The following is a 141,579-nucleotide window of genomic DNA, read 5'->3' as shown; positions in this document are numbered from 1 at the left end:
TATGAGCAAGGACTGGGATTCTACTGAGGATGGGGCTGTGCAAGCACGGTGCAAAAAAGATGGGTTCCTGCACCAGAAAGCTTAAAATACGAGTGATTAAGGAGCGGGAAATGGAGAGTGGATCATGGACAAGTTGGGGATGGGAAGACTGAATGGTAAAAGAAGGAGAGACGAAGAGGATGAAGGGTGGGCAGGATTCAGGGACCGGGGGAGAAAAAAGGCTGAGACAGGGCTCACACCAACAGGTCTCACATCAGGGAAAAAACCAACCCAGTGCAAATGCAGACAGGCATTGTCTGCGCCTGATGGCTCCTGCCAGCCGGGAAGGGCAGGGAAAGTTTTAGCCTCTTGCTAAAGCAAGAGACGAAATTCAGCAGCATGTTCTGCCTCGGAGCCATTGAACTCCCCACCCAAATTCAACCCAATTTGCTGGAAGGATGGAAGTCTCGGAAACAGTTTTGTTTTGGAAAACCTTATGAAAATCAGTACCTGGGTAGAGGAGAAAAAGAGCCAAAGGATGGTCCCCGTGAGGAAAGGACGAGCGAGGTGCTGCAGCGGGCAGGTGCAGGAAGGGGAGCGGGGAAGGAGCCCTCTCAGGCAGCACCGTCCTCCCTTTTGCAGCCTTGCCATGCACTTGCTTAATCGCCAGCATCTGGTTTGTGTTGCAACACACAAGCGGGAGACCATCTTGGAGAGGGTTTGCCCGTGTGTGCGTGTCTGTGTGTGTTCTCCTGTTGTTTTTCTGTTCTAGAGGACCAAAAGGTTAAAGCAGCTGTTTATGCAGAAAGGAAAATCTTGGATTTAAAAATGGTCAGGAGGCAAAAACACTTGAGTTCCCATGATTTGTTCTTCTGGTGAAACACTCTCTAGTTCAGGACGCTGCACATTAACTGCTGGGACATTTGTGTCCCCCTGCGTGTGTTCGTGCAGAGGCATGTGTGTTTGTGTGCGTGGATGTGTTTCCCACGTGCACGTAAAGCCTAAGACCCATGGTAAAAACACAACAGGGGGGCAGGGGGGCTGCAAAACCCTTTCACATTGTGGTCAACAGCATTTCATGTGCTCTCATTCACCAAAAAAGGATGATAAACCAGGAGTGGCTCGTAGCGGTGGGACCTGGCACCAGCAGGGTCGATACAAAGCCGTCGTACTTACCTGCGAGAGCCAAACCAGACCTTGACCCGCCAGAGACACAAACCTTTTGCCCTCAGATGGCAAGGAGAAATCAAGGAGCTGTGGTAAGAACTGAGCGCAAGCCAAGAAAGAGCAGCAATCATTTGCAAAACTTTGGCATTTCCTTCAATCTGGATTTCAAACCTCCTGCCTTTAAAGCAGAGATCCAAGACCCACACACTGGGAGAGTCACTGTTTTAAGACATCCAGCCTCTCTCTTGGGCCTTCTGGGTGTTTTTCTGGCCTCCATCACATTGGGTGGGAGTTGTTGTGTCCTGTTGGACTTCCTCGCGTCAGCAGAGAAAAATAATCAATGTCAAAGTGACACTGGCTGCGGCCACAGCCCAGAGGCATCCAGCAGCCCTTGGATTTTGGAAAGGGTCCTGCGGACAGGAGAAATCCCCCACAGCCATGAGTCATCAGCCAACGGCAGGAGATGTCGCCAGACATATGAAGTCCACATGAACCTCTGATGATGGCATGCAAGCTCACTTAAAGCAGATGCAGGCACCAAGGCAAATAGGTATGAAGCCAAATATCCGGTACCCCACAGGGAATGAACCCATTCAAGCTGGGCCAGCATGGGGGACGGCAGCTCAGCTTCTCCCTGCTCCTTCCCAGATGAAACTGGGATCACAACTGGAGCCTCCCTGAACGCCTGGGCAAGACAAGACTCAGCACTTGTCCATCGCTCTGAGGGACAGCAGGCTGTGACACATGAAACACCAGCACCTTGAAGGAGGATCAGAGGAGGTGGGAAATTGGAGTGGTGAAATCAACTAGTTTTCCTTGAGTAAGGGCTTAATCAAAGTGTTAAGGATGTAAGGACTAGAGTCTGGGGTAGACAACGTATTCAGCTGAGGGGTAGGAACATTCCTAGACCCATGTTTTCCCTCGGCACTGAGAGGTGAGGTTTCACCAACCTCAGGAGGAGGCGTTGCTTCTTGGGTACTTAGGGCTTGCTCAAGCCAGTGACCACAATCCTAATCTGCCCCTCAGCACCAGGGTGCACCCCACACTTGGGTCTCCATGGACTCTTGGGTCTCTAACCCAGTGCTGCAGCTAAGGCAGCTTGGATGATGCAGGTCCTCAGCCTACTGTGAAAGGCAACATGAGATCAAGTCTTGCTGAAGCTGAGCAGGAACAAGGCAAGATGCTGCAAGCAGAGCTTTACAGGGTTGCAAAGGCTGGAGAGCCTTTGATTTAAGGCTATGGTGGGTCACCTTGGCCACAACCAACCAACCCAACCCCAAACCTACAGCTATGCTGTGAGGGCAAGATCTCACTGAGGGACACCCTGCTTTCCCTGAGTCTTTCAAATGGAGAACTGAGTTTCACCCAAAGTCATAGGGGGTAAATCAGTGGCAGAGCTGAGACTCTGGCTGCTTTCAGGACATAATATCTTTTGCATTAGATAACAACAGCTATCTGGGTGGGTTGGCACATTCTCAGCACAGATGACATTTCATAGAATCATGGAATCACAGAATGGTTTGGGTGGGAATGGATCTTAAAGACCGTCTAGTTCCAAACCCCTGCCCAACCCCTCCACTAGCCCCGGTTGCCCAAAGCCCCATCCAACCTGGCCTTGAACACTGCCAGGGAGCCAGGGGCAGCCACAGCTTCTCTGGGCACCCTGTGCCAGGGCCTCACCACCCTCACCACCATTGAGGTCTGCTGTCAATCCATTCCCCGCCCAGCCTGTAGTTGTGCTTGGGATTGCCCTGACCCACGTGCAGGACCTTGCCCTTGGCCTTGTTGAACTTCATGCAGTTCACACGGGCCCACCTCTCAGCCTGTCCAGGTCCCTCTGGACAACATCCCTTCCCTCCAGTGTGTTGACCCACCACACAGCTTGGTGTCATCAGCAAACTGGCTGAGGGTGCACTTGATCCCACTGCCCGTGTCACTGACAAAGATGTTAAACAGATCATTTAAATAGATGATCTTTAATGGTCCCTCCCAACCCACACCAAGCTATGATTCTCTGATGATTTTATATGCAGTGGACATTCATATGCATCATCATGTAGGAAAACTCAGGTCTCCACCAGACTGGAGCCACCTCTTCTTTTGCAGTGGATTTTTCTTTCCTTTTTTAGTTTTTTTCCTATGCAGCGAGAAGAGAGCTGAGGTGGGTTGGGGAAGGAGAGGAAGAGGGAAGCATGCTGACTTTTGTTTTCCAAGAAAATGTATGTAAAAGGGTTTATTAACCAAGTTATAAATATAGAAATGAAAGCAAAAGTGTCACCTCACTGAACAATGGGGGCATTTATGGGATAAAGTTACCGCAAATTAAGGGCTGGCACAAGCTGACTTGGGATCATAATTTATAGCGTAGCCTAAATCCTGGCTCGCAGACAAGTGGGATAAAGTTGAGTTCATTGTGAAAGTTTCTATTTTCGTACCACAGCCAGGGTGAGCCCAGCGAGCGGTGGAAGAAATGACTTGAGTCTCCTGGGGGAGGCTCAGCCTACGTTGCAATATTCGTTAGTCTTACCTAGAACTTTTCTTGTAAAGAGGGAAGCCCCAGGTTGCATTAAGGCTGGATGACCTTCCTGACCAGCTGGTAGAGCTAGGATTTGAGAAATGGTGAGTCCCTCCGTGCATTCAGCTGGGTTTTAACCCAAGGAAGTGCATTTAGGAGTGATGAAATTCTTACCTGGGCTGACCACTGCTTAACGTGACAAATCTTCCCAGGGATGTTCATGGTGACATCCCTCACAAGGGAAGGGATGGAAATGGGGTTGCAGGCTCAGCTCAACAGAGTGTTGCATGGGTGTACAGCAAGAAACAAGAAATTGCTATTTCAGGTGGAAATTCACTCAGCCCAAATTCCACCAGTTCAAGCAGTGTTGGGGGTAGGATTGCTTAGCAAACACTAGACCAGAGGAACTAGATGAACAGAACTCCTCCTCCAGGTGCTCCAACTGCCAATGCTGAGATGATGGACAGGCTAAAGGAGATGGCACGCAGTCACGGATGAGGCCTCATTGTGCTTAGGGCTGTATAAAAGCTCTGCCCCAGGGAGAGCTGAGTCAGTGTTTGAGACAAGAGGTTTCAGCAGGGAGAGCAAAGAGCATGGTGAAACGAGGACAGCATGTTAGAAAACTCCTCGCACTCTTTCCTGTGTACTCCATGGAGCACATTAACAGATCCACCACTGGTTTGCTCAGTCTTTCTGTTTAGAGAGGGGTGACCACTTTCTAAGCATGCATCCCTTGGCAGCAGAAGTGGGCCATCATCTAGAATCATAGAATCCCAGCCTGGTTTGGGTGGGAAGGGACCTCAAAGCCCATCCAGTGCCACCCCTGCCATGGGCAGAGACACCCTCCACTAGCCCAGGTTGCCCAAAGCCCCATCCAACCTGGCCTTGAACACTGCCAGGGAGCCAGGGGCAGCCACAGCTTCTCTGGGCAACCTGGGCCAGGGCCTCAGCACCCTCACAGGGAAGGATTTCTGCCTCACATCCCATCTCCATCTCCCCTCCTGCAGCTTCAGGCCATTCCCCTTGGCCTGTCACTCCCTGCCCTTGGCACCAGCCCCTCTCCAGCTTTCCTGGAGCCCCTGCAGGGACTGGAAGGGGCTCTAAGGTCTCCCTGGAGCCTTCTCTTCTTCAGGCTGAACCACCCCAACTCTCTCAACCTGAGGTCTTCATAGCAGAGGTGCTCCAGCCCTGGGATCATCTCCGTGGCCTCCTCTGGACTCACTCCAACAGCTCCATGTCCTTCTTGTGCTGGGGACCCCCGAGCTGGACGCAGCACTGCAGGGGGCTCTCCCCAGAGTGGAGCAGAGGGGCAGAATCCCCTCCCTCGACCTGCTGGTCACGCTGCTGGACACGCAGCCCAGGACACGGGTGGCTTTCTGGGCTGTCAGCGCACATTGATGTGTTCTGTTGAGCTTTTCATCCCCCAACACCCCAAGTCCTTCTCCTCAGGGCTGCTCTCCATCCATTCTCTGCCCAGCCTGTAGCTGTGCTTGGGATTGCCCCGACCCACGTGCAGGACCTTGCCCTTGGACTTGTTGAACTTCATGAAGTTTGCACGGTCCCACCTCTCAGCCTGTCCAGGTCCCTCTGGATGGCATCCCTGCCCTCCAGCGTGTCGACCACACCACACAGCTTGGTGTCATCAGTAAACTTGCTGAGGGTGCAGTACACCTCTTCCAGGTGTAATGGGATTTCAGCCCGTTTCAGACGTAATGGGATTTCAGGGCTGTAGCAATCAAATAACATCAGCAGCAGGAACATCAGTGCCTCTGCATGTTCCCTCCTCAGCCTACGTACTGCCCTTGGCTCAGTTTCTCCTGCCTGTGACAAGAGAAGAGGAAGCAGGGTATCGTGTCTTCTGTGACAGTTTAGGATACAGGTGCAAACAGCTCTCTGTCATGGTTCACAGTTATTGCCTTTACCATCCAGAATAAATATGAGCAAAGACTTTTATATTATACAAACCATAAAGCACTAATAAAAGCAATTTTGTGGCTTTGCTTTTATTTTTTATAATGAAAAGGTAAAATCTTAACACAGATTTGTAGCAGCCAGATGTATATGTGCAGTGATTTTATTTAGCTTAAAATCAAGACTGATTTAAGCATGGCTACTTGCCAGGGGTATTAAAAATACTCAAATCAAGCTCAGCTACCGGGCTCTAAAAATAGCATTTGCTGGTAAATTCCAAATTTAATACTAGCCTCCTAGGGGCTATTTCTAGGATGTTGTCTGCCTTAGGCCAAGGTGTATGGGGTTACCCAGGTGAGCAAGTTACAGGCTGGTGAGGTGATGTCTCATGGCATAGCCTTCTTGCTCACTGAGCTCGAATAGCAATTTCAAAGGTGAGTCAGGACTGACGTGACTCCCAGCGCTCCTGAGGATGTCAGACACAACTCCATCTGTTCACAACAGCAGAAGCCAGGGTAGAGTTACAGTCAGTACTACGTGCCCTCAGGGGTGGGGGAGAAGGAGGGGGAGAAAAAGCAAATTGTGTCTGGAACCTGACCTCACGGAGCAATTATGGTTTGTCAAACTTCATGGACATCCACTGCAGAGATAACGAGATTGGAGGTTTCTATGGGAGCTGGGCTTCTTAGGGCAACACTTTATCAGTTTAATCTCAATACTGCTTCAGATTGGTATTTATACAGGCTTGAAGGGTCCCACATTCCTGGACAGAACTGTCCAGGGATTGCTGGTCAGGGCACAGGAGGAGGACAGAAGAGATGTTATCTTCTGAAGGCCTTCCCTTACTTGCTTTGCTAGCAAGATAAGATTGGAGCTATAACGGTTTGGACCAAATATTCATCTAGCCCAGCATCCTTTTCCTGCAGAGTCCATAACAGATGGAAGCAGAGAGGATCTAAGAAGGTGGTACACATTGCATGGGTCTTCTTCTGGTTATGTCCTCCAAGCACCTCAGCAGGTGAGGGATTTGTGAAGCAAGAGTTTCCTTTTAGATCATAGTCTAGTTGCCATTACCATTAACATACAGAAAATGGGCAAGATGACTGTTGGAAGTAGGATGAAATTCAAAGCAAAGCAAGGAATGGCAGAGTCAAGATATACAGTGGAGCTGTGAAAACCACAAGGTTACATGGCTTCTGGGGATGACAGGATGAGTTCATGGAAGAAAAACCCGTGGGGGTCTGTTAAATACAAAGATGTAATCTCTCTCGTAGGAATTCCCTGATTTGCAAATCACTGGAGTCAAGGAGACTATTCTGCAGATACAGTCCTCTATGCATACCCTGACATGCCCCTGATATTACCCTGATATTGGCTGGCCTAACCTAATACAGTTGCACTTTTGTCCTTATTTTCATGACAATAGAAAATGCCATTGAGCTTGGCAAATCAGTCCTCCCAGTGTGTCTCATTCCCCATGTGTCATCTCAGAGCTGTAACACTTCCTCGCCCAGGAACAGTGATTTATTAGAGAGTCCAGAAAGGGCAGTGACTCAAGGATTGAGAAATGCACTTTGCATGGCCAGGAAGTTAAAAAACCCAACCTCTTTAATTTAGTTAAGATGACTGGTAACTTTTCACCTATTTTCAACTGTCAAAAATAGTCCAAATTAGCTGTCTGGCCTCCATCTATGGTGAGTGGGAGAAATCAGCAGCTTCAGAGGGTCAAAGGCTTAAACTGGATCTGCAGCTTTGATTCCTGCAGCTCCCAGGCAAGAGGAACCAAGTGTTGCATGGGGGTGGCTCAGAGCCCGTGGGGGTCAGTCCTCTGCTCCTGAGGTTTCCTATGCCGTGCAATGGATCACACTCTTTCTTAAATTATTTCAGCGTGGACATCTAGAAGCTACGTTTGGGTTGTGCAAGCTAAATAAAGGTTTTCAAGCAGAGTTAGTTCCACAATCTGAAAAGAAAAGGGAACTTTTTGTTTTAAGTCAAAACCAAATGTTGTGCTACATTACACACACACATGCTTTCTTTTTTTTTTTTCTTTTTTCTTTTTTCTCTTTGTTTTGTTTTGTTTTTCAGGCTCAAAAAGCCTGAAAAAGATTCTTTGTTTTCCACACCAGAAAATCAAATTTCCTAATCTACTCCAGCCCCCAATTTTTCAGGTCATTTGCTGAAAAGAAAGATTCATTATTCGCCTATCTCTGTGTACTATAAATCAACTCCACCACCGCTTAGAAGAATATGAACAATCTCAGGCTGCTTCAGAATTGGACATTTGCACAAATTCTTTCACACAACCTGTGTGCCATGGCTGATTCCTCTGCGGTGCCCCTCCCAGGCAAGTTGATTTTTCCTTCTTTTACTTGATTTGCAGGCAGGACTCTCCAAGCCAGACCAAGCTCCCCTGTTACTAGGAGCGTGTAGATTCATTTCAAACCCACAGCAGAAGAGAGACCTCCTGACTGCAGAGATCTAACCTGGGACCACCGTGAACTCCTCTTTTTGCTCTTTAGCCCCACTGGGTGAGCAAATAAACCCACCCACGACTGTGGTACCTGGGTGGAGTGGGAAGGAGTGGTAGGAAACTGCTGGGAGGGCTGGCAGGGGGGAACGTGGGATGGGAGGAGATGCAGGGGAAGAAGCTGAGCGCTGCGAAGACTTGAAAGGTGGGGATAAAGGAAGGGGAGAACAGCTCGGAAAATGCTTTCTACAGCACGTGACAATCAAGTGTTTGAAGAAAGAATACAAATAAGAAAAGAATAAGAAATTAGACGTTTGGCTGCTCTGTAATGTCAAAATTTGGCTTTTATCTCTATGCAAAACTCCCATTCAGGCCAGGGCTGCTGTTCCGGCTGTCTTGAACCTCCAAGGCAATAAAGTTGGATAAACTCCTCAGCCAAACTCCCTGGCTGGTACACCAGAACTAAAACACCAAACAAAGAGGCAGAGGAGAAGGGGAAAACATTATCAACATTTTCTCAGCTGAAAAAACGAGGTACAATGAGCATGAGCAGCAAAATCTGGGAATAATTTCAGCAGTGTAAAAGGTGGGCACTTCTGTCCACCGTCTTTCAAAGGAACCCATCCCAGCTCCCAGTGAGGGAAGGTGAAACCTGCTCACACCAGTTACCTGGACCCTGCTGGGGTCCAGCATCCAGAACCTTTGAACACGAGATCACCGACGGGTGGATCCCGACCCTGCGAGCCTGGCTGGAAATGCCCGTGGCTTGCGGGGACGTGGAATCATCCCTTTGCTCCAAGCTGACCTTGCTGTTCCCGTCCCTCACTTCCCAAAAGCAGCCCTGAAATCTGGGATCGATTGGCCACGTGGAATCAGGGATAGGGTTATTTCAAGGACCGCTGGACCCATCCAGTTGGGATGCCCTGGAGAGCTAAGTCATCTTTCCAGCTCCTTCCTCCTGCCAAAGCAGCGGGGAGCATCTGAACCTGGCTCAGCATCCTTGGGAGCCTCCTGTCTCATACCTCCGTGACAACGCAAGGGGCTCAGCGTACGTACGCCAAGCGCATCGAGCCGAGGTGCCTGGGATGCATTTCTGCTTGCAATGACACGTTTCCCGTGGTGGCATTCGGCATCGTGCACAGCCGATTAACTTTGTCACTCAAGAACGTTTGCATTACAGCAGTCGGAGTCCAAACGCTATGCTGTGGTGTAAATGCCAAACCCTGCAGAAAGGGCAGAAATCGTACGCAGATGAAATGTGAAAAGGGCTGTGGTTAGACGGGAGATTCTTGGACGTATCAGTCACTCCAAAAAGCGTATTCAAGATGCTATAATAGCAGTAAATGATGGATTTTTCCTTCTTTTTTTCTCTCTTTTCTTAACCCAGGCCATAGTACTGAAAATTCCCTGCCTGAAAGCTTCCTGATGGCAGAACGATGGGAGCTGAACGTGCTCTTCATGTGACAATACTGGCTATATTTCAACTGGATTAAGTGGCATTAAACTGTGGCTTATCTAGCCTTTGTGTTTAGGTACGGTGAGCCTGAACAGTATGTTCCTTGCACCGTGGGTCGGGAAAAGAGCAGGGGTGGCAGAGCCAAGAGCTGAACGTAGCTCCCCTCGAGGAGAACCCAGAGCCTCTCTGATTTTGGATGATGGAAAACACCCTTCCAGGCTAAACTCTCATGCAAAAGGAAAACAGTCTTAGTGCCTGGAAGAAAGATACCCCACTGGAAAAGCAGAGAAAGAGTAGGAGACAGAAGAAGGGAATTTGTGTCTTTAACCCAGCTTGGTTATCACCTAGGATGGGTTGAAGATGAGGTGGTCCTGATGACACAGCACATCCCAGGCTCATCGCTCTCACACCAGCGATGGCACAGCGCACAGCAAACAGGTGAACCCCCCCCCCCCAGATGTGGACACATACACCCAAAATAACCCTTTTTCCTTCCATTCCACAAGCACACGTCTTGTCGGCACGCGGCACCAGCAAAGCCAGCATCGGAAACGTTTCGGCGTCAACATCCCTTCCACATGGCCAGGGCCATGAGGCAAACAGAAGCCAGGCTCGGAGGTAAAGACTAAAACAAGGGGGGCTGTGGACTATACGGCAACAAATGTTATTTGTTTACCTTCCCTGCCAATAAAATCCCAACATGGAAATAATGAATGGAGCTTGCAAATTAGTCACTAGAAATCACTTAACTCGTAAAAAATTATTAGCCCAGAAACAGAGGTTTGGAGGAAAAAAAGGTGAAAAAAGCCAGAGGAGCTCTTGTCTTCAGACAAACGTTTTTTACACTGAAATTAATGGGGGTCGTGTCAGGGCATGGAAACCATATAAAACAGACCAGAGAGGGGAAAACTCTTACTGAGGAAGCCAAGATGAAGTGAAGTTGGATTTGGGTCAAGTAAGCATTAAAACACTGTCAAGAAGCCCGCTTTTTTAGCCAAAAAATCAAATTCCAGATAGAAGCACAGATAGAAAGAGGTTCTGGTTTTTTAAAGTCAAAATCTAGCACGAACATATGATATTCAACCATGGCTGTGCTATTGCAGGGCTAAAAATAGCTTCCTTGTTAAACACATCTCACAGATTTGTAGTTTTTCTTAGGCATTGCAAGACTGTTCATATCAAAGATCTTTGAGATTCGTTACACTCGCAACCTCTGGCTCTCTGCTATGTGCTCCTCTGTGTCTATCGCCCCAAGTGATTTTGGGACCCAGTCTGTATTTTCAAGAATAATTTACATGCATGAGCACCTCAGAGGGGCTGGAACGAGGATTGGGCATGGCATTGACCACCGTTGGGACTTCTCAGCTGCCAAAGTCAGGTCCTACAGTGGGATGTGTATTCATAAGTCACGCAGGGAGATCCGAAACGCTGACTCTGCCTTCTCAAAGGAAACAGGTAGAAAATACTTTGATTTCCAGCACTTCCATTTAATTTGTTTGGGGTTTTTTTAAGGTAGAGGCAGTACAGGGTGAAGTATTAATACAGGAATGTGCAGATCTCAAATCCATCCTAAGCTCCATCGGTGATGAATGCAGTCCTCAGCAAGCCTGTTCACCGCTCCAGGGCTCAGCTTACCCCGGGGCTCTTCATTCAAATTTTAGGAGCAAAGATCATGATTTAGAGTGGCTGTACAGAGCTTCCCACAACGGGGCTGCTTCCCGCTTTTGGGGCAGGGCACTGCCAACGCCTGTCTGATCAAATGGGAGCCCTCGGTGCACGAGGAGATGAAAACCGGGCAAAGCAAAGACCGCACCAGTGTTACCAGCACTATTCCTGCTTCTCCCTTCGAGCTGCCATGAGGAAACTGGTGATGCTACAGCATCCCGGAGACTGCAGCAGCTCTCTTCCAGCTGCCAAATGTGGGTGCTCCAGTCTCCTCCATGAAACTTGAATGAGAAGAGAATGATGGCTCAGTGATGATTTAATATTTCATTCATTTTATTAGGAGAGAAGCTGGGGGTTTTTTTTCTCTATTCTTCTTCTTTTTTTTCTTATTTCCACTTTCTTCTTCCCAAAGGTCTTGCTCAGAGCATGGGAAACAGCCTAAAGGTGGGGATTATGTCAAAGCACCTCTTGAGTGAGTTTACCCCATAATTTACTTTGCAACAAGTATTTATGAAGTAGCAGGGAATGGCACCCAGGCTCAAAAATGGGTCAAATTCCCATGGTATCCAACTGTGATTTTTCACAAGTTATGATTCTTCAGGGAAAAAGGAACGGGGAGGGGGGGTGTTAAAATTATATTACCATACACAAATAAAGATACCAGTTGCCACAGGTTGTCTGGGCTGAATCTGGCCTTTCACATGAAATCTCAATTACTTTGAGAGTACATTCTTTTCTTTTTCTTGGGGGATGGGGGGGATAAAATTGCTAGCAGCCCTCCAAAACTTGCTGCACCACAAGCCTGTTTTGAAACTTAAGTCCTCTACACCAGCAACTGCCTACTGTACCCAGAGTCGCAGATGCCTCGTTGCCTTGCTTTAAATTAAAACCAGGCATTGCTTTTCATTCTTGTCTTAAGCCCCTGCTGCAAATTGACAAACAATGCCCTTTGCCAACAGCTGCTAACAATGCTGCTAAGGAACGTTCGTCAGGAAGGAATAAACAGAGGATGATGAAAAAGCTTGGGGAGGAGAGGGTGTTTTCCCTGGGGTTACAGTGGTCTCTGCAGGCATTATTAGAGTTCATCATTTTAACTCAAAATCGGCAGCTATCCTTTGCAAGAGCAAACTGGACCGAGGGCGCAGCAGTGCTGAGAAGTCCTGTGGGCACCGGGATGATTTATCTGGGCTCATTTCCACATGGTTCAGTTTGGATGCCACGTGGATGCTCTTGCGGAGACTTCAGGTGGTTGCCAAGGGGTTTTGCTGGGTCCCAGCCAGATTGAGCAGTGGTTTAATTCTGAACCAGAAAGGCCAGCATGGCTTTAGCACAGTGTGGCTGACCCCCTGTAAAGCCATGCCTTTGGCTGGTTTGGGGTGTCCTGTGTGAAAGAAGAGGGATGAGAGGGGCTGAGGACCAGGAGGAATGGTGGGGCAGCGCAAGGCAGGAGTAAACCTGACCAGTGTAGGAGACCTGGGAGGTCTATGGGTCAGTATAGCACTGGGCATGGTGGAAATTGATGTGCTGATGTCAATAGAAGGTCTCCTGATGCTTTTAGAAGATGAGAAAACTATGGCACTCCATGAACTAGGGTCAAGCTTTCAAAAAAATCCCTAGTACCTAAGCCTCTTTTTTGGACACCAGGAACTGAAGCACCGCAAAGATAAGTGTGAATGTGTTGGTCAAACTGAATGTCTCTTAGCCCAGTGTTTCCTCTTTCATTGTGACCAAAAGCAGATGTCCCAGGCTGACTGTAAAACCAGGTCAGGCATAAATGATGCCCCTGCACAGACTCAAGGCCAGGTTGACATGAATTCCCTCCAGGAGCACCCTCAGGGGCCAGCTCTGGGCCTGCCCAGTTTGTAGGGAAGTCACAGGGCTGATGTGCAGCAAAGAGGATGGTCACAGATCCTTTCCAGAAGAAATCCCTGTATTATCCATTGACATTTGATCAAAGCATTCCTTGCACTGAATTTAAAGGCAAGCTACAAAGCTTGAAAGCTTGTTGACGCATCTGAAGACTGCTGCGGGATTTAGGCCACTAGGTCCATATTAGATCTGGTGAAAAGAGCCTAGACAAACCCTGTGGATGTCTACAGGAACAGCAATGGAAGGGCAGTGGTCTCAGAAGGACTAGTCCCTGGTATTTCAAACACCACATCACAAAAACCCATCCCAGGTGTATCAGCCTCTGGCTTTCTAGAACCCAGTCTGTGCTGCTTCATGTCCCTTTCAAAGGATCTTAACTCATCATTTGGGTGTTGCATGATCCAAAGATCACAGTGTATGGGGAGACATGACCAGCTAACTCTTATCAGTCTTGTGGTGCCTAAAAATACTTTCAGAGGGCTCTTGGCAGATGATCCCTCTCAGAAGGTACTATCAGTTGGAGATCATCTGTTCAGAAGCTCTGAGAGGGATTGTCCCAAAGCCTGAAGAGCTGAAACAAACCCCTGGATGAAACCAAACTGCTTCCAGTTGGCATAGTCTCCTGCTACACCAGATAGAGCTATTTTCTGTTGTTATGGTCTGTTCAACACTAGAGGGGGATTGTGCTTTACTGGGACTCCCAGTAAGTTTATCAGTACACCCAGGGACGTCTCCTCCCGTGGTTCCTGGCTGTTTCATTCTGGTGAAATCTATCTGCTACCCTTTTCTCAGCAGAGGAGGATTTCTCTCTATGTGCCATTTTTCCCATTCCTCTGGCAATATTTACCAAGCCACAGAATTTAAATGCCAGCTGGATTTTTGTTCTCATTTCCAGGACAAAAAGATTTACAAGGAGAACTGAAGAACTAGTAATATCTCATCTTAGAGGATAATGATTTGAAGGGCCATTTCTCTTGTGCTGTCTCCAGCAGCTACGTAACTATCAGCCCTTGGGGTAATGTAGGTAGAAACTTTTTGCACGTTTTAATTTGCCTTCCAATATTTATATAAAATCCACTTATTGAGGATAATATTGCATTCCCTTTCCATGGATGAATTTGTTGGCAGGAACATTTGAAGAACAGCTACTAGGAAATCTTGTCTGAAATAAAATTTCTGAATTTTCAGGGTATTCCACCTAATTATGTTACAGCCCTCTCACTAGAAAATGGACTTGTGGCCCCCTTGTGTCAGGGTGAGAAACTTTCCTCACCATGTAACCCATACCTCAAAATACTGAATGACCAAGACCCATAGGACTCAGGCCACAGAAGTTAGAAAACAGGGAATATCTGAGCCTGGAAAGCCTCAGTCATATGTCACACCCTTGGTCTGGAAACTGTCTGCACCTGACCTGCATACTGTCCTGACCAGCCAGATCCATCTTCAAGACTATAAATTGGGGTATGGGCAGCAACATCATCACACGAGCAACAACAGAGGCTCCAAAAGATGGTCAGGATCATGTGGAGCTATTGCACAGGGTCACCAGGCAGAAGGTCTGCCCCACTGTTCCCCGTGGCAATGCTAGAACCACAAGCAGACTAGACTGGGAGCTGGCTCTTCAGAGTTATGCTCAGCCAGATGAGCAGAACCAGCCTGGAACTGGGGGTGGACATCTCATTTGCTGCATGAACAATGAAATTGTGGGCAGAAATGGTTTGGAGAGCATGCATCAGGAGAAATGCTATTTGTAAGCCAAAGGTTTTGATGGCTAACCTGCTTTGCTGCAAGCTACAGCCTTCACTTTGATATCTGCCACCCCTATAACTGCAGAGTTATGAGTGGAGTGGTCCTCCACTCAGATGCTTTGCCCATCGATGCTGTGATTTGGGGCAGAGCAGCTCCATCTCCAAACTTCTACAGGGTATTGCTCTAGTGAGACTTGGTGTTGGCTGGCCCTGAAGCCAATACACTTAATTCATACCATTCTCAATGAAATAAACCTCAAGAAAGAGGAGTCAGCTTAGTATGGCATGGGAGCAGAAATAGGTAGCATTTCTTGGATGGTAGAAATCTCTAGGAATGACTATTTGATGGGCTGTCTTTTACGGTGTGTTTATTTTATTTTTAACCACAAAAAAATTTGTAGTCTCCTAAACACAGGCTTATTTCCACTGCTGGGTGGTAGTTGCCCACCAAATGAGTTCACTCATGTTATTCTACAGTAGCTCCTAGATGCTCTAACTCAGGTCAAAGCTCTCCCAGGGTGTTAGGTGGAAGAGTCCAGACCTCAAAGAGCTTGCAGGTCCACCCAGAGGAGAGAGAGATGGAGAGGCACCAAGGCAACAGGGAGCAAGGTGGCTTGACAGCGGTCATTTAGCACAATTAGCAGTGAAGATGGGGAAAGTCTTCTGAAAGCCTGGCCCGTTTCACTCTGGGGCAATCAGATAGCTGACGTTAGCACCATGACGCTGAGAACCGAGCTGTCAAGATGTTCCCAACACCCAAAAATATCACCTCTCCAGAGACTGGGACAAAGAAACAAGCCATCCGTCATGTCAGCACATCTAGTCCTAGGCTTCTTCTGGCGCTGGGGAGCACAGTAAGGGTGGAAAGTTTCGCAGCTCTGGCCACAGCATGGGGGGGGGGGTGGCACATCTGGATGCACTCGGGGCTGGTGCGGTGGCAGCTGTTCTAGGCGCAGCTGTCAAACTGAGTAGGTCACCCCTTATCTGGAACCAATTTCTGAGAGATTTTTATGCATAAATTTGAGACCAAAGTCTGCTTGGCACCTTCTCTTCTGGTTTCCCCTTACAGCTGGGCTTCTATTCCTTATACACGCTTGTCCTCAGGAGGCTTAAAAATAGATGCAGAGGCTGCGGTGCTGTAAAAAGAGCCGTGCTGCTCTTCCAAGGGCCTTGCTGAAGGAAGGGAGGGGAAATCTGCTCTCCTTGGAGCAGGGAAGGGCGTGAATGGGAGAAATCACTGCAGGAAACCAGTGGGAACAGACGCCGAGCTGTGCTTACCCGTGTACCCCCCCGCCAGCTTGAGCGGTGCTGGCGTTCCCGTAGTATAACAGCTGAGATAGAGACACCCAAAAGCAGATGTATGGCCAGGCAGATGATGGCCCAGATACAGAAGAGCATCTTGGTTTGTGTGTTGGGACTCGAATAGGGTGTGGGAGTTTATGTCAAAATGTCTGATTTATAAGATCTCTCATTGCAACTACTCAGGTTTCTCACAGAGAGACCCCTTAGCCCCAAAACATAGGTTATTTCACACCGCTTTAGACTTCTACAGGGCAGATGGCCCCATATGAACTAGTTCCCTGGGCTCCTTCTCCAGCCAGCAGAGAGATGTACCCTGACGTGGTTTTGAAGAGCCTGGTCACCATCACATGAAGCTCATCAGAACCATAGCACCAGCAAGCCCCGAGCATCAATTCGGAACCAGCTCTTTAGGTCATACTTGTACCCAAATGTCATTTTAGGAGCAGGATCAGCTCTCTAGGTGGTACTTGCTCCTCTGGAGAGGTTCTTCTTCTATGCCAGGAGAAAAAGAAAGTCATTGCATGGCAGGGCAGTCAGGTAGAAAGGGGAAGGTCTTCCAGAGGGGCTGGCCTGGGTTTAACGCCTTCCCGACGGCTTGCTGCTGCAAAGCAGATCCCAGCAGTAAGAGAGAACAATACACTGGGGCAGCAGCAGTAAAAGGTTATGAGCTCTGCCTTCCCACCTGGCTAGAAGAGCTCATTTGATGCTAATCCATGTATTTCTCATAAACCATTATTTGAAAACCTGGTGCCTGCTCATGGTGCATGGTTTTGTTTAGGATGCTGTGGTGCATGGAAAGCAGAGATGTCCCCCAGCTCCCTGCTTCTCCCTCATCATTTGGTTGGGTGCATGGACCAGGGAAATGCTGGATTTGGTCCACTGGAGGACCAAGCATCACATGCCAACCCAAGGGATTGGTTTGGGAATGCGTTGGGTGAGTTGCAGAAGAGGGATGGAGCAAGAGAGAGATGGCAAAAGCGGGGAGGATTTGTGCTGCATTTGTTTCCCAGATATTTTAGTAACTTCCCCAATGTCTGGAGGGATCTGCTTGTTTGTTCTCTCACATCTTTTTTTACACCCACCCATATGCAGACATGGGGTTCACAGCGCTCCCTCCTTCCACTTATCTCATTCAGATTCAGTGCTTACAGTTGAGCTATGGATGAAAATATATAAAAAATACATTTGGATGAAAATATTTTTTTATATATGAATGTGTGTATATATATATAGGTAACACCTGTTTTCCTACCTGGTGACTGGACTAAGAACATTTAATTCTGTAGGGAGCACATTCAAGGACTTTCACACACTTTAAAACTTCATTGCCCACAGACTGTGCCTCTTTTCACGTTTCTTGCCCTCGTGGTTGCGAAGGCACCTTGAAAATGTGAGCTGATGATCGTAAGCAGAGGGTGCAACAGCCCAGAAACAGGATTTTTAGGAGGTGTGAACGGACCTGCACCGCTCCTCAGCACGGGAACCCAGTGAAGCTGTTCACAGGTTGCTCGTACCCACTTTGTTACTGGTAGCTTGAGCAGAAAAGTCCAGCTCGTGCGTCTCCCATGAGATCTCAGCTTCTCCCCCACACCTTTTCAAGGGCCAAAATATACACCTTTTCACATCTCCACAATATTCACACAGCATTTCCAATTAAAACCAAGAGTCTGCAGCACATTCCAGAATTATGTGTGAAATATGCTGACTTTAATATCACACCAGTTAATATAGGGGCTGCTGGGCTGACTGCTACCATTCATAATTTACCCGCGGCGGGTGCAGAATTGAATTTCCCCTTGAGCATCCCCGAGGACCTCAGCGAGGACATTAGCTCCCACATTTGAGAGAGACAGCGGAGCCTCACTAGCAATAAATATTGTATGTGTGTGAGTGCGTGTGCGTGTGTTACCCTGTCCGGAGGGAGTCAGAAAGGCAGCAGTGGCGAAGACTCCTGGCAAACTCAACTGTGGATGCCGAAACGAGTCATGAAGCCATTGTAATTCATTAACACAGCAATAAAGTGGCCCAATGGAGGACAGTGGAGGCTTCCTTCTCCCAAGAGCATCGTTATTTTCATTTTTTCTTCAGGTAAATATAGCTGAGTAGTGCTGAGGTTAAGTCCAGGCTGCTCCCATGCTTGTTTTCGTTGCATAAGAGAAGCTTTATACGTACTGAGCTTGCAGAGACGTGGCCAGCTCAGAGGGAAGGTTTTTCCCATCAATATCCCAGGCTTTGCCTCTGCAGGAAAAGTGCGAATCGGCCCTGCGGCAAACGCCGACGGTGGACGGACTCTGCTCCCACCCCAACCCCACCGGCCCCCAGCAGCCGGCAGTAGCTCTCCTGCTCTCGTCAGCTTGATGAGGTTAACAAGGCAGCATTGACCTCGTCATCTTCACCATGTAATTAATTTGCCGTTTCGCTTTACCTGCAGCCAGGCTGCTTTATTTGGGGAAAATCCAGCTCTTTGTTTGCAAAGCATGGGAGGGGGGAGATGTGGGGTGCTGGGTGGGGGAGGGTCACCTCGTTACGGGGGTCCCATCAAAGCTGCTGGAGGAGCTCAAGGAAACGTTCCCCAGCGTGCTGTATGGCTCTGCTGAATTTTGGAACATCCTCGCCATCACACAAGCCAAGGCAAATGCCCCGGGGCTGTCGAGATGATGATGATGATGATGATGATGACGACGACGACGATGATGACGACGACGACGACAACAATTATTCTGAGTTAGCGAATGTGATGGAAATAATTAACAGGTTTTAAAAATTCTCGAGATCCTATTATTATTATTATTATTATTATTATTATTATTATTATTATTATTATTATATAGGGAGGAGGGGGAGGATGAGAATTGAAACCCACCACATTTCAGATGACACAGCTTGACCTCAAGGGTTTGATTCGCCCTGAACAGCCGGAGAGCAAGACGTGGCAAAGCAGCCTGGTGTGGACAGCGGGACAAAGCCTCACCTCCGAGCTTAATATGTGGATCAAAAATGTGTGTTCCCAGCTAGTATATTTAACCAGAATTTTGACAACATAAGTTCAAGTCCCAGCTCTGACAGTTGCTGGATAAATTGTTTCATGTCCATGGACTGTGTTTTCCCACAGGGGCAACAAGGCGAGTCAAACAAATAATGAATTTTCCAGTTCACCAGCAATTCTAAAAAACCCACTCTTTAAAATTAATTCTACCAGAAAGGAAATGTTTTCTTTCAATCTCAAGACAGTTGGGTTTTTTTAGTGTTCTTAAAATAACTTGGAGGAAATTTCAAAACAGGGACTTGCTTCACATCAGGACATCAAAATGTTTTGTTCCTGAGAAGGTCTAAACAAAGTAATTCCACATTTTCAAATGGGCTTCTTTTTCTTTTCTTGTTTTATTTTTAAACCTTTTTTTTTCCCCAAATGAGCAGTCTGGCAACACCAAACTCTATTTGGAGAAAGTTTGTGTTTTACCAAATTTTAATTTGTTACCAAAAATAAAGAAAAAAGAAAAACCCAAACAAATCCCAGTGGTTTGCCTGGCACTGGCTGAGACCTTCCCTCCAGGAGGGCTGGGGGGATTCGTCATTCGTGACCCTGAGCTGCTCCAAGGCTCGCATCGAAGGAGCCATAAAAGAGGTCAAAGAGGAGGATTTCTGTAAACTTCCATCTACTCTTTGACCCCTCCACCACAGATATCCATGTGCTCCCACTGCGTTTCCAGTGGGAAAACATTGGGAGTCCATCTCCTCCTCTTCCTCACTGTGTCCCAGACCTTTTCCCACTTTTTCACCTCCCATTTTCCCCTCCTGTTCTGGGGCTTTGCTGAAACGTCCTCGTACATCTCCCACCCTCTCATCTGCCTCCTCCGTCCTACACCCCTCCTTCAACCCAGGTGCTGCTGGGGAGCCCAAATCAATTCCCCGAGAAGATTTGCCTGGACTCAGCACTACAGCCCATCCCGTGGGGAGTCATTACCCCCATTTCATGAGTGGGGTACCCACTCCATGGGGTACCATGCACAGGAGCATGGGGGTGGCTGGATCATGCCAGTAAAGGACTTTTCCAGCATGGTCAAGCCAGTCAGGATGTTTGATCAACTGTAGTGATGGATTATGTGCCTGCCACAAGTGGTAACATGCAAGTCAAGTCAAATTTGTTTGGGGAAGTATTTAAGAGCTGGGTTAGCTGTCACCCTGTCAGCTGCTGGCGATGAGCAGCTTAGAGGCTGCTGAGCTGGATTTCGGCAGAACACAAGGTAACGGAGAGCCCCGGCATCATACGACGACAGCTAAGCTGTGATCCCTCAGGGTATGAAATGTTTTAGGGCAGACTTGACAGACACGCCACCAACCCAGATGGCAAAACACTGCAGGCACGGGGGAGTCAGCACTGGGGAGAACTGTCCGCCTGCTCCAGACCACCTCCATGCCGAAGAGGGGACCGTGATAAATGTGCAAAACAAAGCAAGTGGCCTGTGAAGGCTGGTGAGGATCTTGGGGTTATCTTGGCACATTCACTGCGACCCCTGGATGAAGCAATGCAGAGAAGCAACAAGGCAAAGGGAAGAAGCCACCAGTGAAGACTGATGGAGCTGCACTCTCAGGAAAGCTGGAGAAACGGCAGAAACATCTTCAGTGCATCACCAAAGCTGTGATTCTTGTACAGTCACGTGGATCCAGGAGCTGGGGCTTGAAACATCACTGCCAAGAGGGTGGGTGGTTTCCACTTTGCTCTGCAGGGCCTGGCCCTCTGCCCATCACGTTCTTCTTGGGTCACCCATCCTGGTTCCCTCAAACTGACCCAGAGATGTTCTCTTTGGGATACAGGTGTTGTGAGAGGGTCTGTATGGAAATCAGTTGCTTTAAAAAGAGGGGAGAGGGAAAGGGAAAGGGAAAGGGAAAGGGAAAGGGAAAGGGAAAGGGAAAGGGAAAGGGAAAGGGAAGGAGATGTGGGAGAGAAGGGAAGGGAAGGGAAGGGAAGGGAAGGGAAGGGAAGGGAAGGGAAGGGAAGGGAAGGGAAGGGAAGGGAAGGGAAGGGAAGGGAGAGAAGAGAAGAGAAGAGAAGAGAAGAGAAGAGAAGAGAAGAGAAGAGAAGAGAAGAGAAGAGAAGAGATAAGAGAAGAGAAGAGAAGAGATAAGAAAAGAGAAGAGAAGAGAAGAGAAGAGAAGAGAAGAGAAGAGAAGAGAAGAGAAGAGAAGAGAAGAGAAGAGAAGAGAAGAGAAAAGAGAAGAAAAAATATTTTTGTTGGAAATGAAAACACACCAAAATGGATCTGTTCTTATTAGAACATGGTGCAGCTAACGAGACTCAGATGTCCCACCTCTTGAACCATTTCAGACGGGGAGCGCGGTGCCAAGCTCTGCTCCTGCCCCAGGTGAGCATCCCAGATGGGCTCTCCCTTCCCTCCTTCTTCTGCCCTCTCCTGTTGTTTCTGCATCTCAGATCGCAGATCTTCCCCTCTCAAACAAAGCTCAGACATCAGGAGAGCCACGGGCCACCTCCCGCTCCCTCTTGACCCGGTGGGAAGCACCACAAGGTCTTTCCAGGGCTGCAAATGCAATCTGCCGCAGCAGAGCCTGTCTTGGGTGGTATCTGCCTCTTTTTGTCTTTCTCCAGCAAATATTTTGCTCCTCTTTAGCTTTTTGCTACCAAGGAACAAAACCCTTTCCTCCGCCAGCCCCACAATGGTTTCCCTCCCCACTGGTCCCCTTGTAGGAGCCATCAAGATGTGTGTGCATGGCTTTCACGTTGATCAAAGCAGTGAGTATGTGTTTTCTTTTCTTCATTAGGGACTTTTACTATTACTGTAACACTCGCCAGGGTTCGGGCCCCCCCCCCAACCCTCCTTTCAAAGGTCCGAGTGCCGGCGGTGTTGGCAGGCCATCAGCAGGATCACGGACCTCATAAAGGCGCACAGCGCAGATCTTCATTCATGCATTAACTTGGCATAACATTTATGTAAACCCAGACCTGACTTCCATTACCCCAAATCCCCAACCGGAGCAACTGGACTCCTATCGTGGCAATTAGTCTTTTGTCCAAGTTGGCAGCTCTCTTCCTGTCAAGGCCTGGATGATTTACTGTGCTGGAATGGTCTGGTGAGGAGGTGGAGGGGAAGGTCTCAACTGTTCAACTCTGTTGGCAATAAACCTCCCCTTTCCTTGTCCATCCTCATCCCCTCCTTCGCATTGTTCTCGCTCTCCTGCTGCCAGTACAGACCAGGCTTTTCCCTTGGCACGGAGTTCACTGGGTGCTTTTGGTAGGAAGGTGGGAAGCAAGCAAGATTACCAAGAAGTCCACAGTGAGCCCATGCCCTCCTGCTCCACCAGGCTCATGGGAGGAGGACAGAAGGACACCCTGTCCTGGATTTGAAAGCAGATGATGGGTTGAAAGCAGCCACTGAAAGAACCTCTTGTGTCCCACCACTGCCGTTTCTCACCTTGGCTCTCCCTTTCAGATATTTTCCTGCCCACTCAAGCAGCCCAGTGGTGACCTATCCCTCACGACGATCTGAGTCCCACAGCCACAATATCCATTTTTTTTCCACCTTGCTGAACCTCTCCGCATTGTGTTTGCAGGGGATGGGACAAACAGTCAGCGTGGGTGCTGCCAGAGGGACACAAACCGGCCAAATGGCAGCAAAAATCCAATTTATCCAGATTTTGGGAAGCTTCAAAACACACCTTCACCTCAGTGCTTTTAATGACCATTTTGTAGATGGAGACCTTCACAGGACCTTATCCCCCATGCAATCCTCTGCCTCATGCCCAAGGCACCTCCCAGGCCACCTCTCCCTTGCCGTTAAGTTGTCGCGACCTCACAGCAGGCTAAAAGAGGCTGTATCATTTTCTGGATAGCTGGATAATTTTCAAGACTGTCAAACCCTCCTGCTCCAGCATCCTCCAGCCTGTGGAGAAAGGGTGCTGAGATGGCCACCATACCTTCTGCCTCTTTACAACCCATCCTCAAGGTCTTTCCGGGCTTTTCCCACTACCTCTCCAGGCATCTCCTTCCCCCAGGTCCATCTGCCTGCGATTTCCAGAGGGTGAGCTCTTCCTCCACACTTATACATCCAAGTGGGAAAAATCAATATATATCTTACCCGCATGGGCTTCCCCTTGCCATCAAAGTGCTGGAGCATCATTCCATCCCTGCCGGGTCCTCAGACGTTATCCTAAAGAACGCAGTCAGTCACAGCTTCGGCAAATGGGAGGGGAACAGAGGAAGTCAAAATATTTTAACAAAAATTGAAACCTTCGAACATTTCATTTTGTTTCAGAGTTTGCCTGCAAGCAATTTCTAAAGGTTTTTCAAAAGTTTTGCTTTTAACTTTAGCATTTTGAGTCTATCCCTTTTAAAGTTTATAATTGTTTAAATAAGTTAACTTTAATCAAGTTTAAAGTTTAGCTATGTTTTTATTAAGTGGAGGTTTTTAATTTTTTTTTTCATTTTTCCAGTCAATCTGAAATGCATGGCAGAGGTACTTGAGAGGGTTTTTCATTGCATTTTTCACTTCGCTGAGAAAAACGTTGAGTTTTCAATTTGGCCAGTATGAAATAAGGTTTAAAGTTCTTTATTTCATTAAAAAAAAAAAAAAATTCAGCTGTAGTTGGAAAGGCCTATCAAGTGCCATACAAAAAGCAGCAACTACCTCAGCTGTTTGGTCTGGCTGAGTTATCCTAATTTTTTAGATGGAAAAACATATGAAAGAAGATTATTAGTTGCAATAATAACAATAACAACAACAATAATAATAATAATAAAAAAAATGTTACTAGCGTGTTTGATGGGGAGAGTCCTCAATGCTTTGGCTAAAATAAGAATAGCGGCAGACAATTCTTATTTGGTTGCATGTTTTCATTTTGAGTTTCGTTGTTTCTACCACAGAAGACAAGGAGAGAAAATAAGGGTGACGTAAAACCACCAAATGTGACCTTTTCTTATTCTGTTTTAAACCAGAACAGTTTGTTTTTGCTATCAGGAGCCTTCCAAATTCCTGTGAGAACTTCTGAGTGAAACGAGCATTTTTAAATGCTTTTTCCCCCCACATTTTCAGGGAAACCATGTGCTTTTTCACCTGTTCCAGTGTTTGCTTCTACTCGCTCAGTCTGCCCGAGCATGCTCCCTGTTTTGTGACAGCATGTTCCTCCCAGCAGAAGTTTAAAAAATGGCTTCTGAGTTTAAAAAACGGCTTCTGAGTTTAAAAAACGCTGCTGCTTGGTTTAAGGATGATCCATCTGCCGCGGTGGGAAGGGACCTGCTGCAGCCTGGAGTCCCTGGCACGGCATCGCATATTCCCCTTTAGGAACTGATGGGCTTCGAACCATTTGGGGTCGTTTCATCCCTCTTAACCTTGTTTTGAGGCCTCATGGGTGGCAGGCTTGGAGGAAGGATCCATATGCCTACTGTCAGTCGTGCCCCAGGCAATCTTTTCCAAGTAAAAAACCACATTTCACTCTGCACGAATTATTGACATTTCAGCTGCGGAGTCTGGATACTCCGTTATCTGAAGGTGATGAAGAAGCTGATATATCTGTTAAGGGACTTTCCACGACTGGGCTGTAAGAGAAGGGAAGACGTGTTTGCTAGTCTGACGTTTTTCCATCCTGCAACCCGCTAACAGTTTTTTCTTTGCTTTCATTTCTTCTGCAGCGTTCATTGCTCACCGTATATAAAAATAAACAGCCGGTTTCAAAAGCCTGTTACTGAAAAGTAGCATTTAATGGTCTCCAGTGCTTCAGCTGGTCTCCTGCACTTTAATAGCAAGCAGACCTCACTGAACTAGGCAGCGTGGCATGTCTCATACACCCACCGCCATACCAGAAATGGATTCCCAGCTGCAGACCCTCTCTAGTCTCTGCTTCTCCTTGGCAGGGTGAGACAGGATGGGACCCAGACCAAAGAGCCTGTAATTTCCTCAGGGTCCAATGTGATACCTGTGGCTTCGCTTGGGTCCACAGAGCAGGAGCTCTGAAGAGCCCAGAGCTTAGCAAAGGGGAATTTTCCCAATGCCATGGTGAAGGAGAGGAGAGAATGGACAATGGCCCTCACCACTGGAGCTCTGAACCATCCAGATTCAGGCTTTAGTTCTTCATGAACTTCACTTGTGACAAATGAAACGAACACTTCAATACCAGCCCTCCGTGGCCGTTCAGTTTGGGTGAAATAAAGACAGTAGGGCTAGTCCCAGTGCAATCAGTCACAGCCACTTGGACCGTCTCTGTGGTGGTTTTCAGAGTGGAAGTGTCTGATGGGTTCTGCTTTGCTAGGAGGTGAGCACATACTTAAACTTGCTTTTATCCAGTCTTGTTGCATGCTTGGAACCAGATTAATGGTGAAAGTGTCCATGTTTAGCAGAATGTCTTTCCTTTGGAGACAGTAATGACCATCCCGGGGACACTGAAAAGAAAACTGATGGCTGGAGCTGCTGAGCAGCAAAAAGCAGATCCTGTAACAGTGGGTGAACCCAGCAGGAGCTGAGGCTTTGCAGATCACAGCTGAGCCTCAAGCAGCAAACCCTTTGTGGAGGAAAGCCTGAGGCATGGGGAGATGAAGCATCATGGAGGAGGGTCGAACCTTGAGGGAAGGTCAAGACCCAATACGACCTCAACTGATGCTCTAGCTGCAATAAAAGCCTGACTATCCACAGCCATTCTCTCTACATTTTATCTTTTCTGCCAACATTTCCTTTTAGCTCTTCTCCTTGGTTGGGATTTACTCCAGTCTGTTTTGTGGTTGTCAGACAGAGCCCTCTGAAGTGTGCTCCTTGTTGGGCTAAACCAGCCTACGTCTTCTAATCTCTTCCTACAAGGAGTCTCCATTCTCCCAGATACCTCGTATCTCTTCCCTGCGTTTGCTCCAGGTCCTTGGCTGACTCCCTCCCCTCCAGTTTTGCAGGAAGGACTATGTTTGGGGCAGGTCCCCAGTTTGTACTAATTCTCCCCGTCACCTGGTTGAGATGGATGGTGGAGGTAGGAAGGAGGGGATTATCCTTTCAAGGTTTCATTCTTTATGAACCATTTGAGGATTAGTAAAGGTCTCCAACATTACTGTGTGGTTTCCCGTGTTCAAGCCATGAGGAAGATGATACCAGCTGTCTCCATTGCCCACAAGATTTGTGTTTTCTGGTATTTTTTAAGAGAGCCAGTGCTGGTGTTGAAGGAAATGTCGGAATGGCAGTTCTCATGTGAAAATATGTGTATTTTTAGGTTTTTTTTACTTGCAAAGAAAATCTTGGAATTTCAAATCCCTAATTACTCAGACAGCTAGGAAAGAGGGGGGGAAAAAAAAAGCAGCTTTTATATTATTCTTTCCATTTTCTTTTTTCAGATTGCATAAGTTCTAAAAAAAAAGTAATGGTTTTGAGGGGCCTGACTCCAGATTGCTCACAGTCCCTGCGGTAACAGAGAAGGGATGGGCAGCGGCATGCTACAGTGAGGGGAGCACCGCCAGAGCTGGGCTGGGCGGCATCTTGCCGGACTTCCAGCACTGAAGAGGTAGATGGCTGAGCCACGCCGATGACCTTCCTATCCCTGCAGAGTCACTGGGCAGCTCCAAGTCCCCGGACAGATCCAGTCCACCACTTTGAGACGCTGCCTTCAGCTGCAGTGACTCATCCTGACAGGTGCCAATTGTTCTCTGTTGACTATAGAGGAAGACAATCAATTCAGGCTTTGTTTTCCAGCCTACAGCCATCTACATTGCAAGCAGATGACTCTTCCCACTGTGTTTTCATTGGCAAACAGCAACCATAAATCTCTTGCTTGTTCAGGGGTGTTTTTTTTCCCCTTTTCCATATCCACCAAATCCTATTTGTCTTTATTTGCTTCAGACAGAAGTACAACCTTGAGTCTGCTCCAAAGGACAAAAAAACGGGGATAAAGAGGCTGCTGCCTCCTCCACCGGCTGCTGAGCCGGCCCCAGGCACTCGATCTAGTTTAAGTGCCCTGGCTTCATGCTCTTCATAAACATGGGATTATACTGTTTCCAGAGAAAACCACCAAAAGGTCCATTCGTCAGGAGGTAGAAGAACAGATGAATTTGTTTCACACATGTTCTGAGAAGAAGGACAAAGAGGGAGAGGGAGGCCAGCTTTGCGAGAGCTGGGGCTTTCCTAATTTGTGAGGCTGTTAATTCTCCAATCCTCCTGGGATGGCGGACTTTGATGAGGTCTGGACACAAATTGATGGCAAACCACAAGTGAAAAAGGAGGAGAGGATGGAGGAGAGAGGGGGAAAAGACCAAAGAGAGGGGAAAAGCAAAGGGAAGGTATAGCCTGGCCACACACATCTTAGAGGAACACTTTTGTTGTCATCAACAAACTGGACGTGTGATTTGAAGGTGTCATTACACATCCCGGCTCATCCCTTAGACCGGACTCACCCTCCGTCCACACTCTCAGTCTTCAGGCGCTTGCTAAAATGTTGCCTGAGCCTGAAAACCACATCCCTCTGGCCATGGGGAGCTGAAACATGGAGAACTTCAGCCTCTTCCCCACGGACTGGGTGGACGTGGTTGAGATGAGGACAAGCCTGGTTCATCCTACCACAGGCACAGCATGGAACCTTTGTACTACAGCTGTAGCCCAAAGCGTGGACAGAAAGCACATGGTCCTTGAGATTCAGTGGGCAGACATTGCTGAAGACAAGGAGAGGAGAAGCCATGACTTCACCACAGTGAGACAGATGTGGCTGAAACCCTTCTGTGCCTTAAAACCTTGTGGGCATCATGGAAAGAGAGCACAAGGCACTTCTTGTTCTGGTATTGATTCAGTTCATAGCGTGGGACCTTCATTCACTGATGTCCATGTTTTCATGGCATGGCGTGTGGGCAGCACCCTCCAGGCCTGAGGAACCATTTGCTCTCATCTCCTGCCCCTGATCCAGAAGGAGGGTAGAAAAGTGACAAAGGGCGTGTTAAACCCTGCAGCACTAATCCTCTTGTATAACGTGTTTTGCAATCATTTAGCATTATATTTACGACCTAATGGGGAAAGTCCTTGCTCTGCACAGAAATTCTCAGCCCCACTCAGAGTCCTGTTCTGAGATTCTGCTTTGTCCTGTGGCGACAAGTTCACACGAGGGTGCAAACACGCCGACCTGGCTCACAGTCACACTTCCTTCCTTTCTGTGTTCTTGTGTCTCGGTCATAGCGTCCCAGAGTCACAGTTTGAGGTGATAAGAAATTTTCAGTCCGTGTTCTCCAGACTTGTTGATGAGATTCACTCAACCACAAATAAACATCTCAGCTGGATCCCATCAGCTCCTAAAGACTGAACACAAAACGACTCCTCCAGGACTGTGAAGCAGGACAAGACACTTTGATGTCTTGATCGCGCAGTAGCTGAGCACTGCAAATGCTGCAAGGAGGGAATATGGTTCCCACTCCCGATGCTGAACCCCCCTCCCTGGAGACCAAGGAAGCAGACGTCTGTCTGTGCCCACTGCCTCGGGTGAAAGACAGGGTTTGGGCAGTGCAGCAGTCGCTCAGTCCTGGCTCAGCAAAGCGGGCAGCAGCCACAGCCACCCTTTTCTGGGATTATTTTATCACCTCACAGTCTGGATGATCATGCATATGCCCTGAAACTAAAGCCAGGCATCTAGCACACAGCTACGTGAGATGTCAGGCTGAGCAGATGCCCATGGAAAGAGGGACAAACGCCTGCACGCTCACAGGAAAATGGGCTGGTTGCTGAAAGCATGCTGCATGGGGTACAGCTCCCCGCAGAGCCGGGAATCGAGGGGGCAATGAAGGGACAGGGCACACATGAGAGCACAGAGCCTTGGTGGGGTTTCCTCGTGCTGATCGCAGTTACTGGCCTCTATTACCTTGAATTCACCCTTAAGTGAGCTGAGCACGTAATTCAGCATCGAGAGGGATTACAGCTAGGTCTGTTTGCATTGCAAACCTCCTGCATCTTTCTCTGCAGGGCCTGTCCACCCAGCTGGTTGCTAGAGGTGCTCCAGAGATGGTGCCAAGGCAGAGCTGGTAGCATGGTTGTATCTGTTTGTAAGGTGCCACTGGGAGCAGAGAGAAGATATAGAACCCATAAAAACCTAACATCTATGTAGAGAAAACCAGCTATGGTTGTGCCACTGACTCACTTCCATCCCCATTCAGAGTATTGCCTGAGAGGAATAGATGATTTTAATTGTATGGAGACAGTGACCATTCCTCTGCAGCGTGTACAGCTCCTGGCACCATAGATGCCCAGCTCCTGAATGAGTCCCTGGTAATACCATCCTCTCCAGCATTACTGTTTGTATTGTTATCATACCAATAACTGTAAAAATTAATTTTAAGCACCTGGGAGTTATCACTTCAAGTAGTTCTGATCTGGAGCTTTCCAGCAGAAAACCCGGCTAAGGTGCACTTCTGCCTCCTCACCCTATGAGGGACTTGTACAGGACCCAAAGGCTTCGGTAGAAACAGCCTCTCACACCCCAAACTTTAGCCCATGGCAGAGTTAAGCCATCCGCAGCACAACAGACGCCTGCTCTCACCCCCGTGCCAATCTCACAGCTTTGCAGTGCCGAGCAAACCACGGACTTCACCAGCAGCACAGGAGAGCAGCTTCACGCACGTGCAGGCTGCTGCTGTCCCGGGAGCTGCAGGAGGAGAAGCTGGGACGCCCACGGTGCAGTGCCAGGGGACCCTGCTCGACATGCAATCGGTACATCTATACGGTGTCCGTCCTGACGGACAAGGAGCCCCGACACCGCTCCAGCCAAGTGCCCGGGAGCCAAGCAGCCTGCGGGTCTCCCTGGAGTCAGCCCAAAGCAGAGACCAAGCTGCGCTCGAAGGTAAAAGAAAGTTTCACAGCACTGAGCCTGCTCTGCTGCGAAGTGTGTTTAAAGCATTGGTTATTTGAGGAGGCTGGGACGGGAATGGAAAAAGCAGATGGGGCAAAAAAAAAGCTCATTTTCCCTCTGGAAGCTGATGCATGGCGGAGACGAAGACACAGTAGTTTCACGCCTCATTGCTTGGGTGTCTCCATCCTCACTCGGTGCAGAGCAGAGCCCAGAAGGCGCGATGCACAGATCACCACAAATCACCCCCCAAATGCAGGGTGTTTGGCTCGTCTGGGATGAAGACAAACTGCAGCAACACGGATGAGGCTGGCGGCTGTCCCAGCAGTGATGGCACGGTGCTATCCATGGAGGACGCCGATAGAAAGCTCAGGCCATCAGTCCAGGAGCTTCAGAGCCAACGGAGCAGCCTTTATACACCACATAACCCTCTCTATGCTTGCCTCTACCAAGGAGGACACTCCAGGACCAGCAAACACCATTCAGTGTCTGGGAGTGTTTTAAGGGGTTAGACCTCAAGTTAAGACTGCAATGAGTTGTGTCACTCAAGGCCAGGGCTCTCTCCACCTTCCCATCTGAAGATTAATGGACTTTGGGGCCAGGAGGCCACAATGGTCTTCTCTACAGACCATCCCGTTAGGTCAGCTCTCCTGGCCTCCATGCACCAGGCGTGTTCCCGTCCTGTCAGCAGGTAATGAGCAAAACCGACCGCCGGCCCCATCCGCAGGGCTTAAACCAACAAACACAACTGCACGCGGCTTTGCAGAGCGTTTTTATGGCAGCGCCTTGACCCAGTTCCCAGCCCTTGTCCCCCTCGCCCCTACACCACCTCCCTCAAACCGCTTCATTGCAAGCCACCCTTCTGGGTGGAAACCTCTCTCTTATGAGCAAATAAGACCAGGCGACGAATATAAAATTGTTATTATTGAAGAGAAAAATCAGTTCGGCTCTTCGGCTAGGGTTTATTTGACTGTGCCAGTGAGCTTGTTGGAGGTTAAGGGAGTTCAGCCCCTTTGCGGGGTGGCAGCTTTCCAGCTCCTCATCTCGCTGCCCTCAGCTCGTGGGGCAGCATGAAACACAACGGGGTGTTGTGAGGGCATCCCCAAAGGAGCTCACACACTTCGTAACTCCAGCCTTAAATTATACACAACATCAAGTTGGAGGCTGAGGAAATAATAGAAAAACAAGCATCACAAAAACGTTCGAGCAGCAGAACATTTTGCAATTAACTTTTGCACACACCCGTGCACGGGCTGGCGCAGGCTTGAAGGCAAGACCTGTCCTCTCGTCTCCTGCCGCCTGCTCCTCCCCAGCAAGGATCATCTCTCTCGAGCCTTCAGCATGGTGATGCGGTTGTTCCCGCTCTGCAATTCCCGCTGGTACATGGGGTGTGAGAGGCTGCAGAGGGGCTGGGCACACCGGGTTTGGACCATGCCAGCTCCGAGTGCCTGCTCAGACCCCGGCATCTCCCTCAGATGAAGTCTAGGACTTTTTGGTGTCCCCATCCCCTGCCTCCCTAGATCCCAGGCACCATCCAAAACACGACGCAGTGGAGAGGGTCTCCCGTGCCAAAGCAGGGAACGCCCATCCGCACCCTTCCAGAGCAGTGGAAAAGTATTTGGGAATTGAGGCATGAACAGCCCCAATGTCACCAGCAAACCTCTCCGCACACCTGGAGCGTCTCCTTGAAACAGCCTGTTGGTGCTGAACAGCTCCAAAAAGGGGTCGGAGAATTTATCCTTGGGTCACTCTGGATCATGGCTGTGTTGGCCGGACAAGTCCTTCCCTCTAGGGAAGAAACAGACCCAGACCCAAAGGGACTTGCTGCTTTTTGAGCCAAGTCCATGAATGGGAAGAGGAGCAGAGACAAGCAGGGGAAGGGCCTTCAGCTGGTCCGAGAGCTGCCGGGGCTCAGTCCCAAGACTATCTGGACGTTCCCGTTCCAGCAGCTCAGGCCCATCCTAATGCGCATCTGCAGAGCGATGTGCGTACGCAGCAGGAGGCTGAAATCTGCGGGATCCTGTAGCCCTCTCCCCTTCCCCAGCCATCCACCTCCTCTCCAGCCACCCCTGGCTTTCAGCGGGCATATTTTGGGTGTTCAGGTTTGTAAATGAAGTGGGCATCAACGTCTTTGTGACCAGGAAAATGCTGGAGGTTGGCTCCCCAAAGCCACGGACAGTACGAGCTTCCCACGGCTCCTTCACCCACCCCACTCACACGCGTGTTCCTCCTCCTGGCTCGTGGGATGCTCCAGATCACAGATCAGGCTTCCGAGCCGGCACACACGGCCTCCCAGCTCATGGGACGAGGTGTGCAATCTCCACGTAAAGCCTTGCACGGTGTCACAGACCAGGGGACACAGCTGGGTCACTTCCACCAGCATCTCAGGTGGAAAGTGCCACTGGCAGAGGTAGCTGCAATACCCAGGAGCTGCAACACCTAGGAATGTTGCACCCCTGGTCCTACATCTGTCCTCCCTTCTCCACACTTCCCGTGAAGTGTTGCACCCCTTGTAACAGCAGCAGAGAGGTGGGAAAGTAAGAGCAGAGCAACCACCGCTTCCCTGTCCTGTTCCTTCCAGCTGCGGTTTTGCATTCCCACACCGAAGAGGGAAGGTGCCGTAATTCTATCAACACAATAAAACACACCAGGAAGCAGAAGGTTTCAGAGCATTTCAATTGTAACCACAGTGCATTTTGCATTATTGTATATAAGGCATAGACAGGTGATACATACATCTTCCAGCCATTCCAAACCCCTGGATGACAGGGAGCCACAGGGAATACTTTATACAGCTCCTGCCCCCCGGCTGGCTTTGGTGGAGAGACAGACCCGAGCTACGGAGGACCCACAGTCCGGCAAAGGGATGGACGTGGCTGTTCAAGCAGCAATGCAAACGGGACTCGGTGTTTTCAGACGCTCAGACCTGCTCTTACCCACCACAGTCCCACAGAGTCTTCTTGGGATGAAAACTGGCCCTGCAGCCTGGGCTGGGAGCACGGAGGTTTGCATGCAGGGATGTAACCCTTCCCTTTTCCTCGTGCAGCTGGATGCCCCGGATCCTGCTCTCCCATCGCTGATGACCCACTCTGGTTTGTCAGGGAGGAGCCGTTGGTAAGTGCTGGGGAATGAAATGTGGTTTATCACTGGCAGAGGCTCTGGAGAGGTAACACACGGGTGTGTTTTGGTAGGGTTGCTTGTTTCTGCTGGGATAGACAGCGGTTGTTGCGACAGGATGGGTGGCGAGCACCCAGATATAAGCAAAACACCGCTTATAAAAACAAGCATGGGTGGCTCATCTCTTTGGGGGTCTTGGCACCAAGATTGTGTTTCTGAAATAGGTAGGGGTCACAGAGCATTAATGCCAAGATGGGAAATTCCACAATCTCTGCAAACCAAAGCAAGGAAGCGAAAACATGGGCCTGATGTCCCACCGCAGACAGGAGAGCAAGGCGTGCACTCAGCAAGGCATGCAGACACCTCCCGACAGAGCTGCGTCATGGTGGAAGACGTGCAAGGACCAACCCCACCAACATTTTCATGAAATATAAACTCCAAAACTCCTGAAGAAAGGCGCAAACACAAGCAACTGTTGTCCTCAGCTCATCAGATCCTCAGGGAGAAAGCATTACGGAAAATTTGACCGAGACCTGGTGGTTTGATAGTGGCTAATAAATGGAGTGTGCATACAAATGAGGTTGGGAGGCTTCTAGGGAAACAAATGAACAAATGCAAAAATGAAGCATTTCACCGTGCTGGTAAAATGAAACACCCACCCTGTGGTGTGCAAGTCCAGAGCCGACTTCACCGCTCAGGCTTTGGGGAACGGGATGCTGGATCAGCCAACCCGCAGCAGCAAGGACAGGGGCTCATAGCTGCGTGTTCTCCACATCAAAGGCACCGTCTTCACACACGGCAGCGAGCTGCCCTGTGCAATCTGGGTGCTGTTACAGTACTGAGTAACAAGGGATTTAATGCTCGACGCATCACATCCCAATCCAGCAAAGCAATTAGGCGTGTGGCCTTTTTTTTTCCTTGCCTTCTGCTAAGCGCAGGCTTAAGTGCCTTGCTGGAGCAGGGCAGGAGCTTACATTAGCACAGCTTGTCCTGAGAAACTCTGATCCCCCAGGATCACTTTTCACTGCTACTTCTCTCACATGTCACGCTGAGTAACAGCAGCTCCAGGGGACAAATGCAACCGAGGAAGACATGTCTCACCCTGCTGAAGGGCAGTGGGGAAAGATCTATTTTTCATCAGAGGGACTGCAGCAAAAGCCATGCGGTGCCGGAACAGCGGGATAGCTGTCTCTCAAAGGGACATTTGCTTTCATGCTTGATGTCCCTGGTCTGGGAGATGGTTCCTTGCAGGATGAGTGGATGCAGAATGAAAATTTGAGACTAATGTTGTTTTGATTAGCATCCTCTCATGACATGAGCCAGCACTACAAAACACTAGAAATCCCCTTAGTCCGCACCGCTCCGTCTGATTGCAGCAGCAGAGAGACAGACGGACAGGAGGAGGGAGCAGAAAACAGCAGAAATGTCCCAACACGGCCAGCCCAGCCCTCTCACAGCTGCCATTTGCACTGTGGGAGGCTGAGCAAGGCCTGCAGGATATGTCTCATAATAATTTGTTTGCAAAGCAGAAAGCAAACAAGCCCACTTCCCAAGGTGGGGGTTATCTGCCGCAGCAGCACTCGGCAGCAGTGTTTGCAGCTTCCATTGCAGGCTGGTTTGTAGGGTTTTGCTTAAGCATGTTTGGGAGCACAGGAGAAAAAAAGACTAATGTGTTCACCGAACTGCGGCTGCAGGGGCTGCATGTAGCAGGAGAGGAGAAAAGCAAAGTCCACACATGCTGCTTTGCTCCTGGGCTCGCTCTCGGGGCACAGCTCAGCCCGACTCCTCTTTCTCTGCCACAACAGCACCGCTTTGGAAGGGAGGCGTGTGGGACTGCAGAGGTGAAAGAGCAGCTCAGAGGGAAAACAAGCTCCAAAAAACATGAGCCAGACTGTGTGGTCCTTCACGAGCACAAAATTCAACGGGAGTTTTCATTTAGCAATTACCACCAACTCCTGCCCATCTCAGCCTCTTCCCTGGGTCCTGTATCTTGTGGGATTTGCTCACTTTGGAAAGGCAACGTATCAGCCCAGGGTTTCAGGCTGTGCAGCACATTTCATCTTCACTAAACACATATAAACCAGATAATACACATTGCACGGCAAAGGAGAACTGAGGCTTGTTCAGAGTGCAAAGACAAGCGTGCTCAGAACCCGAGAGGCTTTGGCTTGCACGTGCCGCCTACGCCAGCAGCCCGTGACTCCTCCGCTAAGGTCTGCAGCATCTTTGTATGCCCAAGACTATAAATGAAAAGGTCCTTTTCTCCCCCACCCTCTTCAGTTTTGCACTGGTACTCAAGCTTTACAAATCAGAGCAGCTTAACAAAAAAAAAAAAAAAAAAAAGAAAGAAAAAAGACAAAGAAGTAAAATAAGAAATATTTCAGAATAGGTGTTTTTTACATGCTACTTCTGAGGCGAGTGCTGTAGGTGGAATTCTGCATACTGCATCAGGGTAAGTTGTATCTTCATTTTGGCAGCAGCCTGTTCCTTCTCTGTCTCCATCTGCTGATGTGATTTGGTGCAGAGCTGCAACTTCTTTCCAAAATCCCCAGCAGGCACCGGCCCTTTCAGGCACCTTCCAGCACAGCTTCAGTTGAAAGGCTTCACCAGTTTCATAGCAGCATAGTTCTAGAGGGACAGAAAAACAAGGCAAAGAAAAGCTGATTTGAAGCAGGTACAGCGGGGCGGCATGTGGAGGTTAAAGCATTTTTTGGGCACGGTGCAGAGCCACAGACAGGATTGCATTCAGGGCAGGCGTGATGGCCAAGCTCCCAGCCCCAGCCTGCAGAGACAAGCAAGACAAAGTGCATCCCCCGCTAGCAAGGACGGTAGAAAGCCCGAGACACGTGAGAAAACGGGTCTTGTCTTCTCCCAGTAGAGGCTACTGGTCACAAGCACCAAGCAGCGAGCACCAGGAGTCACTCCTGGATTTCAATTGCTCCTGCCACCAGTTTTTAAGATACATTTCCACCTCTTCATACCCTTGTAAGAATTTTGGCACCTCCCCACCAGCACCGTCCCCGTGCTCACATGCTTTTCGTGCAGGTGAGGAGACACGTCCAGCTCTTTGCCGAGTTGCTCCATCCTCCCCCTCTCCTCCGGATCCCGGTGCCCCTTCCACTCTGCTCTCTCTTTGTGCTGCTCGCCCAGGAGCCCCGAGGCTGTGCTCACTACCCAAGGTCTGACCTCGCATCCTTATGGCCCCTTCTCCCCGCAATCCCCCCAAAACTGGTGACCTCATCCACTCCGCCTGTTGGGTTGGACCCTTTGGAAATGGGCCCCAGCCCTGAGCATCTGCCGGGCTGTGCCAGGGATGTTTTTGGGAGAGCACCAATTTCCACGAGCCAAAACGTGCACCCAGGATCACGCCAGCAATCAGCCAGTCTGAACAGCAAGAGGATGCTTCTCGAGCCCTGCCCCATCCCGATTTAGTTTCTTAGTACAAACCCAGCCCGCAGGTCCGTGGACTATCTCCAAAGACTCTGCCAAAAGCAATCAAGAAAGGCAAACCTATTGCTGAATTATTTTTTTTTTCCTCTGCCTCGTCTGCATCCCTTAACGCCTCAGCCATCTGTTTCAGCATCAGCATTTGGTGTGGGTTTTGTTCCTAAGAGCAGACACCCCAGGCAAGACCTTCCCGTGCTTGTTTTCTGGGATCTCTGCTGTCCCTGTCATTGCACGGTGAAGTGCGGGGCTGCCGCGGAAAATGAGGTGTCACAGTATTTTAGCCTATTATACGTGCAATTCCTTCCTTGAAAGACGACGACAGCGCTGTGAAAAAGAATCAGCTGTGTAAACGCTGCTTATCAAAACCACAATGAAAATACAGACAAAGATGCATGCTTAGGTCGTTTGGAAAGAGCTATATTTAAAGTAGCTCTGATTCAAACCCCCGCGACCGCATACTGGCCCGTTTGGAAGTCCGTCCCAAGCATATTGAATTTAATTGGTACAGGATGTTCTATCACTCTGACACTTTAAAAAAACACCAGCTTTGGAAACAAAATGCTAGTTACCAGCAAGATCTTTGGAGGAACGGGGAAAAAAAGAGAAAAAGAAAAAAAAAAACCCACCACAACAGAAGTAAAGTCTGACCAAAGGCATCTTGATAAATTACAACGTGTAGCAAATTATAAGGCAGTTTGCCAACTGAGGATTTCTAATAATGCCATAAATCAAGCAAGTAAAGTCAGGGCAGTTTACCAGAAGTCATTAGAAAAGCCTCCAGTGACATATAACCTTTGAATTAATTATCCATCCATTTGTCTTTCAGAGTCTATCCTCCAAAATGCTCCTATTTTTTATGATTTGACTGCTTGCATTCTGGAGGTTAGCAAGTTTTCTGTCCAGCCGCGACTTTGTATTAACGAAGTGTTGAAAGCCAAGCAGGATTATCAATCAGCGCAGAAAGCGAGCTGTAATTAGAATTAATGGCAATGGAAGCAACGCTGGGCTTGCAGAACACAAACAGAGCTTTAGAAGGTAGTAAACATTTGCATGGTGCTGCAAAGCGGAGCTGACTCTAGCTGGAAGCAGCGTTACGTTTTTCTATGGTGGTAGGCACTAAAATCTTTACGATAATCACTGCTTCGGGGAGATACCTTCACTGCAGTGTTCCCTGCACATGACAGATGCAGAAGCCCAAGCTGGACTTTTATAAACTTTTCTTCTGACCTTGCGTCTAGCCCAAGACTTTCACTCAACCGCTCCTACAGCAGAAGGCAGAGCTCTCCCGAGCTATGGCCATGTCGGATGAAAAGTCCATCAAAGTCACTGGACCTTTCCAAAAAGCCCCAGAGCGTGCCATAAATGAGCACTGCTGGACAGGAGTATGGGGTGGAACTAGAGCATATCTTGTACAAAGACATTCAATCTCGATACATGGACGCCTCAAGCAACGACGAATTTACCACAACCTTTGGTAAATTGTTCCAATGGTTAATTACCCTTCGTCTCAAAAATTAGCGTCCTATTTCCACTGGAATAGTTCCTCTAACTTCAATACCCAGCTACTGGATCTCATTATATTTCTGTCTGTTGTTTAAGGAGTCTTCTGATGTCAAGTTAAATCTAAGGACCATCTAAGGAAATCATATAGGAAATATCCAGGGAATGCTGTTCCCAGAGTCCTAGCTTGTACAGACCACAATGACAACCACTCTGCAAAGAAAGCTAAAAGGCAAACCAGCGAGTAATCTGACACTGCGACTGGGTGGAAGAGCCCAAGTGAAAAAATGAAGAACCTCAGAATATCAGATTTTCAACATTTTTTTCCCATTTTTGTAAAACTAGACAACTCTTTTTTATGGAAATTTGCAATACCATGCAGTTTTCCACCCAAAACCAAAAGGCTTTTCAGTTGGAAATGGCCTCTCACCCACTAAAACAAGTTGCTCTGCTAATGATGACTGATTTCTTATGGACTTGTGCCTAAATTTCCCATATTGCAGTACTCCCAGCTCCCCACGGGTCCTGATGAACCTCCTCTTCATCCCGAAGTACTTCCAGACCCTTCCCCACTTCTATATGTTTCCCCTGCTCCTTTCAGGGACCCCAGATCCCACCAGGGCAGCCACGGCATGTTCCCTGGCTGGCAAACAACTGCTGGTTGCACGAAGCTCTCCTGGGAAGGAGACTTTGAAGAGGAACCAAGAGGAGGAATGAGAAGCTCTTTATTCCAGCCCATGATCCATCACACGTACTCTGTCTCGTGAGGATGGGGGAAGCACAAAGGTACCCGATCTTTAAAGGTTTCTGATTCCATGAAGTAGCTTTAAAGGCATATATATCTTGCAGAATATTTGCATATAATATTTTGCAGAATATTTTGTTTCTCGCCTCTATGGGGAAAATACTTCCCCAAGGTGTAAAGTATCTCATGATGGGTATTCTGAACAAGACCAAGACATCAGCTTCTTCTAAATTGGAGAGACATGGATTTGATGGATGGTCTACTCAGTGGATAAGGAATTGGTTGGATGGTCACTCTCAAAGAGTTCCAGTCAACAGCTCAATGTCCAAGTGGAGACCAGTGACGAGTGACATTCCTCAGGGGTTGGTGTTGGGACTGGCACTGTTTAACATCTTTGTCGGTGACACGGACAGTGGGATCGAGTGCACCCTCAGCAAGTGTGCTGATGACACCGAGCCGTGTGGTGTGGTCAACACGCTGGAGGGCAGGGATGCCATCCAGAGGGACCTGGACAGGCTGGAGAGGTGGGACCATGCGAACCTCATGAAGTTCAACAAGTCCAAGGGCAAGGTCCTGTACGTGGGTCGGGGCAATCCCAAGCACAACTCCAGGCTGGGCGGGGAATGGATGGAGAGCAGCCCTGAGGAGAAGGACTTGGGGTGTTGGGGGATGAGAAGCTCAACAGAACTCATCAATGTGCGCTGGCAGCCCAGAAAGCCACCCGTGTCCTGGGCTGCGTGTCCAGCAGCGTGACCAGCAGGTCGAGGGAGGGGATTCTGCCCCTCTGCTCCGCTCTGGGGAGACCCCCCTGCAGTGCTGCATCCAGCTCGGGGGTCCCCAGCACAAGAAGGACATGGAGCTGTTGGAGCGAGTGCAGAGGAGGCCACGGAGATGATCCCAGGGCTGGAGCACCTCTGCTATGGAGACCTCAGGCTGAGAGAGTTGGGGTGGTTCAGCCTGGAGAAGAGAAGGCTGCGGGGAGACCTTAGAGCCCCTTCCAGTCCCCAAAGGGGCTCCAGGAAAGCTGGAGAGGGGCTGGTGCCAAGGGCAGGGAGTGACAGGCCAAGGGGAATGGCCTGAAGCTGCAGGAGGGGAGATGGAGATGAGATGTGAGGCAGAAATCCTTCCCTGTGAGGGTGCTGAGGCCCTGGCACAGGGTGCCCAGAGAAGCTGTGGCTGCCCCTGGCTCCCTGGCAGTGTTCAAGGCCAGGTTGGATGGGGCTTTGGGCAACCTGGGCTAGTGGAGGGTGTCCCTGCCCATGGCAGGGGTGGCACTGGGTGGGCTGGGAGGTCCCTTCCCACCCAGGTCATTCTATGATTCTGTGATCCTATGACTGATTTTCACTAAACATCCTGGGCTTTTGGGAAACACTGGGGTTTGGGCACTGCTGTTGGGAACCAGACAGCTCTTTGCTGTTTCAGGAGGAAGCACAAAGCTTTCGAATGGGACATTTGCTCTTACTCTCCAGCTACTCTGACCACAAAGTCAGGACTGTGGTTTGCAGCTTTCAGCACTATATGGGTAATAGGAATAAATAAAAAATTTAAAAATTCCATTTTTATACCAAGAGCCAATGAAAATGCCCTGGGTTCATTTTCAGGTGAGATTTCTGTCTGTCTGGTTTGAGGTGACCTATGCAGGGTTAGCTTAGCGCACAGGACCGTTAGTTTCCCAGGGTATATTGTGGATATACATTTCTCAAGTCAAAGGTATCTTCCTTCGGTAAATTCGGGCAGAGCCCAAACAATTCCAGGAGGAATTGGAGCCAGGGCTCAGACTTCTCTGGCAGCAACTGGTGCATGGTACACAACACTCCGGGGGAGAGGCTGTCTGCAGGCAGGGCATTCAATCTGCAGGCAGGGCATTCAGTCTGTGGGCAGGGGCATTCAGACTGCAGGCAGGGGCATTCAGACTGCAGGCAGGGGCATTCAATCTGCAGGCAGGGGCATTCCATCTGCAGGCAGGGACATTCAGAATGCAGGCAGGGGCATTCAGACTGCAGGCAGAGGTATTTAAAGTGCAGGCAGGGCATTCAATCTGCAGGCAGGGGCATTCAGACTGCAGGCAGGGGTATTTAAAGTGCAGGCAGGGCATTCAATCTGCAGGCAGGGGCATTCAGACTGCAGGCAGGGGTATTTAAAGTGCAGGCAGGGCATTCAATCTGCAGGCAGGGGCATTCAGACTGCAGGCAGGGGTATTTAAAGTGCAGGCAGGGCATTCAATCTGCAGGCAGGGGCATTCAGACTGCAGGCAGGTTCCAAGGCTCCTGCCCAGCCAAGGACCAGCTCCTGAAGAGCAATGACTGGAAGGACCCTGGAAGTCCTGACAAGCAGAAAGCTGTGCATGAGCTCTCCACGCAAGGCCATAGCGAAAAAGGCAACAGAAGCAGGAAAATAGTAACTTCACTTCTGTGTGCACCCCTTAGCATCCCTGTATCCCTGTTCCTCCCCCCCTGCCTGCTCAGACTGATGGTCCCCATGCCCTAAGGGCATTCCCTTGAGGTTCCCCTCCCATCACCCACCCCTTTTCCCAGGGCGAGAGGGGCAGGAGACACACAAAACCCTCTGCCTGCAGCGTGGGACCTCGAAACTGCACGTGTAGTGGTAAGATTACATATACGGCACTAAATGCAGCAAGGTCCTTATTTTAAACAGGACCTGATGGTGCTCCTGGCACGCAAATCAGAACAGAAGTGAGGACGGATTGGTTTTCCGTGCGTTTAATCAGGGATGTAATGGTAAGCCCTGCCAAAGGTCAGGATGCCAGGGGCATCCTTCATAGCAAACCATCACGAGCACAATTGCCAAATTTAGTGCCTGATGAAATGGGAAAGGAACTAAATCTCCAAGTCGATACAGAACCAGTGACCTCAAAAATCTAGGGGAAGCTGGCCAAATACATAAAAACAGAAAAATTCCATGAAACATGGCCTTACTTTTTCGAAATATGACTAAAAATTGACCCAACCAAAATGAAATTAAATACAACAACATTTAGCTAGGAAACAGGGAAAAATCCCAAGTAATAATGAGTGTAAATCAATATTTATAGTTTGCGAATTTTTTTCTCCTCTCAACGTTGTTTTTATATGATACCACTGGAACGAATGCAAAGCCGCTTGCAGCTTCAGGGAAACACTGCGTTCTTCTTGGTCGAAAAGGTTTGGTTTCTGCCGCTTGACACAAAGGGGAGTCTCCACGAATGGCTCCGAGTACAGGGCAGGGAGGAAGCAATGCAGCAGAAATCTGCACTTGTACAATTATTTCCTCCTTCATATTATTTAGCACCTCCGGAATCGTTTCTCCAGCAGAAGTACCCCTGCTCTTCCCATGGATATGAGGACAGAGAGATGGGGAGAGCCATGATCTAATCCCATCCCCTTTTTTTTTTCTCGACGGGAACAACCGAGCATGCACGACTTCAAATCATCTGAAAGTGATTATGGTGGCGAGGAGAAATTCCACACTTTGCTTTTCGGTTGCACATTGCAAACACACAAAGGCATCTGCAAAAGGCAGCCACGTTCTCTCACATGAAGTTATAAATTACCCCAGTGAGTTCTTTTCTTAAAAAAAAAATCATATACAAGGAGCAGAATTTGTTAAGTGCTGGAAATCGAGAGGCGGGTCATTTTTCTTATCAGTCTGAGAGGAGGGGAAATGGCATCCAAGAGCCGGCATGAATTATTCCGGTGCTGTAGAAACAGAGGAGGATACAAAAACCCATCCCAAGCCAAACTGGAAGGCCAGGGCTCCGTTATTTATTTATTTTGGTTTGCCAGTGGAACTGACAGTAAGGTAAGAAAAAGCCACTTTCTTGATTGATGAGGTGAAAACCCTCCCCCTCACTTCAGACCATGACATCGGAATAACGTGCTCCAAGCCTTGATAACGAGAGACGGGGCTGCCCGAACCCCTAGAAATTCCCCTGCATCTTTAAACAATTACAGTGGGGTTTTGCCACAAAAGCGGGGGTTTTGCCACTGCTCAGCCCTGTGAAATGGCCGCGTTGCTAATTAGGCTGCACGTTTTTCCCACCAGCCCTGCAACACCTCAGACCTCAGCTGCTCGGAACTCCTTGAAAACAATCAATTAACCTCAGCGTCATTAGACATGAATTAAAACACAGGCGCAAAGAGGTGAGCACCTTGCAGTGAGTCTGTAGCAGAGACCAGAAGCACAGCCTCTCTTTTTGACCCGTCATGGTCCACCAGGTTGTTCTCCAAAGACCAGCAAGAGTTTTTGCAGCCACATGCACTTGGACCATCTCGGTCAGCACAGAGACCTGGAGTAACACCTGAGACCTTGGTCAGCCCCCCGTCCTCTCCCGCACCCATCGTACCGGGAAGGCGTAGATGAAGATCCCCAGGAAGAGCAGCAAAACGAAGAGCACGATGGCCAGGATAACCACCCACTTGTACCGCCGCCACAGGATGTACTTCAGGGTCTTGTACGGGGACGTGAACCACAGGAAGGAGGTCTCCGGGCGCCTGGAGCCGAACAAAGTTGAGGTCACTTCTGGGTTTCACTGTAGTGTCACCCTCCCGGATCCCCAACCCCATGAGCACACTGTAACAAGCTGGATGCTCACCCTGCAAACCCACATCCCTCTGGGTGGACCATGTCAAATGCCCTCCTTGGTGATCCAGACCCGCCTTCCAGCCACCCTGGACTGTCTCAGCTCGTGCAGTCTGAGCATCAGCAGTTCACAAACCCAGCTTTCCAATTTGCTCCTTGAGAACTCTGTGCCCCGGTGGTTATTTTTCCATCCAGGATGCACTTACTTGGGGTCCTCCAGCTTGGGGTTCATATTTGGCTCATCCCGACCCATGCCAGCTGGCCGCTCCTCATGCTCTTGTTCTGCCACAATTTCCAAAGTCATTTCCAATTTGCCCTGTGTGGGTTAAAAACAAACAAACAAACAAACAAACAACCCCCCCAAAAAAGAGAGGTGAGAAATAAATGTATTATGCAAAACACTGATTGGGGAAAGAAAAAATACTTCGAGCATAACCCAACAACTACCAACAAGGATCCTGAGGAGCCCGGTGAGAGTGGATTTCACACAGATCCTTCACCTGCCCACTGCAATGTTCTCGGCAGATACTCCAGGACCTCTCAAATGTCACCGACACCCAAGTTCAGGCAACTGACTTGAGGGTCTTTTGTCCAATGACTTAATTCAGTGCCTGGACTCCCGTACCTGTACTGAACAGTTGCCCACTTACATTTAAATATATCGGTCTGACAGCTGAAACCTTTCCCTGGTACTTGTCACAACACAGTATCATTAAGGATAGATGTGATACAGAGTCCAAGTCGGTGGCACGTTCCAAAAAACACAGCAAAAATCCCACAGAACAAATTATTTCTTCTGAGGCATTTGCATGGTGCTGAACAGATCCTGGAAAACATCCCGCTGACAAAAGCTGGTCCGGTTTGTAAAATTTGCAGCCCAAGACTGTGTTTCTTGCCCTGAGCATGGCATCCTGCACATGCTTGGCCCAGCCATGGCCCTCCTCAACACTTTGAGTGAGTCCCCAAAGAGAAAGGCGAAGAGGACACCTTACCGTCAGGGTCTTCTTTTGGTTCTGCTCAGCAACACAGGGCCACCATCCCTTGACGGTTTTCTGCTCAAAGAGTGACACAAAGCGACTTGAAGACAGGGTCTCATCTACTAGCTCTAAGGAGCACTTCTCAGCCGTCTTGGCAGGTTTGGGCATCCTGTTGAGATCCATCTGAACGGAGCCTGCAAGGAGGAACGTTACTGGGAAGATATCTAGGTGCAACAGGTCCTTAAAACGTGGACTTTTTCCCTGAAGAAATATTCACTCTGGCACCCTCTGGACCTTGGGGAGCTTGGGCAGACACCCACACAGCAAGGTGGAGAGCAAGTTCAAGCGTAGCCCTATTTTCCAAGCATAGTGCTACTTTTAGCCAGTGACTCTGCCTAGGAATTGAGCACTCGGTATCGCCATTGCGCTTAGGAAGACCTGCACTATGAAGTCCTCCGAGAAGATAATGCAAAATACCTGCTGACTTACGCAGCTAGGACGTTGGATGATTTGCACTGAAGTCAACCAGGCAGGCTGAGATTTTTATTGAAGACTAAGAGATTTAGGTGAAACTCAACTTGTACACACCCACAGCCCAGTCAATATAAGAGCATTGGGCAGGAGATGTGCCGATCCCCAGATATACGCTATTTTATTGCCCAGGTGAGTAATTGCAGCAGACTAAATATGAAGGCTATCCCACAAAACTGATAGCTTCCTATTGATAGCCAGGAACATGCACGGGGTCCGGTCCTGTGGCTGAGCTGAGGGACAGCAGCTTTTTACACTGCTGTGGACAACTCGCATTCGGTTTCGTACTTGTATTTGCAGCTTTTCTGTGCCACGGATTCTTACAACCAGTGACAGTAACAGCACAGATCAGGTTTTTTGTGAAACGCCTTTGAAGTCCATTGATGAAAAGTGCTTTACAAAAGCCAAATACCATTTTTATTTGTTGGAATTTGCAAAGAATTAATGTTGGCAGTCAAGAGCTTGTGATGTGCAGAGCCAGAACTGGAAAACACACCTTGGAGAGGTTATTTTGGCACTCAGCCTATGTAATTAATCAAAGACAAGATTTGAAAGGATCTTGCTCACATACTTCCGCAGTGAAGCTTTTGATGTTTGGGGGTTTTTTTTAGTGGCAAAAAGAAAGGTAGAACAAGATCCAACCAAAAAACCTGTAATGCTGGAGCCTCCAGCTCCTGCAGAGATAATCTACTGCATGACTGTACTATCTTTCCTATTAGAGGTTTTTGTTTTATTTTTTTCTTGGCCTAAACCTAGGTTTCTGAAGATGATGAATGAGGTTAGCACTGAAAAAAGGCAAGTGTTGGATCGAGCTGTGCTCATGTCTAAATATCCCAGGTAAGGCAAGGCAGGAGCGTGATCCTGCCTGGTGGTCTCAGCTCAAACACGTGGTTAGCCCTGAGGAGCACATTGCAGCACAGACTCAGCTGAGTCACGGAGAACTGGGGCCTTGCTGGAAGGTGGTGGCTCTGGGGTATTTGATGATGCTCTCAACATTATGTCAGCCCAGGAACAGGCTGCTGCAGGCTGAGGCTGGAAATCTGCCTAATACGAACCACTTATCATCAGTCCTGAACTTATGCTGACACTGGATCCTGTTTAGTGGCTTAAACTGGTCTGGTTACACTTTCTTCGTACCCTGAAAGGATTCAATAATTTTTTTCCTTCCTGTCTGCTTCAGCAGGAATGGAGCCAAAAACCTCTCCCGACTTACCCAAATAGTCATCAAAAGAGAACTTGTCATTGTCCCAGATCTGGAAGATAAGCTGCGGTGGAATCTTATTTTCTGTCTTGTCCAAGCTCCAGAAGTGCTCCTAAAATCAGACCGGGAAAGAAACCAAGGAAAAATAAAAGGCTCATTAGTAAAAGTGGGCAGAGCCTGGCTGCTCTCATCTCACAGCAGTAGAAATCCTGTAACGTAACCACCCTCGGTGTGTCCTGCTCCAGTTCTGCGGGGCCAGGGCCGCAGGAGGACAGCACAGGCTCTGGCCAGTTCGTGGGCAAGGATGCTCATTGGAAAACCCAAGATGCTTCTGGAAGTTGGGTTGGTACCAATTTGTGCCTTAATTTAGTGACAATATTTTAGCAAACAGGCACCATGAGTTTGCAAATAGGGTCTTTTGGAGTGACAGTGTCATATTCACATGATTTAGATGAGGGTGACTCTCCACGGTGAAAAGAGCAACGAGTGTTGAGTGCCAGTGCTGCCAAACTTCATCTTCCTCTTAATAAATGGAAAAATATAGGAATAAGACTTAAATTAGCACTTAGGGCAGGCCATTCAAATACATCCCTTGCCCTTCTGCCCATCTCTCACCCCAGCTCTGCCAGCAGCCAGAGCCCTGCACAAGTCTGGATCCACCACTGCTCTGATCTTCTATCATCGGGTCTGTTGTTAAGTAGTTTGTGTGCAGTTGGCCAACTTACAACCTGCAAACACCTCTACCACCTGTAGGTAGCCTGTGGCTCCCAAGTTTACTTACTAAACGTGAATATGTTAAAGAGAGAGAGACTGGTGCTTTCATAGCAGCTCACTGTGGTGGGCTCCTCAGTTCTCAAATGGCTTTGTTCATCTTTTCTGCACATCTCCCAGGTTTTCATTCTCAGGACAGGTGAATGCTAGAGTTGGACGTGGTATCCCAGTAAATCTGCTGCTAATATTACACCGGGCTGCTGCCAAGCTGCATGCACGCTTGCCATATTTATTACTACATCTAAGTTCAAGAAAGGACAGATTCAGAGCACCAAGGAGTCATGATAACCAGAGCTTGGCTCCCTGCACAACTCATCGAGCGGTAGCACTGTGACACCTGATTGCAGCCCTTACAATGCGAGATCTGTCACTATGTGCCCTTCGTATTTCTATTAGATGGACAATTTTTGCCTATTCTCTGCCACTAAGGCTGCTGTGACAACCTGTGGAAAGGTTTTGCAGCCGTCCCAGTAGCCTATCTGCAAAGCACCTGGAAGGAAAATTACACCGTGAGCATCCCCTGTGATCGTCATCATTTACCAAGCCCCCGTGCAGTGCGGGAGCTGTCAGCCTTCAGTTCTGCAACCTGGCCATGGTAATAAGGAATAGCCACTGCCTGGGGACAGCGTCCGTGTGGGAGCTCAGCAAGAGGATGATGCAGCAATTTCTGCCTTCTGGAGAGGAGATGATTTGCAAAACACTCACCCACGAGAAGCTTGCATCTGCAGTGGCCCCGTTACTGCGGTGGATAGGTCAACAGCAAGGCAGATGGTCTGCCTTCTGGACAGTCGGACCAACACCCCCCAAAAAGCCAGTGGAGGGGAACATTTAAATTAGACTTCTCTAACGAGGAGGGCTCGAATCCCACTACCGTGACAACGAGCTTGTGGTCACATCATTATAATAGATGGTGGATATGTGCCCATGCCACAAAATTTGCTATTTATGTGGTTGCAACCAGTAATATTTCCCAACAGGGATCTAATACCACTTTTGGGATGCCACAGGATGCCTGAAAGTTAGGACTAAGAAGTGTTAGGACAGAAGGAGAGAGACGGAGACGCACAAAAAGCTGAGGTCTTGTTATTTCTGGCTCCAACCAACGCTTGCAAAGAGGAGGCAGAGTCACGACCGGTGTCTACTGACAGGGGCTCAGAGGCGTGCCCTGCGGGCAATGCCTCCCGCTGCACTCTTGCAACATGGCAGTATCATAAACGGAACAGATTTAATTAAAACCAGGAAACTTCAGCATTATTCATGACACATACGTAGCACCATAAATTCACTGCGCTGGCTACAAGACTCTGATTCATTATATCGTGCAATATTAAAAAAAAAAAAGGGGGGGAAAAAAGAATGTGTCACACTCCATAAGAACATAAATATTCAAGCAGGGAGACTGTGGGCACTTAAATCCCATTGAAACTGGTTTCATTTTAAGAGATCACCCTGGACGGTTATATTTCAATTTAGCTCCATTCCCCGCCTTGCTTTGGAAAAACACACCAGCATTTTTGCAATGGAGCATTTTATTTATGCATTTTAAATATTTTATAATCTAGAAAAATAAAATAAAGTCAATGGAAACTTCCATCTCTCCCCCTCTGCTCCTTGCAATGTATTAAAATGTATGTTTAGCCAAGGCTGCGGGGGGGGGGGCATGTTTTCCCAGCTAATAAGTCATTTTAAATTAAAACTGCTAAAAAGTGAAAGAGCTTATGGTGCTTCTTCCCTTTCCCATATATCCATAGGGTCCTGCGCTGCAGAAGGGTGGTTAGTCATCCAGAGGAGAAAGCCCCCCAGGAACCACGTACCCATGCCTAAAGAAGAAGGTGGCCAGATGATCTCACTGTGGGTCGGAAAGGTTCATCTGGGGTCTGCGAGATGGAGCCAGACCCATCTCCCGTGGTGCGCACCACCACACCAGACACCATGGGCTCCCTCCGACTGCCCCTTGCCGGGGGAATTCAGGCAGCCCCATCTACGCTCAGCTTGGGAGAGGACGAAATATGTCCTACAGGTGCCTCTTCCTCTCCGGTGATAACTAACGTCCCTGGCTCAGAGGCTGATTTCACCACGCCTGCATTCGTCAGGCGTGCCCATGCACCAAGAGCATCGCTGCGCTGCTGCCTGGGTTGAAGCACTTCTTCAAGCACATGTTGGACCTTCGCTTTGCACCATCCCATCTACCTGGAGCCGAATGTGAGTAAAACCTAGCACCTGAGCAGCCCCTCTGAAAGGGAGGTATGGGTGATGGCAGCTCTGAAAAGGTCCTGCCTGCTGGAAGACCCAGTCCATGAGTGCCCTGATGAGCAAACAGCAGGAACCAGGAAAAGGAGCGGGCTGTTGTGAGACCCAAATTACTGCCCCGCTCTCTGACCTGTTGCAGCAATCCCCCTCCTCTTGGCGGGCTCCTTCCCCATCTGTGGTGGTGGTTGTCCTCCCGGGACAGGAGAAGAGGACCTTGACCCCAGGTCAGAGCCAGCGGGTGCTGTGGTTCCTTACGGCCGTCTCCCACTCAATAAAACACAACCGGATAAGCGTCTCTCGGGACTGACCGCACAATTGCTGGCAAACGTACAGGACTTTGGGTTTCCCACCTTCCCACTGCAATGCGCACGGACTTGCCCGCACTCAAAGCGAACAAAACCCGTAACGCGGCCAAGTGGATGCTCGCTGCACCCCCCCTGCCTCCCCAGCACCACTTCTACCCCTGAGAGCAATGCCCTGGCTGGCCGGGGACTCCCCGCCTGACGAAGGATGACTCAGGTAGGATTCGACCCTTTCCGGGTGGCAACGCGGAGCTCGTACAACGCTAGCACGATCTGTACAGCTTTGGCCTTTCTTGTGGAAAAACACTGTAACTGTGGTTTGGCCGGTGGTGAAGCTTTCCTCCTCGGAGCCCCGTGAAGCTGGGGACACGGCAGATCAGAGCTGGAAGGGCAGGCTGGGGAAGGAGGAATTTGATGCTGAGCGGAGTTTATGGGTCCATTTCAAGGCAGTGTGAAATTTGCCTCCATGATTAAATCTAGCTACGAAAGTTCACTATAAAAACAACCCAAGGCAAGAAATTTATTTCCTAGCCGTTTGCAAGACATGGGTAGGAAGGGGGCTTGAATTATTGTTTGGGGGTTTGTTTTGCAGTGGGGTGGGGGGGGCAGATGGGAGGCTGGTGAATATTTTACGATCGTGAATAATGCAGCAGGGGAGGCAGGGAAAAAAATAAGCTCATATCACTAGGAAAGTGTTGACAGGGCTGCATTTCTTCTGGGTTGCCTATGTGCTACGGAATACAAAGTAAGGAGCAACCCCGTTATTGCAGGGAGGCCCCGGCGTGTTCGTGCCCGAGCAAGCCCGGCTCATTTCAGCACGCGCATGCGGGAGAGCATCAGGTCCCTCATCCCACAGCAACCGGGGAGCCCCGGCCACGCAGGAGACCCCCTCGGAGGTCGGCCAAGAGGAGCCTCTTCTCCTGCAGGAGCCAGGACAAGCTCTCCTGCAGGGCCATCCTTCAAGGTGTTGAGAAACTGCTTCTCTGAACCCCGTCCCGTCGGGATATTTCATCTATTCGTAATAAGCAGAGAGCTGAGAGCGCTTAGTATTGCACTTTTACTGGCCTAACTCGCCTCTTTGATCTCCCTGCCATTGCCAAATCCGACAATTGCATCGCAGGTCTCACGGCGCTTGGTTTTCTGCATCCTTCCCTGAGCAGGATGGCAGCTGAGCGAAATCCCAAGCGTACAGCATCTGCTGCGCGTTCGGGCACAGCCTTGCCAATACCTGGAGGAAGATTCCAGGCGTCACCGCACCATAAATGTGAAATTGTCATAATATTTGCCTTGGGGCACATACTCTCATTTCGGTCCCTGGAATCACTCGCTGCAATACTATCTTCTCAGCCTGCCCTGCTTTCCTTCTGGCAGAGTTTATCAGGCTTTTTCCAGGGACATGGGGCCATCCCGCTGCCCTCCGCGGAGCTCCAAGCCTTGGGGTCCCAGCCCCAGCCAGTCCGTGAACAGCACCGTTGGACCTTCAGTTCTCGGCACAGCCGTGCTTTGCTCATCCGTCTCCATATGGCCGTCGGAAAGCAAAATTCACACCGGGAATTCCTGACTGAATATCACAGAGGCTCCCGGTGCATCCCAGGTCACGGCTGCTGCCACTGTCCGATTACAGAAGACTGTTGTGTCGGTGTTATTTGCTCGTCGCAGTCCCATTAAAATACAGAATATATGCCTGCCTTGTCTAACTCTGCCTTCCTCTGACAAAAAAAAAAGACGTACTTGGAGGCCGTTCAAAATGTTACATTTTGGCTAAATGTGGAAAGAAAAGGAACATTTTGTGTCTTGCTTTGCTTTCTGATGTCACCAAGAAAAACAGGGAAGGACACGATAAAGGACAGGAAACAGGAGAGAGGGAAAAGTCCAAAATTTAAAAGGCGATGGCTTTTTTTTTTAGCTTTCTGACACCAAAGAGGAATGAAAATTTCAATCTAACAAAATATTAACCGTTTGTAACAAAAATCAGTGCTTGATACTCAAAATTTCAAACTAAAACCAACCGGAGCACAGAGATCGCCCTGGCGATTCAGCGACAACCGTACCAGAACAAGGGCATGCCACGGGGACCCAGTTGCAGAAACCTCACTCGCCTGGCTATTTTTTTTATAAAAATTAAACTATGGTGAGGCCACACGATAACCTCCAGGCTAAACTCTTGCCTTGTCCGACAAATACACCGAGCCCAAGCTGCCCACGAGCTCTCAGCTGACCTAGAGCATCGCGCCACGAGCAAAACCAATCGCAATGGGGACGTCCCCGTGCGCCCCACCGCTGGCACCGGCTCCTCATCCCCAGCTGGTGCAAATCTGCTGGGTGCAGAGGGGTGCCCCGGCTCATCTGCCCCGGGTGAGGGTCTGGCCCGTTGCAGGTCGGAGCTGTCGGTACCAGGAAGACGTCAGGACGCTGTAATGGATTTGCAGACAAAGTAACCAGAATCGATGAACCCGGATGGAGCTGGGAGAGCCGCAGCGCCAAGGAGGGAGGAATTTATTCTCGCCTCCGCCCCGCAATAGAACCAAACAAGCTGTGAGTGACAGGCCCTTCTTCCCTGCTGTTCCCTCCCATGCCTTTGCACTTTTCTCTCTAGGTGGGTTTAAGACCCCAAACCTCCCTCTTTCTCATACCGCTCCTGAAGACCTATCTCTGGTATGATTTCTGGGATGCCACCGGCTGATCAGTTATAGAAAAAAACCCCTTCCAAATGTCGGGTTTGCGGTTAAATTCAATGCCAGAGCCAGCAAACTTGGAGACTTCAGCTGCACCTTGCAGAGACAGGGTCTCAATTATTCAGAGAGACACGTGCAAGCATCACCGACATCTCACAACCAGGGGGTTATTCCTGGGATTATCCTATAGGACCACCTACTTCTGGCCACGCGAGCAGCATGCACCCACCTCTGTCAGATGCCAGATGCCCAGAGACCTCAAAGTCAGCACGTTTTTGTGCCCAGGTAGGTTGCAATTAATCTGCTGAAAACTTGGATGGGCCCCTTTAGTTGGGAGCACTAAGTGGAAGAAATGAAACAAATGTAAGAGCTCCTTGAAAAAGAGCCTCACCACAACTGCCCCAACCTTCCCACTGAATAAACCAGACAGTTGCTTGCAGTTTCTTCTGCAGTAGTGGGATGGGTCCTCTTCCAATGGCTCTCTTTGTCTTTGCAAAACAGAATATTTTGTGTTCTGGCACCAATACTTCATTTTCTTGTTGATACCTAACACCAAAGTCTACTAGCAGAACAAGTACGAAGACAACAGCTATGTTCCTTGGTCTGGTTTCTGCCAATGACATGGCATGACGTGGATTTGAAATTGCCAACGATGCTCCCATACTCATTATATTCATCTCCTGGTGTTCCTTTTATGATGGTATATGAACAAGCCAACCACATCTTGGACGCTCCAGGCTAGTGGTTTATTTCCAGGTCGACTCAAGCATCAATAGTTTTCAACTTGTGTGTTGAGATGTTCTTGAAACTCTACCCTGAATGTTCATTTATGCAGATGACATTTGCTCAGACATTCAGTGTCAAGCTTTTTCTGCCCTAGAGGACATCTAGAATTCAGATTTGGCAGTTATATTCAGCTACCACTGTAACTGGTACTTGAAGCTGAACATTTCGAAATCAATTTCATGCATTTTCCACCTCCACAGCGCCTGAGAGACGTGGGAGCTGAGCGCCTCTCTGAGTGGGTGCCCAGTGAAACGTGATCCACATCCAGCCTATCTCGGCATTGCTCTCCATAGGCTCTGGTTGTACCATGACCATCTGATAACATTGTCTGCAAGAGTCAAGAACTGCCAAGCTTAGACCTGGGGATCTGAAGTTTAAACCCTGCAGACATCTGCTCTTCTGGGACCTGGACCTGCCTGTTCCTCCCCTACATAAGTCAATACACAATTTCATGCAAACATGTCAGGGCTGCTGAATCTACCTTTCCACCCCAGCTCGCCCTGTGAAATAACGGCGCTCCAACATGCAACGTGTGTTGACGCTTTCACCAAAACGACTGCATGATTTGCAACCTATGAAACTCTCTTCTTGCAGGACTCGACAAGCTTCAAGCGTGCTGTGGCCATGCAAATGACATGGCTTGGCTTGTCCATGGCTGCTAGAGAAAGACGGCACAAAAAGAAGCGAGAGCAGAAGAAGGAAATTCTGAATAAATGCTGAGAGAGGATGTTAAAGAAACGTGCATTTGCATATTTTCAGAAGAGCTGTCCCAAAGATGGACTCCCACTTTAATGGGGAATGGGGTAAATTCCTTTCTCAGAAGGAGAAGCAAAATCTTTATAACATTACTGCAGGAAGAGAAGGTATGGATGGGAAAACATTCTGAAATGGTTAAAATGTTTACAGAAGCAGGAATAGGAGCCTGCACTGCCAATCTCTAAGTCGAATTGATGCTTTCAGGATTTACAGGCTCCTGTTTTCCCTTGAGGTGCCCCACGGGAAGACCGAAGCCTTGAAACCCCACACAATCCCAGCACTTTGAAACTTTGGAGATGAAATTCCCGAAACTTCCAGTGCTCTGGCAAGGATCAAACAATCCTGGCTACCGCTGGCCATCCCAAGGCTTCGGGGTCCGGTTCCACCACGGGGCACCCGGGTTTTGCCCGGGTTTGCAGACACCCAGCTCCCCCCAGATGTGCACGCCAGAACTAAACATCGCAGAGACCCTGCTGCCCAGGGGCATCCCCGCTCTGTTGGGAGAATATTTGCAATCTAGGTTGGGATGACCCGTTCCTGCGGTCCATCCTGCAATGCTCAAGGGATCTCCAGTCTGCCAGGAGGTGAGCGGAGCGAACAAAGGAGAGCAAATTGAAAGCTGCTTTCCTCCCAGCAGCGCTCTCTCCGAGGGCCAACACCAGCAAGGCTGGGCGCAGGTGGCTTTTAGCAACTCAGAATTTGCCATCTGACCGTTTTGATTTAAATTCCACTTTCCATCGCCTGCGTTTAAAGTTCGGTGCATGGGCTTTTACAGCAGCAGTAATGAACCTGGAGTTCAAACAGCACATGGCGAGATCAAAAATTGCCAGAGCGGAATGTGTCCCACAAATACAAAGCATGGCTTTTCATTCATTATTTTTTCCTTTACAGAGAGGTTTTACAAGCTGTTTATTTTCTGATACAGTGTTGGCAGACATGTGGTCGGAGGAGAATCAATATCAGCACAGTGGGATGTATTTTCTTAAACGGTTTATAGGGGGGTCTTTGCTTTTTCAAAGGGGGATAATTGAATGTAGTACACACTGTACTTTTGATTTGTTTAACATGAAGCGTGAAATGGGTACAGCTATGATTCTGTCAATCAGTTTAACTACCCAGCGATTCATTTTGAAGCTAGGCCTCCTCGCAGGGATCGTTTGGCTCGAGGGATGGGGAATTTGCTCAGCATCTTCCCCGCCGAAAGCACCAGTTCCAGCCCAGGCTGTGCTGGGACCTTGCTGGCCCCACAAAACAAGCTGGGTTGGGGGTCCCAGGTGAGCTTTATGGATGCAGACGGTCCCGTTGCACCGAGGTGTCTTTGTATTCAAACGAACACCGAGGCTGAGTTCGGAGTGGCGAGGCGGGGAGCGGGGATGAAGACTCGGGGTTGGGTGGCTGGACGGGTTTGAGCTTTCCGGGAGGTGTCACAAAACACGACCAAGTCTCGAAAGCGCGGACCGTCCCTGCTGTCCACCAGACCCAACAACACTCCTCTTCATCTCCAGGTGATGAGCAGGAAATTCAAGTGAATAGCTCTCCCTCCCCTAAAGCGTTCCTTGAGAGCCAGTCCAGTTTTCACCAGCGTGTCTCCATGTATGTACCCCACCTCCAGCCCTGTTTCCTTCCCTCTGTGCAACTCCCAGTCCACACCTGATCATCGCATTGCACTAACTCATCTAAGGGACACCAGAAGCAATAGCCTACTGCAGATGCAGGAATGAGGGGGCCAAAATCACATCACACTTTTAACTTCCCAGCCAAACATACAGCTCTCTTATTAGACCAAAGGCATCTTCGCCCTGAATCCCAAACCAAAGCTTTTCTTCCCATTTCTGCATCACTGGTACATCCCAACTCATGTTCCCTTACATGTCCCTCCTGCTTAACCTTCAGGCACTTGCAGGCAGCTCCTTCCTTTCACCCCTCTTCAGCCCTTCTGTGAAGCTATCATGCAGCACGATGCCCATTAAACTATGCTGGAAACCATCCCCATGGAAATGCCATCTCCACCTTTGGAGTAACCCTGTTGTTGGGTAGGCATCTTGGAAGTCCCACACAACCTGGAGAGCGCTTTGACACCGCTGCGCCAATATTCAACTGCCCCCAGCCCAGAGGAGTCTTTCCTAGGGGGGGCCAGTCACTCCAGACTCTTTATACAAAGCCACCTCTAATTCTGACCCCCAAAAATGTTGTATTCAAAACATGGATTTTTAAAACCAATTTCCCCACCTGTCCACAACTTTGTGTTTCAGATAATGCAACGGTAAGGCTGAGCCTTGCAGAGCTCCATTTGTGCTGCAGTTGTGCAGGTCTAAGATCATCCAGCGCATTTCACCCCAGAGTTACTACGAGAAGGTAGAAACGCCACTCACCTTCTTTGCGATGTAACACATTTGCTCAGCAGGGAGATAGTCAAAGGGGAAGATGAATCTCCAGTTGAAGTTGCCCTCTCCTCCCAGAGACCTGTAGTGCACATCTGTCTTTTGCTTATTCTCCTCGTGGCCAACCAGCCAGCTGCAAAATGCAAACGCGTTGCATGAAAAATTAGAAACGCACCAAGGATTTTGGAGTTCACTCCATGTCACAGAGGCCAGGAGCAGGTAATGAAATGTCCTCACCCCTGCGGATGCCTTGGGCTGCTATCCGTAGGGGTAACATGGACCCCGTAGGAGACTTGAGAGGGAATGCAACAGTCCCTGCAGCGTTGGGAGATGAAGCAGTGCTGGTGGTTGCAGCCTGAGAAGCTCTGAAATCTCTTCTCCTTCCTCCCCTGAGTTTTATGGATGTTTTAAAGAGTTAACATTGCCTTAAGCTCTGGCTCGAAGTTGTCACTTACCCATCCATAAGCACACATCAGCTTCTAACCTGCCTTGGTGAGACCTCCTTTCCCCTTTGCAGCCACCCCAACAATCTGACCTTGTAGCTAGCCCCTAAAGCCAGTCCTGTCGATGAGGCAACCATGCTAAAGGACCAAAGGGCCATTTTTTTTCCCTCTATTCTATGTCGATTTCTTGAAGACTATTATTTCAAAGTCCTAAATGGCCAAGAAGTTCTTCCCCAGGAAAATCCCAGAGCGCCCAGACCCTGATGTGGCCAGGGTGGTCCCCAGCCACCCCCCTTACAGACGGGTCCTCACAGCACAGTTCCCCTCCTGGTCTAAAAGAACTTGCTGTGGTCACTCCACAACAAGCCCGGGGCAAACTGAAAACTTTCCATAACAACTGTTTTTTTCCAGCTGTGAGTTTTGCAACTGTCAGGTTTTCATTCTGCCCTCTTTCCCTGTCCAAGATTTTTCAGTCTTCGGCAATCAACAAAACAAAACAATAAAACACATCCATTTGTGTATTTAGAGCCCTTCTGGAGGAAAACCAGAAGATTCAGAGAGAATCTCTAATGAAAACAATTATCTCGTTTGATTGTTTTCCACTTAAATTGAAAATAAGGGGGTTTTGCCCAGCTATACAAATGATTCCCTCTTCTCCAGTGCTTGAGAGGAGCACATGACCTACCCCAAATGTGCCGCGGGAGACAGGGAAGGGAGGTCTACTCAAGTTCATCCTACGGTACACATCACATGCACACGTGCTACATGGCCAGCGAGGGCTTGGTGGCGGTGGGAATTGTGTGATGAGGCTACGCTAATACTTAAATTGTGGCTGGAGTATTTGATTTGATCTGATAGGATGCGAATGGCAAGCCTGTCTGTTCACCCAGAGCTTCAAAGCTTGGCAGGGACCCTCGGAGGATGCAGTGTGAGCGCCCTCTCCTTGCAGGCAAAAAAAAGCACAAAGAAATGGTTCGATTCGGGTGCCTCTTTGGCACGTGGTTTGTTTTCGTTCCTTGCAGAATTTGCTGCGCTCTTCCCCACTGCAGGAAAGAGATGCCAGAAATCAAAAGCATTCCAGTCACAGTGCTCCAGAATTAAAAACCTGATGTAGGAATGGCCGTGGTGACCAGCCGAAGGCCCATCTTGCCCAGTATCCTGCCTCTGACCGGGGCCAACAGCAGACGTCCAGGGAAGAGTACAGGACTGGGGCAAACACACCCTGACACCCTCCCAACGCACCTCTCCAGCCTCCAACAATTTGCGGGTCAGAGGTTTCCTGAACCGTAGATAATATTTGTGTACTTAACAGGACCGGATGGATTTTTAGCCCATTAGTTCATCCAGTATTTTTTGAATCCATGTGACTTAACGTATCTGCAATATCCAAAGGCAACGTTGGGTTCTGAAATCTAAGAGGTGACTTTGTTCTCAAAACTCGCACACCTCCCTCTTTGCTCAGCACGAGTGTAAGATCCTGGAGGACCCAGGCCATCCTTCTACTTGGGAACCCAAAAGGGGATGCATATGAGTTTTAAAGATGCCGTATAATGTCATATAAATCTTAGTAGTGGTGCCTGGTTGGAAGGGGACCCTGGAAATTTCTAGTCCGATTGGCTCAAAGCAGTACTGGTTTTACCTTGAAATATCTTGAAAAACTTGCAAACCTCCCACCTCCCCTGTGACCTGGGTTCAATATTGGTCCATCCTCTTGGTGAAGTAGAACTTTTTTACTGGAAATCTCATTATGAAAGCAATACAAAAATATATCCCCTGTCTATGACAGTGACAGAGAGGATTGTTAACCCAAAAAACCATCTTCAGTTCCTAATGAATATGATTTCCCTACACTACCACTCTGTTGTCTACAAGTCTTTAGGAAGGGAAGGTCTCTCTGCACTCAGCCTTGCACAGCCTAAACTTGGATGAGATCTCTTCATGCTATTGTAAGACTATCAATAAATAACTGATTAAATTAAATAAAATAAATGGCAACTGCCTCAGGCACAATAGAAAAGCTCCCATTTCATTTACCTGCCTAACTGACTCAACAATAATTTACATATTATATAGAAGATAATGTCCAAGAGACTGAGATTCCATCCCTGGCCTTGCCTACTGGGTAAAATGGAAAATAAACTGGCAAAAGCCTCCTCAGAGAAGCACTGTGAGATCTTCCGAATCAGAGAATCACCGAATCGTTTAGGTTGGAAAAGACCCTTAAGATCACCAAGTCCAACCGTTACCCCAGCACTGCCCAGCCCACCACTAACCCATGTCCCCGAGCACCACATCTCCACATCTGTTAAACACCTCCAGGGATGGGGACTCCACCACTTCCCTAGGCAGCCTGTTCCAGGGACTGACAACCCTCTGGGTGAACAAATTTTTCCTAATATCCAATCTAGAAGGAAGGTAAGCCACAGGTAAAAGCTCCTTATCCACTGAGCTCACCCTAAAGGAACGGTCCCCACCTAAGCAGCACCACACCATGGTGGTGAAGGCCACTTTGCCCACAGGATCCCCCGTCTGTAGGGCAGATGCTTAAGCACAAGAAGGACCATTGCCTCCCCTCCCAGTAGGATTATTCAGGCCTTATCCAGAGCTGCTAGTGATGCAGCCATTTGGGGAGGAAGATGAGGAAGTTGAGCAACGTTTTTAACTCATTTACAGCACTGTGAGATTTGCTCAGTCATTGGGGATGCTGAAAGCCAGGCGAGGGATATCAGCAAACGCTGGACGCTCTCGCTTTGCCGGTAACACCCTGCGAGCACTACTATTTCAGAGCCCCAAAGTGCACAGAGCAGCTTAGCTGGAGCTGATAACAATGCACTTGATGTAAATACCAGGTAAGCAGCGCGCATTCTGGATTTACAGGAGGAAAATTGGGATTGTAAAAAAGGGATTTACAGTCTGTTTCAAAATCCTACCTCTTCCTGTCCATAAATCCAAAGAACGCACAAAATAAGTAAGTCCCTTGGCTGGGATTGCACCATTTTACACAAGATAAAACATAAATGGATTCAGGCAGAGAAGGGAATGTGCCAGAGGAGTTATTGCTGGTTGCCACATTTTTTGTGTGTTTCAGGGAAAAAAGGGAATTCCAAAAAAAGCAGCTATGCAAACAAGCCAACCTACGTATATGGAACAAGCCCACGGCTGTGCCGGGAGAGGAGCTGGGCAGGAGCCGGCAGTGGAAATGCAGGCTACGTGCCCCTCTCTCCGATGGCTGGGCTGCTTCCCCACATCTCATCTCTCTAAATGTAAATATTGTCACGTGAGCATCCGAGAGATGCAACGAAAAACTTGACGTCGTGAAGCGGTTACGAGCCTCGCAGGCGCTTGTCTGCCAAGAAGCCGGATCCGTAGCTGGAGAGGTGTGAATGGCCCCTCCAACCCAGCGGGGGTTCGTGTCTACCACAGCAATGTTGGTGCAAGGGTCACGTTAACTCCTGCACTGCTGCTCTTGCACCTTCAGGCTACAGCACCCAGAGGATGCAGAAGGCAGGGTGGCTTACCCTTTGACGTAGATGTCACTCATCTTCTCCCCGGTGATGCTGAGGTCATCGAGGATGACGTCCTTGGTGTTCCAGATGATGCAGCGCAAGAAGAACCTGGACAGCCCCGGGAACAAAAGCAGCTTGGGAGGGTGGAAATCTTGGTCCAGAGCCCACCTAGACAGCCTGGTTGTGCCACTCAGCTATTTAGCTGAAGGAGCTAAGACGGGAGTCATCTTTCTCTGAAGATGAGCCCACATAGATGTTTCTCAGCTAGGCGGGTGAATCCCTCCCCATCTGACATCTCTAAGCCCTCTCCTCTCCCCTCACAAAGAGAAGGTACTGGAACCAGCACCACACTGAGTAAGAAACGAAACACAAGTTACCTCTTGGCTTTGCGCGGCGTGATGTTGAAAGGGGGGCCAGGCTGACCCAGAGATTTCGGAAACAAGTCCACCCACATCTGTAGCTTTCCCTGTATGGAAAGAAAGATGCATGAAGCCTGGTGAGCATCCTAACTGGGTTACCTTCACCTTCTCAGTAAGACCTAGTAGAGGAGAGAGAAAATACCAAGTTCTCCAGTGTTCCTTAGTTAAAAAAGTGTCACAGAATCACAGAATTGTTTCGGTTGGAAAAGACCCTTAAGATCACCAAGTCCAACCATGAACCTCATGCTGCCAAGTCCATCACTAACCCATGTCCCCAAGCACCACATCTCCACGTCTTTTAAATCCCTCCAGGGATGGGGACTCCACCACTTCCCTGGGCAGCCTGTTCCAGGGATTGACAACCCTTTGGGTGAAGAAATTTTCCCTGACATCCAATCTAAACCTCCCCTGGCACAACTTGAGGCCATTAAGTATTATATTAAAATTATTTTAGTGATAGCTGGGTATATGTTAATGGCTCGTAATATATAAGTGATTGGTCTGGATAAACTGAAGGTGAACTCTAGCTTTCCTCTCCATGGCTGGCTGTCTTTACATAGGGACAGACTAAAGACTAGGTCCGTGGGAGGTATTGGAGAAGCAAGCAGCTCACTTTTTTCTGCGGTGTCACCAGTTGTCACCAGCTGGACGGCTGGTTTATGGGTTTCTGATCATGGGAGTGGAGGGTAGGATGAGGAGAGGGGAATCTAATTCCACTTTCACAAAATCCTTCCAGGGAGAGAGCAGCAGAAATGCAGCTGAAATCTCAGGGAGGGTGGTTTTTAGGTGGTCTCTTTTACTGTAAAACACCAATGGGTGCCAATAAAATATTTTATTGTGCAGTCTCAAGGGTTGAAAGCTAAAAAAAAAAGAAAAAAAAAGCCATCCTTTGACAATCAGCCCATCACAGAGGGGTTTGTGGTTTGCTTGCTTTTTGGCAAGAAAACCTTCCATTTCAGCAGAAAACTTTAAAAGCCCAACCTGACTTTTAGCTCACTACAAACGGCCCCACAAAGCCAGCCTGTCCTGTGGCTTCGCAGCGGTTCAGAGCCACGCTTTTGGGAACTGCCCTGCATGCAACGTGCGTGGAGTCACGCAGCATCGCCCTGGACCCAGCATCACCCCTGCGGGTGCTCGTGGTTAGAAGCACCAGTGCAGGGCAGACCCTGATTGCTCTCCCATATGCAACCCCAGGACATGAAGGAAGCATCTCCTTCCTAGTCTCCATGGCTGCTCCAGCAAGACCACGACACCCGTAAGAACAGCACAGACCCACCGGTCACCCGATAGCAGCCATCTCCTGCCTCCAATCATCATTCTCAGTGGGTGAATTAACACAAAAAGATGTTAAAGTAATTGCCAGTGCAGTTACTTCTGCTGGCGACCCTCCTCTCCCACCACTGGAGAGGTGGTCTGGTTAAAAACGAACCGCAGCAGGGAAAGGGCTGGAGCGGTGCAGATCCGTGGCTGTGCACATTTACGCCAGCTGCAGAGCCAGTCTCTTGAAACTGCCTTTGCGATGCAGCTGGAACATGTATGACAGATGATAATTAATCATTTTGTTCTTGGGGAAGCAGCATTTTTTTGATCCAAATGCATAAACTACACATGCGTGTTAATCAAAGACAAGGGGGTAGGCTAAATACAGATTCCTGGATTTCGATTGGGTTTGGGTGGAAGCCCATTTAGTTTTCATTTGGCTTAAAAACGCCCAGTCTGCAACAGCACTAACAAACACTTTACACCTCCAAGGGAGGGTTCATGCTGTAGAAATCACGCAGCTGTGTTGCCAAAGGAGCCTGCAGTGTCATTACCATTGTAGAAGAATTCTGCATTAAGACTTTAAGATCAGAAATGGCTTTTACACACACAAAAAAAGAAAAAAAAATTAAAAGATTGTGAGCAAATGGTGATGAAAATGAACACAGGAGGCTGGACTCAATCTCCCCAAGCACCCTGAGCAAGTCAGCCACCGAGCTGAGCTCCAGCCCCATAAGCTGACCCCCCCCAGGAACAGCCCATCTCCTGGGGCAGGTCTCCCAGCACGGCTCCGCAGCGAGCCAGCCTCCTGGTAAGCCTTGGATCGACAGGAGATGATGCTCTTGGTCTTGTCCTGGACACGAGGCACCACCCACCTGCTCGATTTCTGGCTGGAGAGGGCTGTAAAGAGGTCTCGTCTCCACGTGCTCCGGCACCAGCCCTTGCTTCCGCAGCGCGTACAGGGCGAGACGCTCCTCCGCCGGCCCCAGGTGAGGGTTGAGGGGTTTGCCATCCTCTGCCACAGAGCAAAGAGCAGCGTTATGCCACGGCCGCGGCTGCGCAGGGGCGGATTCTGATCCCCCCGTGGGAGCGAGCACGAGCCCACCAGCTTCACCGCAGCCAGGAGCGAGCAGGGGGGGGGAGCGCAGCCCCCGCTTACAAATCCGCCATCATCACGAACCCCCCCGGGGCACGGGGCAACCCGCTCCCAGTGCGACGTGCGGGCAAACCACCGCGCGATGGGACGGGGACCTGCGGGGGGGCTCGTGCAGGTCCCCCCTCGGATCACAGCAAGTGAAACTCTGCAAGGACCAAGTTGAAGCACATGGAAAGAAGAGTCCGTGCTGCTGCTCTGCTGCCGTTCCCACCCCAGCAGAGGCTTATCTAACGTGTGACCAAAGCTCTCCAGGGAGAGCAGAGGAAAGGGTCTGCTCTGGTGCGGTTTGCAAGCACTCCTGTGATGGATACTGCTTAATTCCAGCCAGAATCTTCAGCCGGGCAGAGAGGAGTGCAGTGGGAATGAGCTCCTGACAGGGTCCTGCTGCTTCTCTGCTGGGTCCGGGGTGAAAGACAGAGAGGACAGGAGAAGGATGGCCATGCAGACACCGCCAGCCCAGCTCGCTGCCCGGCCCCAGTCCCTGCTCCGGTCCTCACTGCTCCCACTGGGCTGTTTGTGGTCTTTTGTCCAAATGGGCATTGAAAGAGCCGCAGCAAACACCGAGCCATCTGTGAGCAGACCTGAAACCATCTCCACCTCCTCAACCCACACCAGACCCTAATCCCTCCGCAAACAGATCGGACAAGACCTATGAATAAAGGACCTTTTTGACTTCTCTGCTCCAGCGCTCGGGATCCCTTGTTACATCCGGGGATGGAGGATGGCCGGCTTGGTCTGGGCTGAGCCTGCTCCTGCCTCCCCATCCCCACGTGCCACGCTGGGGCTGGTGGAGGACATCACCCCGAGACGCCACAGCATTTCAAGGCCATGCACCTTCGAGGACTTTTGAAATGAAATGCGCTCCATAAATATTATTACAGCTCTGCAACTTTCAGGTGATATATCCCAGCTCCTTTCTTGGCAATATCTTGAAGCGGTTAACTTCAGACATATGGGCTATTTCCCAAGCAGTGGAAACCTGGCGGTGCGTGTGCGTGCCCGTGTGTGTGTGCGCGCGCACAGGAAAAAGAAAAAGCCCCTCTCAGAAAACAACAAATGTGGGGGCTATGGAATAATGGTCCGGGTGCAGTGCTTGTAAAACCCATGCTCTCGTGTTTAATAGCTTCACTTTATACCGCCAGGTTCAGATCTGACATTGCTCCGCGAACACAGCTGGTTTCCAGATCTCCTTGAGGTCAAGCATCAGACTTTGTTCTGTTTTTTGAACTGATTGCCATTAAAGCAGAGGAAGGTGAAAGGCAGGGGCTGGGAGAGGGGGGAAGACCCTGCTTGGTTTAACACCTTTCCAGCCCTTGCTGAAAACGAGAGGCTGCAGAGGAGCTGTTGCTTCCCCACTCCTCCTAAGAGCAGAACCGTGAATTTGTGCCTTGATTCCCAAGAGCCAGGAGAGGGATCAGCCCTGGGCTCTGCCCTCCTGTGCTTCTGCAGGCCAGGTCCTCCTTGACAGCTCTGCAAGGCTGTAGTGGCCTCAGCAAAGTCAAACTGCAGCTCCTGGGCCGTACAGTGGGGTTTCACCTCCTCCCTGGGCCAAAACACCCCTTCCGTGCTTTAAAGCAGAGTTTTCTCTAAAAGGCAAACTTCTGCCCCCACGGATGCCAGTCAGACAGGCAGGAGTTGATGCCCAGGATATTGCAGGTGTCAGCATTGGTGGGGTTTTGTGCAAACAAGAAAATGCCTCCCCAACGCTCGCTGATATTTTCTCCTTGCTGGCAGAGGCTGATTTTGCACTTCCAGCTGGAGCACACCTCGTCCCCCGAGGCGCGCGCCGTGGTGCGATGTGCTGGGCACTGTGTGTATGATATTGTCTCCCTCTAGTGACTCCAGCCCCGAAACGCAGAGAGGCACAACTGCTCCTCCAGCCCAAGCAGCACTTGGAAGATCAGGCTGGAGCCTCTCTGGCTGCGACGGACTTTGCTGCGCCCAGACCGCGTGCGTTTGGTTCGCTGCAAGCAGCAAAGGGCGGTCACTCGAGGCCAAAGTTAACGTGGCTGGATTGCAGGTCTGGGTTCAGCCCCGGGGTTTGGTGCAGAGCCAACCTGCACAGCAGGGTGAGGAGGATGGGGACGTGCCCATCACCCAGTCCTGGCCTCCATGATAAGCCCCATACGTTCATGACCGCCAGCTCCACCCTGGAGCGTAAAGGAAAGCTATGTGCAACCCTGAAGCAGCCCTGTTACCTTACCCAGTTCAGAGAGGATGTACTCTTGCTCCCTGAAGATGATCCGGTCGGACTTGTAGGTGGGAGCCTTGTAGTTGTGCTGCAGGGAGAAGAGGTGAAGCAGCTGGGAAGGACGGAGTTGGTCTCGCCACTGGTTGGGTCCGGAGCTGAAATCAAACAGGAGGGAAAACAGCAGCTGAACAAGTGATACAACATTTTCCAGCCTCAACGAGGAGGCCGCAGCAGCGTTACACCACAGAGGGCTGGTCTGAGGAAGGTGCAGCTCGCTCTGAGTCTGTGTTCACCGGTGCACGGGGCTGCATGTCCCACAGCCCCCTCAGCCCCAGCTTGCAGGGCTGGGATGCCCCGATGGCCCCCCAGACCCACCATGGCACCCTTCAGCTGGCCCTGTGCATGGGGGGTGTCCTCACCACGGTGTGCCCAAGGGGCATCAGGGACGTTACAGGGTGTCCCCAGGGAGATTTCTGATAGTTGAAGCCTTTCACGCCTCTGGAGGAGAGCCAGGGCTCAGGTAAGTTCCTCAAACGTCCTCTCTATACAAATCTCCGCGGTGAAGTACAGCACTGGTCAGGTCCCCTGGGACATCCCTGGGCCAGCAGACCCATGGGCTGAGGCATCACCCTGGTCCCTGCGGCCAGCTCGGCACCGTGCAGCCCCGGCAGCTACAGGGACCCACTGCCTGCGCCCGCAGAGGTACCTACATGCAGTAGGTTTGGGGGAGGCCACAGCGCGCCCCATATTTCGACAGAAACCGGTTCTCCAGGTCTATGACGGTCTCCCCAATCTTCTCATCCTTCGACAGGAGGTCGTAGTCATAGAGCGTGATCTTCAAGTCCTTCTCCAGGGGCAGAGTGCAGCTCAGCTCGAACATCCTGTGCAACAGGAGCCAAGAAATGCCCATGAGATGGAGGTTCATGCTGCTGAGTGCCCCACGGGAAACGGACCCACACACCACCCCCGTGTCCACCCGTGCCAGGGAGGACAGTACACCCGCTGCGCATCTTTGCCACGTTGCTCTGGTACTATTGCTCCTGTGTTGCACTGGCTTAGCCTGTGGATATGCAACTAAGCACGCGTGCCTTGGGGTTTTTTTTTTGCCTGGTTGAATTAACCTCGAGCAAACTTTGCCCCTGCGTAGCTTCTCCATCTGCTAATCGGACATGACGGTGGTCAGGGCAATACCCAGGGAAAAGAGCAGCAGGCGAGAGGCAGGAATCATCATTGCCGTGGAGTGAGAAAGGGGGAGAAATGACAGCTTTGGAAAACCATCTGCTCTTTGAGCCCAGAGAGCAAATGTCCAAAACAGGAGCCTGCCTGGGCCAAGCCTGTGGTCAGCGTGAGACTGACCCCCCAAAGCCTCCTTGTCCTCTCTGCCCGGTCCTGAGCACCTTTCTTCTGTGCTGTCTCCTCTGCCATCCTCCAGACATGAAGCAAGAGCAAACCTTCCTCTCCCTCTTCAAATAAAGGACAGCAAGAGACGAAGCACCACGAGCCCACCAAAACACAACACAACACCCTGATCCAGACGGGGCCGGTGCTGGTGGAGGTTGGCTGTGTGGAAGGTGGCAAGCTTGGGTGAGCAGGATGGTCCAGGTCTGACCCAGCGCTACCAGGGACCCCTCCACCTGCTGCTGACAGGCAGGCAATGCTGGGGAGAAACAGGATGCCCGTTCCCACCACCAGCACCCACCCTGCAGCAGCTTTTAAGGAGGGGAAGTGAGTGATTATGCCACCAATTAAGAGTGCAGGAGGAACTGGGGTCAGCAGAAAGTAATTAGCTAAAGCTGGACGGCAGCCAGCCGCGCAGGGAAAAGCTCGTGAAACAGGAGGTTTAACAGCCGCCAGCAGCCAGGACCTCGGTTTTACATCTTGCTTTAAAGAGCGGGTGGGAGGTGCAGCACGCTGTCTAGACGGCCCCTGGCCGGGAGCCAGGCTTGGCGAAGGAGGGCTTGCTCTGCCACCAGGGTCCGGCTGTGGGCTCTGCGACAGGGCAGTAGGTCCCGGCCCACCGGAGACCAGACCTCGTGCTAGATGGGGAGCAACCACTTTGCATTCACGGTAGGAAAGGCAGAGCTGCCGTCTCGATTTGGCAGAAGAGGAGGAAACGCCTTGTCTAACGCACGCTGTCCTCCACGGTCTCACCAGTCTCACCCTTGCCATCCCTCTCCCTTTTCCTCCATCCTTGCAGATGGTGTATCTCCTTGTCTGTCTCGCTTTGTTGGGAAGGTGTCATGGCATTGACATCCTGAGCTGGTGAGGGACGTCACGTGGAGCAGGGCTTGACCCGTGTTTGTGCTGAAGCAGAACCCCCTACGTCTAATCCCAGCTTTTCTGGGCAACCAAAGTCCTATTGGCACGTGGAGGCTGAGCACCGGGTTTTCCTTTACCCCCCCCCCCCCCGACTTTGCATGGTCCCCGTGGTGCTTTCTGGCTGTGATGAATACTTTTTTTTCTGAAAACAACAACATCTTTTGCCTTTCATCGGAAGTTTATAGCCCTACTGCAAGGCACACAACTCAACCAGCCCATACCATGTTCACAGATAATTTTCAGGGCGTCTGATTTCGAGGTGTCCCCTGCCACAGCCTAATCAAACAATCCTCCATTCATCATGCCTTTTCTTCAGACTTTTAACCAAAGTGCCCAGATGAGGAGCAGTTTCCCCAGACTCTCTCTGCCATCGCTGGGATGAGGCAGATGTCTCCACGAGGGAATCTCAAGTCTAAACAACCCTCCTGACGTCTCCGTTGATGACAGAGCAGACCCAGTCCATGCTCCACAGCTCAAAAGTCCCAGGGAGAAGATGAACACGAGCCATGGTGGGTAGGACAGTGGTCGAGCCAAGGCCAGACTCACTTCAGCAAGGTTGGACATGAGGTGAGACCACGCCAATGGAATCACAGAATGGTTTGGGTTGGAAGGGACCTTTAAAGGTCATCTAGTCCAACCCTCCTGCATGAGCAGGGACATCTTCAACTAGATCAGGCTGCTCAGAGCCCCGTCCAGCCTGACCTTGAATGTAGGTTGGAATGGGAAGCTCTGGCTGGGCCAGCCCTATTCCCTCAATAGAACATAAAAAATCACATGGACTCCAAACTGAATCAAAACTTACTTCCCAAAGACAGGCTCCAGCGTACAGGGGAGGTAATTTTCCTGGTCATTTATGGATTTCTTTCCCACTGAAATCTTCACATAGGGATCACACTGAAGATGGTCATGAAAATAAAAGCAGGAAAGAGTCATTGCACAGCAATATTGATGGCGAAGGAATAACTCTGCCTCCCCTTGTCCCAGCAAGCAGGATCTTCCACCACCCTTGACAAACACGTATTTTCAAGGATAGGACAGTCTGACCATTAACTCCTTCCTACAAATCTGTGGCCATCGGCAAGGGCTACCTGCACTGCAATTCCTTTTTGAGGATGACCAAAGGACCAGTTAGCAGTGTGGAACAAGAGTCCAAGCCCTTCTGAGGTCCGTGGGATGGAAAAGCAATAAAAGAGCAGGAAAAAAACTACTTATGGCTTCTTCGATGGACTGGGCTTGCTCTGAATTCCTCAGGATGTTCCTGTTCTCATCTGAGTCACCTATTTTGGGGTTCCATTGAAGTCATCATTTTTTAAGTTTGAGGTCTACTAAAAATTAGCTTTACAAATGTAGGGGACTAAAATGTCAAAGGAAAAACATTTTGTTTCAAAAAATGTGGTTCAAAACCATTTATTTCCAAGATGCTGCAATAAATTTTAAAAAAAAAAATGTAAGCATACTTTAACATAAAGCCTCATTGTGCATTTAAAAATTGTATCAGATATTTTTACATTTTTAGCAAGATTTTAAGCTTCTCTTTCACAACTAAAACTATTCTGGGAAACCAGCATAAATTTGAAAAGTGGTTAAATTAACTCGAGTCAGCATTTTGGCCAGGGGAAGGAAAAAAAAAAAAACTTCACCTAAAAGATGTCACCCAGCTTGAGTCCAGTACCTAGAGGGTCCCACCATCTTACTCAGCTCACATAAAATTAAAAGAAAAAAACCACAAATAGGAAAGGTATTGGCCAGTTATGCTCCCTGGAAAAAACACCCAGGCCAAGTTCCTCATCACTTTTCCTTGACTTGTAGGTTTTTTTAAGAAGCAAAGGATGGAAAAGCAATGCTCGGGGAAGGTCTGCAGTGTGAGGACGAACGGGGCATCCAGGGCTCCCCTTTGGTCTCCCCTTGACTGTGACGAGCTTTAGGAGACGTCCCAGCATAGGGGGAAAGACTGTGGGTCAAATCTGGATCAGTTTTGGTTTTCAGGGTAAAAAAAGCATTTTTTCTACTCCTTCTTTTTGATTTGCAGGAATCTCTTATGGGAGATTTCTAAGAAATTGAAAACTTTCATTCCAAGTCCATTTTCAAAAACCGGGCAGATTAAAAAGCAGGGGGGGGGGGTGTAAATGTTGAAATATTTCCTGTGCTTCTTTTAACTTTTTCCCTATTTTCCAGTGGAACAAAGAGAGTTAAGAAGGATTTTTCTCTGAGTTTTTCTGCAAAGTGAAACAAAATGAACATTTTCTTTTTGAACCAACACAATTTTCTTTTTGCACTGAATTTTTCTTCCAGACTGCCAAAGCTTTGCAAAAACCAGTCATGTGAAAGACATGATTTTGTTTCCTTTGGCACCAAGGTAAAAAAAAAAAAAAAACCCAAACCTCATTTAGCTATTTTAACTAGTCCTACTGAAAAATCCCTCAGGATGGAGGAAGATTTGGCTCCTGGGATTCCCAGATGTTGCAGTGGAGGCAGAAAGAAGGGGTAGATTTTCTCCTTTTTGCTATCACTGTTGTTTCTAAATTTTAAGCCATATACACAAATTTTGATCAATTAGGGCTGACCTGTTGAAAGAGCCCACCCCACAAGCCAACACTGAGGTCCACCAGAGCCTTCCCCAGCAGGATACCTTTCCATTGGCGTCCTTGGGTTGGAGGTCGAAGGCCCGGATGATGTAGACCCTGACAAGACACTCCTGGGGTCCTCTGGCCGGCAGCTGGTGGAACTGCCGAGGTGGCACTGGGACACGTGGGTCATCCGGGAGAGGGTAAATTTTGAACGAACCCTGTGAAGGACAGAGGTGTTCAGCTGCGCTTGCACACCCACACGTGCAGATGGGTCTCGTGTGAGTAGGCTTGCAACGACGGTCTGGACGGTTGTACGGAATCACAAAATCATGGAATGGTTTGGGTTGGAAGGGACCTTTAAAGGCCATCTAGTCCAACACCACTGCAATGAGCAGGGACATCTTCAACTAGATCAGGTTGCTCAGAGCCCCATCCAGCCTGACCTTGAATGTTTCCAGGGATGGGGCATCTACAACTACTGCAACGCTGGGGACAGAGCCCAGATCCTGACCCTCTTCTATCTGCTAGACCACACGATGTCCTGTCAGGCCCTTCATGGAGCCAGGAGCAGGGTGGCGAGCTGCCTGTATCGTTCATCCCTTGCCTGAACATCGATGCAAACTGTTAGAAGTCTGCACAGAGCCGCTCCAGCCTGTTTGTCCTTTACCTCTTCTGCTTCACTGTCCTTTGAGTCCTCACGCTACTAAAGAGGTGCAAAGGAGCCTTGCTATGAATCAGCCCCCCGAAGGTTTAGGCTGAGACTTTCTCTGCAGGGACAGTTCTAAGGGTTCCTGAATGAGGCCACTGGCTCCTGAGAGAGGGACGGGAGGAGGAGAAAGAAGATGCAAAAATTGACAAGTGTTTTATTGACCAGGGCTGATTTCCTCCCAGTGACGTGGCAGGGATCGGTCTCTGGGTATTGTTTGGGGAAGGAGAGTGCTAAGTAAGAGCAGGAATTTAAAAAAAAAACACCTAGAAAAATTTAATCCGTCTTCTCTTGCAAACAGGCTAAAGGTTAAAAAGAGCAAAAGATGCATCGCGCCTCTGCACCGGACAGGGAGAGCTCTGAGCGCCGGCTTGGCGAGACCATCAGTGCCCACACACGCTCCCACCACTGCCCCAGAGGAAGATGATGCTGCAGCAGCCAGACCTGCACAGGCAGCTTGTTCACACTGGGCCCAGTGTCCTACTTTTATGGCCCATTTCTACCTGAAGTCCTACCCAAAAACAGTCAGTTGGCATCATCCCACTCAGCAGCAAGACCTTCCACCCAACAGCATGTGTTCCCAGGTACCGGTAGAAAGACCGTCACACCTTGAACTCCCCCACGACTGAGGGGTCGTCATTCGAGTCCTGCGACCGGCCGCGATACAGCTTGAAGGTGTGGCAGAAGTCGGAGAGATGCTCAAAGTCCTCCATGTTCTCCAGCTCCCTCTCGTAGATCTGGGGAGGGAGAGACGGGGGAGTGAGGGCAGGGACTGCTCCCACACAGAGGGGGACCAGCAGCACGTCCCCACCCATCTGGGACAGGACTTGACCCAAGCTCCTTGGCCTGGGGGAAATTCCACCCGCCCGGACAGAGTCCTGGGACCTGTCTCCCTTGTTGCCCCCCACCACCAGGACAGAGACGAAGAACAGACCTTTGCAACCCTACAATAAACAACAGCACATGGCAGAAGACGCAGACTGAGCCGAGGTCTCGCAGAGGGTTTTTCATCAGCCAAAGAGATCTTTCTGCTGGGAATGTTTTCCTTACGACCAGCAAGATCTTCTCCATTTTAGTCCTATCTGGGTTCCTGTGTTAATTTTGGTAATTCTTGTAACAAGGTACCTAACTCTCCCTCTTCCCTAAGCAATCTCTGGCATTCCTTGTTCCCAAACATTTCTCGGGGTGGCAGTTCCCCACCTCCTCTGCCACTTAGAAAAGTGACAATTTCTTGAAGGCTTCGCAGTGCAAAGTTACCAGAAAGGATTTTACAAAGAAAATTGAGTTTTTAAAATAGTTATTTTTTAAAACAAAAGTACCTGCTCTCAGGAGAAAATAATCCTTTTTTTTTTTGTCCCAGAAGGAAAAAAAAAGGCCTAAACAATCCAAAAAAATCAAAGCTCGTGGAAACACATCATAGACAGTGCAGGTCCAATGAGCCAGAACCAGCCAAGGCCACTTACCTTCAAGGTGTCAAAGCCCTTCTCTAAATAGCAGCCACATTTTTCCCTCTCTCCCGTGGAAGCATAGAATTTGCTCCACCAGTCGATGAATTCTTCCTCCTGGCGGCAAGGGATACCAAAGTTACACATCTCCGCGAGCAAACCCCAATGATCAGTGACGGCAGCATCGCTCATAACTGCTGGAGGTGAACTTCTGCCCTGCGCACCAACCCCATGGCACAGCCTGGGTTTGGTGGGTCTCTGTCCTGCAGAGGCAATGAAGCTATCGTGAACCCAACCTGCAGCTCCTCACTCCCTGGTTTCAAGGTGGTTTGGGGATGCTTCCAGCCCAAATCCAGCTGTTGCAAACACAGCAACATCATGGACCTAGACCTGTCAGCAGAGAGGATGATTCTCCATGGGAGGATGAGGTAGAGCTCACCAGATGAAATTTGCCACATTTTTAGGCTAGGGGCAGATTTTGGCCGGGTTGGGTGGTGGTCTTCCCAGGACCTCAGTGCAGGACCACAGAGGAGATGAGCTGAGTTAACTCTTGTGCTAACATGGTCCTGACAGCCTGAAATTCAGGGAGGACGTGAGGACTGCTCTTAAAGTCAGCCCCTAGTTTAGGCTTTTCCCAGAAGGTTTTGAGGTTTCTGGGACCTTTCCCTTTCTGGTTTGTGTCCTGGCACCAGCCAACCTCCCCATCCAAACAAATAAATGCATAGATGCTACTTCCACTTCAGAAAAATTGGTCCTCAGGTGCTGCAGCTCTCTCAGGAAGAACGTACCTCTCTTCTCAAAGCAACGGGCAAATCTCAGACAACCTCAGCCGCACAACGTGACAGCCACAGTGCCATCAAGGAGCATTGGCCTCATCTGCTATGCAAACTGGATTTCAGCTCTGAGGATGCTGTTCCAAGAAGAAAGCCGGCTACCGGCTTCGGCAAATGTATATATTTTATAAGAGCACCATTTCTGAAATTCGTACAAGCAAAGATGAAGGGGCTTTGACTGTGATTCATGAAACATTCCTGAAAAATAATGATGTCTTATTTTAGAAGTCCACAAAATTCCATCACACTGACCTAATGGAGGAATCATAATAGAGGTTTATTGGATTTATATTTTAAGCCAACGGTGCAGGCTTTAAATTGCTGTCTTGAATAGACATTGTTTTTAATAGAAATATTACATAAATTAAGTCTGAGGGCTCTGCTGCCTCCCTTTTTTTTTTTTTAAAAAAAAAAAAAGCTTTTCATCACTTCCCCTGTTTTATTGTTTAAAAAGCTACACTCTGACCATCATGGCTTTATTACGACATTCCACAGGTACTGAGTTACAAAGAAAGCACTTAAACTAATCTGACGACTTACCCATGGTATCTTCTGCAGCCCCAAGACAAAGAATTTGGTTAGATATTTTTGCTGATTTCTACTGACGTTACAAAAAAAAAAAAGGGGAGAAGAGTAAAAAAAAAGGAGGCAAGGGGAGCAGCTGGAATGTTAATAGCCAAGGACATTAATCCATTTGCCTGCAAATGGGAAAGCCAGGGAAAGCAGTGGCTCCACCGCACAAGCGACTGAATTCAGGGATTTCGTCTGGCACCCAGGTGACAGCCAAAAATCACCTCCGGTGTTTGATCTCGGACATGGTGCAGGATGGTCCTCACAGTCGGGGTCTGTGCCCTGAGCCCTGGCGGGATCCTTTGCAGATGGCTGAGGGACCTCCAGCATCCCGCATGCCCTCTCCAACTTTTGTGTGGACCCCGTGGGGTTGCAACGGGGCACAGACCCAAGGTGAGCATCGCTTGTGGATAAATTTCACATCAAGTGACTGATGGCTAAAAGTTTGGCTTAGGGAGAAGCTTACCGAGATGCGGTGAGCCGCTGTCATGGTTATCAGAAGATTTGCTGGCTCCCCATCCCCGTTCACTCCCTCTTCCCTCGCGCCCACCGCTCCCATGGAGCGGGGACCACCGTAACGTGGGCTGGAACCTGCATCTCCCGTGCCCTGGGACCGCAGGCAGGATTGCAAACACTTTCCATTCCGTACTGACATATAGTCAAGACCTTTCAAGCTCCAGGGCGCCCAGCTTTGGCATTTTCTGCTAAAATGGGAAGGTCAACGTTTAACACAGGAGCAGCGGAAGAGGATCCAGGACCATTTCACCAGGCAAGAGCCTGAATGGGACCGTTTAATCAGTTTTCCAGTGAGCATCCAGGAAAGGGGCAGCAGGAGAGCCCCTTCCAGACGGGCATCCCAGAAGAGAGGAATGTCTCATGGCCAAAAGCATGGCAGTTCCAAAAATAAAGAAATTCAGATTATTTTAAAAATGCCTTTAAACCCAGACTTTCACCAGCGGGCTGCAACTTCCCGCTTGAAACATTTCTGGGATTATGGCTTGGACACAGCAAAAGCACTCAGACACACGCTTAACTTCAGTCGAGTGCGCAAACCCCTCCGAAGCCAATGAGGCTCTTCAGACGCAGCCTTAGGGCCATTCTGGATCAGGCCTTGGGCTCAGCAGAGCCAGCACCCGCCGTGAACTTGCCACCCTCAGGTAGCAGGGAAGGAGGTTTAAGCTGTGCTGATCTCCACGTAAGACTTTTACCCAGGGCTATGCACGTTGCTGTTGAGAGTATTCCTTCCCCTGGACCCCAAAATGCAGCCCCGTGTCGTCCCAGCAGCTCTCAGGATGTTTTAAATCTCATTTTGTTTCACCCAGGGGAAAATGCACCGGTTTTAACCTCGCTTGTGTCAGGGAGGCTGAGCCAGAGCATTTTCTTCCCCACCGCCCAGGGTTTCCTGCGACTCCAAGCCCGTCCCATCGGATCCGTGCCCAGATGGGGACAGCAGGAGCCTCGGCTTGTCCAGCACAACCCAGTTGTCCCATAATATGTTGAAATGGTCATTTGGGTCTGGAGCAGGTTGCCGTGCAGTGGACATATTGGCTTCTGGTGAAACTTAGTCCTTATCATCACCTTACAGGTGGGGGAAACTGAGGCACAGACAGGTTAACGTCCAGGCAGCAAAGCCAGGAGAGCAGAGCAGGCATGAGACAAATGAAGTCTTAATACTTATGCTTGCTCTCACGCTCGTAGCGATTAAACACTCTTCCCTGTGGGACTATAGATAATTATAGCAATAATAAATACTGCCTCTAAAGAAGCGAAGCCACCGCCTCAGTCTCAAATGTACTCGCACCTCACATCTGGGAGGCAGATTTCCTGCTACGGAGAAGCTCTGCAGCTGGGAATAGAAGATCCCTCTAGAAACAGCTTGGACATTTACAGATGCAGCTCCCCAGCTGTTTGTCACCACGCTTTTGCAGGAGAGGACACCCTGCATCTCAGCCTTGGCGAGGGTGCTGTTAGCATCCTCATCTGCTCCAGCGCAAAGGCAGCCTGGTCAGCTCAGCTCATTGCCCGACTAAACTAACCCGGGCCAGCCCTGTCCTCCCACGGGCGCAGAGAACTCCAGCGGAGAGGCCATGGCAAGCAGCTGGGGAACACAAAAATGTCTTTAAACACCGCAGCTGCGCTCCTTGGGATTTTCCAACCACATCCTAAATCCCTCTGCTGCTCTGTCTAGCATTGCTCCAGAGGTCAGCACGCCCAGGCAGGAAACGGAGCGGCTCGCTGCCGCGGGAGGCATCCTGGGGCAGTTCTGCGATGAAACAACCGCAGCGAAGCCCACCAGCCACCCACCGCCCGAGCAAGGTGCCAGCTACCCCTGCGGTGGGGAAGCACGTCAGGTTCTGCTGCCCGAGGGGCTACATCACCCACAAACACAGACGAGGAGCAGCTGCAGAAGTGCCTGGGAGGCAGGAAAAAATCAGATTTTCCTGCCGGGAGGCCATGCCCTGCCCAGGACACCGGGGTGGACCTCATGCCCACCAGACCCTGGGAGCTGCGGGGAAGCCTCTTTCATGCTAACGACCTCCCCATGTCCTTGAACTCCAACCTTTTCCCAAGAGGGATCTGTCTTTGGGTTATCCTTGACTGAACCTGGTCCTTCCCCCTGGTTCCTTCAGCCTGTTCCTTCAGCTCTGAGCAGCACCATGCAGAAAGCAACGCTGGAGGGAGGAGGAGAAAAACCACATGTGTCCTGCAAGGGGACCTGGCTTGTCCTTCCCTTAACCCTCAAGGTGTGAACTGTCAGATGTTCATAAAGAGAAATTATCCATTTCTGGCTGTTTCACTTTTTTTTTTTTTTAACGTGCTGTTCATTTAGCTCACAAGTGGACAAAACTGTTTGGGGTTTTTTCCCCATCCTGTTCAATCAGCCTTCATTTAGCCAAGCTCACCCGAAGGCAGCCACCCTTCCTGCCACCATTTCTCCTCTGTCCCATGCCTTATATTTGGGGATGCTTTTCCTCTGCAACCCCGGCTGGTGGAAAGCCAGCTTGCCAAGCAGACTGGTCTGGGAGGGCTTTCACCCATCGCCCGTGGCAGTGCCGTGGGCTGTCCCCCAAGCACGCATGAAAGACCGGGAGAAAAAAGACGGCAGGAACGTGCCAAGGGCAACGCTGGGCTGCAGAGCGGGTTGGCGACCGTTTTCAGCAGGAGATATCTAACACCAAGAGCCCTTCCAACTAACAGTAACAGGATAAGCCGTAAAATGTGCGCTCTGATTTGGAACTAGCAAACACAGCAAATAACCAATTATTCCAAATAGTTTACAGATTTTGACTTTTTTTTTTTTTTTTTTTTTTTTGGCTTGGGTTAGCTTTGCTAACTTGTCGTTTGATGGGTTATTTGTATTTCTTACAACCAAAGCATCGCAAGCCAAAATAATGGTGTGGATAACTGCGTAGAAAGCACCTTATGGTGCTGCTCGGGGGGAGAACGGAGGCTCCTCGTTGCGGTTTCATAGCTCAGAGGTGTCTGAGGGCTCCTCGCGAGTTCCTCTCCTTTAGGAGATGCTCATGAACCGCCTGACTCCTGCTACTGCTCCAGCAAGCCGAGGCTGGTGGGGAGATCTTGCCAGACCATGTCACAGCTGGGAACGCAGGAGCCGCGTGGGCGTTAACCATGCGGGAGGTCCTCTGCAAAGGGTGCTCCACGGCTCTCCTGCAAACCTGGGTCCCTCCGCTCCCACATCGGGGCTTTCACACTAACCCCACGTTTTCACTCAACAGGACTTGAAAGCTCATTTGTACTTCTCAGGAGAAGGACTCTGTCTGTCCCTTCCATCCTGAGTGGGTTGGAGGAGACATAGACAATCCCAGAGGGGATTTGTGGCCCTCAGAGCCCCTTGGTGACAAACAGGTGCTATGCAAAATGCAACGCATGCCCCCAGATATACCGTCCTTATTCTTTGCTTGCACAAGCAGCTTCCCGGTAATTCCTAGCTGCATCTGTTGACATTTTAAAGTGAATCTTCAGAAACATCTCTCTATTTTCCTCTTGCCCTTAACAGTCAATACCACCCTTATTTATTATTAGTGCTGCTCCGGCACACAGGGACCCCGCTCAGGATTCAGCTCCCGTCGTGCTGCGCTCTGTGGAAAAGGAGAAGGATGGGAAACTGCCCCAAACAGTTTCCATTTAAATATTGCTCTTACGGCAGACACCAAAACCAGACCAAAGGCACAGAGGGTTTTACAGTCCCTTGTTTGTAAAGAGATCCCGGTGTGACCGGCTCTTCTGGTGGCATCTATACTACATCTACTTGAGCTTTAGTCTTGATTCAGCTGACTAAATATAGGCTTAGATCTTAGCGGGGGGCGTACTGCACCTTCTGCTGACGACGTCTATGGGCTCTCCTCTGTCCTGCTGTCCCCTGCGCTCTCCCAAATTAAGGGAAATTATGTCACCCCTAAGGTCACCAGGATCTCCCCCTGAACACTCTCAGGTCAGCTCTGGTGGGCGCCGTGGCGGAGGCACAGAGGGAGGTGGCACCTCCGTCCTCGGGGAACTTCAGGGGACGCTGGTCAACCCAGGTGGGGACAGGGTGCGGGACCTGAGACAGGAGCTGCTCTGGCCCGATTTCTTGGGATGGTTTGACAGTTGGAAAAGAGGGTTTACAGAACAACAAAGAGGAGATCTTGCGGATAATCATAGAGGGGATTTTGTAGATAATTGCAGAGTGCTCCTCCCAGGCAGGGAGGGGGAAATGGCCCATGAAAGAGCTTATTTTGACATTTCGAGAAGTCATGAGTCCCTCTTTCACCCTTTGAACATGATTGAATCATTTGCACTCCAGAGGCATGAGCCAGGATTTCAGTGCTCAGGGAAGGGGACAGACCCGGAGCAGAGATGTGGATCTACGGGACATGGGTGTTGCAAAATCGTCTCATTTTGCTTATGCCAACGATTCTCAGGAGGGACGAGAGAGGGACGAAGGGCCAACTCTTGACTTTGTCTAGGAGGACTTTGGCAGGAGCAGCATCAGAGGCGTGCAAAGAGAGGCCAGATGAGAAAGGCTTTATGAACTAGGTCATAAACAATTGCAGATTAAATGCTTGGATTCGTGCGGGCTCCGGGCAGAGCCTGAAGCATCAGCTCTGGCAGCCCTGACCTGACGTCCCCACCACTCCATCCCTTCTTCCCAGCCGTTATCCCCGGGTGGGTGCAGGAGATTTCTGCCCCACAGAGCAGAGGTGATGCCATCGCCCTCCTCGGCGGCTCTCCAGGTCCCCCCAGCAACGCCTGCCCCATTTTCCAGAGCTGTTTGCGGGTCTGGGGGTTTTCAAGGTTTTCTCAGCACACAGTGCTGGGGAGGCAGACAACCCACACGCTCGAGATGAAAGGGGAAAAAAACTCCTGTGCACTCCACCGAGGAGATGGGCAGACTGATCTGTGAGCTCAGGTCTCCACGAGAGGCAAGCCCACGATGTCCCATCACGCTCCCCCTCCTCCGGGTCATTAACACCACGGTCGGAGGCAGAACCTGGTGAAGTTCAGGAGCTCCCTCACACACTGTACACCGGGCAGGATTTTTTTGGCTGTAAAAGCTTTTTTCCTAATATTTAACCAGCTGCAGCCCCTATGCCTCATTCCACAGCTCCTGCTTTCGTGCGAAGCTCCCCAGCTATAAAGGAGAATGAGCCGGGAAGGAAGACGTCTCGGTGACCTGCTTTCCAAAACAGGATGGTTTTCCCCAGGAGGTGTCAGCAGCTTTTTGCGACATGAGGTTTATTACGTTTAACCACATTCTTGTAGGGTCCTGGGGAAGGCCAGGAGAATGGGTTTATTACTGCTTAATATTCCATTGCTTTTATTTTAAATTAATGGTTTGCAGCTTTTTTTTTTCTTTCTTTTTTCTTTTTTTTTTGCAAAATTTTGTTTGAACTAAAACAAAAACATATTCATGTAAATTAAAGATGCTGATGAACGGAGGGAGGGGGGAGGCTATTTATGGAGCTCTTGTTTCCATACCCCGCATCCCAGCACAGCCACCCGTCTGTCTTCTCTGTGCCGCATCAGTGAACAATATTACGTGGGCACAGAGGATTAACTGGAGAGATGCGCGCAGGGCCAACAAAGCACCTATCGATGTGTTACAGAGAGACAGGGTGGACGCTAAACATGCCTCCAACCCTATGCCAAACCTACAGACATGCTCCTCAGGGGCTTCTGCATGCAAAAGCTACAACTGCCATGAGAAGCTGCAACCCATCTCTTACTCCATGTGCTCTGCTTGCTCGATTTTTACTCTATTTTCAGCAAGCGAAAACCGACTTTATCTTTCCTTCCATCCCACACGGTCAGACCTCAAAGGGAGACTATTCCTCCCAAAGACACAGCATAAATAACGCCTTCGAGCTGACCTTCTCCCAGAGGTCTGGGCTGGCTCCCCGGTGTTTTACACCCCAGGGCTGAAGCCCACGGGCACCGCTCCGGGTTCTGCCCGTTTATTGCAGGGAAGAAGTGGAAAGCAACACAATTGATTCTGGCCTGAAAGACACAAGAGGAACGTGCACAGCTCTTGGCCGGAACAGCCCGTGTCCTGTAACTCATGGGCTGGTATCGAGAGGGATCTAAGAGGGGTGAAGAGCCCCAGGGTCACAACCCTACTAGGGGTGAATTTGGAGAAGACCTGCTCCTCTGGAGTGTCAGCCCTGAGAAAGCAAAGCAGCTTCGCTGCCCTTCTTACAAAACCCAGGAACACCTCAACATCTGATTTTCTGATGAAAAATGCACAATGGGAGGAGGAGACACTTTGCAAGGAGGGAACTGTCACTGCTGAGGCGCTGCCTGCCATCCCCCTCATCCCCACGCTCTGAGGGCACCAGGCTGCATACCTGCAAGACCCAGGACTGTGCAAAGTCCTGCCGACGAGATGCAACCTTCCTTGGGGTGAAACCCTCCTCCTCGTGGAAGGCCACCACCTTCTTAGTTCAACTTACACCACCACGATGCCTAGGACTTGTCGTGGTCCCTGAGCTACAACACGGAGGAGCACAGAAGTCCCATCAAGTCCTCAACACGCCACTGCAGCCACCCAGGACCCACCATCTCCTCTGAGCTACCAGGCTCTGCTGGCATGCACAGACAAGCCAGAGGATGTCGGGAAGACATACGTAAATCTGCCATATCCACAAGGATGAGAGGGAGGAAGCTTCCTCATCCCTCCTCCCAAAACCGACCTCATTTTCTCTGACATGAAGGCAAAACGATTGCTGAAATGCACACACCCCTCTAGCATGAGGAAATCGCCGGTTTTCTAGGACAGCAAGGGGATCTTTCTCAAAAGGAAATGCCTCTATTTTTGCAGACCTTTAAAAATATATATATATATATACATGCACATATATCATTCATAAAAACCATTCATCAAGCAAGTAAGTTAGAAATTAAGCAATACATACATGAGGCTGGGCCCGAGAAGCTGGTATGTTAATTAATGCTGAGCTGGTCATACCCTCCGCAAGCTACAAATTAAAATGATCGGTTATCAATGGAGTTAGAGAAACAATGTTTAACATACATCAGCAAAAGCACAATTCAGGAGAAATAAAGTGAATGAACCCAAAAGTGCTGCCTTCCCCCTCCCCTGGGTTATAAGGTCGAGGTCTCCCTGGCCAAGGATCCTTGGCGCGAGAGCGGGGTTTGGGTTTGCATTGATCTGCAGCAAACGGGACTGGGGTTACATGGTGGCAGAGAATAAACGGGGTAGTAAAGGGAAACTGCAGCAAAACCCCCACGTTACAGAAAAGCTGTTAATATTTCTCAGCGCGGGACAGCATCTCCTGCCGACACTTAGGGATCCCAAACGCGACGAGCCAAGTTGACTGCAGGAGCCAGGGAGGGATCTGACCCCGGGTGCTTGCAGCAGAAAGGGATCAGGAGAGCTCAGGACCCAGGTCCGGTGCAAAGAAAACGCTGAGCACGAGCGCAGCCTGTCCTCGGCAAACCCAGAGCTGCCATCACCTGCCCCTGCCCCGGGCAGCAGGCAGCAGCTCTGCGTCTGTCTTGCAAGGTGTGTTTCCTTCGGGATGGGGAAGGGGGAGAAATGAGATGTTCTCACCAGAAAATAGCTGGGTTTGAGCATCGGGCCGAGCCCGACAGCGCTCCCCCTGCTCGCCAGCTCGGGCTGGCCCCCAAACGCGCTGCTTTTGACCCCACGAGAGCTGCATCAGAGCTTGGGTCAAGCTGAAAACACCGAACGTACAGCTGCTTCATGGGGGGAAGATTCCCCCAGGCTCGGTTCCCACGAGGACACCCACGGCTGGTGGGAGGCAGCCCCTCCGTGTCTCTTTTATCAGAAGAAACAAATATCTGCTCATCCCTTGGGGCCGCAGAGGCACCTCGTGGTTGTCCTTCCTGCTCTGCTTCCCACGGGGATGAGGACCCAGGGAAGAGCACGGAGAACAAGGAGAGGCTGTGGGTGCGGCGCAGGCAGGAGTACAGGCAGATCCACACCTGGGTCGCCCAAACAATCCCACAGCCGCTTGTGCACGCTCAGCCCTTGCAAAACCCCACTCCCTGTGCAACTCCCGGAGAAGCAAACTAGAAAGGCTTAGCCCAGGAGACCTTGCTACAGAAAAATTGCTTTTCTATGAGTTTTAGGAGTTTCTTTTCTTCGCATTTGGTAACCGTGATGTTTGCAGTTCGTGTGCACGCAGACTTGGTTTAAACAGACCTCGGGCTGAACTTTTCACCCCATTTGGACAAGATGGACAACACACTCAGCAACCTCAGAGCAGAGGGGTTTTGCGTCTGTTTGTTTTCTCTATTTCAGAGGAGGACAACAAAGTGATCCTTTGTTCCAGCCATCCATCAGAGGAGGGACCAAAGCCAGGCTTGGCAAGGAGGGAGAAGGCTTTGGAGCCACACGATGAAACACACCCATGCACACATGCACGGGCAGGAACAGTCCTGGCTCCCGCTTCCAAGGTCACCACTGGAAGAGCAAGCGGCAGGGAGACTGCAGCCCCGGGCATGGGCTCCTGGCCTGGGATCCATCGCCTTTCCCAGGGAGAAGGGGTAGGATGGCCCCTGCAGCCTGGGACTCCTCCTTCACCTTCCAAACCTGGCCCCGGAGGGGAGCAGAGGGACCCCGATGTCTGCGGGGTGTCAGACCACCTAAACAAAAGTCACCCCAACTCATGTCCAACACCAGGAGAGGGTGGGCATGGGAGGAGCAGCACCCAGGGCCCAAACCCAGAGGTTAGGTGGGGAGATGGTGGGAACTTTGGTCTGGCTTTCCAGGAACGAGCTCCCTCCTCCTCCGCTCCCGAAACAAAGGGCAAAAGTGAAAGACAAACAAACAAACACAGAAGAATTCATCTGGGGTCAAACTGAATAATTCAATTCATTGCAGGGCGTTTTGTTTGCAAAATGCTTGTTTCGGTAAAGAAACGTCAAAGTCTCCCACTCTGAACCCGCTGCAGCAGAGTTTGGGCTTCGCCCCTTCCCACCCGTTCACTTCCCATTGAAACCGGTCCCCGAGTTTGATCGGGGTTTGCAGATGCTTTCAGTAGGCTTCAAACTGCCCCAGGGAACAAAGTATTTACTGCAGAGCTGGGGTCCCTCCAGCTGCAAACCTCTGTCTCACTCCTTCCCCCAACAGATGCCCAGGCAGCTGCAGGGACCTCTGCAGCCCCCGAGCAGCAAACAAATAGCGTACGGCTGTATAAAAGCCTGCGTGTCCCCATCCATAGCTCTCGTCCCCAAATTTGAGCAGGTTTCCCAACCTCATGATGAAGTCCCTGCAAGGTCTGGGGGAGCCGCAGCCCCGCAGAGCCCCGTTGAGCCCCGTGTGTCCCCGGAGGGCAGAGCTGAGCCATTCCACCCGTACCAGCCTCGGGAGCACGGCAGGAAACCCGGTGCATGACTTCTGTTGCCCGCGGCTATTTTTGGGGAAGAAGGCCCTGCCTTCAGGTCTGGGGAGATTGCTAGGGAAATATTTTTCTGACCTTTGCTGGACATTTAAAAAAAATAAAAATTGCATAATGCAATACGTGGTGTCATTTATTTTGGTTAACGGAAAATCAAACATGAGCAAGAGCTCACCTCACTTCACTTTGCAACCTAAGGCTGAGGGACCTCATTTCGGTGAGGCCAGAGGTGCCCCCCTATACTCACAGCCCTCCTCCTCCTCACAGGCACCCTCAGAGGCCAGAAGGTCACACACCCCTGTCCTCTGCACCCACTGCCCATAAATGCCTTCCTGGATGTTTTGCTAATTGTTGGACCAAGCCTGAGTCCCTAATGACGAGGTGTGCACGCAGGAACGGGGAGGTGGGCTGGGTTTTCTCACAGCTTCACTTTGGTGCATCCCAGCCAAAAGCTGCCTGGGGGAGCAAGTAGCAAGAAGGAAAAGATACCCGGGATCACCTCCAGGCAACGCGCAGGAAGGGCTTGGGAACAGCCAGCCCTTGGGGCTAGCCTTGGGGATCTCGCAGAGGATCCGCTGCCACCAGCTTCTCCCCCCAGCACCCAACCAGGACCACAGCTTCCTCCCCGCTGGGAGGACTCAGTCTGGGATGCTCCGTGCCCACGGCTCCGGCAGCACAAAGAGAGGGACCAACGCGGCAGGAAGATGCATCTTCCCCCATCTGCAGCCCCAAACCCAGTAACTGCTCTCCTCGCTCTGCAGCCTCTCCGCCGAGAAGCAAACAGTGGCAGAGAAACGCCGAGGATCCGGCTGCCAACACCCTCTGTTCCCTGACAGGGGCCCCATTTTCTGGTTGTCACCTTCCAAAAATGCCTCTTTTGCCTCCAGGTCAGTAGGAACCCTCATTTCCTCCTGCCGGACGAGACCCTGGCCACCAGGGCCACCACGGGCCACCTCCAGGTTGCAGAGCTCCAATTCTAGCAGAGTCACGTCCCTGCTGCTGGGGGCACGCAAGGTCCCTGCGACGGATCCCAACCTGCTGCAGACACAACGGTGATCCTAATTTTCAAAGCAAGTAGTGGATGGAGAGCCAGCTGCACCCAGGATGAAGCATTGAACCGTGTACCCCTCCATGGTGCATGGGTGTCCATCGGGACCAGGAGCACCCCAAAATCTCAGGGAAGAACTTCAGAGCCAGGGAGACAGCGTTTTTCCATGAGTTTGGGTAGAAAGCACACAAATTTCTGAAGAAGGATGAGTGGCAGAGTGTAATTCAAAAGACAGCCAGCCAGCCCTGGATCTGGCGTGCCATCAGAAGGTCCTACAGCTTCTGCAGGAGCGCTCAGATATTGCACTGACTTTAGAAAGTGGTAAAAAGCAGAAGATGTGTTTGGACAAGAGCACCCAGAGCAAAGCTTTGGAAAGGATGGGAGTGGGAGGAGGGGCAGGGACCGCTCCTTCCCTTCCTCCCATCACAACCTGCTCGCAGGGAGCCCACCAGCCGTGCCCGGAGTGAGTGCAGGCGTCTGAACCGGGTCCCCGCGGCCCTGTGGGGCAGCTCTCCCTGGCCCCCTCCTGCCTGGAGCTGCTTGTGCCGGGGTGGGAGGAGATGGGGGGAGCGGGGCCAGATCCTGTGGCGCCTGCGGTGACGGGGTGCGGATCACGGAGCGACGGTTTCCCCGCGATGCACCGCCACATCTGAGGAGGGGATTAATTCTTGTTTGCAATTTAAAGAGCCCCGCCGTGCCAGGGCACGGCCTGCACACAATAACAGAGCCTCCGGCCTCGCTCCAAATTAGCCTAATGAGGAGCAGGTTTCAGGACAGGCTCGGAAGAGAAGCGGGCTGCCCCCCTCCTCCCACCTCTCCTCTCACCTTCTGCCACCTTTGACCACTGCAGGGACATGATCAACGCCCAGCGTGGTGCTGAGCTGCACGTGCGAGAGGTCCCTGCACCCCACGATCCTGCTCTGCCTCCTAAACTACCCCAAAGTACCCCAAAATACCCTGCCTGGCTGCCATCGCCTCTGGGTCAGCCTCTCCAAGAGGTCCCCCAAGGGTGGGGAGGGCTAAGGCACCACCGCAGCAGCGATGGAGGTTTGCAGCTCTGGTTCCTCAAACGCAGGTGTAAATGGGACGATCCAGGGAATCAACGGGAAAACTCCCGCGGGGACAGATTTGCACTTCCAGAGCCTGCTGGTAGCTGTACCCCAGCCACGGTGGCCTGATAAAAGTCAATGCAGACATCTACATCTTGGCTCGTTCGGTGCACGCGTGTCTGCACAGCACCCACGATCTCTGGCTTGCACACCCCGCGCCACCGGCAAGCGCATTCACGGTTAACGCTGGTCAAAAGATGGGAAAGAAAAAAAGCTTTGAAGGATAATTTTTTTCATTTTCTTTTCCAAACTAGCTGCAATAAAAAAGGTGGAAGCCAAAAGAAATTTGAAATTCTGCCATTTTTGGAGTGCAAATGTAAGAAGAGCGTGAGCCCTGGGCTTCTCTTCCTTGCCTTGCCCTCACCTCCAGGTGCAAGAAAACCTGGGGAAAACAGGGAAACGGTGAATGGGTCTAGGGGGAAGCACTGGAAGTAAATGAACTGCTGCAAAATTAACTCGGAAAACAATCTTGATTTTGCCTCGCTAGAAAATAAAGAGAAGAAAGTACCCGAAGAAAAGAAAAAAAATCTATAAAATTATCTTCTCCTTCAAAAGCCCTGGCAATCTGATCAGAGCATTTCAAGCGGCGGTGGGCACAGCAGAACATCCCCTGCAGGCAGGGACCCCCCCGCCTGTGCCATGGGGTGGGGGCACCCGGGGCGCTGCCCCGTCCCCCCCATACAGCACAGGCGGAGGCAATGGTGCAAACTGGGAGTGCCCCCAGTCCCGCAGAGCATGAATGCCCAGCGCAGCCTCGGCCAGGCACCTTCAGCACCGGTTCATAGAGGACCCCGGCTCCACGTCGAGCCCCGCGCCAGGGTCCCGCGGTGGCCACAGCCCCCTCTCTGCACCCAGCGAAGCCTTCGCCTGTGGCTCTCGTAAAGGATATTTATGGGAGGAAATTTTCCTCCCCTCCCTCAAAAAAAAGCAGCCACTGGGTTAATAAACCGCTGGCAAAATGAAGCAGGGGAATTTCCATTAAGCAGAGCAAAAGGGTAATTAGCGACCGGGCTGAAAGCGCCCGCCTCATCCCGTGTCGCGGCAGCCAGCCCAAGCCCCAGCCGTGCTGGCTGCCTGCGAGAAAACAAATTTGGGTCAAAACCTTGGGTTCCCAGAGGGAATTGCATTTCCCTCCTGCTACCTCCACCAAAGTCACAGGAGAAGGAGCAGGAGCAACTGCGGGTCTGGAGCGACCCCGGCAAAGGCACGGAAAAACCAGGGGTGGGAAACGGCGCTCGCAGATGAGGGTCAGAGGGAAGGAAGCGTTTTGTAAAATCAGTTGCATTTAGCAAATGGTTTTGCCATCAGAAAAAGGCAGCAGAGGGCCGGCGTGGAGACGGATGCTCTCAAAGAGCAGTTCTGCGCATTGGAAGTCCTGCAGGTTGTTAGTTTGCTACGCACCATTTTTTACTAAAAAATTGACCCAAAAAAAAGAAAGGACGAGAGTTTAAACTGTCGATTTCAGACTATGCCAAAAAAAAAAAAAAAAACCATTAGGCAAACCAAATTGAAAGCTAGGTAGATTTTTCTATTAAAAAAATAAGAAATGATGCCTTCGCAGCTTGCTGGAGCTGCAGCCACAAACCCATTGCTGCCCCATCTGTGGCCGCGGGTCAGGAGGGGGCCAGACAAACCCTCTGCTGGGGTCTCAGCCCGCGCCTAAAGCAAACTGCCCCGGGAAGGCAGCACCGTCCCGTCCTTCGCACACACTCCTGGCCCTTGAATTAGGTCTGTGACCGCCCCCACGGGAGCAGCAGACCCACTCGTGGGTGCTCTGGCCCTTTCCTGGGGATCCAGCCCACCCGCAGCCATCCCCGCAGAGGGTCTTGCAGCCCTGGGGACGCGTGAGGTGCCACCGGCTTCCTTGGAGCGGGCAAGGGACATCGCTCGCCCGGCACCACGCAGCTAACCAGAGGTAAAGGCATGACCTGCACCCCCACCCTGCTACGCACGTTATTCCCTGACCCCCTCGCTTTTCTCCCAAGCGCCTTCTGTGCTAGGCTAGAAAAAGGGATTGATTTTTTTTTTTTTATTTGCAGAAGTGAAGGTTCGCGTTCCAAGACTCATTTTGGTGTGGTTTTTTGCAGACATGCTCCAGTTACTTTACTGATACACAATGGAGCACAATTGCAAATTATTAAGACAAATCCACAAATGGCAGGAGAACAGAAAGCCACTTAGGTTGTCAGCAATATTTTCTGTCCGGAGCTTCCCTTTTAACAACACTTGTTCGCTTGGGCCAAGGTTTGCAAACTCCAGCATCCAGTTCCTAATCGATAGCGAAGCATCTCAGGACAAGCTGCCAGCGTCCCGGGGAGCTGAGCGTACGAACGTCCCCCCTCTTGGCTGGTGGGGAACCCAACAGACCAGCTCATTGCATAGAATCACGGAATCTTGGAAAAGACCCGTAAGATCATCGAGCCCAACCGTAACCCTACCAGTGCCAAGTCCAGCACCAAGCCGTGTCCCCATCTGACGTGCCTTGCCGTGAGGACCGCGGGGTGACCTTGCCTGAGAGCACCAGCCTGGAAGTCATCGGTGCTGCAGTCGAGACCGCACCAGGCTGGAGTCCCACACCCACAGCTTTTGCTGAGCATTGGCCAAAATCTTGATTTTTCCTCAGCCCAAAGCCTGAAAGCCTTGAATCGGGCAGAGGCCGCAGCGTGCAATGTGCGCTCCTCCCGAAGCAATGCCTGCTCGGCCGCGGGAAGGACTTGCACGGCACCAGCCTAAAGCAGGCAGCCTCGCGCGAGGGATGCAGCGAGGAAAGAGGTGCAGCTCCGGCTCCGAATCTCCGGGGCACAGCCTGATGCTGGGACCCCAGTCTGAGCCCACCCTGGGACATCAGCCACAGCTATCTGATGGCACAGATCGGTGGATCGTACAGTCCTCGTGAATAGAAACGCTGAGGTGTCACCAAGGAGGTGAATAAAGAGCAGAAGCAGTTGAGGTCCGAATTACACATCTTGCTTTTACGGGCAGCGAAGAGCCAGGCGAGAGGCATGCCTCAGAGGCAGAGCTCTTACAGGAAGCTCAGGCTTTTCTAGCCCCAGGTACCACGCAGCACCCGCAGCCCTTCACGCAGCGAGGAAGGAAATGCTTCTGCGCGCTAAATACACCAAAGGGACCAGGAGACCAGGAAAAGCTCCACCGGATGCCTCTGACAACACTTTCAGCTGCTCCTGAGCAACGGGCGTCACCTACAGATTTGTGCATCACACACGCACACGTCGGCACTGACCGGTCTCTGCCTCAAAGAGCGCACGTCTGCTGGCGAAGAAACCCAAGGGCTATAGAAACGCAAAGCGCCAGCGGGGCCAGCGTCACCCGTGTGGCCAGGCACCTTCCAGATGGGCTTCAGGAAGGAGGAACCGCAATCTCGGCGGCATGCCCAGCCTGGTCCAGCTACGAGGGGCAGCTGAGACCTCTCAAACTCACGGCACAGAGAAGCCTGCTTTCCGCAACAGCAGCAACACATTTCTCCTTCCCTGCTAAAGCACGTCCCGTTCCCACCCCCGCGGGATATTCTGCAATCACGGCGTCCACCGCGACCCTCTGCAGAGTAACCGGAGCTGCTGAAAGCGGGTTTGGAAGCAGCAGAGAATCCTGCAAACAAGGAGCAAAACTGGGGACAGTAAGTCCCCTCAAGGCTGCCAGCTCTTTGGGGCAGTGACTCTTCTTTCCAAGAGAGCATCCCGCGCAGCGGAGCCCCGAGGGGGTGAGCGTAAACCTCTCTCAGCCGCAAAGCAAACCACACGTTTGAGGAAGAGACGCTGGGGGGAAGAGCCTGACATGGAGACAGTCTGTCGTCTCTCCCCCAGAAAAGCAAATCTGACACCTCGTATTAAACGTAGGGCAGAGGGATGAGTTTGTGGTCGTTCGTTACGGCATGGTGGAGGAGACGGGGTGAAAACAGAGGTGGAAGCTGCAGAAGGAAGGTTACAACCAGCCACGACCTCCCATCAGAGATCTGCACCAACGTCCACCCCAGCCCTGCACCCGCACAAGCTTCCCCTCATCACACACAGACAGACGCCGCTGTATTCCCACCGTGGCGATTTTTTCCATACCTGGACAGGAATAAGAGGCTCTTTGTCATCAATGTCAATTAGGACGTCATCCCTGGGCGTGAGGCTCACGTCATCTGCAATCAGAGCAAGCATAAGCATGATGAGGACATCCAGCTGTTAGAAACCCCAAAGCCGAGACACCTTGGGATCAAGCTCCAGGAGCGATCTCAACCTTGCCCAGAGCTTTCACACCAGCCAAAGCTCACGTCCATGCAGGTGGAAGAGCTTGGCCAAGGGACAGCCCATCTCACCAACCAAACCCAGAGCTAAACTCCTCCTCCAAGCCCTCCTGGGCTTTTTCTATCAGACCTACAGGCGGGCTGAGCTAAAAGTTAACGCCTACAGTGACCCACAGCTCCTCCTGGAGAAGGGCACGGGTGTGCAGCCAGCATGGTCCTCGTGGCAGCACGTACCCGAGTGCTCCTGGGGACCGTCCGTCTCCTCTTGGTAGGGGTCACAGTAGAAGTCCTCCAATGATCGGATGGTGCACTGCCCCACCACGGGCCTTCGGCCAAACGGCCTGTTGTCAATGATTTTGATGATGATGGGGGGGCTGTAGAGGCTCTCCTTGGGTAAACGCTGTGGGCAGAGGGGAGGGAACACGTAACTACGCAGGGCAGGGAGGGCAGCTGCTCTGCTCCTTTCCAAAGGGAACTGAGGCTGAGCAGGACAGAATTAGCTTCACCACAGGATGCATTTTTTATAGGACCTCCAGAGGTCCTTCCCAACCAGCTCTGCTATGACTCCATCACTGCAGAGTGGGGACCAGGTCCTCACCACTTCCATGAAGAGCACACAGACGTCAAAGTTGGGGTTCTTCTTGACGTTCTTGATGACGCAGGACTGCACGAGCTGGCCTCCACACTCCACCAGCAGGCTGGGTGAGGTGACGCTGGCCAGCTGGTAGCTCTTGAGGTTCCTCAGCCCCCAGGCCAGGATCTGAAGGGTGAGGGGAACAGACAGCCAAGACTGAGCTAAAGGTCTGCCTCCAGGTCTCTCACTGAGCTTCTCAGCAATGGAGGTAAACCTGAAGGTTGGCCCACCATGATGGAGAGATGAATCAACCATGTAGGACAGCTGGTGCTGGGAGAAACCAGGCTGTACAGCAAGCGTTTCTCTGTATGCACCAGGTCCACAACTGCTTATCTACTAATGGAGCATCTCTGCTTTGGGCTTATATCATCCTGGTGTGAGGCAGACTGTCCTTCTAAAGAGCAAGTGTGGTCCAGGGCTGTGCTCTGCCCTAGAACTTGACTGCTTGGTGAGACTCGCTTTCCCAGCAAGATAACATTTTTTGACAGATAACCCATGAGCAGAACCAGCTCCCAGCACTAGTGGAACTCTGTATCCACAGAGTCTGGCTTGGACCCCATTTCAGGGTCTCATCCCCCCCATTACAGACACACATTCGGGGTGTTATTCTGCAAGGGGCGAGCTGCCTCGTGCGCTCCCCGTCACTCACCTCGATGGCTGTGCGCTGCAGGACCGGTTTGATTCCTTGGGGGACCATGTAAATGTTGGGCTCCCGCTGGGGTGGGGGGTACGGCAGGTCAGAGTCCGCGGACTGCAGGGGAGCAGAGATGCGAAGGGCACATCAGGTCGTGCCACGATGGGACACCAACCCCATCGCCTCCCCACGCCGTGTCCCCTCAGAGTCTGCTTCTCTCTGCAAAACTCATCCAGGACACCCAGACAGGGGGAGATGAGGGCTGGGGGGATGAATGCACTTGCAAACTGTTTCTCTCCCTTTAATCTGACCCTGGAAAAGATCAAACGTCTACTGCTGAGAGCGGTCCCCAAGCCTTTCCCGGGGAACGAGGAGGGATCTGCCCTCCGTCAAGGTTCAGCCTCCTTTAGGGGAGGAGGGGATGGAAGAGCATCTATCCCGCACCAGGACCTCGGTGAGATAGTTAACCAGCGATGAGGAGAGGAGACGAAGCAGCAGCAAGGGGTTAATTAGTGAAATACAGCTCCCTGAGTTGGACAGAGCGAGATGCCGTGACCAGCTGCCAAAGAGCAGCACACAGTTTAGTGGGGGAAGCACCGTGGGACGGAGGGTCGGCATCGCCTCCGGATGCAGGAAGGGGTCATTGCTCATTCGTGGCGTACAACAGCTCGGCTATAAACCTCGTCTGGCAGCTGCCAAGCTGCAGGCCACAGGACAGGGCTCAGATAAAGCTGTATGCACCGTGTGTGCAGAAGATTTTCTCCAGGGTGAGACCAAATCTAGATGGCAAGTGAGGGATTCAAAATTTGCCTTCACAAAGGAGGAAAGCAGGGAGCCAGACTTCCCTGGCTGCTTACAGAGGACGGGCTCTGAGCTCTCCCAGTGTTCGGGTTCTTCCTGACCTGCATCTTCAAGTTCAGAGTCACCAAAATGGCAGGAATGAAAGAAAAACCTCTAAAAATGCAACCCTCAACCGAGGGCAGTTGGAACCAATTTAGGAGACCAGCATTCTTTTCAGGCTGGAGTATTATTGCATTAAATTAAGTGTGTGTATATGTATTTCAATTATAGGATTGGTTCAGGTTTATATATGTATGCATATAAATGCTCTACAAAGGGATTTTTCACAGTGGCATGTTAGATATACTAGATGTTAAGCTTTAATTTTCATTGGCAGTTGCTGGTGGCTGCTGAATCAAGCTGCTTGTTAGCTGAAGACTTCTGCTAACTCCATTTCGGGACAGATGTCTGGGTTCTCACACGGGGCAGACGGTAGATCTGGGGCAGGCAGTCCCACCTCCCGTGGTCCACACGCTCACAGAAATGGTTAGTGCTAGCAGGGAGGTGAGTGCTAAGGAGCAGGGAGAGGTGCAGAGCATCCCCAGCATCGCTCAGGTGCTCAGCACTTACCCAGAGCCTTCATTTCAGACTCCTAAATGAGGCATTGCACCACCACCACGAGCTGAGCCATCCTTGGGGTAGAGGAATAGACCGAATGGCCCTTGAAGAGCTACCCCCAGCTTTCGATTGTGACCCATAGCACTCAGAGCACATCAAGGTGCCCAAGCATGGACTGAACCAAGAGAAGCCTCGGTCTTTCCTTGTTTAGTGCCATATGTTCCCTTCTAGCTTTAAATGCGCTTAAGTTGCATTTCAGTTGCATAATAGAGATGCAGAAGTCACCTAGCCCATCTCCAAACCCCAAGGCAGGCTCAAACTCCACACAGCCCCGGTGAGATGTTGCACAATCCGTTCCCAAAAAGGGAGCTTTTTTCCCCTAACAGGGCACCTAAATCTTCACTGATGCAAATATCCTGTCTTGCGTTTCCTTACAGTCATTGGAGTAAAGATCGTTTCAGTCCTTCTATCCTCTGGAAAATCTGTATGGGAAAAGGGGAGAGCCTAGGGGAAAGATCTCCTGCCTGCGTCCTGCGTCCTCCCCAGGTTCAGCAGCAGCTTTGAAAGCCAACAGTGCACGCCTGGCTCCTAACGCTGCAATGTCTTCAGCCAGCACTACCCATTCCTACGTCCTTCTCAATCCCTGCTGCTCTCCTGGTTGTTTTGCAGTCGTTCTCCTGGATCTCAGCTGAATGCACGAGCATTAAATGTTTCACCAGTTGGGACAGAAATGAGCAGTGAGTCCTGGGGACGAGGCAGGAGCAGGGAGGGTTCAGGGTGGTAGTGGGGAACAAGCAATTCCCAGACACAGCTCTCAACCCAGACACAGCAGGCTGGGTGGAGGAGAGATCCATGAAAAGACCTGTGGGGTCTGCCGGCAGTTGGGATGGTTTGAACGAGAAAAGTCAGAGGGAACCAGGGTGGAAGGGAGCTCTGGAGACCACCTAGTCCAACTCTGATACAGGGTTGGAAGAGAGATGAGTGAAAGTCAACGCAGACCAGCCCAGTCAAAACAGTGGCTGGAGGCATCTCCCAGTTTGAGTGCGCAGCTGGGCCATGTTGTTTCAAGAGGGGCTTAAATCCCAGCGCTTGAGGGGACCTAGCCCAAACAGAAATGCAGTAGAAGGAAGTCTGGTGCCAGCCTGATCGTTCAGATACATCATGAGCCAGATTCCCCATAAGACTTGTTATTTACTGCTAAGGGCACTGGAGACCTCAGGCTGGCATCGCTCTTTTGGACGGGCGTTGGTCTGGATGGGGTTCCTGCAGGGCAGGTGGGTCAGGCCATGCCAGGCCATGTCTGAAGGAGGTGGTCTCTCTGAGAGTCTCTGTTGGGATTTTGCTTGGTTTCTGGGCAGCGGCAGAGGAACAGAGGAGGGTCAAGTGTTAGAGCATAAAAGGTACCCATTGGAGGAGCCCCTCGTTGAACAAGGCAGGGGTGCAGAACTGTGGAGGGCCCCATCCAGAAATGGCAGTGGCAAGAAATGGAGGAGAAAGAGCAGAGAGATGATTATGTTTACACGAGCTCATCCATCTCAGCCCACATGGAGCACAAAGATGAGCCCCACACCACCAGGAAAGGCTGCTTGGGTGGAAGAAACCCATCTTGCAAAAACACGTTTATCCCATCCAACCTTTCATGGAAATGCAGCCAGGCTCTTTGCGTGCCCCGGGTCCCTCCTAGCTCATCTCCCAGACTTTGGGGTTAACTGGCCCCTAGGGCCACCACAACACTCAAGTAGACATGGTCCTTGTTCAGCTCCCTGCCTTGGGTTTTCCAAGATACCAGCCTACCCTGGCAGCGTTTGGTTCAGCCGGTGATCTGCTCTGTAGGATGCACAAGGTCTGGGTAGGGACTTTGACAGGTTGCCCAAGGATCAGCTTGGGATCCTGATGAGAGCATTTCCTTCAGAACAACTGGAACGGTCCGGCACATGCCCCAGTTCATGGTGAATTCCCCATGAAAAGTTGCAAACTTTTCAACTGGGATTCCAGCGGAGGTCCAGCCAAGGGTCAGCCCAGGCTTTCAGCTTTTACATGCTTTGTTTGGAAGGGTTGAACACCAGAAGACCTCATGCACACACATCCCACAAAGGTTAAATATTACCCGACATGCCCTGCCATCGGGAACGCTTCTTGGGTTAAACACGGAGCCCGTCTACCCTGTGCTGCTGGGATCCCTCAGGTTACTAAAATCCTGATGCTACTGACTTCACTAATCTGAAAAGAAGTGGTTGCCCCATGGAGGCACAATTTTAGCAACCTGCAAGATGAAGAGACAACTGAATCTTACAGACTCACCTCATCCAGGCTGGAGGAAAGCTCACTCTGGAGAAGAAAAGGAAAGTACAAAGTTAGAGCAATTCTCATCCGTAAGCCCATGCTATGTCTTTTAATTGTAGCTGATAACAGAAAAAAGATGGTTTCCAAGTTCCTGCCCACCACCACCACCCCCGAGGTTTGAGAATAAATCAGTGCAGGCAACTTAAAACCATTTAAAATCCAGCATCAGTTAGTGTCTTTGCTCAGCCAGGGTACAGGGTAGGAAACGTGCTGGAGTGGTTGGAAACACAGCCCTTCGCGATGGGAATGCTGAAATTACTGCAGGGCAGCAAACTAACGGTGTGTTTGAGACCTGAAGAATTACATCTGCAATGGGATAGCCTGTCTTACGGGTCAGAAGTGAGCTGCCCCACTCACTGCAGCCCTCTTTACCATCAGCTGAAGGAACCTGGCATCTCTCCATGGGAATTCCTTCATCCTAAAATAAGTCCCTGAGACAGGACGGACAAACTGCCTGCAGAAGCAGGGCTGCAGACAGAGTCCACTGCAAACCTCAGCGGGAGCCGCTGATGGTGCTGAGACCCAGCAGCTCTGTAGGGGCAGGGGAGGGGACGGTTTGAGGGGCGTAGAGCCTGGGAGCTGCAAACGGGGTGACAGCATTACCTCGAAGCCGGGGATGTGATGGACGGCCGGCTGTGGAGAAAACACACATACGTTCCATTTACACTCCTGGTGCTAACTCAGCTTTATCCGGCAGAGAAACATCAGGCTCCCCACAGCCACACGCTGCCCCCTCCATGCCCAGCGCTGGGCTCCAGAAAGCCGGGGCACGAGGGCAGGGCTCTCCCTGCGACAAGGGGGCACGAGCAGAGCCACGGACCCGCCTGGCTGCTCTCTGCTAGGATCAAGCGAGAACCTTGGACTCCCCCCTCCAAGGTCTTCCCCACCCAGTTCAGTAACTTCTGAGGGGGGTGAGGAGGAAGAAGAGGCTGCGTGCAGATGATTTGGTGCCCCGTCCTGACAGCAGAGACATCCCCTGACCCCCACCGGTGCAGCAAGGCTCGTACCCAGCCCAGCCACCCCCCGCAGCTGCAGCAGCATCGCACGCAGAGCGCAGCATCCCGCCGGCAGCGGAGCTGGGACCTCCATCGGAGAGAGGGAGGAGGGAGCCGCGGGACCCTCGTTCCCAATGAGCACCTCGGGGCTGGGAGGGAGGAACAGGACAGGGAGATTTAGCCGTCCAATCCATCCACTTTCCCTGGCACGGAGGCACATCTGGGCTGCAGCCAGGCGCCGCGGCCAGTGGAAAAGCAAGGAGAGGCGAGGGGGTGGTGCGTGCAGGGGGACAGGGAGGGTGGGAGAGCACACGAGAGCACGCTGGGGCATGATGAGGAGTCTCTCCCGCCCGGGCTGGCTCCGAAGCACAGCCTCCGTCCCCCGGGGCTCGTTAGATGAACGGCCAGCACTGAGCTTGCTGCAGGAGTAACCTCCCACTTCGGCTCTCGTAAACCCCCTCCGGAAATTAACTCTGAGCGAAGGGCAGTGGTCTGTGGCCAAATGCACCAGGCTCTTCCCACGGCGTGAAGCTCTGAGCTCAGCACCGCAGCCGGCCGGGCTGGCAGGGCACGAGCAGTGCCTCCCCGCTGCCCAGGCTTCGGTCCGGCATCGAGCCTCTTCCCGTTGACTCCGCCAAAAACGCCTCCCACCACGCTGCTGCAGTGCAGCCAGCGCTGAGCATCGCGGCCAGGTCTGCTCTGGTGGAACCGAGGACAGGCAGCTGCTGAGCCCAACTGGACATAACTCAGCGCCGAGAAAAGGTCGGATCCTGCCAGGTGCTGAGAGGCTCCAAGGGAAGAAGCCAGCGCTGCAGTTAGAGACAGGATCGGGTCCGGATGGGGAGCTCACCTTCTCCCTCTGAATCAGCTCGAAGGCGGCCAGCAGCTCCCCGACGTTTCTGTTCGCCTTGATGACCGGGTGCCAGGAGAGCCGCGGCGAGCGCGCCAGGCTGGGCTTGCAAATGCAGCGCCCCATGAACTCATCCGCACCCTGAAAGGCAATCACAGGCACGGGGAGGTTTCTTCCCACCCCGCTTCCCAGTGGAGTCCATCACCACGCACCCACGTCTCAGCCGAGACCCTGTCACTCAAAAATCAGGCTCAGTGTCTGAACCATTATGGGACCAGTTCAGAAAAAAAGATTGGTTTGATGCCCAGACAGACTCAAATTTGCAAACTCCTTCCTGTAACCACTAGCGCTGGAAATGCACTCTTTCTTAGGCAGTTTGGCTTAAACAGGAGGTGACATTCCTATGGTATCACACGGTTTCCCGAGCAGGAGCTCCGAGTACAACATTGAGTATGAGCAGCTCTTAAAACGCCCGTTCACTGGTCTGCAGCGGGACCTTCGGTGGCCTTCGCTGCTTCCTTTTGGAGGAGGGAGGGCAGAGGGGTTCTTGAGAGGTTCCTGAGACATTCCTGAGATGCATTCTAAGTGCTTTTCACTTACACGCTGCTCTCACACGCTGTCTGAAATCCCTTCTGCTCTTGTGACAGGCTACGGCCCTGTTGTTCTAGAAGTGCACATGGTTATCTCACCAGCCCCCAGATGCCATCCCTACAAGGCACTTTGGTGAACGTTGGGCAGCTGAGCAAACAACAGGGTACCGTCCCCTGCTTGCATGACTGCTTTAAGTTCCAAGTTTTTTCCACAAGGAAATATAGTTAACTTGGCCACTCTGCAAAACACAGCATAGGTGCAGCTTTGGTAACTAGAGCAGGGCCACCAAGGCCATCACTAGCAGAGCTGTTTGCTGAATTTTTGTCTTCTGAGCATCCTTCTCACTGTCTGAGCCACCCAGAGATGTTACAGCATTGCACTCCAGAGGGCAGGAGCGGTGCCATGAGTTTGTCCCATCTACCCCAGCACACTCACACCATGAAGGTCCAGCTCATGCCGACACACTTACGTAGGTGTCATGGTCATATATTTCCACCACGATGCTGGGAGGGGATTCAGACACGTTCTGGGGGTCCCCAAAGATCTCTATCTCGTAGAAGATGAGTGTCTGGTCCCAGGTGGGGTTCAAGGTGTTCTTGATCACCACCGTCTTCTGGCTTTGGTGGAGGAAGGAGACGATGGCATAAGGATCTGCAAGGGGTGTTAGACAAGAGGCAAAGGATGAATTAGAGCTACCAGCCTAGGAAGGAGAAAGCAATTCATAGTCATTCAAGGGCCAACAGGCTGGCCAGGGAAGACTGTGAACAGGCTGAAGGAGCTGCAGGTCTTTTAGAAACAGCGATGACATTCCCATCATGACCCAGGCAACTCCAACTGAGAAGAGAATGAGGCCACGTTCTCCAACACTTATCCCTATACACCAGTTATTCACAGCCCAGGTACTTCCCAAGCTAGACTGATGTCTGTATGTTTAGCAGCCCTGTAAAGGGGTTGTCTTCCACAGACTTGCCCTGTCTCTCTTGAACCCACCATATCATCCAGTGAGGACTCAAAACTGCCTGAAGAATCACCCTCTCATGGTTTTTTGCAATACCCAGCTCCCTCTATCTCTGTCTGAGGCTCCCCAGTTCTTCCATTAGGAAAGAAGGAGCAGTCCACCCCCGCCCACTTGCACTGACACGCAGTTCTGCAGGTTTCTGTCATGCCAACTCTAAAATATCTCTTTTTCAAGCTGAACAGTCTCAGCCTATGGAGTTATTCCTCATAAAGAGCCAATCTCAACCCTTGCTCATTCCAGTTCTTCTGGGGACAAGACAACCACAACAGTCCACATAACTTAGCTGTCTATCTACACAAAGACCTTCCTTCTTATCCCACCGCAGCCTCCTTTCCTAAAAAACCTTTGATGAAGGATTTTTTTGCCAAAAACCTTTTGGACATCCAATGAGACCATGTTAACCAGAGCAACCTTATTCTCTAGCTTGCACGTGCGGGTGAGCAGAGACTTCAGGTCACCCTCTTCTGTGAAGACCAGACCATGAAGAAGGTGGCTGGGATGTTATTGCCTCCTTCCTGGGGTCTTCAACATCTCCAGAAGGGACAGGAGCTGAAGATGCAGCCAGAAGCAGGCCAGAGTCATCCTCTCAGTCCCTTTGCATAAGCTTTGGTAACCTCCATGCCTGGGGGAGGGTTTTTGGTTCCCCACATTCTGGGTTATCCCACCTGGCCTCCAGCTGCCACACCAGACGTCTCTGGGTTTCGCTTAGGGCTGCTGCATCGCATCTGCCAGCCCCATGCAGATGTCTCAGGTACTCCAGGGTCTCATCAGACCCCTGTACTTCAGCTGGGACCAAGATGTCTTACCCCCAGCCTGGGACAAAGCCAGAAGCTCCTCACTGCAAGGCAGCAGCAAATAGCGAGTAGCCTCCCTTAACAACCAAAGCAATTAACGCAGGAAGCCTGAGATCAATTAACAACGGAAACATGAAACCTGAGCCCTCTCTAACACCTTCCCTTCCAGACAGCTCCAAAGAGCATGTGGCCCAAACCTGCTGTGGACATCCAGCCCACACCAGCAGTGACACTGGGCACGGGGACAGGATGGGCAGTGGCAGAACCAGGGTCCAGGGCTGGGCGAGAGGCTCAAAACATGCCGCGGGATCTCACTGTAAGACCCTGGGGAAACTGAACACCTTTCATAACCTGATAGCATCGACTGGTCCTTGTCAGGGATGAGACCTCCAGGATGGCTGCATCCCACCTGGCCGGTCCCAGGTGGACCCCTGCGCTCTGGTTACCTGCAAAGCCCAACCTCCGCAGTGGCAGGAGGCATCATGGGCTTGTTTGGAAGGACACAGGCTACCTCCTCCGCCTGGCACCCGGCATGACGTGCCACCACAAGACACAGATGCACCAGACAGTGTATGGGGGTCCACCAGCATGCAGCGGGGTGCCACCCGGATCACCCCAAAGCCAGTCCCATGAGACCTACCAGCATCCAGGAGCGCGGCAGACCCTACAAATACAACCCTTAGTGCTCGGCGCTGCGCAAACCCCCGCGGTCCCAGGAGGGCCCCCCCCCCAACGCTGCAAAACAGCACGCACCCCCCAGCACCAGCACTGTCGGGAGACTGGGAGCTGACGCCGGGAGCAAAACGTGTCCTGCCACCCTGGGGATGGAGCGGCAGCCCCCAGACACCTGAACGCGGGGCCGGCTGAGCGGGGCGGCGTCCCCCACCCTCCCTCCCCTCTGCCAGGGGTGGGGGGGTCAAAGGGGGTGTATTTTCCTTCTTGGTGTCCGGACCGCAGCAGACGTGTTTAATGAGCCGGGGCTGTTTGCGAGGTGGCCGGCTGGAGAGAGCACTATTCACGCTGGGAAGAACCTTTTCCACTTACGCGCTTTTTTCCAGTAAGGGGAAAGCAGAATGCGTTACAATAAACAAAAAAACCATGGATTTGGATTTGCATTTTTGCTCTTTTTTTTTTTTCCCCCCCCTCTTCTTCTTTTTAAAGGAGGCCTCCATAAAGCCCCTTTGTTTAGACCCTCGTGTGCACAGAAGGTTTATTTTTATAACTGTGTAAAGCCCCCTTAATGAACTCCTTTATGCTTTGTTAAGGCAGCGGAGATCACAATTCCACATTGTGGCATGTTGTTACTCATGTTGTCCTTGGCCGGGTTTTTCCAAAGGAAGGGACTCCCCTCCCCTCCCCGCTCCGCCGATCGGGGCCATGAGATCACCTCGGTCCCCACCACTTCGAACAACAAACCCTTTGTGGAGGCGGAGGGGAGACGGGACCTCGGTGGCCACAGACACTGGGTGATTGTTTGGGTGCTCTGCACCTCTCTGGGGCATTTCTGCCCACCACCACCCCCCCCCAAGCCCCTCTACTTCAAAACACGGGGGGGAGCGGGAGCCCCTCGGGACTGGGGTCCTGCTGCCTGGCACGGCGATGCCCACGCGCTGCTCCCCGGTGCAGGTCCCCACGCTGCACCACTTTTGGGGGCTGTCCCTGTGTCCTGTCCCAGATCCATCACCCCCGTGCCACCACCGGTGGGCAATCCCATGCCCAGCCCCTCTGCAAATCCCCGTGGCAGCCTCGGAGGGGTGCTGGCTGCGTCCTGTGTGCAGGCATCGCTGCAGAGTGGTGTGGGTGCTCCAGGGCCACCTGCCCTGGGACCTGCTCGCATCTCAGATGCGGTCCCCACCGTGTACCAATGAACTCACGGGGCACTTTTTGCATTGCCCCAGCTCTGACCCAGAGGTAGACAGTAACATTCCCGCTGTCCTGCTTTCCCCCCTCAAAATGACACTGCAGAGCACTAACGGGTGTGGGCAAAGGCAGCTTCGGTCACAAGCACCAAAGATCTGCGGGACCACCTGGCTGGGATGGCCCAGCCCATGGGCAGGAGGATGTGGGACCCTCCGGCTGGTCCCTGCTCGGGTCAAACACGAAGGACCATTCCTGGCACATCCTCCCACCTCTGCAGCCACGCTTCAGCCTCTGCTGCGAACGAAACGATCCTAAAATGAAGCCACCTACACCCAAGCACCCTTCAGCGCCAAAAGATAACAGAGCTGCCCAACAGACAAAGTGACGTATCTTATTCTGACTTGATTTCCTCACCCAGAAAACACGAGCTCAGCACGGAACGTCCGACCACATCAGCTCCAGTCTGGCAGTTTCGGGAATGACTGAAGCTGTGCTGGGGACGTGCTGAGCAGCAGGACGTGGAAAGCTCCTCGCTCAAAGCCCAGAACACCCTTTTCTCCACCTGGGACCACACTTTTTTCCATGAAGGGGCATTTTTTTACAGCCCAGTCTGGAGGATGCTGGGTTCAGGCATCGGCTCCATCGAGGAAACCCCCGCGCCGCTGTCTCCCAGCCCCCTTGCAAAGTTTCCAGGATGGAGAGTGGAGGAGCAGCAGCTCAATTTAACGTGCAGTCGTGAAAACAAATACGAACCAGTTTACAGATTTGCCACTGTTAGGACCTATTTTCCTTTCCAACCGTATTTTCAATCAATTCATTCATTCTTAATAAACGAGCTCTCCCTTCTTCAGCCCTGATCCCTTCCCCAAGCCATAGGACAAATCCCCTCCACAAACCCCCGACCCAGGAGACCTGCAAGGGTGGGCAAGAGGCCGGCCAGGATTCGACCAGCTGGGAGCAAGCCGGATGCTGAGGGCACATAAATCCAACCAGAAACTCCATGAGGATGCTGGAGAAGCAGGGACCCTGTCTGCTCCGAGGTCCTAATTACACCCTTGCACCCTTTTCAATTTTCCTGAGCACATCTCATGGAGGTTTCTGCCCCGTGCTCCATCATCTCGACACCCGCCCAGAGCCCTCGGTCCTCCCTGCTCGCACTCTGTGCTGCGTGGGGGAGCAGCTCGAGGCGAAGTGCCACGGTAAACATCCCTGCCCTCCGCTCTGTTTTTATTTGTCATGCCCCCGAGCCGTCTGCTACCCCAGCCCTGCCACCGGCTTTCAGTGTCACCTCGAAAGGGAAAGGGAGCTATTAGCAAAGCAAACAGCTCTGACTCACGCCTGACCTGGGTAACTTGTGGTTTCTGGTTGGTTTCTCACATAAGAGTCCTTGAAACTCTGATATTTTTGCTGATGGGAAATCAAGCCACCAGGCTGGTTGCCTTGGGGAAGCCTCGTGCCGCTGTCTTTTGTTGTATGGCCGTCGAACATGCCCCATGTCCCATCAATAAATACCCCAAAATTGCTTTACGGACCCCAGTACTCCCCGGCACTCATTACAGCACTAATTACAAGCGCAAACGCGTGGACGTGGGCTCCTGGGCTCACCTGAAAAGCTGTCCTTGTCCATGGCGATCAGATCCCGAGCCTGGTACATGTAGCAGCGGAGGTGGTATCTGTTCCCACCTGCACAGAGGAACGAGAAACAGTTCAAGAGTCCAGGGAGAAGTGCAGGGCACCGGGGGAGTAGCTACGTTTTCACCCAGCCCCAGGGCTGCTGGGCTTAATCCTTCCCGTGGCTTCCCAGCCCTGAGCATGTCGACGTTCCCAGGGGGACGAGCCGTGCCCCTTCCCTACCCACCCCCCTCCTTCTGTCCGCCTGCACGCAAGGTGGGTGAGAGGAGGAGGATGGGAAACGCTGGGCTATGGGGTCCCCACAGCAGAGACCCCGCGCCGGGCCTCGCTGCAGAGGAGTTTCACCCTCCCCTCCGACCCTCGGGGCCTTACAGTCAAATATGCACGAGATGGTGGGTCTGTTGACACCGAAACTGAGGGTGGAGATGGATTTGCCATCATCGCTCTTGTCGTCTGTCACTCCCCCCTGCAAGAGAAAGCAAGGCAAGGTCGGTCGTGCCGGGACCCCCTCTGCAGCCAGGGCTCCCCCCGGGCTGGGGGTCCGCATGGGTGTCCAAGAGGACTTTGGGCTTCCCCGTGGAGGGACCCTCAGGCTCCTCTTGCCCCAGGAGGGCAGAAAGGACCCGGCCCCTGATCCACGCCGCGCTGGGAGGGAACAGGACGCGACGGCAAAAGCAGCCCGAGGGTCACCCATTGACGTCCCGCCTCCCGGCATCTCACCAGCACGGAAAAGCCGCTCCATAAAATTCATCGTTCTTGGAGCGGCAGTTAGTAGTTAAAACAAGTTCACTAAGCTCCCTTGCGAGCAAAATTAATGGAGTATAAACTTTGTGAACAGTGGTACAGATGGAGCCAAATGCAGCCAAATGCCCCACTCGCTGCCCAGGGGAAACCTCGGCCAACCCTGGCCATTGCTCTTCCCTCTTCTTGCGTTCGCCGGCATTTTATCACCTCCTAATTGCCGCATTCCTCTTGAAATATTTCGTTGCAGGAAAAGAACCATAAAGGTAACTTCCCGGCGAGTGTAAATCTGATCTTTAAATATTCTTCAGTTATCAAATGCGAGGGAGAGACAAGAGGGGTGTTTAAAGAAAAAAGGAAAAGAAAGAAGGAAAAAAAAGCCAAAAAAAAAGAAAAAAAGGTTGGTCTGGGATGGAGTTTCCAGAGCCAGGAGCTGCCTGGTCCCAAAAAGCTGTCAGGAGCGGAGGTGGTCTGCAGAGCCCTCCTTGCCTGCCCAGGCAGGAATCGCAGTCGCCGTGACACTGCCTGCAGAGGAAGCCCGGGGCTTTGCGCCGTATGTACGGCCCCAGGGTTTGGAAGGCAACCCCCAGCACTGCCCTCCCTTCCTCGCCCCCCGCCGGGGCTGAACAGCTCCTCAGTTCTTTTTATCACCTTTCTCTGCCCACCAGTCCCCCCCAGTCCCCCCCAAGCCGACCTGCGCCCGCTGCCAGCCTGGGGAAGGGCACCGGGGGAGACCAGGGGCCGAGACAGACAGGATTGCTCTCGGAATCCCTCCGCAAGGGCTCGGGCACCCCCAGTCTGTCCATCACAGGGAAGTGGGGGTGCTCCTCATGCCCCACCACACCACCGAAAGCACACCTTGGAGGGGACAAGCCGGAAAGCACGGCTGGTGCAGAGCCAAAGCTGGGGTGTAAGCACTGGCAGAAACAGGCAAGATTTTCCAACCTGGCACGGAAAACCCAGAGCTCTCCGTCGGCCAAAGGCTTCCCTCGGCTGAGTTTTGGAGGAGGACGGGAGGAAATGGGGCTTGCAGGGTGGGAGGGCTGCTCACAGCGGAACCGCCGGGCTTTCCATCAGAAACCGGAGAGCTCGGCTCCGGGCTTCCCAGAAATCGGACCGAGGGCAGAGAGGTGCCCGGGGGGGTCCCGCCATGTCCCGTGGCCCTTCTCTTTGAATGACTGTCAGCCACGAGCGAGCTGCCAAGTGGCAGGTCCCAAAAAAGCCGGGATGCGCCGTCGCAGAGAGGGAAACCCGGAACAAGCTGGTATGATGGAGGCGATGGCCGAGCCAGCGAGGCCGAGGGAAAGGAAGGCTGCCCGGCTTGTGCAGGGGATGCACAGGGGAAATCCAGGCAGAAAGAGAGGAAACAACACGGGAGAGCTGCGAGCGGCAGCGTTACGCTGGCTCCGCGTTTGGGCTATGGGTGGGAGCGCAAAAAGCCTTCTGCATCACCAACCTCTTGGGCTCAAGCCCCCCTTTAGTCAGCTGGGGCCCACGGTGAGAAGCAACAAGCGCCTGGCGCTGTGTGGGTGCCCCCGGGGGCAGAGGGGGGTGCCGAGCCGCCGGCGATGGAGAGGGCAGGGTCCCCACGGCAAGGGCAACGGGGGACCCGGAGCCGCTTTGCCCGGGGCACTCGTGGGCTCACCACGGGTCTGCTCCCCAGAAGCCTGCCCTGAGCCACCGGGGGACGGTCCCAGGACGGGGGTGGCTGCAGGAAGGCTCCGAGGACTGCCAGAAAACCAGGGCGCACCGGGAAGGCGACAGCCGCCATGCTTCCACGTGGGAGAGCCCGGGGCTGTGGGCAGCGGGAGAGAGCAGGTGAATCGGGGGGAGCAGCACCCAAGGCAGCTCGACCCACCCCAAATTCATCAGGATAACTGCAGCCGAAAACCCAGCACCACGCGGCAGCACCACAAGCCCTCGCAGCAGCATGTGGCCCGGCTTCGGGCAGCACCGCCCTGCGAGCAGCCGCACTGCCCAGCCCCGACGCTGCTCCCCATGGGAGGGGGATCGAGGAATGTCCCCCCCTTCCCCATTGTCTGGGGTCAGGGGAAGGATGGAGCACGTGTGAGCAGTGAAATAAAAGTCTTCGAGCAAAAGTAGGGGTGAGCATGTGCTTGGGGAGAGCAAGCATGCACAAGAAATCATGCACGCGTGTGCACGCAAGTGCGTGTGGGTCTGGGGGTGGTCGTGATGCAGCGGAGCTTGGCGAGGGGCACATGTTGGGGTGCAACCAGCCCCCCAGCTCTTCCTGCTGCAGGGAGCCAGGATGGCTGGGAGCGGACGCTCACACCCCACAGGGTCCATCCGAACAGATGCTGAGCTCACCCTGCAAAGGTGCTGAGCCCCACGCCACGGCCCTGGGGCTGCAGCTGGGAGGATCTGCGGGAACGGCACCGCCGGCGTGAGATTTTTTTGGGGGAAGCCTCTGCCAAGGAGTCCCCAGCTCCTGCCAAACCCCCCTCAGCAGCCGGGCAGCCCCCCGGGACTCTGCTTCCCAGCTGCTCCCGGCCCTGGGCCACCCCGGCCCCGAGGCGTCGGGGTTCAGCTTGGCTTAACAGCACCGATGGCTCAGCTCGGTGAGGCCGGAGCGATGCCCGCGCAGCATCCCCGGGAAGAGGGAGGCCCAGAAACCCCGAGCACCGTCTGTACGTTCCTGCATCCAAGACACATTCCTGCTGGTGGTGTTTGGTATTATCCTCCTGCTGGAAGCCAGCCCTTCCCAATAGCTCGGGGAATGAGCACTCGGGGTGTTGGCTTGTTCTGTCGGACTTTGCACTTTAATCCTCCCTCCGCTTCGGTCTCCCTGCACCGCCGTACGGCTCCTTTGCTGGACGGGCTCCGGGCTACCCATGCCACAACCGCAAAACTGCACAAATGCCTCTTGCGGAGAAGGCGGCAGATAACGGGAACGGGATGGAGCAGACAGGAGGGGAGGCTCGGGCAGGCGGTGGCGTGCCAGCGGCAGCCCTGGCCCCAGGCCTGGGTAAAATCTGAGCTGGGGGATGCTCCAGGCTCCCTCTCCTGACAGCATCTTTGTTCTGCTTCAGTGTGATCAGAGCTGGCGGCAGCGGCTGCCGCCCCACACGGGTGCCCTGCTCGGGCTCTGCATCCCTGACGCCTCAGGCTTCAAAAGCTGCCTCCCTCTGCCTGCCTTAAAAAAGCGTTGGAAACAGATACAGCAGAAAATCAGCGCCCGCCCTTCCCAGCCCTCAGCACCCACTCGTGTTTTCCCATCCTCTGCGTCGCTTCACCCCCCGACCCTGATCCAGCTCTGCGGCATCGCGCCGAGTCCCTCCTCCCGCTTGCGGCTCCAGCGGATGGAGGGGTCGACGCTGCGCAGGTCCGGAGGGTCTGGGGTCGCTGGATGGGAGACGCTATGTAAATTTAGGTATTATTTTGGGATGGAGCATCCTGGAAAAGTATGTAAGTCATTCAAGCGAGAGAGGAGAGCTGGAAATGCATGAAGCTGCAAAAGCAGAAAGCACGGCAAGATCATTTATAAAGCAATCCGCAGAAAACCAAGCAACCACAGAAAACGCAGCCAGTAACCCCAAAATATGAGGGCGCCGAAGCGAGCCAGTGACCTACTGCGGAGGGGAATTCGGCGAGCAGAGCCCCAGGGGCTGGTCCTGCACCCGCCGGGCTGCCGGCAGGCAGAGCCAGGGCTGCGGAGGGATTCACCTGCCGCTCTCCCAGGCTGCTCCCTCCCAAGCTGTCACCCCGTGGGGACAGCACCCCCCAAAATCTCCGTGCCTGAAGTAAACATGACTCCTTGCCGGACAGCATCGCCCTGCCCGGGCGGTGGTTCAGCTCCCAGGAGCAGCACGGTCCTGCAGCAACAGGACGTGGAGCCCCCCCGGCACCCTGCTGTCACCGAGGGGTTTCCTTCTGGCTGGTATTTCATGGGGGGAGCTTAGGGGGCAGGCACTCGCTTGGCGTAAGGGATGGATGTCTGCGGCGGGGTCGGACGGGACAACAACGACACTCAGGGGAGTGCTTGCCGGGGGAGAGGGAAAAGCAAGGTAAGGCAAGGCATGGCACGCCGAGGCACGGCATGGGACAGCACAACACGGCATGGCATGGCACAGCACGGCACAGCATGCCAAGGCACAGCATGGGACGGCATGACATGGCATGGGAAGGGATGGCATGACATGGCGTGGCGTGGCATGGCACGGCACAGCACGGCACAGCACAGCATGGCACGGCATGGCACAGCACAGCACGGCATGGCACGGCACAGCACGGCAGGGCATGGCATGGCATGGCACAGGACGGCATGGCATGGCATAGCACAGCACGGCACAGCATGGCACGGCACAGCACGGCATGGCATGGCACAGGACGGCATGGCATGGCATAGCACAGCACGGCACAGCATGGCACGGCACAGCACGGCATGGCATGGCACAGCATGGCACAGCATGGCACGGCACGGCACGGCACAGCATGGCATGGCACGGCACGGCACAGCACGGCACGGCAAGTGCTTCTGCTTCTTTTGCTAGACTTTGTGTCAGTTAGAAAATAAGCAAAATAATAAAGTGGATTTGTTACACGTAAACATCATAAAAGTTATGGACGCAACCTTGGCGTAAAGACAAACGAGAGGCTGGGGAGGCTGCTGAGAAGCGGGCACTCCAACGCTGCCACGGCTGAGGAACGCGTGGAAAATAAACGTGCGAAGCAGGTACCGTCCCTCTGAGGGCCTCAGGGGCCGCAGGGCTGGAAGGGGCAGCGCCGGCAGCCTGGGGGGGACACCTAAATCAACCCGGGACCCCCCCTCCCCGCCACCACGTCAGCGTCACCAGGAGCCAGCGGTGGCTCCCGGGCACGTGGCCACTTTGCCATTTTCATGGGGCTTTTTTCTGCTCTTCCCCTTTGCTGCAGCCTCTGCCCCACACGCGTGGGGAGGGAGTTTCCTCCCCGGGCACCCCCCGACAGCCCCCCCCCAGCAGACGGGTCCATCAGCCCCCCCTCCCCAGCCAACCTCACGAACCCATCTCGTTTGCAGGCTAACAAAGGCGAAACGAGGGCACGGCTGAGCCCCTCGGAAAACTGCACGAGCCAGCCGAGACCCCAGGCAGCCCCATCGGAGCCAGGGGAGGGCACGGGGGGTCCTGCACAGCCCCACGGCCGTGCACGCACACGCACACGCGCGTGCGCATGGGCACGCCCCCCCATGTTAGAGGGTTTTCCAGCTAAATCCTCCCCGATCGCCTCTGCCGAGCAGGAGAGGGATGCAATGCCTGGCCCAAAATCAGCGGGCCGCAGGGTGCAGGGGGAGAAGCCAGGGTCCCACTGGCAGCCCCCCCCCGGATGACGCCAGCGTGAGCTCAGCGCTGATGCGTGCGAACGCCGCGGAGCTGCTTCTGGCCCAAAGGGGCCGCTGGGTTCAAACGCTGGACGGAGGGGAGGACAGAGCAGAGGGAGAGGGGGGAAAAAAGCCAAATGGGGGAAAAAAAAATAAATAAAAAGCCCTATAATAGGGGCTTTGTGCTGCTGTGGTTGGTTCTCATTTAGTTATTGGAAAAGCCAAAGGATTATGAAATCCAGTGCAATAAGAGGGCCAGAATATTAACTAAACAAACAGCGGCGGGTGCGGGTGGCAGATAATGAGCAGCAGATAACGAACTTCGCTCCAGGTTCGCTCCCCGGGATGGGACGGAGGGTGGGAACGGACCCCAGCAGGCTCCCCCTCCCAGGCCGCGATGTGGGGGGCAGGCGGGTACCTACCAGGGCCCCCTCCAAGGCAAAGACGGCGGCGGCCCCGGTGCGCTCCAGGGGCTCCATCCTGCGCCTCCAGCGGCGGCGGCGGAAGGTGTCGGTCCGGCGATACTTCAGGTGGAAGCGCCAGCCGAAGAGCGAGGCGTACTCCCAGCCCTCCCCGTCCAGCTCCTCCTGCTTGTGCTGCCGGGCAGGGACACGCCGGGGCTCAGGGGGGGGCTCGGACCCACCACCCCACGGCCCCTCTGCGGGTGACAGTGGTGGGACCCCGGCACAGCCCAAGGGTGGGTTCAGCCTCTTGGAGCTGTTGCTGCTACCGTTGTCCCACCCCGCGTCCTCCCCGTATCTCTCCAGCTTAGCGGGGGATTCAGCCCTCCGTCCAGTCCCTGGGGTGAACCCCACTTGGAGAAGGGTCTGGCTGGGCTGGGGCTGCCTGTGCTGAGCAAGGAGGGGGCCGCATCCTGCCCAGGCCTGGGTAGCACCAATGCCTCCATCTCCCCAGCCTGCCCTTCTCTTTGCCACCACCTCTGATCCCTCCTGGGGCCACCACAGCTCTGCCACCATGGGATGTCCTCTCCAGGGCGTCGGTCACAAACCCATGAGGACCCCAGAGCTGTGTCACCTCTCTGTGACACTTGCTTCCCTTTGCAAATGGGGTGGCAGGGGTTCCCCATGCTTGCCATCCACAATTATCTCGAAAAAGTGCTGGAAAGGGAGGAAGGTGTCTTGGGGAACTTGCTGGGGGAGGGAAGAGCAGCAGCGCTGCGGTGGCATTTGCAGTCCAATTGCACCACCTAGAGGGAAGCAGGACTGGGACAAGGGACAGACTGGGGACCTCTGCCAGCCCCGGTCCCCCGAGCTGCTTCGTGGCACTGGTGGAGGTCCCGGTCCCACCCCACAGCCCAACCAAGCACCCCTGGAGTGATCTCCACCTCTGGGAGACGTTGACCCCCACGGAGGAAACCACGGAGGCTGCTGCTGTTCCAGCACAGAGACCAGGGCCACCAGGCTCCAAAGCACAGCAGGTCTCTGCAGAAGACCAAGCACCTCCGCCTCTGCACAGAGAGACAGGGACACGGCCTCAACCCACTCTCATCCTCTTCTCCCTGGCCCCATCCTACCTTCCTCATGGTCTCCATCTGCGCGAGGTCCCTCCGGCGCAGCCGCACCCAGCGCCGTCGCCGGTTGGTGTGGTACATCTTCTCAGCCGGCACCCAGGCCTTGGGCTTGCGGTCCGGTGGGATGGTGATGCCGTACTCCCAGCCTCGGAGAGAAGGGGACACCTGGGTGAAGGAGGGAGAAGAGCCCCCCCCCACCTTGCCTCCCACCAGGGACCTCTCTTCACATAGGTCCAGGCTGGAACAGCTTTAATAGCAAAGGTTTGTCCAGACACAACGCGCTGTCCCAGTTTGCTGGTCCACGCAGATAAGGACCTACTCGTGCTGCTACCCAGTGGAGGTGTCCCACTGGGAATGTCCAGGTGAGGGACTCATGGTGTCCCACCCACCCTTGGCTCAAAGTCACAGCCTGAGGACTCTCCTCTCTGTCCTTCCTTCCTCAGGCAACCCCAATGCTTGTGACCACCTTGGATGCTCTCTGGCCCGATGTTTTCGATCGCTCTTTCACCAGAAGACAGGTAAGATCTTCCAGAAGCACAGCCTGGCCTTTCCCCAGCAGCACGGGAAGCGCTGCCTTTGTGGCTGCCCACCCCACTGCCCCTGCCTCGGCCAGAGCAAGGGGGAGAGGGTACCCCCAGGGCCTGACCCCCCTCTCCAATGGGGTGGCTCACACAGCCACGAAGGACATGTCGTCATCCCCGGTGCTGGATGGGACCGTGGAAGGAAATGCCACGATGGGCAGAGTAAAGGCGATGAAAACAGGATGGATGCCCAAAACTGCTTTCTGATACCTTTTTCATCCACAGCTCTGTTGAGGTCCGTGTCCCACTCCACATCTTCCCATTTCCAGCCCGGAGGACACTCAATCTCATCCTTATGCAGGACCTTCTCCCCATTCTGTGGGACACAGGGGTGTTTTCAACCAAACGGTGCCCAGCAGATGCCTAAACCTCCCGTGAGCGCCCGGGGGCCTCCTGCCGCTGCAGCCCGTGGTGGTGCTCAGCCCAGGGTGTCCGCTTCACCCTTACCACGTCGGTGTAGGCATCGGTCATGTGGATCCACTGGCCTCCAGGCAGCCGGACCTGGTTCTCAAACACCTCCTCCACGAAGCTCAAGTGCCCGGCGTCCACGTCGTGCAGCAACCTGCACCCCAGGGAGATGCACGGCGTCAGGGGCTCCCCCATCCTGCCCCCCCAGCCCTGCACGGGCAGCAGCACGGCCTCGTGCCCTCCCTCCTCTCGTGGCCAGCCACACCACCCCAGCACACGCTTTGCCTCCTGAACCTCTTCCACCCCAGACGCACCATGCAAAGCTCCCACCAGACCTCAGCAACCCTCAGGTGAAGCCCAAACCACAGGCTGTAAGTCCAATGCAAGAAGACGGCAGAGCTGTGCTGAGCATCCACCATGCCCTCCCACCCCTCAGTGCCCCGCTGGGATCCCACCTCCAAAGCTCCTCAGCGTGGGGCTTGCACAGGGCACCCCGGTGAGCTGGGTGCTGGGGCCATCATGTCCGTGAGCGGCTGTGCAGCACCGACCACCCCAGGGACATCACCCAGCACAGAGACAACGCATGTTGCGTTATCGCTGGTGCCTACCAAGGACGGGGCAGGCAGGCGAGGAACCCCCATGGCACCCCAGACATCCATCCAGCTTTCCGGGTGACCTTGCCACCAGCTTAGTATCTGCTCAGGTTTTTGGGGTGCCCACAACAAGCCACCCAGGCTCTGCTCTTTGCAGAAAACCATCACTCACGTCTTCTCCGGGCAGATGAACCAGTCCCCGGCCCAGGTCCAGCCCGTGGAGGGGCGGAAGCTGTCCTTGGGCAGCTTGATCTTGCCGGTGACATCTGAGTACTTGGGGTAGGTCAGGCCGGTCGTGCCCCAGTTCCCCACCAGCGCCAGTTTGGTCTGGTTCTCATACTGGGGGGGCAAGAGCAGAGAGGTTTTTGCATTGGAGGCACAAAATCCCATGAGCAATCCTTTTGCAATCCCATGAATAATCCCTTCCTTCCTGGAGCGCCCCATCCTGAGGACAGACCTCCTGGGAAGAGGCTAACCACCCCCCACCAGCCCCTGCCCCATGGGGACCCCCAGATTTCCCCCCCAGCAGGCGGAAGGAGGTGTGAAGCCACGATGCAGCTTTACGACTCATTACCAACCTTCTGCCCAGCCTTTCAGGCTGGATGCTGGTGGAAACGGCTCTTTCCTCTCTTGGTTGGTAGGGGCTGATGCGACCCCCACCTCACCCGCGGTCCAGCCCACCCCCTCCCCTCCACGGCGGAGCGGCTGCCGCGGTCCCTGCCAGATGCTCACGGTTTCGGCAAAGACGGAGAGCTTCCCCTCGGCGTACTGGTTAAACTCCTTCTCATCGACCGACAGCCCGAACCAGAGCTGGACCCGGATCTGGGCCGGGATCCTCGCACCCATCGCCTCCTCCTGGGGGTACTGCCAAAGGTAGAGCGCCGTTAATATATTAACGATATTAATGAGGGATGCTTGGGATGCGAGGCTGGGCGTGGTGGGTACGAAGCCCCCGTAGCCCTGGCCGGGGCTGCGGGGGGGTAGGTGGGACACGGAGCATCCCTGGGAGCTGGGACACCATCCACAGCGTGCAGAGCCCTTTGGGGTGACCTTGAGGAGCTTCAAAGCCCCAGTGGTCAGAGATGCCGCGTCTCGGTGAGGCACCCTTCGAGGCTGGGACACCAGCCCCAGCCAACACACTTCAGCAAAAAGAGAAAGAATAAACAGGGCGATGTCTCGCTGCCCTTTTTCTCTCTCTCAGTCACTTTTCTCCCCCTTCAAGTGATGCTAGTTTTCCATCCAGAGCTGAAGAACAGAAAAAACCCAATATATTTTGGTTCGTCTTTTGCTGCCAGCTGAGCTTGGGGTTTTGGGGTTTATTCAGTTTATTTTATTTCACTTTATTTTTTTAGCGCTTGTTCAGCACTGATTGTCTGCTCCCAAGCTGGCATGCAGCGAAAGGCCAAAGAAATACCATTTGAGATGTGAGAAGCTCAGTAAGTGCCTGGCAGAGGAGGCCGCAGCTTAAATTTCCTGGGGTGGCAGAGGGTCAGGAATTTTGCAAAACATAAAACACCACTAAAAAATTAAAAAATAAATTTTCTTTAAAAAGCTCTATCTGGGCCAAAGTGCACCTATCTTCACTGCCCTGGAACTTGCAGAAAATAGGAAAATATTCACAGGTCGCTGTTGCAGATCCATGCAAAGAGGAGCTGGGTTCTACCAGAAGCACGACCAGGCTCTCACTGTGCAGGAACCAGCTTCAGCAGGGTTGAAACTGGGGTTGAGGGTCCCTGGAGCCCCCCAGGCGCTCGTGGGTTAACACGGCCTGTTGTGTTGGGATTTCAGGTTTCCCTACACAATTTTCTCTCTTTTTTTTAGGGGAAAACGTTTTAAAACTGAATGTCCCACACGCACACACATCAAAAGCCAAGGTACCTTCAGGAAGATGGTTTGCAGCTTCCCGCAGTTCTTGCCGCAGCAGCTGGAGATGTTCCTGGAGAAGAGGACCTCGTGGGCTGGCACACGCGCGTACGCTACACGCTTGTCTCCCTGCAGCATCCAGATCACTATATCGGGCAGGCTGTTTTGGGGCTGGAAAACACAAAAGCCGTAGTGTCCGACCGGGGGGCTCCAAACTACCACATCAGCCGCGGGGGGATGCGGGAGGCTGGAGAGCAGCCGTGCCGGTTCTGGGCTCCCCAGGTCAAGACCAACAGGGAACTACTGGGGAGAGTCCAGCACAGGGCTGCGAGGATGAGGAGGGGCCTGGAGCATCTCTGCTGTGAGGAAAGGCTGAGAGAGCTGGGGCTGCTCAGCCTGGAGAAGAGAAGCCCGAGAGGGGATCTCATCAACACTTATCAATATCTAAAGGGTGGGTGTCAAGAGGAAGGGGCCAGACTCTTCTCAGTGGTGCCCAGCGACAGGACAAGGGGCAATGGGCACACACTGGAGCACAGGAAGTTCCATCTCAACGTGAGGAAAAACTTCTTCCCTCTGCGGGTGACCGAGCCCTGGGACAGGCTGCCCAGAGAGGTTGTGGAGTCTCCTTCTCTGGAGAGATTCCAAACCCGCCTGGACGTGATCCTGTGCGACCTGCTCTGGGTGATCCTGCTCTAGCAGGGGGTTGGACCAGATGATCTCTGCCAACCCCACCAGTCTGGGATTCTGTGATTCTGTGCCCCGAGTCCCACTGCCCACCCAAGCCCATGGAGTGAGACCAGTCGACCCAAACCCCATCTCAGCAGCTCTGGATCCCATCTGGGTCTGGCCAGGGCAGAGCGGTCCCACGTTTGCCCAAGCCCTGCCCTCCGCAGCCAGCCCTGGTCATAGAATCCCAGAACCCCAGCCTGGTTTGGGTGGGCAGGGACCTCCCAGCCCACCCAGTGCCACCCCTGCCATGGGCAGGGACACCCTCCACCAGCCCAGGTTGCCCAAAGCCCCATCCAACCTGGCCTTGAACCCTGCCAGGGAGCCAGGGGCAGCCACAGCTCCTCTGGGCACCCTGTGCCAGGGCCTCAGCACCCTCACAGGGAAGGATTTCTGCCTCACATCTCATCTAAACCGACCCTCCTTCAGTTTAAACCCGTTCCCCTTGGCCTGTCGCTACACCCCCTGATGAACAGTCCCTCGCCAGCTTTCCTGCAGGCCCCTGGTCGCTACAGCAGCTGGGGCTGAGGGTCTGCTGGCCGTGCCGTAAAGCTCTGCCACGGACCAGGCCACACCTCACAGCCGGCTGCCAAACCCGGTGCGTTCCCCACCCAGTTCACATCACCGCTGGGTGGGCCGCGGGCGCGACCCTGCCATGGGGGGCCAGGACTCTGCCTGCGAGAGCGGCGTCCTCTCTGCATCCCGCCGCGCCGCCGGGTGAAAAGCAGCCCCTGCCACCATTGCGGCAGCATTACCTCCTCTGCCATGGCCTTCAGCCTGCAGAGCCAGTCCTCTGCCTGCTCCAGGGCTGCCGACAGGCTCGAGTCTTCGTGCTTGAGCTTCAGGGCTGCCTTCACTATCTGCTCCAGGTTGGTGCTGCGAAACCGGTACATGTTCTGGTCCAGGTGGGTGCTGGCCGGCTTCCCCAGGACGTCGGGCAAGGTCAGGCTGTGGGGACGGGCAGAGAAATGGCGTTAGCAGCTCGCTCACCCTCTCGTGGAGTCTTGTTGTCTTCTTTTATTATTTTTTTTCCTCCTTTTCAGCTAGTTTCCAAAGAATTGACAAGCCACCGAAGATACACTTGGGGAACATGGCAACGCCAAGAGCAAAGGAGCTTCAAACCGCACTTGCAGCCCCCACGCGTCACCCGCAGCACCAGGACGGAGCCCCGGCTGAGCCGCGCACACCACGCCATGTGCACATTTTAATATAAATTGATTCAAGCTGCTGGATGAATGTTTCAGGAGTCCGGGAGGATCTTCACTGTGCTGAGCCGTTCAGAGGATTTCCTGTAAAATGCAGTGATTTATGGTGCTGCCCGTTACTAATGCCCTTCTTGCTCCCAGCTCCCGACCCGTGGCCCCCCGCCAGCCGCAGCGTCCCCTCCCTCGGGCTGGGATCGGGCTCCGTGAGCCCCGTTTTAATTGCACGATAAATAAAAAGGACAACATCTCTTGCCCAGCTCTGCTCATCGAGATGTGCCGTGGGCAGATGCCCGCGGTGGTACCTGCCGGGATGGCGTCGGTGCCGGTTGTCTCAGGTTAATAACGTGGATTCCTTTAACGAGAGGCTTAGGGAGAAATTTAGGGGGAAATTCAGTTCTTTCATTCCTCTTGCAGAGAATTGGGTTTGCTGCTTTTTCCAAAAGGCGACGGAGCACCACGCATGTTGCTAATTAGCCCCATCGTTCAGTAGCATCCTGTGCGAGGAGCTAAATTAAAAGCCCGTGTTGGGGTCGCAGCCCAAGCCCCCCACGGTCAGACCGATCACGCTCCGTGAACTGGGTTTCGTGTGTCCACGCTTCGTTCGTGTATTTATCACGAGGGAGCTGCTAATGAGCTGACCTCCAACGTGTTTCCCGCGGCTTGCTTTGTCACTGCTGCGCGGGAAGGACACTGCTCACCTAACCTAGCAAACACCACTGCGTGGCCAAAACTAGGACGAACTTCAATATCCTCGCAGGAACAGGGGAAAAAAAAAGGAGGAAAAAAACCCCACCTAAATATACTCACTGCAGTTGAATTTAATTTCAGAAAGATAAACTATAAAACTACGCAAAAAGGAGGAAATGTGTTAAAAGAGCTGTGAAAAGGAGCAGCAGAAAGGGTTAAATCCCATCGGCAGCATGGAAATGGTTTGAAGACACCTTGTTCCTGGCGATACGTGCCGCGCGTCAGACACCCGTAACAACCGCAACGGATAAATGAAGTTAAATTGTGCTCAAGTGGGAAAATCATAGAACTGTAGAATCATAGAATCTTAAGGTTGGAAAAGACCTCTAAGATCATCAAGTCCAACTGTCAACCCAACACCACCATGTCTACTAAACCATGTCCCGAAGTGCCACGTCTACACACTTTTTGAACACCTCCAGGGATGGGGACTCCACCACCTCTCTGGGCAGCCTGTTCCAATGCCTGACCACTCTGTCGGTGAAGAAATTTTCCCTGATATCCAACCTAAACCTCCCGTGACACAACTTGAGGCTGTTTCCTCTTGTCCTATCACTTGTTACTTGGGAGAAGGGACCAACCCCACCTCACTACACCCTCCTTTCAGGGAGTTGTAGAGAGCCATCAGGTCTCCCCTCAGCCTCCTCTTCTCCAGGCTCAACAACCCCAGGTCCCTCAGCCGCTCCTCACCAGACTTGTGCTCCAGGTGGAGCACATTTTCCAAATGGAAGAGACCACGGACTCCACCAAAAGAAATGTAAAAATACCAGGTAGTAGTTAAAAAAATGCAAGAAGATGGAGGCACTCCAATTAGAAGCCTAAAACCTAAAGAACTATCCCTGTTCAGGTGGATAAACGACACGAGGAACATGTGCTGGTGAGCCAGAGCTGGAAGCAGCATTTTTCATAGAAAAAAAAGCTGGGAACGGGGAGGACACCAGGGCAGAGCCCCTCATCAGGGTCCGTCCTGCCGCGGGAGGAGAGGACTGGGAGGAAACCAGTCAAGCAGCAAATCATTTGCAATTCAGGTAGGAAAGGGTTGGACGGTTGGGTGGGATCTGCAGCTTCACGCTTAACATTGTCTCAGGTGAGAGGATGGGAAGGAGCAACGTGATGGCAACCTCAGAGAGACCCGGGAGGATCTGGGGCAACCCAAGATCAGCAAGTCTGACTCTTGCATCCAACAAACTAGCAGCAACCACAACCAAGACGAGAAGAACAGGGAGTTGGACAAGCCAGACCCGAGGGGGTCACCGGCAGAGGGATGCTGGGTCATGCAGGGGTGTCACCATCCCCTGAAGACCTTGCTGGGGTGCTGGGACAGCCAGCTGGGCTCCCCGGCAGCCCGTGGTGGGGTCCCTCCCCAAGAGCTCTGCCACCCTGGAGCAAGAGGGTGGTCATCTCCTGGGCAAAGAGGTGGTCATAGGGCAGGCGGCAGAAGGTGGGAGCGTTGAGTTCATGCGTAGCGATGGGTCCTGCGCTGGCTGTTACCACTCCAGGCACAAATTATCAGGAAAAAGCCAAAGGGCTGAACTGAGACTATCACTGTGCCAGCACATGAACGCTTGGTGCATCCTCGCGTGAACGTTGTGCTTCCAGCTGGGGAAAGATGCGACAGGATTGGACAAAGTACGAGGAAGACCAAAAGGACGGTCAAAAACATGGACCCTCTTCTGCAGCAGGGCCTCTCCGGCCACCCCTGCACATTTTGTCCCCCAGCTCCGGCAGGGAACGGCGGAGGGGTCGATTCACAGCAGCTCTCTTCCAAGCTCCAGCACGGAGCAATCCTCACACCACGGGAGACAGGCCAGGAGCAGAGGGACAAAACCCACCCTTCGGGTCGGTGCTGCCACCCGTCAGCTCCAAGGAGCTGCAGGAGCCACCTGCATCCACCTGCGATTCAAGGTCTGGCGTTGCCACGACTCGTCTTTCCCTAACTTTGTCCCTTTGTGTGCTGCTTCCAATTCTGCTCTCCCCCAGAGAGCAGCCGCCTGCCATCTCGTCGTGCCAAGGTCTGGAAAACAGACGTGGACAAGGCGGTGCCGGCAGCACGTCGCTGTGTTCCTACTGGGGACGGGAGATGGGGAGACCCCCGCTCCTGCTGGGACCCTTTCACCGGAGAGGTCCAGAAGAGGATGGGGAAGCACTGGAGAGTGGCGGGGGGTTGTCCCATCCCTCCGAAATCCGGATGCAAAGGAGCTCTGCCCTGGCTGAGCACAGAGACCAGGCTTTGGCAGCATCACGGACAGGTCCGGTGGCACGGCTCAGCTCGTCCCCCCAAGGGCAGAGCACGTGGAGGGGTGCGAAACCCCTCGAAAAGCCATCGGGGCTGTTCCAGCTGCCCCCACCGCGGGTACCACCCTCGCCAGCCAGCCCCGGTCCCTGCGCCAAGCCCTGGCAGAGGCGGAGGAGCTGCATCCCGTGGGAGCCGAGCACAGAGCGGGGCTGGGAGCCAGCGGGAACCACGGCCTTGGCACGTCCCACGGCCACATTTTTCCCCTCCCAATTAATTGAATTTGTTTTGGAGAGCACAGCATCTCTGGAAAACCCAAAGCCGTGGCACATCCCCCCCGGTCCCGTCCCACGTACCCAGGGGGGTATCGAGAGCCCGTCGGTCGGCTCTGACCTTCCCAGCAGAGCCAGCGGGCGCGGGGGGCGACACACGTCTCCTTTATGAGGCTCAAAAGCAAAGAAATAGGGAGGTTGTAAGTACATGTGCGCGGGTTTTTAAGCGTGTCCTCCAGGAGGTCTGCGGAGCAGGGTCAGCTCATTCAAGATCTCCTTGCTCGAGGGAAGGAGGTGTCTGGTCCCACACGGGTGTCACAGGAGGGTCCAGAGGGGCTGCACCCCCCCCGTGCCCGCGGTGCCTCCAAGCAAGGGTTTGCCAGGGCTAAAACCACATCAGCGATCCCACAGTTGCCCTTCCCCAAATTGGTGGCGTGGAGCTGCTGCCGGAGAGTCGTGTGGTCGGGCACGGGACGGGACTCGGAGATCACCTTCACGGGCATACCTGAAGGGGATCCACGGCCCAAAGACCCTGGTGAGGTCAGTCCCTGAAACACCTTCCTGAGGGCTGAGCTGTCCTTGGGATAAAACACCACGGTCATACCGCAGCGATGCTCCCCGGAGAGGGTCCTCGTCCCCACAAAGCGCAATCCAGCCCAAAAAACAAAACAAACAACCCAGGCTACATGGAGGGAAAGCCCGTGGCACCCTGCCAGCCTCCCCTGAACAAATGTCCAAGCGCTCGGAAAGGCAAAGTGGCAGCAGATAGTGGTGGTGCTGCCCACAGGGGACAGCGGGATGGCTGTGCCATCCAGCCCCGAAACATCCCCGTCCCCCCGGACCAGCCGTCGGACGCACAACACCCACACACAGCCGACCAACCCCTTTGGGTGCTCTGCATGGGTGACTCCTACCCAACGCACGCAAGACTCAACTGGGAAGCCCCACCGGTGGCTCCTGACCCCACAAGCCCCACCGTCCTTCTGGCTGGGCTGGGCTGGCTCCGGCTCCTGCCCCAACACAATGCCGCTCATTCAGGTGAGCCACGCTGCAGCCCTTGCACCAAGGCTGGAAATTTATGACTTGCCTTAAATGTCACCTTTTCAACTCCATGCCTTGGCTCAGCAACCTTTGAAGCAAACATTAGCAAATGACCGGCGTTTTTCAGAGAGAAAAAAAAAAAAAAGGAAAAAAAAAAGTTGTCCCTTCCAAGATAAATAAGTGCTCTTGCAATAAACGGCATGAAAAGGCTCACAGTCAAAACTGGCAGAAAATACCTGCAGTCAGCGATGATGTCATCCATCAGCTGGGCACCCAGGGCATCCAGCTCACTCGGTGAGCGGTTGGCCTTGAGAGCAAGGTGGACCTTCTCCAGGTTTGCTTCCTGCACGGTGGGGAAGAGGAGCTGCACAGTGGGGACCCCCCTGGCACCCCGCTCCACCCCACATCCAAGACCCTCCCAACGAGTGCTCCCCATGATCAGAAACTCCAGCCTGGGTCCCACCAGGGCTCTGCACAAGAGTCATCAAACCCCAGACCTGGCCCAGCCTGAAGATGGCCTCTGTCCCCTCCCTGTCCCCCCAGGCAGGATGCAGAAAGGAGGTGGACAATGCTCCTTGCCACCGTGGCACTCACCAGCCTGTCTGCTGCATGGTGGAGAAGGTTTTGGGCATCAGTCCGATAGCTGATATCTTCCCAGTAGGATGACAACACCACCACGGGCTTCACGTTGCCCCAGGGCAGGTAGTAATACTGACAACCTGGAGGGCACAGCACGCTGCTGAGCTCCCGATATCGGGATGATGGGGGACCCCACTCCTCAGGAGCAGAGCTAAGGGGAGCCGTGCAGCGTTTGGCCTTGGGCAGAAGCCCATCTCTGGGGCTCTTTTGGGGCAGGAGGATGGGCATTATGTTCCCCAAACCCATGTGCAACAGAGCAAAGCACGCCAAGGTCCAAAGGGACGTGCATCAACCTCCATGGCTGCAGCAGCTCCTGCAGAGCAGTGAGGGCAGAAACCAGCAGAACAACCCCTGTGGGGTGAGGACACCTCACACCAGAGCAAGAGCCCCACAGGAGCCGGGGAAAGGCCACCCCAAAGCACCAGCTCTTCCCTGAAGAACAACGGGCACTGTTAGCACCCAGTGCTGCCCAAAACCCACTCTGAGTCAGCACAGAGCTACAAGTAGTCCAGGCTTCCTCAATCCTCCCCAGTCACATATTCCTCTCTCACACCATGGTTGAGGTGGGCAAGGAGCTCTGGAGGTCATCTGGTCCTATCCCTGCTCAAGCAGGGTCACCTTGAGCAGGTTGTCCAGGACCATGTCCAGTTGGGTTTTGAGTATCTCCAAGGATGGAGACTGCACCCGCTCCCTGGGCAGCCCGTCCCAGCGCTCGGTCACCCTCGTGTTGCTCACCATCAAAGACGGCCCGGCTGTACTGCGTGGTGGAGGCCAAGGGCAGGCAGGTGTTGTCAAATTTGTTGCCGTAGTTGCCGATGCTGACCTCAAACTGGATGGCATCGTCCACGTCTTGGAGCATGGTGGCCGAGTAGAAGGCAGCAAAGAGGGAGTACTTCCGACGGCGCAGGTACTTCTGCAACAGGCATGGGACCGTGTCCACAGAGGAGACGCCAACACCGCTCTCCTACACACAGACCCTCTGCTACCCCGGCACACACCAGCTCGGCGAGGCCCCCAAGATGGAAAAGTTTATTGCAGGGAAGAAAAGCATACGCTGCAGCAAGGGAATTTGGGGTGAGAGACTTAGAAAAACCAGACGAAGGAGAAGGCTAGAACTTTCCATAAAAAATGCAGTTTAGACCGAAAGAAACGAGCAAAAGCAGCACATCTGCAATAGCACCTGAGTTGAGGCAAATGTTCCACCCCTCCATGTTCACCATGATCTTCTCACTACCATGCAGCAGCTCAGACAGAGCAAGCTGGACACCTTGGGATGGAAACGCAGCTGGAGACACCCTCCAGGAGCTCACCAACCACTCCACTGCCCACAAGGCATCACCCAACCAGGACCAACACCCGCCCCCCTTCCCTAGTGCCGCACATGCCGTGTTGCCGGAGGGCCAACCCCAGAGCCCACGGGCTCGGATACCCCACAGACACCCCGTTACCTCCACCCGTAGGATGTCATCCGCAGAAATGTCCTCCACCTTCTGCTCCACGTGCTCCACCAGCTTGGTCTCCAGCTCCACCAGCATCCTGCCGCGATACGCGACTCCCTCGCCCTTGGGGTAGACCAGGGACAGGCGTCAGGACCCCGGTGCCCCCTCCCCGCAGGTGAGCTCTGCCTTTGCTTTCAGCGGGCGTCACCGCAGAGGAGCGAGATCAGGCAAAGTATTTCTGCAAGCGCTTCCAGGCAGGGAGCAGTTGGGCAGCAGAGCAAGATCAGGAGGTGTTTAGCCAGCGGGAATAGCCAGGGAGAGAGAAAACGCAGCGCAGGCTCCTGATAACAAAGCCAGTTTGGGTTAATAGCAGCTTTCTTTTGGCAAGGAGGGGTCGTGGTTTATTTGAGGTTGTGCTGGAAAGAAGCCGACATCACCTTTCCTAAATTGAGCGTCTCGTAAGGGTCGGGGAAGCCGGTGAACTCCCGGGGGCTGCCGTAGAGGTTGATATAGCAGGGACCGAAGGTCGGCAGGAACCCGAGCCCGTCGTCCGCTGGGGACCGCGGGGGAAAAGAGCCATTAGAGAGTCCCGAAGGCACCTCGGGGACGCGTCCCGCGGGGCTTCGCTGCGGGACCACGGGGACCACATGCGCGCGGCTGGAGGCCACCAAAATATTGCGGGTTTTCAACCCCTTTGAGTCCTATGACCGCTTACCTTCGTGTAGGAGAAAGACAAGGCGGGTGTGAGGCTGTGCAGGGGGGCACAGAGCTTCCCGGTCCCAGGATGGGTCTCCAGAGAAGGAGAGCATCGCTTTGCTGGTGTGAACCAGCGTAGGGGATTGACACCAGCCAAGGAGCTGGCCCCGTGCTCCCCTTAAGGCAGCAAGAGAGCGCCCGGAAGAGAAAGGCTCATTTTTATGAAAACTCGAGCAGAGGGAGCAGCGAAGGGGCAGAAATCGTTTGCAGGGTCCCGCTCTGAGCTCCCTGCGCACAGCTGGCTCGGCACACAGCACACGCTCGACCACGCAGACATCGCTGCCTGACAGGGACACCCCAAAACCACCGAGGGGAAGGGCAGTGGAGCCCTTTCCCCGCTCCCGCAGGGCAGGGGAGGCCACGTTGGAGCCGTCCCCTTCTCCCACCCGGGTGTCCGGGCACGACGCAGCCGACGCTGCCCCGGGTCCCGCCCTGACGGCGGCTGAGCCGGCAAAAGGATTACCAAGCGGCGATCGCAAACCGAGAGGCTAAGGGGACGTACGGTCTGCGGCTTTCAGAGGCTTGGTGAGAGCAGGAAACTCATCTGAGGCACAAAGAAATGGAGAGAGGTTAGGAAGGGCTGGAAAAGGAGGGAGGAGGAAGGACGGAGGGTTAGGGGAAATGAGGATGGATGCTCTCATGGGCTTTTGGTGCCAGCAGCCACTAGAGAGACAGAGAGAGAAAGGGGGGGGTTGTTACATCGCCCTATCGCCCTTCCAGAGGCTGCAGGATTGGTGTGAAACACCAGGATTTGAGCATCCCTGAAGGATGCTCCGCGTGTCGCAAAAGCTGGATGGAGCCGCGGTCCCCAGCACCCCCTCGGGACGCAGCAGGTCTCAGCGGTGGGGTGGGGTGTGCCGGTGCCAGGCAGACCCCTCGCAGCCTCCTCTTCCCCCCCCAGCCCCTCTCTCTCTCTCTCCAGGCCGGCCCAGGAGCCGCACTTCAGCTGGGGACGAGGGGGGCTGCACACACAGGCACTGCGGTGGAGCCCAGCGCTGCACCCCAACTCCACACCAGCGTGCACGGCCGGGCAGCGCTCGTGGGGATGCTCGTGGTGAGGCGGGGGGGTTGCAGGGCACCCCAGAGTCTCAGAGCTGCACAAAGCAACGGGAGCAGGGCGAGGAGAGCCCCGACGGGGTTGCAGATGCCACCAGAGCTCGTCAGCAGCAGGAGATGCTCGTGCGGGTTAGGGCGGTCTCTGCTCTCGGCAGCCCCGTACGCGTGTCCCAGGTCCCTGCCCTCCCGCTCAGCACAGGTGACACAGCCAGTGTCCCCCAACCGATCCCTGCGAGCGCCTCCGCGGTGGTCCTTCACTTCGGAAAGCGCCTGGGACTTGAAACAGCACCCTCAGCGCAAGCGGGACCCGAATCCCCATCCCACCCCATGACAGCCCCTAAACGCCCCCCAAGGAGGAGCCACCAGCAGGGGCACCACTGGTGGGACGTGGCATCTTCCAGTGCCGGTGACACCGCTGCCCATCACCAACCACGCAGGGGACCGCAGCCGCCTCCGCGCAGCAACGAGAAGAGGCGACCAAACCTGGGGCACACCACGGCCCTGCCGCCATCCCAACACCCCTGGGAGGACCTGAAGACCTCTGAAACCACGAACCAGGAGGGGCCAGGTCCAGCCAGAAGACAGACCAGAGGACGGAGCAACCCCCGGCACCTCCAGCACCGGCGACTCGGCAGGGACCATCACGCCTGTGACATCCTCCAAGCCAACGCCAACCTCCAGCCACGAGCATGCAGTGCTCCTCCGCGGCCATGCACCCCAAATCCCGTCCTGCTGCCCCCCCTTACCCTCCAGCTCCCCGCCGGGGGCCGAGATCTTGGACATGCAGAGGTAGGCTGTGCCGATGATATCGTTGTGCGTCAGACGGTCCCTGCAACACAACCCGTGATGCCATCGCGACGTGGACCCGGGGTGGGGGGGGTTGCCCGTGGGGTCTCCCCCTGTCCGTCCCACTCCTCCAGCTCAGGCAGCTGCCCCGGTGAGCCCCCTCCCCGCTCACCAGTCGGTCACCCGGATCCTCAGCTTCTCACACATGGAAGGGAACTGGGGAAAGAGGCAGGGAGAGGAGCGGTGAGCAGCGGGAGGGTCGGGCGGGTGGGGGGCCGTGGTGGGCACCCACACTCACCATCGCCGGCAGCGTCAGGCGCTGGTTCCACTGCGGGTTGGCGTTCTTCTCCAGGATCCTCGAGTAGAGCTGGAGGTGCGAGATGGGGACAAGAAGTCAGTGCTTGCAGCAAAGCAGGGCTGCCGCACGCCACGTCCAGGGGGCTGGAAAGTCCCAGGTTCCCCAAAATACAGACAACATACAGCGGGTGGCCCGGCGGGGCTCTGCACGGCGTGGGTAACCCTCTCTGCGTGGGAGGCAGAGGATGCTATGGGCTGCTCAGGGATCTCGTCCCCCACCCCAGGACCACCAGAAACTCACCCCCTTCCCGCTGTGGCTGCTCAGAGCAATGGCCCAACCCTCGGGGCACCGTCCCCAGGGGAAGATTTACGGGCAGAGGGAACTTTCAGCCCATTAGCGCTGCTGCAGATCGAAAGACGAGCGGCGGCTCGTGGGCGTATTGCTCGGCGAAGGCGCCGGAGGGGACCCGGCAGCGAAGGGAGCGGGATGGGGCTCTGCAAAGCCACCGGAGCCACCTCCCCACCTTGGCTGGTCACGGGGGGGGGACGTTCGGTGGCGTGGGGACACCAGCCACTCACTTCAGGCAGCGCCAAGAGCAGCACAACCCTCAGCTGCTGCACCATCCCCTTCCCCGGGGGTTCAGCCTCTCCATCCCCGTTTGTAGCGCAACAGCACCACGAAGAGCCCAGCGAAGAAATTACTGCGGAGCAGCCGGGTGGCTCCGCTCAGCACATCAGCCGGGCTGCAGGACACCGCGATGCCGGGGGAAACACGACCGGGCGTGACAAGGACTGACGGGACCTTTGCAAACGCTCCAGCAAAGCAAAGGACCAAATTTTCCCCATGCTGGGACCCGATTTTCCCCGTGCACGGCTGCCGGCCCAGCCGAGGGACTGGGGGGGGGGCTGCCCCGCTCACCGTCTTGCCCGCAAAGCTGACTTCCACGAAGGGATCAACCAGGTTCTTCTTGTTGCTCTCGAAACCGAAGATCTGCCTGACGTTGTCCATGACGGCGTCGTCCACTGGGAGGAGAAGGAGACGCTGAAAGCCCATGGAAGCACGCGGCGGCCGGGCGGCTCTCCGGGCAGGCTGTCCCACCAGCCGGGCTGCGCGTCTCCACTGAGCCAGGTGGGGAGGAGCAGGACGGTAAAACCAGTTTGCACCACCAGTAACAGACTTATCTCCCAGTACGTTACGACTGACCGATATCTGCAAGGTCTTTGGACCAAGGCCATGGATAAAGTTTCCTTATCCGCACCCTCGCCCCTCGCCGGCACGTTGCAACCCGCTGCAGTGCCAAGGGCCGGATCCGGCGCCCTCAGCCCCGCGAGGAAACACTTACTTTGGGGCAAGTCTTCGGCTTTGAAGATCTTCAGGCAGAAGTGGGCCCCTCTCAGGGTGACCCCGGTGGGGCGCAGCAGGTTGCCCTCAATGTCTTCCTTGTCTTCGGAGACTTCCTTCTTCTCCAGCTGCAGGACAACAGGACAAGAGGAAAACACGACCGAGCTTCCCAAAAGTCCTGAAATAAGCAGCAAAACCCCAAAATCCAGCACCTTGCCCCCAAAATGGAGGAAGATCAAAGCCGCAGCTTCCCCGGGAACAGGCGTGGGGTTTGATGGCCCAGGGTGGTGGAGTGCCACGTCGGAAGGTCCCCCCCATCGCGGCCGGGGCGATACTCACAGGAGCTTCATCTCCAGGCCCCAGCACGAATAGGCTGACCTTCAGGTAGCCCTTGGCCCCCGCCGAGAAGTCCTCCGGGTCCGAGAGCAACAGCCACTTCCTGAGGAAAGCGTGTTCTAGGGGAGACAAGAGACCGAGAGCCACGTGCTGGGCCTCAGGCACGCAGGGAGACGGCTGCGAGCACGCTGCTGCGCGGCGGGCTCATAATAAATGTTACGTTTTCTGTAGGAGAGAACAGAGAATGTAGAGAAGGGGAAGAAAAAGGGAAGGAAAGGGAACGGGAGGAGAGGGGAAAGGAGAGGGGAGAGGGGAGAGGGGAGAGGAAAGGAGAAAGGAAAGGAGAAAGGAGAGAAAGGAAGAAAAGGAAAAGGAAAAGGAAAAGGAAAAGGAAAAGGAAAAGGAGAAAAGGGAAAAAGGAGAAAAGGGAAAAAGGGAAAAAGGGGAAAAGGGGAAAAGGGGAAAAGGGGAAAAGGGGAAAAGGGGAAAAGGGGAAAAGGAAAAGGAAAAGGAGAAAGGAGAAAGGAGAAAGGAGAAAGGAGAAAGGAGAAAGGAGAAAGGAGAAAGGAGAAAGGAAAAGGAGAAAGGAAAAGGAGAAAGGAAAAGGAGAAAGGAAAAGGAAAAGGAAAAGGGAAGACTATTTCAGGGGGAAGGGACCTACAACGATCATCTAGTCCAACTGCCTGACCAGTTCAGGGCTGACCAAAAATTAAAGCATGTAATTAAGGGATTTGCCTCGTAGTTCTTAACTCTTTATAGCTAAAATCAGTGAGCTTTTTGCTGCAGTGATTGGGGTAGGAAATTTTTTATGAGCATTATTTTCTCTTCTTTGAGATAAAAGATAAAAGATAAAAGATAAGATAATGAGCCAGACTCAAGACAAAAGAGAGTGAGCTGGGCTGCACTGGTGGGGCTTTCTGCCAGCGAGCTGGCGGCACAAGGATTTGAAATCCTCCAAGGACGCACGTCTTGGGCGAGGGAAGAGCAACGGGCGGTGACGATGGACACTGGGACACGTCTGGGTTCATATGGGGGGGAGCTGTAATGTCTGCATGTGTCTCCCCGACGTTTGGCCCAAAAAAAGGGGTTCCCAAAGCCACCTCCCCGCCAGCCGCAGGAGGTGACCCTGGCCCGGACCCCGGCCACCCGCTGGGCTCACTTGGCTCGGAGTAAACGGTCTCGACGTCCATCTGTGCAATAAAAGGAAAAAGAAATGTCAGCGTTCACCCCGTGGGTCAGCGTGGCGGAAAACAGCGGGGGACAGGAGAGAGGGTGTCCTTACCCGAAACTCCCCGATCACCGAGTCCGTCCGGAAAGACCGGGAGTCTACAACCTGTGGAATGAAAATAAGGAAAAATGGTAAATCCAGCCCAAACCCCCCAGGGTGGAGGACCCCCATGTGCCCTCCTGGGAAATGGGGACGTTTTCCTGGGCACGGTGGGGAGGGGGACGGGACGGCAGCCCTGAGCATCGCCCCAGCGCCCCCGGGGGCAGGGCTGACGTGTGCTGCAGCTCACCGTGATGAAGATGGGCACGTCGAACAACTCCGCCGGCGACTCGAAGACGTTGAAGAAGAAGGTCTGTAGGAAAGAGGGGTGAGGGTGCGAGGCGGAGGTCTGCCCCAGCCTCCCCCCCAGCCTCTCCCATGCCCCTGACTCCGCAGGGTGGAGCCTCCCCCCCTCCCCGTTTGGAGGGACCTCAACCCGTTAATAGCAACGGCCTCCCGAAGGGGCGTTGGTGCACCCCGACGAGCAACATCCTCCGCTTTGCTTTTGCTGGGCTGGTTGACAAAAAGCACCCCCAGACCCGCTCTCCTGGGGGTCTCCAGCCAAAGCCCGGGGGCAGTTGGAGCAGGCTTTGGGGACAGCCCAAAAAGCAGGCTTGGGGCATCACCGCGGGGACGCGGCTGGGGACGAGCACCTGCAGCCGCCTGAGCACACCCATCCTGCGCGCCTGGCCGCGTTGCGCACCCCTGCCCGCGCGCAGCCCTGCCTGGGACACGCCACCAGGATGGCACCGGCACCTCTGGGACACGTGAGCCACCTCGGGAAGGTGACCGAGATGAGCCCTGCACGAAGGCAGGGGATGCTGGACCTGCCAAAGGGCTCCCTGCTGCCGTCGCAGCTTCTCTCCCGTTGAAGTCCCCGTCGCCACATCCCTGCCTCTGGGCTGCTCCGGGGCTTCCATCCCTCAGACCCCAACCCGAGCCTTCCCTGACACCCCCGGGCACACGCGGGGCAGAGACCCCCTCACCTCGTCAAAGAAGGGGCTGTTGCCTTTGCGTATCCTGGTCCTCTTGGTCTGCCCGGCGGCCGTCACCTTCACCACGGGCCTGATGTTGACCCCGGGGAGCTGCCGACCCTCGATGACCCTCACCCTGATCTGGGACGGGAGGGAGGACAGGGCAGTGGGTCACTGGGGTTGCTCCTACCCTGGGATGGGCACCTCGGGGGGCACCTCTCAGGTGATGAACCCCCCCAATGGGACAGGGTGGGGAGGTGGGTTCAGGAGAGCGGCTCATCCCCACCCGCCTCATCGCACCTGGAAGTCCTGTGGCTTGTTGGATAGAGGCTTTTTGGGCGAGCTCCTCCTCCGCTTCACCCCCTGGACGTGGTGCACGGGGGGCTTGCGGGGCAGCGAGGGGGGCTCGGACCCCGGCGGCCCCGAGGAGGAGGAGGGCTCCGTCTCATCCCCCGTCGCCGCCTGATCCTCCGTGTCCTCCTCTCCGGCCGTCTCTGCGTGGGGCGAGAAAGGAGATGGAGGATGCGGGCAAGGTGGGACCAGGCGTGGTGGGACTGTAGGGTGAGGGGTCTGGCTGGGGAGAACGTGATGCCACGGGGGGACGCGTCCCTCCCGGTGCTGCACGTGAAGGTTTCTGGTTACCAGTGACTGTGTCGGGCTCAGCAGCAGCGGGTGCCGGCTCAGGGGGGGCTGGAGGGGGAAAGAGGGGGACGGCTCCCGGCGGGGGGATGTAGGACACTTGCAGGATGAGGAAAGCCTGGAAAAAAAAGGAAATATTCATTATACAGGAGTCCAGGAATGCTCCCCGGGGCCTGAGCCTCGGTGCCAGATGCCACCCACGGTGTCCTGCCCTGGCGTGGGGGATGCAGCCGAAAACGCGGCAGCAACGCAGCAAATGCCAGGAAAAAGGGGCAGAGCAGAGGGACGACAGGGAGAGGTGTCCCGGGACCCACGGGGGCACCAGGGACACGTGGGGTCCCAGCGGGGTGACCACCCAGCCCCCATCCCACTAGACGGCAGCCCCAGGCCGGGCTGAGCCGAGGCCGGACGCTGCATCCGCCGGGAAGGGAGCGGGAGGGAGGGAGGTGCTGAGGCAGAGCCGGGGGGAGCTGGGCAGAGAGGAGCTGCGGAAAGGGAGAGGCAAGATCGAACTGGCTGCGAGGGACGCTCCCAGTGCTCCCCGCAGAGCCCGCCGCAGGGCTACAGCCCCCGCAGCACCTGCCTTGCAAAGGGGTTTGACCCATCTGCTGCTGGGGTGTCCCAGCAAAGCACCGGGGTGTCCCAGCAAAGCACCGGGGTGTCCCCAGCAAAGCACCGGGGTGTCCCCAGCAAAGCACCAGGGTGTCCCCAGCAAAGCACCGGGGTGTCCCAGCAAAGCACCGGGGTGTCCCCAGCAAAGCACCGGGGCATCCCAGCAAAGCACCGGGGTGTCCCCAGCAAAGGTCTCCCCAGGTGAGGAGGAGAGGGGGACACGCGGGATGCGGGGAGGGGAGTCCCCCAGCACGGCACAGGAGCACGGGCTGAGCGGGTTCCTGCTGCCCCCCTCCCCGAGCCACTGATTTTGCTCCTTGAAAGGTAAATCGCAAAGCCAACGAGCCCAGGATGGGACAACTGGTGACCAACTGGGAGCGGAGCTGGCAGGGGCAGTGCTCGTACTGGTCCCCGCGCAGGGACTCACCCCAGTGCTCTGCTTCTTGGTGTCCAGCAAGGGGAGGTTGTAGGAGGCCGCCAGGCTGGGGGAGGACAGGACATCTCGCAGGGGCACTCGGGCTTCTCCCAAAAACCTGGGGGCGAAGAGCAAGGAGGGTGTCGGCAGGGGAAGGGGCCAGGGGCCCACGGCCGGTGCAAACCCGGGCACCAGCGACCGACCTGGAGGGCAGCGGGGGGGGGAACAGCCGCCAGCATCCCCATCGGGGAGGACGGGAACAGGCGTCGGGTGACTCAGACCCAGCCCAGGTGAGACAACCAGGATGAGCACCTCTGGGGACTTTGTCCCCTTTTTATCAAGGAAAAGCACCTAAAAGTTCCCGCTGAGGAACCGGGAGCCACAAACCGAAGCGCTGATGGATTTTTCTTTGCTGACAGAGAAAACGGAGACACAAGGGGTTGGGGGTTTCACTGGAGGGGGGTGAGGTCAGAGCTGGCAGCCGAGGCCGGTGGCTGTGTGCCACCAGGCTCCAGGTGGATTTCAAACCACCATAAAACCGATTTTCCCCTACTGATTTCAGCATCTCCCTGCGCCATCCCACCTCCCGCCCCAGCCAGCAGCGCCGGTTCCCCTTCGGACCAGGGCTGGCCGGGAAGCAGGTCCGGTGGTGCTGCCCAGCTCCTCCCCACCCAGAGCCAGCAAAGCCCTCAAACTGCTTTGTCCTGCCCCAACAGCATGATGAGACCATGGGGCAGATCCTCCTGGAAGACATGACAAGACATGACAAGACATGACAAGACATATGGAAGGCAGGGAGGTGATTAGAGACAGCCAACGTGCCTTCAGCATGGGCAAATTGTGCCTGACTAATCTGGTGGCCTTCTACGATGGAGTGACTGCATCAGTGGACAAAGGAAGAGCTACAGATGTCATCTACCTGGCCTTCTGTAAGGCCTTTGGTATGGTCTTCAACAACATTCCTAACTCTAATTTAGAGATCTGGGTTTGATGGATGGACTGTTAGATGGATAAGGAATCGGCTGGGTGATGGTGTCCAAAGAGTTACAGTCAACAGCTCAATGCCCAAGTGGAAACCAGAAATGAGTGGTGTTCCTCAAGGGTCTGTACTGGGACCAATATATTGAATATCTTCATCACAGACGTACACAGTGGGACTGAGTGCACCCTCAGCAAGTCTGCAGATGACACCGAGCTGAGTGGTGCAGTTGATATGCCAGAGGGAAGGGATGCCATCCAGAGGGACCTGGACAGGCTGGAGGAGTTCAACAAGGCCAAGGTCCTGCACGTGGGTCGGGGCAATCCCAAGCACAACTCCAGGCTGGACAGGGAATGGATGGAGAGCAGCCCTGAGGAGAAGGACTTGGGGTGTTGGGGGATGAAAAGCTCAACAGGACCCAGCAATGTGCGCTGGCAGCCCAGAAAGCCACCCGTGTCCTGGGCTGCGTGTCCAGCAGCGTGACCAGCAGGTCGAGGGAGGGGATTCTGCCCCTCTGCTCCGCTCTGGGGAGACCCCCCTGCAGTGCTGCGTCCAGCTCGGGGGTCCCCAGCACAAGAAGGACATGGAGCTGTTGGAGCGAGTCCAGAGGAGGCCACGGAGATGATCCCAGGGCTGGAGCACCTCTGCTATGGAGACCTCAGGCTGAGTTGGGGTGGTTCAGCCTGGAGAAGAGAAGGCTGCGGGGAGACCTTAGAGCCCCTTCCAGTCCCTGCAGGGGCTCCAGGAAAGCTGGAGAGGGGCTGGTGCCAAGGGCAGGGAGTGACAGGCCAAGGGGAATGGCCTGAAGCTGCAGGAGGGGAGATGGAGATGGGATGTGAGGCAGAAATCCTTCCCTGTGAGGGTGCTGAGGCCCTGGCACAGGGTGCCCAGAGAAGCTGTGGCTGCCCCTGGCTCCCTGGCAGTGTTCAAGGCCAGGTTGGATGGGGCTTTGGGCAACCTGGGCTAGTGGAGGGTGTCCCTGCCCATGGCAGGGGTGGCACTGGGTGGGCTGTGGGGTCCCTGCCCACCCAAACCATGACATGATTTTGAAACTTCAGACAGCAAGAGCAGCTGAGACAGGGCGGTAATTGCTTGTCACCGTTAATTGCCCCGTTTGCCCTTTGCGGCACCCGTGTGGACGGGCAGGCTGGTATTTTCTCCCAAGGGAAGAGCAAAAACCCACCATCATCTTCGTGATGAAGAGGGGAGCACTCACAAGAGCGTCACGGTCCCTGTGGGTCGTGGCAGAGCGGCTGCTCCCCATGCAGGCAGACGAAATGTCCCCGCGCCGGGGGCCAGCACCCCTCTCCCACCTTCCCCTCGCTATTTATAGAGACGCACGACGCCACCGAGCTGAACCGGACCCAGTTTCCACCTCCCTTGGCCTCTGGCCCAAGAGCAAGTCCAGCATCGTCTCCAGCCCTGGAAACGGGATCCTTCGCGCTGGGGCCGTCCTTCCCATCCCAGCCGGAGCAGGGCAGCGGGTTCCCACCCTCCGCTGCCCAAAAATAAATGACTTCCTGTATTTTTTCCCCTGTGCGAGCAGCGATCCCGGCTGGAGGAGCCCCGCACGCAAATGGGGGCTGCTGGGCAGGGGGGAAGTGGCCGGGCTGGGTGTCCCGGGGCTGGAGGCGGCATCGCCGTCTGCTCTCGCCTTCCTTCCTGACGCAGCCACTGCAAGGAGGGAGACCCTGACCCCCTGGGGAAACCCCCGCTGTCCCGGAGCAGGGGGCACCAGGAACGGGGGGCACCGGGAGCGGGGGGTACTGGGAATGGGGGGTACTGGGAATGGGGGGTACTGGGAACGGGGGGTGCGGGCGCTGCCGTGAGAAAGGAAGCCACCTCAGGCCATTTGTTTTGCAAACGCCGCCCTTCCCAGCCCGGCCGGCGAAGCGCGTTCGGGAAAGGAGCTTGGCCGTCATCTCCCAGCTCCCCGGCCAAGTGCCCATCACCGGGGCCTCGTGGCGCCATGTCGTTCCCGGGGCGGGCGGCCGTGCTGGTGCGGCTGCCCGGGGGTGGTGGCCGGCACAAGGGTCCCTGTGTGCTCCCTGCCCTCCAAGGCTGGTTTTTTCTCCCCGGCTGTTGAGCGAAGCAGCCCAGAAATGCGGCTCTCGCCTCCCACCAGCCGCCCCCGCTGCGAAGGGCAGCCAGCGCCGGGGAGCAACGCCCGGAGCCCTGCGAGCGCCCAGAACCTCTCGCCACCCAGCCCGGCCCCGTCGTGCAAAGCCCTGGGCGTGCACGGGCTGTGCCGGTGACGGGCGCGGGGGGCTCACACCCGGCACCCGCCGCTTCTCCTACCTGTTTCTCCCCACGGTCTCGTGGTCTTTCACGACGACGGTGAGCTCGGCGCCCGGCTCCAGGGGAGCTCCCTTCAGGTCCCACTCAAAGCCCTGGGGGGGAGGAGAGAGGAGCCGGGATCAGCGGGGGGCCGCGATGCTCACACCGGTGTCGGTCGGCTCCGGCACCGCCGGGGGCTCTTGGAGGCGGAGAACCGAAACACGGGACCCACAGAAGCAGCGTGCCCTGGGACGACGTCCCCTCGTCACGGATTCAACGTGAAGGAGAAAACCACGGGAGCTGGCACACAGCGTTTCTGCACCAAAACAGCTAGTTTGCTCACCAAAACACCTCTTTCTTTTTCTTTTTTTTTCTTTTTCTTTTTTTTCTTTTTCTTTTTTTTCTTTTTCTTTTTTCTCTTTTTCTTTTTTTTCTTTTTCTTTTTTCTCTTTTTCTTTTTTCTCTTTCTTTTTTCTCTTTTTCTTTTTCTTTTTCTTTTTTCTTTTTCTTTTTTTCTTTTTCTTTTTTCTCTTTTTCTTTTTTTCTTTTTCTTTTTTTCTTTTTCTTTTTTTCTTTTTCTTTTTTCTCTTTTTCTTTTTTTCTTTTTCTTTTTTCTTTTTCTTTTTTCTTTCTCTTTTTTTCTTTTTCTTTTTTCTTTCTTTTTTCTTTCTTTTTTCTTTTTCTTTTTTTCTTTTTCTTTTTTTCTTTTTCTTTTTTCTTTTTTCTTTTTTTCTTTTTCTTTTTTTCTTTTTTTTCTTTTTCTTTTTTTTCTTTTTTTTTATTTTTATTTTTTTTTCTTTTTATTTTTTTCTTTTTATTTTTTTCTTTTTCTTTTTTTTCTTTTTCTTTTTTTTCTTTTAATTTTGACACATGAAAGCACGGATCAGTGCTAGACGGAAGAAGATGCTGGAAAAAAACATCCTCCCCTGGGCCAGGTTGATGAGTAAACCACACTTGTTTTCCCCTCGAGCTGCAATATTTTTAAACAGCTCCTTTTAACGTGCGTGCTCAGCCCTGATAAGATCTCGATGAAAGGGGAAGAGGCTGGAGCCAAGCGGAGCCAGCTCACTCCTCTGCCCCGTGCTGGGAATGCCCGTGACGGGGACCGTCCCCAAACCCTCTATCGGGCGGCAGCCCTGGGACACCCCCGGGGCCCCACAAGCCCACGCTGGGCTCGCGCCCGGGTCCCACGGCACCCTCCGTGCCCAGGCTGCTCCCCGTGGGGACGGGGACGCGCTCACCTCGTTCCATACGGGGTTCACGTTGTTCTTGATGACTTTAGTCTTCTTCTTCACCCCTGCAGGGAGCAACGCGCACGGGTCAGACCAGCTTCCCCACCAAACCGCGGGGCAAGACCCCAAAATTAAGCTCTGCGTCCCACGCGCAGGTGGGGTTCAGGGCCTCCAGCGACACCCGCAGCTCCCAGGAGCAGGATCGGGCCCCGCTCCTTGCACGCACGCTGCGCCACAGTGTGCACGGACGGGCGCCGGGGCCACGCTTCGAGCCCCAGCCCTGCCAGAGCCCGGCTGGAAAACCCCGGGCGAGCCTCCTCGGTGTGTCGTGCCTCAGTTTCCCCATGAGCAGGGCAGAGAGGGGGCTCCCAAAGGCTGCGGGGGGGTGGGCTGGAAGGTGCTGTGGGGAGCCCAGACATCCTCCTCCCTCCATCCGAACATCGGTACGGTCCCGGACAGGACCCAGACCCCTGTGACAGCAGGGGGGGGGGTTGACACCCCCAAAAGATGCGGAAGGGGATGCTGTCACCTGCTCCCCAGGGACAGGACTCCAGCCGTCCCAGGGAGCGGGGTCGGGCAGCGGCGGTTAAAGGCAGCCCAAAGCCAACGGCCGGAGGGGCCGCCGTGCCGGGGGGCTCCAGCCCTGCCTGGGGACACCCCCCCCCAACCGCCCCCCAAACCCACGACCCTCGGTCACATCGAACAGCGGCCAAACGCCCGCCGGGCCCCGAGGGGCCGCGTCACCGGAGGGAAGAGGAAAAGGAAGAGCTGAACAATAGCGGTGACTCAAAGCCCAGGGGACACCCGGCAGGCACCCCGCAGGGCCACGAGAGAGAGATAGAGAGAGAGAGATAGAGATATAGAGAGATTATAGAGAGATTATAGAGAGATTATAGAGAGATTATAGAGAGATTATAGAGAGATAGATATATAGATACATATAGGTACCCCAAGCTGGGGATATGGCACATGGGGCTGGCTGCTCACTCAAAATATTCTCTTTTCTTTTTTTTTTTTTTTTTAAATAGTTTTAGCATCGCTGCGTTAATATTTTCCTCCTGTTTCACCTCGTAAAGAGTCTCTGACCCCGAGCTGAACCGGCTGGAGCCGAGGCGGGGGAGGCAGAGCCACCATCGCGCTGGCACCGCACGTCTGGACAACGTCACCCAGCCGGGGAGACGCAGACACCCCGGATTTACGGCACGTCTCCGGGTTACGCCTCGTCTTCCCGGGACGCAGAGCCCCGGAATTCCCCCCCCCGCGCTCCCGGGGTCGTGATTTGGCCGGCGAGAGCTGCTTTGCGCCTCGGCGGCGGATGGAAGGAGCCCACCCTGGGCGAGCACCCGGCACCCACCGGGGGACAGACACATGGCGGGGGCCGGCAGCAGCACCGCTCCCCCCACCCACCCCACACAGCACAGGAAAGGCTGGGTCAGAAGCCACTCATCCCTTTCCTTATTTTTTTTTTTTTCTAAAAATGGACATTTTCCACCGACAGGAAACTGCTGCCAAAAAAAAAAAGCTACATCCTCCAGCGAACGCTTTCGAGGTGCAAAGGCAGCGCTCCCCTCCCGGGACCTCCATCCTCCGGTACCCACAGCAACGGAATAACCCCCTAGATAAGGGGTTATTCTTATCAATCTCATATTAGTAATTAAAAAAACCTTAATAAGAGCCAAGCACGAGAGCGACTGAGAGCACCCAAGGGTGCAGCACGCTGCAGCAAAGCTGGGTCCTGCTCTTTGCCGGGGCTCACCCCGACACCCCATCACTTTTATATGCCGTGACACTGGGTGACAGCACTAAATGACCATCCCCAAATCCCCCCCTCCAGGGAAAAATCCCCGCTGCCACCGAGGCAACGGCATTTCTCACTGTCCCCCCCACGACCCCGCGCACCCACAAAATCACGGAGGAAGAGGGGTAAGATTTACAGCCCACCCTCAGGGACCCTCAGAGACAGCGGCGTCACGCGTGTGAGCACGGCACGGGGATGCATCAGAGGGTGGGGATGGAGGGGACTACAGTGCTCGCAGTAGCGGGGTGCGGGGGGTGAATTTTGCAAGGATTTAGGACAAGGACGGAGCTTAGCAAAGCCCGGCTTCTGCGGGGCGCCCGGCCAGGACGTACGTCCTGGCCGGGCGCCCCGCAGAAGCCGGGCTTTGCTGAGAGGGGCTGCAAAAGCAGACAAGAATCTGGCAAAGCAATAAATCCTGCCCACCCCAGCCCAGATTTGGGGTCCCCTCACCTCGGAAAGTCAAGCTGGCCACCGGGTCGCTTTGTTTGTCCCCTTTCTCCAAGTTGGGGAGGTGGCTGGCTCGTTGGAGCAAGCAACGCAGCATGGCTTGGCGATGGAGCGGAGCACGGTGAAGAAGCCAAATCGGGCTCGGACCGGGGCAGGATCCGGCCACCCCCCCCACACACACTCACACCCACACCCACACCCCGTCTCGGCCCTCCCCGGCGGACGGAGGAGGTGCCCGGGAGGCGACACGATGCGCCTCGGCGCGGCCGCTCAGGAGGTTGCAAGACCCGGGATCCTGGGAACCGTGGGGGTGCCAACCACCCAGGACCCGGGGGTGCTGCGAGCTCCGGGGATGGTAAATAAATCACCGGGACCCTGGGGTGCTCCGAGCTCTGAGGATGCCCCAGCACCAGGATCCAGGGATGCTGCGAGCTCCGGGGATGGTAAATAAATCACAGGAATTCAGGGATGCTGCAAGCCCCGAGGATGCCTCAGCATCAGGATCCGGGGAGGTTGTGAACCCCAAGGATGATAAATAAATCACTGGGATCTGGGGGTGCTGCAAACCCCGAGGATGCCCCAGCACCAGGATCCGGGGGTGCTACAAGCCCCAGAGATGGTAAATTAAATTATCACGACCCGGGGATGCTGCAAACCTCAAGGATGTCCCAGCACGGGGATCCGGGGATGCTGTGAACCCCAGGGATGGGAAATAAATCACCGGGATCTGGGGATGCTGCAAACCCCAGGGACAGTCAATAAATCACTGGGATCCGGGGATGCTGCAAGTCCCTGCCCCAGCACCAGGATCCCGGGATGCTGCAAGTCCCGGGGATGGTAAATAAATCACTGGGCCCTAGGGACGCCCTGGGGATAGTAAATCACCAGGACCAGGGATGCTGGGACTTGGGGTGCTGCAAGCCCTGCGGGTGCCCGAGCACTGGGCCCCAGCGATGCTGCAAGCCCTGGGGATGGTAAATCACCAGGACTCAGGGATGCTGCAAGCCCCAAGGGTGCAAAAGCACAGGGACCTGGGTGTGCTGCAAGTTTGGGGTGACCAAGCGCCTGAACCCAGGGGTGCCCGAGCAGATGAAACACCACCGGGGATGCTGGAGCAGCAGGACATGGGAGGTGCCACACGCACAGGACCCCAGTGACGCTGGAGCACCAGGACCTCAGGGGTGACACAGCACAGGAACACGGAGCATCAGCACCTCAGGGACGGTGCAAGCTGGGGAGATCCCAGACCCAGGGATGCCACAGCACTGGGGACGCGTCTGCATGGGGGCCACGGAGAGGTCCTGCTGCTGGGGGGGGGGGGGGCCCCCGAGCACCCTGCAGCATTGGAGCCCCAGCTGGGCTCTCACCCCAAACCCATCTGCAGGGCGAGGCGCAGCCAGCACCCGCTCCCGGCCCCCCTGGGCCCCGCTGCCACCCCCTTCCCCGTCCCCTTGTCACAGCCCCTGCCTGCTGCCGGCTGGCGAGGACGGGGTGTACGGGCAGGAGGAAGCTGCTGCTCAGGCCCAGCAGGTGAGGGGCTCCCCACGACCGTGACCACGCACGGGGACACCGTGACAGTGGGACAGGGCCCCCCGTGCCACGAGGAAAGTGCCCCCCGCTGCAGAGCCAGGCAGGACTGCGGGAGGCAAGGCTGCAAGCGTGCTGACGCACGGCCCCTCTTCTCCTGCTCCTCTCACCCTGCTCTGCAAGCCCCAAAAAGATGCTTTTTCATCCCAAGGATGCCCGGAGTGATGCAAACAAGCTGCGACATGTCACACGCTGCCTCATTTCTCCCGTCACCCCTTGGCGGGGGGGGGGGGGATTCGGGAGCCAGGCTGGCACCAGATGGGTCCTGGAGGTCGCAGGATGCTTCCCCATGGCTGCGTCACCCATGTCACCACCCAGGGACAGGAGACCTGGGGGGGCCCAGCACGGCCCCCCCACCCTGCCCAGCCCCAGACACGGCAGAGCAACGGCTCAAGCGTGGGGTGCAGCCGAACGCGGCCTGCTGTGATGCCGGGGGGGGCAAAAATAAATCCCCGGCAGCAGGAAAGCTCTCCGGGCCAATGGACGTGGCTGGGGGTGTCGGGGTGCAGGCAGCGGGGCGGGGGGGCAGGGGGTGTCCGACCGGTCCCCAACACCCAACCGGTCCCGTGCACCTGTGGGACGTGGCGTGGGGCGGCCTTGCCCCCCCCCCCCGCCCACGGGGGTCACGGGGAAGGGATGCGGCGTCCCGGCCCCCCCCGAGCGGCGCAGAGGCCAGAAATAGCCCGGGCGGGCGCGGGTGCTGTCACCGCTCAGCTATGTCCCCCCCGGGCCCCCCCGGCAAGGAGGGAGCCTGGGGGGGGGGGGGGGCAGGAGGGTCCCCAAGCACCCGCTCCCGGCTGGGGGGGGCGAGGGTGGGCGCGGCAACGGGACCCACGGAGGGGGGGAGCTGCGTGGACAATGCACATCGTCGGGGGGGGGGGGCACATCAGATAGAGGGGGGCCCAGGTGATGGATGGGGGGGGCTGGCGATGTGACACACCCCACCCCCACCCCCCACACCCCCCGCTTTCAGCCGCCGCCGGGGCAGAGCCCGGTGCAACCTCCCCCCACTGCACCCCCCCCCCCCCCACGGTGCAAACCGCCCCCCCGCCGCAAAGCCCCCGCACCTCCGAAGCTGGCGGAGCAGTATGCATCGCTGATGTCCGTGTCCGGCGTGCGGACGTTTTCCGCGTGGAGGATGAAGACACGGAGCATCGCCCCGGCCCGGCCGCCTCCCGCCGCCCCGCTGCGCCCCCCCCCCCCCCCCCCCCGGTACCCGCCGCCCCCGCCCGGTTCCCGCCTCTCTTAAAGGGGAACGGCTGCGGCCGCGCCGGCTGCGGCCCCGGGCTGGATGCGGCCCCGCAGGCGGGGCAGGGAGGGAGACGACCCCCCCCGCACGGCCTTGGGGGGGGCTGGCAGCACCTCCCACCCCCCCGCAGCACGGGGGGACCCCGCGGGAGGGGGGTGCCGGGGTCCAAGCACCCCAAGCGGGGCAGGTAAGGGGGCTCTGTTCCCCCGCAGCAAGGGGGGACGGGGCACGGCAGACCATAAAACGCACACACACCCCCCCCCAGACCCCAAATGGGGTTCGGGCCCACGGCGGGGGCAGGGCCGGGAAGGGGCTGGAGACCCCCCCGGGTGCAGCCCCAGCCCCTCACCGTGACGCCGGGGCCAGGCCTGGGGGCCAACGCTACCCCCAGGGTGGGAAAAGGGGGGTCGGTGGGGGGGCTGAGCTACACGCAGGGTGAACCCTACAGCACCCCCCGAGAGCTGGGCACACGCCAACCCCCCCACGCAGGGGTCCCACGGGACTGGCCCATCCCGTGCCGGCAGCACCCGTGGGTGCGTGGGGAGCGTCCCGCTGCGCCTGCCCCTGCCTCAGTTTCCCCAGCTGGGGGAGGGGAGGAATTCTCTGGGTTTGGCCCAGCCGTGAGCAGCCGCGGTGACAGGTGGGGACGGCCACGGCCCCGGGACGGCCACGGCTATTTCGGGGAGGTTATTTTTACCCCCAGGTTTCCCAGCAAGCGGCCCAGCGAGGTCCCTCCCTCCCTCCCCGCCAGGCCGGGACCCCTCGCCCTGCTCCCCCCTCTTCTCTTTTTTACCCTCTTTAGCTTCATCTAAACCCATTTCCCGCTCCTCCTGCCAGGCACAAACCCACCGCACCGAAAACCACCGGCTGCGGTGACAGCGCAGGGATCGGCCACCAAAGCGGAAACCCTCAGGAAGCAGCAGCAGCGTAATCGCGTTGGGGTGAAGTGTAATTATCCGTGAGATTAAAACCGAAGGCTCTCGCAGGAGACAGCGTGGCCCAGCCACGGGGACGGGACACCCCTATCCCCTTCCCGCAGCTCCGTCCCCTTCGCTCCCCGCGTGTCCCTGCGACGTTTAGCACGAGGCCCCTCATCTGTCCGTCTCCCGGCTCAGCGGGAGCATCCCCGTCCCCATCGCGCTGCACCAACAGACCCCACGATCTCAGCCCTGCGAGCGCCGGTTCTTTTGTAAAACCCTCAAACGCCAACCCCGGGTACGGCGGCCGCCCGGCTGGGCTCCACGCGAGGCACAGGCGCTGCCCGGGAACAATCCTGCAAGGGCCGAGGAAAGGCTGTTGGGAAAGCGCCCTGGATTTCACTCAAGCCACCACGTCTGCAGGCGGCCGGCGGCAGCGTCCCTGCCAAGGGGACGGAGCAGGCAGCACGTGGCCATTTTAATTACGGGCAGCTCTGAGATGAGCCCCACGTGCAGCACCGACAGCCGCAGGACGAACTGAAGCAGCACGGGGCAGTTTGGGGAGCAGCGTTCAGAAAACCAGTACCAACTCATTCTGTAACCGTGTTTGAGGGGGTTTTACATCATTTTTTTTTTTTTTCACACCACCCTAGGGGAGAGGGACCTATTTTTTCCCCTTGAAATTCCCAATTAAGCAGTTCCCACAGCTGCTGCTCCTGGGGCTGCTGCAGCACGTACCTGGTTTTATCCGAGATGTTCCGGTGTCCCAAAGGGAATGGCCGGGCACAGGAGTGGCCAGGCAGCCACGGGCACAGGTGAAGGGGATGCGGAGCAGAACCAGGATTTACTGACCGAGTCTCCGTCCACGGACCCTGATGTCCTGGGCTGCGCTGTGCCTCGTGGCCAGATGGCAGACGATGCTGGATC

At 53.6% G+C, this 141,579-nt stretch overlaps 1 protein-coding gene across 9 annotated transcripts; it reads right to left on the bottom strand.

The window, feature by feature from the left end:
• Nucleotides 1–32,236: 32,236 nt before the first annotated feature.
• On the bottom strand, nt 32,237–139,666 carry DYSF (dysferlin). 9 transcript variants are annotated; one of them, XR_008576832.1, is made up of 58 exons: nt 136,903–137,587; nt 134,664–134,719; nt 133,444–133,535; nt 130,179–130,284; nt 129,143–129,257; nt 128,801–128,994; nt 128,513–128,641; nt 127,777–127,839; nt 127,542–127,592; nt 127,419–127,449; nt 126,263–126,378; nt 125,925–126,051; nt 125,501–125,604; nt 124,583–124,651; nt 124,457–124,500; nt 124,245–124,327; nt 122,945–122,986; nt 122,124–122,239; nt 121,696–121,809; nt 120,983–121,160; nt 120,203–120,327; nt 119,845–119,951; nt 114,866–115,058; nt 113,400–113,555; nt 112,254–112,385; nt 111,694–111,860; nt 110,968–111,082; nt 110,731–110,836; nt 109,943–110,085; nt 108,831–109,004; nt 102,723–102,816; nt 102,324–102,401; nt 97,516–97,697; nt 96,456–96,596; nt 95,214–95,243; nt 94,569–94,595; nt 93,672–93,713; nt 90,885–90,986; nt 90,200–90,361; nt 89,836–90,001; nt 89,423–89,496; nt 80,724–80,786; nt 71,927–72,025; nt 71,072–71,200; nt 69,820–69,975; nt 67,993–68,084; nt 65,582–65,752; nt 64,884–65,026; nt 62,400–62,539; nt 60,223–60,311; nt 59,858–59,953; nt 55,888–56,029; nt 45,988–46,087; nt 44,259–44,437; nt 43,473–43,582; nt 43,031–43,178; nt 35,397–35,624; nt 32,237–32,505 (listed from the first exon to the last, which is right to left on the bottom strand). XR_008576832.1 is itself a non-coding variant. In XM_054823720.1 (57 exons), exons 1-57 carry the CDS (start codon nt 139,639–139,641, stop codon nt 35,586–35,588), a joined length of 6,330 nt encoding a protein of 2,109 aa, XP_054679695.1. In that variant the 5' UTR covers nt 139,642–139,666; the 3' UTR covers nt 32,539–35,585. The 9 variants fall into 9 exon arrangements, 8 of the variants coding, with proteins under 8 accessions (XP_054679695.1, XP_054679694.1, XP_054679699.1 ...); XM_054823720.1 differs by lacking the exons at nt 32,237–32,505; nt 136,903–137,587 and adding an exon at nt 139,554–139,666 and having other exon boundaries at nt 32,539–35,624; XM_054823719.1 differs by lacking the exon at nt 32,237–32,505 and having other exon boundaries at nt 32,539–35,624.
• Nucleotides 139,667–141,579: the final 1,913 nt, after the last annotated feature.

Source organism: Grus americana, chromosome 4 (assembly GCF_028858705.1).
Source record: "Grus americana isolate bGruAme1 chromosome 4, bGruAme1.mat, whole genome shotgun sequence".
NCBI classification, from domain to species: domain Eukaryota; kingdom Metazoa; phylum Chordata; class Aves; order Gruiformes; family Gruidae; genus Grus; species Grus americana.
Note: the sequence above shows the minus strand (reverse complement) of the source record. Positions and strands in the feature narration are given on the sequence as shown.

Coding starts and splice junctions, on each gene's coding strand:
- DYSF (XM_054823719.1), bottom strand. CDS start 136,996: ATGCTGCGTTGCTTGCTCCAACGAGCCAGCCACCTCCCCAACTTGGAG. Junction 121,161..121,695: donor ATGACATCCTACGGGTGGAG/GTAACGGGGTGT, acceptor TGCCTGTTGCAG/AAGTACCTGCGCCGTCGGAA. Junction 112,386..113,399: donor TGCAAACCATCTTCCTGAAG/GTACCTTGGCTT, acceptor TACCTTTGGCAG/TACCCCCAGGAGGAGGCGAT.